Source organism: Malaclemys terrapin, chromosome 3, assembly GCF_027887155.1.
Source record: "Malaclemys terrapin pileata isolate rMalTer1 chromosome 3, rMalTer1.hap1, whole genome shotgun sequence".
Taxonomy (NCBI): domain Eukaryota; kingdom Metazoa; phylum Chordata; order Testudines; family Emydidae; genus Malaclemys; species Malaclemys terrapin.
In genome coordinates this window covers 43,680,524-43,783,279 of record NC_071507.1, presented here as the reverse complement: position 1 = coordinate 43,783,279, position 102,756 = coordinate 43,680,524, and the positions used below count along the sequence as shown (strand labels likewise).

Sequence of the window (102,756 nt, the reverse complement as noted above, 5' to 3'; positions counted from 1 at the left end):
CTACTCAAATCAACAGACCCTCTAGGTAGGTATGCTGGTTCTAGCCAGTACCATCTGCTTCAGAGGGTGCAAAAATCTCCATAATGACAACCATGGAATAATCTGACTTTAGGGGAAATTTCTTCTTAATCCCAAGCAGTAAGGGGTTGACATATATGTTAGAATATAGATATGCAGGCCTGCCTGTAAAGGCCTATACTTTAAGTGTATTTTTATCACTTAGCTAGTTATCGAGGTATAAAATAAAGAATCAAAATCACAAGTCTGCCTGGGCATGGGCCTTCTCTCACTAGGATAGAGTGAGGCCTGGTTCTTAGGCTAAGGCCTTTGGCTAAGCAGCAGCGGCAGCCGTAAACTGGGAAGCAAATGGTCACATCCTCACATTCCAAACACGTCACATTGAAATAAGGTGGTATTGGGCTGTTAGGAGTACAATCCTGTCTGGCAAGAAATCACTTATCAAAGGTAGGGTTACCATATTTAAAAAATAAAAAAAGAGGACACTCCACGGGGCCCTGGCCCCGCCCCTTTCCCAACCCGGCCCCACCCCAACTCTGCCCCTTCCCCAAAGTCCCCGTCCTAAGTCCGCCCCCTCCCCTGAGCGCCCGCATTCCCCCTCTGCCCTCCCAGCCATGCAAAAAGGGTGCCCAAGCGCTACCGGCTTCACAGTTTGCGGGGTAGCCCCCAGACCCTGCTTCCCCAGTGCAGCTGGAGCCCGGGAGGTGCAGGGTCTGGAGGCTGCCCGGCAAACCGTGAAGCTGGTAGCGCTCGGGCTTCGGGCAGCCCCCATGCCTCCGGACCCTGTGCCCCCGGCCGGGCACTTCCCCTCCCGGGCTCCGGTGGCTGCTGTGCTCCCTGAACTCCTGGGCTCTGTAAGCGCCGAGCTGCCCGAGCGCTACCGGCTTCGGGCAGCCCCCATGCCTCTGGACCCTGCGCCCCTGGAGCCCGGGAGAGGAAGTGCCTGGCTGGCGGCGCAGGGTCCAGAAGCATGGGGGCTGCCCGAAACCGGTAGCGCTCGGGCAGCTTGGCGCTTACAGAGCCCAGGAGTCAGGGAGCATAGCAGCCCCCGGCGCCCGCTCTAAGGTAAGCCAGGGAGTATTTTTCCCGGACATGTTCGGCTTTTTGGAAATTCCCCCCGGACGGGGGTTTGATTACCAAAAAGCCGCACATGTCCAGGAAAAAACGGACGTATGGTAACCCTAATCAAAGGTTGTGGTTGAGAAACCCTCATTTCTGTACATTTTATCTTTATGGCCTCCACTTTGCTATTGTTAATCTATCTGGTTCTCTAATTGTTTCTGTCTGCAGTATAATTAATTTTGCTAGGTGTAAGTTAGTGAGGGTAGTGGGATATAATTGGTTAGAGAATTATGTTATAATATGTTAGGATTGGTTAGTTAAATTTCAGTAAAATGATTGGTTAAGGTATAGCTGAGACTATGACTATGTAAACTGGGGTCAAACAGGAAGTGGGGGAAAGGGAAATTGGAATCATGTTTGCTAAGGGGGGGATGGGAATAGGGAACAGGGACACAGGCAAAGCTCTGCGTCATCAGAGCTGGGAGTGGGAACACAGGGTAAACGCTCTGTGGCGTCACAGCTGGGAAGGAGGACACTGGGAAACAGAGTATCGGTGTATAGAGATAAGCCTGACTGATGTGAAGGGCTTTGGAATATGCTCTTTTGGAAACTAATCCCAATAAACATTGCATTGTCTTCTCTTCGGCCTTCTGGTCTCTTACTGTCTGCCTGACAAGAACCGGGGAAGTGGGAGGGTTCAGGGAAAGCCCTCTAACAATATACCCTGAAACATCAGAGTTCATATCTCTTATAACTTTTTTGTCCTATAACTGTGGATGTTGTCATCCATATAAATGACTATCCTGTTTTAGAATTCTGCTGACTTATTGGGGACAATGATATGTTGGGGCATTGAGTTCCACAAATAAGTGGGTTTATTTTTTTAACAAAACCCAACTTTCTGTCATAAATTGTAATATATTGCCTTTAACTTGTATCATGATAAAGTGTGTAGGAACACCTGGTTTACCTTTTCTGTGCCATTTATTGTATATACCTAATAAAATCCTCTTTTATTCTTCTCCAAATATTTCTGTATATGGTAGTCATTCTATGCCTCTAGTCATTTTTGTTGTGTGCTGCTGACCTCTTGAATTTCTGTTTTCTGGTGGGGGGGGTTTTGAGATCTGATGATAAGAACTAAACACAATATTCAGGGTGAGGGTCTATATTGACATATCATGGCATTTTAATATTTTCACGCTGTCCTATAATTTATATATTTTTGTTTGCTTCTTGAATGTGGCTGACACTGAGCTGAGCTCTTCAGTGAATGATCTACAATGACATCTAAATCTTTCCCAGAATGATGACAGTTTATTTAGGACTGAGCAGGAATTCCCGGAAGGAATAACTTGAACTACTCATGCACTGTGCATTACCTCGCTGTCAGTGTCATTTCCTCAGCACTGAACTTCATCTATTGCCATGCTGCTCATTCATTAAGATTTGCTAGGCCTGTCTGATGTTTCTCAGTCTTCTCTAGTGTTGACTAAACTAAATTACTTCGTCATCCGAAAATTTTGCCACCTCAGTGTGCACACCTCCCCCCCACTTCCTAATCCTGAATTAATATGTAATCACATAAAATCCAATTAACAGGTTTCTATATTTCTTGGCAAAATCAAGAGTGTTGTCTTGCATGTTCTTAAGGTGAGAGAAGTGCGACGTGAAGCTGAGAGTTTCTGCCACCCGAGGAACACAGTAGGTGATGCTCTTGACTTGCCAAGAATAGCAGATTTTGTTTCACGAATACTTCAGCAATCAATTTAATATATTGAATGTTACATCTCCTTCAAAACCAAGAATAGCTCATCTGCACTCAAGAATGTGTGATTATTCTGTCTCAGCAGAGTGATTGGCAATGATCTGGTTCATTGAGTGCTCAATCAGTACTGTCATTTAAGAGATCTAGGTCTAATTCCTAGTTCTGTGGTCTCACTCCTTTGGCCTACATCCCAAATGACATGCCAGGGAATTACATGCCAACTCAAAACTGAACCCATGTTGGCCCCAGAGTCTCACCGTGCCATTCTGGAGTGGCATTGATGGGTTCCAAAAGGAATCCATAGCCAGGCTGGGGTGCTTTTGATGCAGATTCATGAGCTAGTCTGGGAGTGGGATCCTCAGAGACTGCTATGGGTACCCACATGGCCCCACAGTGTGACAACATTTTTATGGCTGACTTAGAACAGTGCTTCCTCAGCTCTCGTCCCCTGATGCCCCTACTCTACTTGTGCTACATTGATGACATCATCATCTAGATTTATGGGATGGAGGCCCTTGAGGTATTCCACTAGGATTTCAACAATTTCCACCCCACCATCAGCCTCAGCCTGGATCAGTCCACATAAGAGATCCACTTCCTGGACACTACAGTGCAAATAAGCGTTGGTCACATAAACACCACCCTACACCGAAACCTACTGACCACTGTACTTACCTACATGCCTCCAGCTTTCATACAGACCACATCACATGATCCATTGTCTATAGACAAGCTCTAAGATACAACCGCATTTGCTCCAATCTCTCAGACAGGACAAACACCTATAGGATCTCTATCAAGCGTTCTTAAAACTACAATACCCACCTGGTGAAGTGAAGAAACAGATTGACCGAGCCAGAAGGGTACCCAGAAGTCATCTACTACAGAACAGGCCCAACAATAAAAGTAACAGAACGCCACTAGCCGTCACTTACAGCCCCCAACTAAAACCTCTCCAGCGCATCATCCAGGATCTACAACCTGTCTTGAAGGACGATTCCTCTCTCTCACAGACCTTGGGAGACAGGCCAGTCCTCGCTTACAGACAGCCCCCCCAACCTGAAGCAAATACTCAGCAGCAACTACACACCACACAACAAAAACACTAACCCAGGAACCAAACCCTGCAACAAACCCTGGTGCCAACCCTATCCGCATATCTATTCAAGGGACACCATCATAGGACCTAACCACATCAGCCACACCATCAGGGGCTCGTTCACCTGCACATCTACCAATGTGATATATGCCATCATGTACCAGCAATGCCCCTCTGCCATGTACATTGGCCAAAGCAGACAGTCTCTATGCAAAAGAATAAATGGACACAAATCTGACATCAGGAATCATAACATTCAAAAACCAGTAGGAGAACATTCAATCTCTGGTCACTCAATAACAGACCTCAAAGTGGCAATTCTTCAACAAAAAAACCCTTCAAAAACAGACTCCAATGAGAAACTGCAGAACTGGAATTAATTTGCAAACTGGACACCATCAAATTAGGCCTGAATAAAGACTGGGAGTGGATGGGTCACTACAAAAACTAATTTCCCCCCTGCTGATACTCTCACATTCTTGTCAACAGTTTGAAATGGGCCACCTTGATTACATTGAACTCATTAGCACTACAAAAGTGACTTTTCCTCCCTTCTTGTCAACTGTTGAGAATAGCCCACTTCCATCTCAATTGAATTGGCTTGTTAGCACTGACCCCCCCCACTTCCATCTTTTCATATGCTGTGTATTTATACCTCTCTACTGTATTTTCCACTCCATGCATCCGATGAAGTGGGTTTTAGCCCACGAAAGCTTATGCCCAAATAAATTGGTTAGTCTCTAAGGTGCCACAAGGACTCCTCATTGTTTTTGCTGATACAGACTAACATGGCTACCCCTCTGAAACCTGTCAGAGTTTCATAGTGGGTGTAGAAGGCAGTTATATTCTTGCTTTCCTAGATCACAACAACATATATATTAGTACTCACACTGAAAATCTCTTCATATAGTTTCATCACAGCAGTGGAGGTTAAATAAAAAGGACTGTGAATCAGAGCTGAGAGGCCAAATTTTGTTTTCAGGTACATCAGTGCAAATCTGGAGTAACTCCACTGTTTGTAGCAGTTACTCCTCCAGTGAAAGGGCAGAATTCAGCTTGAGCTTTACAGTCTTGCCTGAAAAGGAGCAAAATTCTACAATGAAGTGGTATCAGGTACATGTGTGGATTTATCATTACGTAACCACAAATAATTTAAAATAATCCTAAATGTAGAAAACTGTTTAAACACATCCACCAATAGTTAAAAATAAAATCCAGACTAGCTGTTGTATGAGACATAGCTCTTAAATTATTTTAAGAAGAGGTATTAGTATATTCAGCTGAGCAAATCTATGTGGGTGAAAAGGCATAGGAGCTTTACATTGAGGGCTGGAAACAAAAATGATGACTACACAGAGAAGAATGAGACCTTAAGATGCCTTATGCAAATGCTATCTTACCTTGATAACAGACTGTTAAGGGTGAGAAATGACTGCATTTTTTTAGTTTGTTTTGGTGATAGTCATGACAGGAAAGATAATACTGATATTAATGTTTTAGCTGAATGTGGTTTCACTTAAAATGAGTTAAGGACCCATCCCAGAAAGCTGTGTTGGTCTGAGCCTGTCCTTTAACCTCTCTCTCTCTCAGGTCCCATGTATACCCAATTTCTGCCATATTATTATACATATATTTTTTTAAAACCATGAATGTGTAATCACTTTGTGTCATGAGGCTGGTACACCCCTCACCCTTTGAAGGGTTGGGGGGCGTTCCGGCCCCACAGTTGTGTCTATAGGGCTGCCCCAGTCTCGGGGCTGCGTGGCCCTGTGGCCTTAGTCCAACGACCCTGGACGTCCTGACGGCTGGAGTCAATGATACGGCTCCTGTTAGCAGGGCAGTCTAGCCTAGTGGCCAAAGTCATTACTACGGCCCCTGCTCTCAGGGCAGTGCGGCCAAATGGCCAGAGTCAATGCTAAGGCCCTTACTGTCAGGGCAGTGCAGCCTAGCAGCCAGAGTCTGGGTGGTGGCCGGGATAGGGGAACCCGGTGTGTCAGGGTCCGTCTCCGACTGGCTGGCCTCCGCGCCTTTGAGTGCTGGCAGTCCTCCCTCAGGAGCTAGTGACGCACCTCCTTCCCCGCCAGCGGTCATCCCAGACTGAGCTGCTCTGCCCGCTTTTATACCCTGCTTCCAGCTGGACCATGCCCAGCAGAGCCAAGGATGTGTGGCCTCCTCAGCTAAGAGAGAAGGGTTAGCCCCTGCTGTACCAGTGCGGAACTGATGCACCCTGTCACTCTTTGTCTAACTTTTTTTCCATACCCTTGTGAGACTGTCACTGCTATCCACTTCTTAAAATGTTTTTAAAATAAGTTATGCCCCATCCACACTGGCAGGCACAACTGTATTGACTGAAGCAAGTTTTAAGTAACTTGTTTTTAAAAGAGTTTGAGAACAGCATAGAAAATAGTGTAATCAAAACATTCGTTTCCCTATATTTCACAGATGTATGGTGAGAATTAATTTGTTACTGTTCATGAGGAGCATTGAAGATGGACTTTATAAGTGGACTATTAAATGATACCTCTAGACCAGGGGTCGCAACCTTTCAGAAGTGGTGTGCCGAGTCTTCATTTATTCACTCTAATTTAAGGTTTCGTGTGCCAGTCATACATTTTAATGTTTTTAGAAGGTCTCTTTCTATAAGTCTATAATATATAACTAAACTATTGTTGTATGTAAAGTAAATAAGGTTTTTGAAATGTTTAAGAAGCTTCATTTAAAATTAAATTAAAATGCAGAGACTCCCGGACCAGTGGCCAGGACCCGGGCAGTGTGAGTGCCACTGAAAATCAGCTCACGTGCCGCCTTCGGCACGCGTGCCATAGGTTGCCTACCCCTGCTCTAGACAATAGGAATTCAGAGTCTGTATTGGAGAGAGCTAATTTGAACAATAGAGTATTCAGAACATAACTGATATGCTAAACTAAGTGAACTTTAATATAAAATATGTATGCATTGCACTGAACAGAAACCCCCAGACCAAAATTGAGTGTATGTATATATGTGCATCCACAATCATTCCAGTAAGAGAAGGCAACCTGGTAGTGTAATCTGTGGTTAAAAGTAATGGTGGTAGCTCCTGTGGTTAAATAAAGGCAGCCTGGAGGCTTTATTTTTTTGTATGCCACCCCTGGACCACTTTCATTATAATCCTGTAGAGCACAGCCCATGGTTTGGTAAATCTGCCTATTTCTCATCTATAGAAAGGATGTGCAGAAACTTCCTGGAAGCATTTCCCTGTGCTACTTCAGGAAAGGGTGGATATACTGATCTTTCACTTTTCCCATTTATTTCCAAAAGAGGGAGGGAGTATTTATTAACCGACTCTCCCATGGCTAATCAAATGATAGAGGTCCTAAAGGTGGGGTTGGCTTTTTTGATGCACACATTCTTGTTTTGTTTTTTTCCTCAGGTTGTATAATGCATCCAGTTGGCTTGAGGAATTATGTCAACAATCTGTTGGTAATAATGCATGAAGGTCATTCCTTAATGCTGGCTTTTCAGACCTTGTTAACTATAGAGATGATGAGTGTTTAATCCACATTATTCAAAGAAACTATTAGACAGAAGTTCCTTCTTGATTTAAGACATCTTTAATGACTGCAATGCTGACAAGCTCAGGGAAAAGTGGCATTTCTCGCATTTCGTGAACAGTAAAATACTTTGTAGTTTCACCATGAACTTTTGGCTATTTTTTCACAACAACAAAAAGTCATTTAAATACAAAATATTTTTTTTGCAGGCAACAGCTTATTTTATGCCATGACACCGAGAACATTTTTGTGTGAAAATGGTTCATTGTAACTTGTAGCAGGCAACTAAGTGAGGCATGAATCTTGAAATTTTTGTGCAGGTAAAATCGTATCGGTTAGTGAAAATGTTAAGCAATCAATTTAACAAAATCTCACTAAATAATATTTTATATCTTGTCTTTCATTCTAAAATACTTAACAGACTAAGTACATACATGGTGTCAAGTATCAGGGGGTAGCCATGTTCGTCTGTATCCACAAAAACAACAAGGAGTCCGGTGGCACCTTAAAGACTAACAGACTTATTTGGGCATAAGCTTTCGTGGGTAAAAAACCTCGCTACTTCAGCTGCAGTTAGGTTTTTTACCCACGAAAGCTTATGCTCAAATAAATCTGTTAGTCTTTAAGGTGCCACTGGACTCCTTGTTGTTTTTAAGTACCTACATATAGTACTGAACTGCAGCCACCTTTGGGAAGGAGAGTAGCAAATTAATTGCACAGTATTGAGGAGAGGAAAATTTTTGCTTCAGAGTCTATATTACTTACAAAAAGTGCCATGAGGTCTTAAGGGCCAAACTTTTAAATACAAATGTCCCAAGGACAATGTGCAAAAACTGTATGCATTTGTGTTGCAGCTGTACACTTGTGTGTGTAGCATCCGATTTGTGTGCACAAATGGGTATTTTTATATTTGCCTGTTTACATATGTAGTTGCTATAGTTGTATATTTAAATGTACATACATTTTTGAACATAGACCTGGGACTGCATCATTACAAAAAGTTGGTTATAAACACCTACACAGAGCAGACAGAACTTCTGAAAGCCTTGCACATGTCAAACTGCATGGACTCCATTTCGTATACCAGTGAAGGGACCTGTGAATTCTTGGAGTTTAGGTATTTTAAACGTGATGCTTGGACCTCAAGACACCCATTCCTCCAGTGAAATTCTGAATTTCCATATGGAAAAAATATGTCTAGAGGAAATAACTAGTTGTGCACCTCTCAGCTTCTGATGGAATGATGTCTGCACTGCTTTCTAAAGAGACTTTGGGGAAAGCTCTGGAGATGTGTGTGCCCTCTTGGTCTGAAAACCAGCTTGTAAGTGCAGTTTACCATAGTCTCTCCTTGTAAAAAAAAAAAAAAAAAAATGGCACCAAATGCTTCTCCTCAGGGAGCAGATGTGCTGATTATGACTAAATGGCTCGTTCTTAACATCTTTTCTGACCAAAAATGCACTTTAAATCGGAAGAAAACCACTAAAGTATTTGTCAGCACCGATTGTGATAATCAGGCCTAAGGTTGGAGTGGGGGGGGTCACAGCTTGGTGTAGATTGGACCTGGGCCAAGATCCGGGGCAGGCCATGGTCAAAACCACGATCAGAGTCTGTAGACAAACCAGGATCAAAACCGTAGCCAGAGTCCAAGAGCAGGCCGAAGGTTGAAGCTAGGTGGTCAGAGTCCAAAGACAAGCCAAGTTGACACCAAAGCCGGGGTCCAGATACGCAATGAAGGTCCAAACCAGATAGTCGGAGTCTGAGGGTTTGGGGTAGGGTGGGAATCAGAAGGCAAGGCTGGAGTGGGTCAGTGACAAAGCTGGAGTAAGGGCAGGCTGGGAGTCGCTGAAGTCTGGTGCACTGTGAAGCAGCAGGAGGGTTCCTGACCAGGTAACGCTGTTGCTTAGACTGATCTGCAGCTCTGCTGAGGTTGCAGAAATACCTGACCCTAGGGTCATTTGACCCATGTTCTGCTCGGGGATAGGTGCGGCTGCATGCCCGAGAGCTGACTCACTGCAGCACCTGAGTGAGCAGCCCCGATTTGGCTGCAAGTTTGCCTGATACATTTAGCTGATACATATGCCATGGCTGAATTTAGTCCCACAGGGCGAATACATCTCCCTTTTTCTTCAGTGGGAGTTGTGCTTGCTTTTGTCATGGATGAATTTGGTCTATGATATAAAGACAAGTTCAGGCAACAGTCTTGCTATGTACTATCCTGCTCCTTCCCATTCAGAGGCTCAGTCAAGGAACTACACATGACATGCTTTTCTGTTCATGTCTCTGATGTTTGCATACACATCAGCTATACTGAAACCAAATTTAAAGTGTGGCTTAAATGGATAAAGAGAGGAAACTCCTAGTTATGGCGGAGAGTCTCCTTAATGTTTTTGATTCATGCTATTCAGTTTAACTAAGTATTTTAGCACACCTGGTAGAAGACAATCCCTCTTCAAAATGGAGATCCCCTTGTAAGAGCACCATACCAATGCCACAACTAGGTATGGCAAGAGTACAGTACAGAGTTGCAGCCTGTATTCATTTCCTAGCTTCAGTCAGTTGAAGCCAGACTCTTACCATTGTTTGTTATATTTTGTGTTTGAGTTTCCTTTGGATGTTTTTCAATGTTTGTTTTAAAAATAAGAATGTTGAGATGAGTTGCATATTTCAGATCAATTTTGAAATGCGTTTCAGAGCCAAGCATTAACAACCTGAGATATTACAGTGGCTTCCTTGAAGTGTTGTGGTCAGCTGTGCAGATCCATTAAAAACACATAATATTTACCTATAATATATAATAATAACAAGATGTTCTAATACTACAGAGTCGCTACTCACTTTCTGTCATGTAAATCTGCAGTGCTTTATACTCAGGCAGATCTGCCGTGACTGTGTTGATGATAATCTTTCTTCAAAAATCTCCCAACTGTGCAGATCCACTGGTGTTGGTGGTAACAACAGTGGAAATGGTAGTGTAGGAAGGAAAGTGATGTTTTTACCACTTTGTCTTTTAGATCTGCTCAGAGAAGGTCTAGAGGATGCAGTGGTAAAAAACATCATTGGCTGCCTGTGCCCATCTACTCTCGCACTCCCATATTTACCACCAGAGGAGCTGTAATAGTTGGAGACATCCCAGAAAAGGCTAGTGTAGATAAAACTATTTAGTTCCTACTAGAAGCAGAACTGTGCTAACTACAGGCATGTTCAACGGTGATGATTTTTTTCATATATGGTTGTGGCTAGTGCCATTTTTAGTACAGCTTGACTGTAGAACATGGATAAAATGGCATTAGAGATTATTGTGCTAGTGGAAATCATGCTCTAATTATCCCCACATAGTTCTAAACACAGTGTTATTCTGCTGTATATATGGACATACATCCTATTAGGGCAGATCTGTGTTTAAAGTTGTTTCAAACATTGTTACAAGCCATAATGAGGACAGGCGCTTACTAGCTAAGAGAGTTGTTGGTACGATATATCTGAGTAAGACAATCCACTTTCTTCACTTCCTTCCTTCCTTCAACAGTTGTGTAAAGTTGCTGTGCAGAAAAGATGACTTGCAAGGGGGAATGAGATGGTTGAACCCTTTTTTGCTGCTTTATGATGTCTGAAGCAGTTCTCAAGCATATTCCTTCATAATGCAGCAGAATTGTAGCTGACATCAGTTTCTGAAAACTTGCAGCTTCCAGGGTGGGCAGGGCTTTTGACCTCTGAAGAGCTTTTTAAAATGAAATTGGGGAACATCACCATTACACTCAGGAAACTGAAGGGAGATGGAGCTTGTCAGAATACATACTTGTCATCATCCTCTTTGGAAGGATGGTTAGTATGATGTACTCCTCCAAAGCTACAACCAACAACATGGGCTTACAGGGACTGCAAGCAGCTTTAAAGAAAATTCAGTGGAATAGAAGAGATTCTAGTAACTACATATCTTAACTATTCTTTTCTTTTCTTTAACAATCTACTAGAAAGTTCACATCTTGACAATATAATGATGCAAACTACTGTTAGAAAGCACAGAAAATTGCCAGATTTCAAAGTAGATAAGCATTATTTAAAAAAAAAAAAAGGATAATTTAAGAATTGTTTAATTGATAATAGAAAATTATGGAACTGCATGTCACTCTTGAAGCTTCCTGAATCCAGCCCCCACTCCATGTTTTCTAACCGTAAAGCCACTCCTATTTTGGTTTAAACTGGGCTCTGCTGGGAAGCAAAGTTCTGTATCCTTTAAAAGGAAGCCCCAACAGAGAGAGAGAACAGGGATGTTCACTTCATAGAGGTACTGAAACAATGATGGGGTCTTTTAAAAACTGCTGCAAAAACATCTAAAAAAATTACTTGGAGAAAATCTTACTTTGCTAACCGAAAGCCAGCTCAAGAAAATATCTACTAATTACCAGAGCTTTCCTTCAACAACATGAGAGGGGAGAGTATGTTTCAGTCTGGTCCAATGTCTGTTGATTTACATTTCTTCAGTAATACCCAGAGGATTTTGTGTGAATACCACTATGACGCAAATAGTCTAACTTGGCAAATGTTGCCGTTACTTCAATTGCATTTGTATCTTCCGCTGAGTCACACATGTTCCTGATAACATGGGCACGCTCGTGGCCAAATGCTGCACAACTGAGCTGCCAAAGCACAAGGCTGTTTGGAATCCGTTTGGACCAATCCATCATCATATAGCAAAGCTCTGGGATGCTGTATCTGCCTTTTCCTCTGCAGCAGCCTGGAAGTGTGCAGGGTCTTGTTTCACATCAGCCACCCAAAGGAAGTAGTTCTCAAGTATTACAAGGAAGTTAACTTAAAAGAGCTGGGGAACAAAATATCTAATGCTGCAAAGCAAAGAGATTCATCAAGCATTTTTCTAGGGAGATGTTCCCAGGATCTCCTATGTTTGTCACTAGTATTTGTGCTGATAGACAGCATTCTGAAGGAGAAAAAGCTCTCCCCTAAAGGGTAAGTACACACAGCATAGTCTTCAGAGTAGCAGCTGTGTTAGTCTGTATCCACAAAAAGAACAGGAGTACTTGTGGCACCTTAGAGACTAACAAATTTATTAGAGCATAAGCTTTCGTGGACTACAGCATCCGAAGAAGTGGGCTGTAGTCCACGAAAGCTTATGCGCTAATAAATTTGTTAGTCTCTAAGGTGCCACAAGTACTCCTGTTCTTTTTACAGCATAGTCTGGGTCTGTGAGACCCACACCTGCAGACTCAGTGGTTCCAAGCCCACATTTGAGCGTCCACACTGCATCGGAAACCCACACCTCCCAACTGTGCTGGGACATCCATATTGCGCTATGCAAACCTGAGACAGAGCTTCAGCTTCTGTGGGCTTATGCCACTGCATCCTAGCATATCTAGCACCCTAGCCAGCTGTAGCTGCTCTAGGGCTTCATTCACAATGGGGTGTGGGAGCACAAGTCTGTCCATCCTGCATGAGTTCAGCCCCAGGGGATTGTGAAATAGTGTTGGGAGACGCCACACCTGAATCTGGTGACTCCCACTTGAGCTGTGTCTACATGCCTGGGCTTTGACCTGCATCACAACAGGACTTGGGCTCTACCCACCCCCTTAGCAGGATCCGGGATCCTGCCCCAAGTCTGACTGATAGCTGTGTGGATGGAAGGGAGGCTTGGGCATAAACCTGAGTCAAAGTCCAGGCTTAGAGTGCTGCATAGACATACCTGCAGGGAATGACTACGCTGCAATAAAAAACCCACAGCACCAATTCTCAGTCCTGGGGTAAGGTGACTCACACTCACAAGGCTCAGGTTGCGGGCTATAAAATTGCAGCATAGACATTTGGGCTTGGGCTCCAGCCTGGGCTCTGAGACCCCATGATGGTGAGAGGGTCTCAGAGCCCAAGTGTCTACACTGCAATTTTATAGCCCTGCAAACCCTACTCTGCTGACCTGGGCTAGCTGCGGCCATGCTGCAGGTCTTTTATTGCAGTGTAGACATACATAAAACGACCCCTGAAGCTGACTAGCAGATAGAGTATGTTACTCTGGGTAGTTAATGAGAGCTGTTGCAATGCAGGACACTGATATCTTGGTATTTACATTCCAATGATTTGTGTGCAGACATAACTGGCTCCTGATAATAGCAATAATATCTGTGTTACACAAATATGGGGACTTGTTCCAAGCAACTCCATTGGGTATGTTTTAATATAAACACAGTAGTGTAACCTAAGAATGCCACAAAGGGGGAAGGAAGGGTGTGACAGATTTAGTGAAGCGAACAATGCAACATTGATATTTGCGTTGGATTATCTAATGAGATGAGCCAAACTGTCGCAGGTGTGTTAGAGGTTGGAGGAAGCCCCTTTCTCCCGTCAGCACATCTGCACAAGAGATAGCCACAACGGTGCACGTGGTGCTGCAGTTGACCTCTTTGATAAAAAATTGACCGTCATCAACGTCCACTGCTTTTTTGGAGTGGAGTGATGTCAGTGGACATCTTCCCCAATTAGGGCTCCACTTTTCCTCATCCTTGCAGGGGGACACCCTTAGTCTGGAGGGTGGTGATGCTGTCTTGGGTGGGGAAAGGCATTCCTGCTACACCAATAGTCCCAACTCCCCTCTCCTGCCCTTTACTGTTCACAATCAGCAAGCCAACTATGAGTCACTGTTTGCAAGTATCAGTTTTGCTATTTCAGCCAGTGCTGAGACCAAAAATGCATTCTCTCTAGTCTTTTCTCAGGACCGTGTTCCCAATGTTTATTCAGGCCACGTCCTTGGATTTCTGTTCTTTCTTTAAGCTTCTCTATTCTTTTTGTTGCCTGCCTGCTTCTTTCTCTCTCTCTCTCACACACACCCCTCCACTAAATAATAGCCAGTGAAATCCTCTCTGCTCACCTGGCTTCATTTTTGTGTTGTTGCATCTGCCTATGTTTTGGCTGGAAACTCCTATTGTTTTAGCTACCTAATTCTATAAATGAGCTTAATGACTTCTTACAGCTATCTTATTTGAAGGGTAGCAACAGTTACACCCTCCCACTTCCGTGAGGTTTTGCCCAACTCATTAAAGGTCCGTTTATGCTGATGGAATAGTGCTGTGTAAAGGACATGCTTGGGCAACTTGCCTTATCTTTGCATCAATTTCTCCAAATATAAGGAGGGGGAGAACACTACTTGCCTACCTCACAAGGGCTGATATGAGTCTTAGGGCTTGTCCACACTTAAAATGCTACAGTGGCACGGCTTTGCTGCTGTAGTGCTTCAGTGTAGACACTACCTAAGCTGATAGGAGGGAGTTTCCTGTCCATGTAGGTAATCCACCTCCCCAGGAAGTGGTAGCTAGGTTGACGGAGGAATTCTTTTGTTGACCTAGTGCTGTCTACATCGGGATTTAGATTGGCTTATCTACATTGCACAGGGGTTTCAGTTTTTTCACACACTGACCGACATAGTTAAACTGAACTAATTTTCTACCAAAGACCATGCTTTAGTACCTTAACATTTGAAAAGATCTCTGGATGCTATAGTTAAAATGTACTGTATGCAGAGAGCCATCAGACTGCATTGTCATTGAACATATGCTATTGTTACTTGGGAAGTGTGGGATAAAAACAAACAGTATATAGATTTCAAAACAGCAATGGGTTCCAGAAACAAATTGAGGGAACATAGAAGCCTAACAGTATCTTTCACGTATATCGGGGTAGGCAACCTATGCACGCATGCCGCCTTCGGCACGTGAGCTGATTTTCAATGGCACTTACTGCCCGGGTCCTGGCCACCCGTCTGGGGGGCTCTGCATTTTAATTTAATTTTAAATGAAGCTTCGTAAACATTTTTAAAACCTTTATTTACTTTACATACAACAATAGTGTAGTTATATATTATAGATTTATAGAAAGAGACCTTCTCAAAACATTAAAATGTATTACTGGCACGCAAAACCTTAAATTAGAGTGAACAAATGAAGACTTGGCACACCACTTCTGAAAGGTTGCTGACCCCTGACGTATACAATACATGCATTCCTTGCTTAACCCAAATAGATGTGCTATATCAATATGAAATCAAAGGAACTGGGTAACTTTACAGGTATGTCTAGAAGTTTATTGACTGGTGTTAAAATAAATAAGTGGTTTATTATAAATGAGTGATGTGATTTCTTGATGTATTGAGGCAATATATAATATTCAGTGATCTTTAGCAAACCTTGAATATAATTTCTTAGGGGGAGGGAGTATGTCTGCCGCTGTGATGAAGTCAGTACCCCCATGCTGATGGCAAGTAATAATTTAATAGGGCACATAGGAAGAGCCTTAAAACAGCTGTGATTCAGTAAACAATCCTTCAAATGTATATTATTTGATTTTCTGAAGGGTCTTAAATCTTCTTCTATAGATTGAACCTACAGTAGCTCTCTGTTCATACAATGAACGGCTCCAAGTTTTCAAATTGATCAGCCTCCAACATTGTGCTTTTCACTAATTAAGTGTTCCCACCCTATAGTCTTAAAAAAAGCTCTTTCCTACTATGAGTAAAGAGTGCACATAAAGCTGAAGAAAGAGGTGATTCTCTGTAAGAAATATGAGCTAGTGTGCTTGAGAAATTTTGTTTTATATCCGGAAAAAAAAGCCCAGTACATTACTCTTAAAAAAAATTCACCTACGCACAGTCTGACAAATCTGAGGAGTTCTCAAGCAGAACACGGGCTGGCTTATGCAATCTCTAAATGATTTTCAACATGTGTACACTTAGTGCTGATAAAAGTAAAGCAATAAAGGGTTGAATGAGGAATAGTTTAGGAAGGAACTGTGTAAGCTTCCTTCACTTACCTCTGTCAATGCACCTTGCTATTGATTGGCCACAACGTTACTAGCCAGTCCCAGGCTTCACTTAAGCAAAGACTGCTAATCGCAGCATGGATTTTTCTGAAGTGCACAAATCAGGACTAGGATGAGGCTATCCAACTCATTTTCACGTGTAAACACAGTCAGGATTTTGAACCCAGGCAATTGTCTCCAACTGTGGAAATTGAATGGAAAAAGCTAGTGCATTGTTCCACAGTGCACGCTTCCTAATGAGACAACAGGTACCTTTACTGACAGTCTCAACCGGTACATCAGGAATAAGTGGATCTAGAGACTAAACTGTCCTCATCCTTAGAGCTAATCCTAGCAGATCAGAGTTGAGGTGCAGTGGTGAGGTGGCAAATTTACAAGTAACGTCATTAATTTGCATAAAACGTGACAGCTGCACAAAGCTCAGCAGCTACGCTTGGGAGAGGATTACTCCTCGCACATCTCCCCACCCCCACCCCTAGTAAAGCAGCTAAGTTACTTAGGTTGGACAATGGATTTACTCCTAAATCATAGAACCCAGCACCCCTTTTATATTTCAGAACCAAAATAAAGATACGTTCCATTAACAACAGGGTCAAAAATGGAATAAGAGTTCTAGAATAGAGGTTGGGTAGTAGTTACATTTTAATGTTCCTTTGACATTTTTATATGTAATATATGCTATAGTTAAAAATAAAACTAGTTAAAATAATATTAAAGTTACAATGTCATGTGCTGAGAAGTGAGGAAATGCCACGATTATGGTTGCCTGTGAAACCATAATTCTGACTCTTTCTGTGTATTATCTCATAGCCTCTAGTTACATGATTACATGCTACTTTCCCCCACAGGGATCATCTTTAGATGCATGGCACAGACCGGATGCACTTGAGCTAAAGAAAGAACTTGTAGCAGAATTAGACTGTTCTTCTCTGAGGGGACCACCTTCTAAAGGGGAATAAGGCATTTTGCCACAGGGCTGCAAAATAATTTCTGAGACGGGTGGAATGTTGGGCACCAGGATTCCTGGGTTCTGTTCCTGATTGTGAGTGTAGTCTAGTCATTATATCACTGGTTAGAGATAAGATAGCCAAGTCCATAGATCTGAGTCTGAAGGGCAGTGATTGAGTGAATGAGACTTGGCTCTGTCATATTGGAGAGCTCAATTCTATTCCCACCTGTGACTGAAGTGACCTTGTGCAAGCTCTCTTGCCTTATTTGTAAAATGGGAAGAATGATATTTGTCTGCCCACCTCTTGGAGTATGGGTATGAGTCAGTTAGCAGTAATGATTGTCTGCTGGATCCCAGCCCAGTGCATCTTCCTGTAGGCCAAAAGGTGTTCTGAGGGGGAGGATCTCTCTCCCTTATGCCCTCTGATCTGAGTGCAGGCAGGTGTGACAGGACTGCCAAATATATGAGCGTCATGCAGGTCTACACAAGGCATTTAGCTTTACTCCCAAGTATCCCCCTTGTGACTCCCTTACTCCCCTACCTCCGCCTATCTGCAGTGCAGAACTGTACTGGTTTCACTTTCAAGGGCCTCTGCACCCATAAATGGAGGGATAGGATTTAGCCCTAAACTCCCATTTCTTCAGTGCAATTTCATTTGACGTTTCCAGCCTATCAGTGCTGTAGTTTTTCTTTCTCTCCAACACCTATAACATCCAATCCATAAGAATAAGTTAGAAGGTTTTGTAATGTTATATCTTGCTTGATCTAAACTTAATGCAGGTCAAGCAATAAAGAAAGACTTATGAGAATCCTCCTTTCAGGACCCACTTCTGCTGTGCTGCTTACAGGGAGACTTGAGTAGACTTGTATCTAAGTTGCTTGGTGGTGTGTCCATTCCCAAATCTCTGTCTGTTTGTCTGTCTATTCTGAGAAAGTAAGTTCCTGGGAGCAGCAACCAGCCTCCTTGTTTGGAAAGCATGTAGTGGGCATCACTGTAAATAAATCATATTGTCCAAATGTTGCAGTTTCTATTCCTGTGTTGCTTTTTAAGCAAATACATTATTTGCAAATGTATAATGTGAACAACATCCAGGCAGTGCAAAAGGAGAGAGGAAATGTTACTGTGAGAACCTCTTACTGTGGGCACTGACAACATGAATGTAGAGTACCATTTAGGGTGCAGGTTTCTGCAAAGCAGTTCCAGGAAGAGGCTTATTTATGTTTGAGGGTTTTTTTAAAATCTGATGCATTTAATAAAATGCAATTACTCACTGTGTTGGCTTTTAAAAAACACATTTCCATGTTTTTCCGGGATGTGGGGGGGAGGGAAACATCCTATTTTGGGAATATGTAGATTCTCTTAATTAAAAAAAAAAAGCAGAACAGCAAAGGTTGCATAACATCCAAGCACAACAGTACTAATACTGTTGCCTGGCAACCAGCAGGAAGTGTGTTGGAGAGCAAGCAGTGCTCAGATGAATGAACTCTGTTTTCAGCTGGCAAAAGTAGCTCTGCCATTAAACGTGCTCGGCCTGCTTGTATGAAACTTTGTGCTGAAGAGAGGCAAAGGCAGCACAGTTAGAGAAGGACAAGATTTGCTGGTAACAGTGGCATGGCTGGGGATTCCCTAGCCATACAGCAGAATCATCTAGCCGCTTCCTGCAGTCATACAATGCCAGAGAGGAGTGGGCAGCTAGCAGGGCTGGGACACGGTTCAGATTCACCTGTTATCAACGCATCATGCGGACACAAATTGTGGTATTAGCCAGTTATGCCTCTAAGCAGTTAGAAGCACAGCACACAGCTGTATGGTGAAGACCTAAGAGGAGCAGCTTGGGGAAATTGACCCTGCTATCACAGACAAGAGGATCCTCTCAGCAGTGTTCTTCTATCTAAATGGGCCAAAGAGCAGGGAATTCCGTCGTAGCTCCAGAAGTTAGCTTTCCTATGGAATATAGTAAAACACGGCACCTATCCACTGACTAGGCAGAGTTGGCATTTTGACCATAAGATTCTGCTGGACAATTTAACAACCAAAAAATGCATATCTTCACCATGAAGAATTTATACTGTAAATTAATCTTTTTACGATCTTAAAATATCACATATCAACTGAAATCAATCTAAGTATGAAGGGATCCATTGTAATGACCTACCCCTCTCTATTAGCTGGGGTGCAGGCTGGGGGAATGGGAATTGAAACGGTGTTCTTTTGGCATCCCCAGCTCTAAGGGAGGCAGGCGCTGACAGTTTGTTGGATTTTTAGATATTGTGATTTTGCCTCAATCCTTTGGATGTCACACTATCTACCCACGTAGAATAAATTGTACATTTATAGCTCCTCCTATACAAAGAACTTAAAGCACTTTACAAATATTGGGTTCCACGACGTGCTGGTTAAGTAGGACAGCATGATCGTCATTTTACAGATGGGGAAACAGGTATAGAGAAATTAACTATGTTGCTGAAGGTCACACAGTTAAGCATTTGCTAGAGCCAGGAATAGCACCTAGAGTTCCTGGCTTTCATACCTGTACCTTATCTACACAACCATCCTCTCCATGGCTCCTGAAGATGAGAGACCAGCAGGATTTAAAGGAGTGCAACACATATTGCCTTGAACTAGTTAATTTAATTACTCACCAGCAGGCAGGCTAACGAGGAAGAATATCTACCATAAATGCAAATATGGGCCCTGGCCTCCAGCTTTGTGAGTGAGTGGGAGAGAAATTTAATAGACAAATAGAGCCTGGAGGAAAATCATGAGGGGAAAAATTGTGTTACATCAGACCTAATTTAACACACAGTTTTTGGTAGGCGTTGAAGTCTTTCTATTTCAAGGTGGGGTTTGAGATACCACGGAACTGCACTTCCTATTTAGCTGCCTGCAGTGTGATTATCTCACGGCTCACAGATAAAGCAGAACTGCAGCTGACATGAGATAGAGTTTGAAATATTAAACTGTGCCTTTTGTTCACATGGTTTTTTTCCCTTTCCATTGAGTTTCCCAACATGCCTCTGATGCACTTTGGAACAAGTAAACCTTTTGAAATGATTCTCTTTAACACAAAGAGAAATATCCTCCCCCTCCCTCCCCAGTTGTCATTTAAAAGCTGGGCTCAATTTAAGCAGAGGCACACTGGCAAGAAAGAACAAAGGTGAAGCTTTTTGCCATGAAAAATGTGAACTCTGTTGATAGAATCTCAAAGCTTGTGCAGCAAAGGTGGTATAAATAAAGAGAGTCACATACAGTACCATAAAAGGCATTCAAACTATGTTGGCACCAGTTCTCTTTTGTGCTAATGATGTGCTACACAAGGTTTGAGCTTTAAATCAAACAAAGAAAAGACAGGGAAATTCATCTTCAACTCTGGACTAATCTATTGTGTTTACACAGCACTGCCGTCATCGCTGTGCCTCACTTCCTCCCTCTGTAACATGTAGCTAATCCTTCCCACCTTAGTAAAGAACTTTGAGATACTCAGATGAAAAGTGAAGTGATTGCAAATTACCAGTCTATTTGTTCTTTGTTTTATGTATGAATCTAGTAAATAGTAATTGTGGAAGCATCCAAATTATACGGCAGTACTTCACATATGTTTGAAAGAGACACCACTAAGGTATCATTTCTCCATGGGAAAAATGTCACAATCTCACAGACAAATGTTTGATTTGCAAACCAACAACTGCAGTGATGAAAAATTAGCAAAATGCAGGGCGTAGATAAATCAAAATGAGAGAGAAGCAAATGCTTTCATGCATGTAATGTGTGCTGTTCCACTATTGCATCAGAGTTTAATAGCTTTTACCTTTAAAATAACCCAGAAAAATTGCAGATGTTTTTATCTGAAGACAGTAGCCTTTTGCTTCCTGCAGATCTGCTGAAGTGAGATTTGTATTTTTATTGAGAAAACAAGATAAATAAAAACAGATAATTTACTACTGTGAAAAAAGTTTCCACGGTTCAGTTATGGTAAGGTTGCATAGGCCAGAGGCTTAGCAAATAAGACAGGTGACTGCAATGGAGCATGAAGGCACAGCTTAATTTAAACTAAGAACTGCCATCTGGTGGTGTTTGGTTTTACTAAAAATCTGAAATGACAATTCATTGCACTGAACTCTGAACCTATTTGAAAACAAAAATATGCAAAACAAACAAACATGGTCATGGTGTGATTGGATGGAAAAGCTTCATCTCTTGACAGCTCTTAGATTGCTAGCCTGTATTAGCATTGTAAGTATTTTTATGGTGGTTTAAGCTTTATTATGTATTTTGAACAAATGCCATAATTTGGAAGGACTATCTAAAAATGGTTTTTACTTCTTTAAAGGAGATAGGAGGTAATCTTTAAGAGCTCTATTCAAATAGACTGGAATTAAATAGATTGTGGCTTGTGGCACTGCAGCCAGTGATGGAATTTAGAATCCAAACTTTGTATGCAGTGGGCCAGATCCTCAACTGGTGTAAATTGGTGTAACTCCCATGACCAGTGGATATATGCTGATTTACACCAGCTGAGAATCTGGCCCTTTGTTTATGGAATTCACACAGCAGGCTTGGGCAACAACTCACAGCAGAGCAGAAGGCTGAGTCTCATCTTCTATCCCTGGACAGAAAATTGCCCCCTCTTTCCCAATTATGTACAAGGTGCTGGACAGAAAATTGCCCCCCCCCCCATTATGTACAAGGCGCAGGACAAGAGCTAACGTACAAGGGGAATGCTCTCCAGTCGTGTGTGACAGCAGGAAGTTGCCTGGACATGAAAACATGCATGTTTCTTGTGCCTGCAGCAGATCTGCACAGAGGCACTTGCAGCTTCTGTACCCTTATGGTTGTCCCCAAGCTTACAACTTTAGTGTTGATTAGAGGCAACATTTTCAAAAGTGAGTTAAGAGCCAAAGTTTCATTACAAAAAAAAAAAATCAATAAGACTTCAGTTACTAAATAACTTGGGAGTTTTTAAAAAAGTGACTTTGTGTAGCTAAGAGCAAAATGATCTGTTTTCTGATCTTGCGTTCACTTAAAGCCCATTCAATCAAGGACATTCCTCAGACAGAATCAACATCTACACCTTTTTTTTGTCTTTGCTTCTGCCCATTGCACAATCTATGTCATGAGCTTTCAGCTGGTTGCTTACTATTTAGAAAGCAGAGGCTTGCGTCAATTAGTTTACAAACCATAGTGGCACAATGGTTCATGGACCTGGTCACTGTAACACTGAATGAACCTCTCTACTATAGGAATGATTTTTGGCCCCTCAGTGTCGTTGAATATTGAAACAGCTGGGGGGTGATCTGGCAGCAGGATTTTCTACAAATGAGAGATCACTAGCAGCATTATAAAGCAATTATTTAGCAAACAGGCCAGAAGTTCAAAGCCTGGAGATACCACTATAGCTCATGGACATGAGTAGAGTTTGCTACAGAAATGAGTGTGTGATGTTACCTTATGCTATTAAGCAGTAGCTACGTTTCAATCCCGAAGTAGTCGCCCTTCAGTAGTGAGTGAACCATTTCTTTTATATAATTTATACACACACAGCTTGTAAAGGGCCTTGGATCAATCTCAAAGAACATATTGTCGATGAGAGCAACATCTGATTACTAAGAGTTGGGGTCCTGGCCTGGAACAGCAAGCCTTCAAGTCTATGCCCTACTTATCACAAGGATAATCTACGACTAATCCAGTTTTTAGATAGAGTTACTGGAAAAATGAAGTTTTGTGGGCAGCAGAGGCTGCATTTTGTTCTGCAGAAGGCTACATTTTGCCGTATGTGTATGTGAAAGGATGCGCTCTCACAGTCTCCATCACTTTAATTATTCAATAGAATACGCATAAGTGGCCAGACTTTCCGATGAAAGGGTTGAAAGGGTGTGGGAACATGTTCTGGTACTTCCCACACACCTACATTATGCGGATACGCAGCAATGGGGCAGGGTATGTATCATTTCTGCTGAATAGGGCCTTAGAGAATACAGTCAAGTCTCCACCTAAATCTTGCTTGCATTGTGTCTTCTCGCTAGCATAATTTTGCCTCCAGGACCTGCAATAATTTTCATTGCTAATTCTGAGCCACACTTGTCTAAAGTATATACTGGGGAATTTCTGTGTTGTAAGACCTTGCTCTTATTTATACACAGGGAAGGAGCTCTAGTATATTATGAAATGTAAATGTAGTAGTTGTAAACTTGATTGAATTTGAACTTATCATAAACTTGGCCCAGTTAGAAAGTGTAATAAAGAAGCATTTCAGCATGGCAGCAAAGCCGTAGGGGCTGATACTGGGTAGTGCTCTTTTGAAAGCCTTGTTTAAAATCTGAAGAGGTCAGGAAACTAGGTGCCCCAAGGAGACTGGGACAAGTGACCATCTGCTGGCTACAGGAGGTACATGAAGTGAGATTGGTCTTAGGCTAGGACCTAGCCTAAGGTGCCATGCGTCCACCTCACAAAAAACAAACGAGTCACGGTGCCACAACTGATCAAGTACCAGCTTTGTTGCCAGGGAATGAGTAAGCCTGAATACTAGACCCCTTTGCTCTAGAAATGGTCTCTTCACTTAAGGGTAGTTTGGGGAAGCTTTTGCCCCTGGGGTATCTGTACTATGGCTAAGCAGAGCTCCCGGATCCAGGCCTGTCAAGCACGCTCTTCTGACAAGCACTAACCTCACAAGAGTGCTTTTCAAATGAACGCCTCATCTCCCCACCCCTAAGAAAATTCAAGTACAAAGATATCAGGAATGGAAATGTGGTAGCAAGACAGCGAGTGCTTAGCTGCTGCAGGAATGCACATGATAGGACAGAGTGTAATATCATTTACATAAATCCAAAAGTGAGAGAGGCCCTTCTTGGCCCAAGGAGTAAGAAAAGGTCACTGCCACAAGGTGCAAATATTAGTCACTATAATCTGAAGAAGAGCTCTGTGGAGCTTGAAAGCTTCTCTCTCTCACCAACAGAAGTTGGTCCAATAAAAGACATTACTTCACCCACCTTGTCTCTCTAATACAGGGGTGGGCAAACTTTTGGGGCCAAGGGTCACATCTGGGTGGGAAAATTGTATGCAGGGCCGGGGCAGGGAGTTGGGGTGTGGGAGGGGGTACGGTGTGCAGGAAGGGGCTCAGGGCAAGGAATTGGGGCAGAGGAGGGGTGCAGGGCATATGAGGGGGCTTGGAAGGGGGTTGTGGTGCAGGAGTGCAGGGGGGGCTCAGGGCAGGGGGTTGGGGTGTAGGAGGGGTGTGGGGTGCAGCAGGGGGCTCAGGGCAGGGGGTTGGGTGCACAGGGGTGTACGAAGGGGCTCAGGGCAGAGGATTGGGGTGCACAGGGATGCAGGGTGCAACAGGGAGCTCAGGGCAGAGGATTGGGGTGCAGGAAGGGGCTCAGGGCAGGGAGTGGGGTGCAGGAAGGGTGTGAGGTGCAGGCAGAGGGCTTAGGACAGGGAGTTGGGGGGCGGGGTGCAAGAGGGGTTCGGGCTCCGGCCCGGCACCGCTTACCTAAAGAGGCTCCGGAGTGGCAGCAGCGCGCACCGGGGCCAGAGCAGGCTCCCTGCACGCCTGCCCTGGCCCCATGCTGCGCCGCTCCAGGAAGCGCTGCGGCCCCTGGGGGAAGTGGGGCAGAGAGCTCCGCATGCGCTGCCCTTGCCGCGCCTCCAGGTACCTTCCCCAAAGCTCCCATTGGCCACGGTTCACCGTTCCTGGCCAATGGGAGCTGCAGGGGGGTAGTGCCTGGAGGCAAGGGCAACACACGGAGCCCTCTGCCCCCCCCCCCCCAGGGGGCCGCAGGGAATTGGTGTCAGCCGCTTCTGACAGTGGCGCGGGGTCCGCGGCACCACGGGGGGGCAATCCCGTGGGCTGTAGTTTGCCCACCCCTGCTCTAATATCTTGGGGCCAACACGGCTACAACATTGCAAACAGCTATGGCCTAGGCATGATACTTAACATTTAACCGCCCAAGCCTGTGCTATACAACATCAAGCCATTTTTATTGCTACTATTTCCTTTCTGATATACAATAGTGTTTCCATGATTGCTCCTGGGTACTGCTCCAGAGTCTGTCAGGGACTAATTGTCACGTCTTAGCAAATTCCTTTTCGGTTAAGAGGAAGTTTTCCTAATGCCTTGTTCCTCTGAATTGTACTTTGATACTTTGCACTTACATAGTACCTTTCACCTAACAATCTCAAGCCACATTACTTAGGTGAATAACCATTATTGCCATTTCATAGATGGGGAAGCCAAAGCACAGGAATCAGAGTCAGATACAGGAATAGTACCTAGATCTCATGCCTCCCTTGCTCTTACTGCTAACCAATGCAGCTTCCCTGGAATAAGTATCTGAAAGGGAATTTTATTATCTACTTTCTTACCTGTGTCTCGCATAGAGTTTGTTGTTGACTTTAGTTTGATTCTTGTATGCCCAGGCATCTTTCTTGTCTACTTCACACGAATGCCAGTTACCCCCCAATTGCTTCATTACTCCTGTCTTAAAATGATTGCACTTAAAGTTAGAAAAGTTGCATCATCAGAAGCTTAGTTACCTACCCACCAATGCTGACACACAACAAGTGCACCTACAGCAAAATGCAGAGCCTGCTCACGCAAATCAAGGCTTGTTTTATTTTTTATCTGTCACATGGTGTTTTCTGGACTCCATTGGATTTCATAATCACACTCGGTAAACACTCTCCCCCTCTTCCCTCAGTATATCCAAGTAAGTTGGTGACAGAGAAAATAATGGTGACACTGAATAATTCAAGAATGTGGTGTGACAGTATTTGCTAAACTCATGTCAATACAGCAAGGCCTCCTGGCCTACTTTGTTATTGCTGTAACGTACAGCATGAGCCTGGTCTATAGTACTACAGGGAAGGGTGGGTTTATTTGATTACTATTAAATGATTTTATAGATGCAAGTTAAAATACCTTCTGCAAGAACAGTAATAGAAAAATAAACTGAAGTGAGGTTTTGTTGCAATGATGAAACAATTGGGAGGCTCAGAGCCATGAATAACAGGAATGTCTTGTTGTGTAGGCATAGGTATTGCAACAGAAGAATTCTATATTCTGGTAGGTCAATTTGGCTTTTACTTATTTAGATATATACAAATTAAGGGGCATACTTATCCCTGTGCTCTGAGCAGCCTCAGCATTAAAGACATGGGCAATAGACCTCCCATGCAACTAGACAGCAGCTATATGCTCTGTGATCCAAACCAAAAATCCAGGCAACTGGATCGCTAAAGCTTCACTATCTAACTATTCACCTCCTGCACTTTTTCAGACCAACATAGAGGAAGCAATTCCCAAGCTGTAGGACCCCCCAGGAGACCTGCCAGCAGCTCCTTCTCATTTACACCAGTGGCACCCAGCTGTGGTATTATGGCAGGGGGAAAGGGGTGGGCCCTCAGGTACTTCACTTAGGCCTTGAAACTGCTAAATACTGAAATAACCTCAAACTATTTAGTTCAAAGAGAAGGTTAAGAGGTGATTTGATCACAGTCTACAAATACCTATATAAGGAAGAGATTTTCTGACAGTAGACAGTTCTTCAACCTACTAGGAAAAGGCAGAATGAGATTGAGTGGCTGGAAGCTGAAGTCAGACAATTTTAGACTACAAATAAGATACAGATTTTTTAACTGCAAAGGTAATTACCCATGCGAACAACTTACCTAGGGATGTGGTGAATTCTCCATCACTTGCAGTCTTTACATCAATATCTTTCTAGAAGAGGTACTACAGCTCAAGCAGAAGTTATGGGTTTGATGCAGAAATTATTGGGTCTTGTGTTATGCAGGTGGTCAGATTAGATGATCATAATGGTCCCTTCTGGCCTTCAAAATCTATGAATATCTGCAGAAGCTTGGGATAACAGGATCGTTCTATAGTAATCTATTCATGGCCTCAAACTGAGAGTTGTTTCCTTAACCTGAAAAAGCAAAAAAAAAAAAAAGTTTACATAATTTTAAGAGATTTTTGTTCTGTTTAAAAACAACCAGTTGGAAGTTGAGAAATGAAATGTAGTTCCCAAGCAGAATTTTGGTTTCATCTTCCTAGGTTCATGCTGCTTTAGTATTGTAGAGCTCATTGCTAGAAAGCTACTGGCATTACTCCTCACCCCACCTCCCCTTTTTCAAAGAAAAAAAATCCCCCAAGTGAACTTTGGGTCTATTCCCCTTCAGCATCCCTTTAGACAAACTACTTTAAAATAAACCATGGAGATGTGCTCCCTCCCATCCTTGGGACTGGCTTTATTCGCTCACTTTTTTCTATGATCTCTGGCTTTTTCCACTGTCCAAACAGAGCACTGGTTATGGTCAAAGCCACTCTATGGCTATTCCAAACCCATGAAAGAGATTACTGAGTAACATAATACCTTCTATGCCCAAAATCTGACATTTGGTCTATCTTGCAGGCTGGGAAGTCAAAGAAATCCAAAGGTCAATGAGCAATAGTTTTCTGCATGATGCACAAAAATGCTACACTGGGGTAAGAAGTCATTTGTTTATTTTACTAACAGAGATTGAAAAGAATTAGAGGCTGACAATTTACCTCTCATATCAACAAGTGCTCAAGTCAGCATTAAAATGCCTTGAGCACTATAGACCTGGGGACAGACAGACTCCCAAGCTCTGCTTCCGACCTAGTGCCAAAGCAGTGGAATCTACGAGTCTTTTTAAGACTTGACCTTGAGAAATATTGAAAGATCAGACACTTTTGGAAGAGACCTCAGAGTGCATGTGACTGCAACAAAGGGACCTCTGAACATGGTGGCACGTGTGGGTGTCTAATGGATTCTCATGGCAAATTCCTGGTTGGGGAATGCTTGTTTCCAAAGCAAAATTGTATCACACAATTAAATTCCCAAATACAGAACAGGATAGATAAGATATTTAATCCTAGGTTCAACAATTCAAAAGTTTCATATGGAAACAAATTAATTTAACCAGCCAGAAGAATCTGACACAAACATTAACAGGAAAATGGACACTAGTTCCAACAGTTGCAATAAGTAGAGTCTTAAGAGGGGATGTGCATCTGAAACACATCATTGCCAGCACAATTATGGGTCACGCTTTAAAAAAAGCATAAGTGATTTAGGCTTTTAAGTACCATTTTTCAAAAGTGATTTAGGTGACACTTGAAAATTTTACCTATAGTCTCACTTAGGCATTTCTGAAAAAGTTTTATTTGCCCCGTGATTCAGGAAGCACATCACAATCTAAATTCTTGCAAATATCTTTGCCACATTCAATAGAATAGGTGTGCAAATATTCACCAAATACCACAACAGTATAGTGCTGAAAGGTGACTTATAGCAATCAATCTCTAGGGAGAGGGAAGATACAAGGAGGACTAATCAAGGCATAATTAAGAGGCCAGACAATTCAGACTGGACGTGTGACATCTGCAGCAGAATTTCCAGCATGAAAAAGAGGGCAAAGAACATAAGGCACACCACATAAGACTATTGGAAAGAGAACCAGCACTCCTGTAGGGAACGGAGGAGAGCTAGAATACTAGGATTTTGGAATAATTTATTATGGAGAATTTTTAATTTTTTTTTTGTGACGTCTGAGGCTAGAGAGAATTTGGGGATCATGTAGGAGAAAACCTGTTTTAGAAATACATTTGGCTCTTTCAAGACAGGCAGGTGGGTTCAGTTGCTTGGGGACATGCATATTAAATGCTTGAGCAGATGCCCTAGGTAAAGACATTACTAGTTGACCTAAACCACATTATGCAATTTTCCTCAGTCTGAAAACAAGAGACTGTCACATCACAAACCAAGTGATTCATACTAACAATTCCTTTCCTATTCCCCTGGAGCCAAGCTTTTTGTCAGGATCAGACTGTGTCACTTTGACGACATAAGAATAAGGGATTCAGTTACGTTCTGTGTCTTCATAGTGTTAGCCAAATTGATTTTGTGTGCTTGGGGTAAGAAGCTGTGCAGAGCTGCCATGAAAGGAGAAGGGCTCTCACATTCCCACTGAAGATTATCTGGCCAGGTATTTGCCCATTTACACTTCTAAACCCCTGAATAATCAGCTGAGGAGTAGAGATGAGTAAGGGTTTAGGTGTGGGAGTTATTCCCAGAAGTGGAAGATATCATTAAAAGTATGAGAGGGATTCACTTCAAGAGGACCAGAATTTCACCCTCACCATCCTATCCCCTCACAACTGTAACCTCTCACAAAGCTGTGGAGGGGACGGACGGACGGACACCCATGGAATTTCTGTGGGACTTTATGCTCGTTATGCAGCCCCACTGAAACCGCTGGCAATACAGAGTACAAATCAGCAGAGTTTGCTTACACGTGTGTAAGATACTTAGCAGAACATTAAACTGTCCTATTGACTTTAGTTTGCCCTCTACGTTAAGTTTCAATTCCTCCCACCCTTTAAGGTCAAGTTTAATGGTGAGCTACTTTTGAACATCAAAGTGTCAGGCTTTTTTAGACATAGTTAGCTCAAGATATTGGATTGACTCAGACACCACTTAAAGGTTCCAGTTTTTGAAGCGAGGTTTAATAAATGGCTGAAGTATATTTTACTTGTCCAATTTAATGTTAGTTTGATATTTCTCCAAAGCTAGATGGCTGCTGTCAACTTGAAACTGAGTCAATGTTACAAAAATTAGAAAGTAATTTCAGGTTCTATACCTGTCTTTGAGTCTTCCTGCCAACAGTGCAGTTTTACTATCATATTTAAAAAAAAAACAAAAAAAAAAAACTGTATTTCTCTCCCTCCTTGCTGTGTAAAGAGAAATTGGTGATACAGGAGACTCAGTGAAACAGAGTACCTAAAGTGCTTTCCAATGCACACAGTAAAATATAAACCAGGAAAATATAAAACTTTTTCCCTCTAATCCATTTCAGTTCTAGAAATATGTCATTTAACATTAGTAGGTGCAAAAGTTTCAGACAGAAATGTGACTTAATTCTATTGTGTTTCTTTAAATAACGTTCAGGAGGTCTGCAATCCTGAGGCTTGAAATAGACAGACTTTCATAGATTTTTAAGGCCAAAAAGGACCATTAGATCATTTAGTCTGACCTCCTGTAAAATACAGACCTTAGAATTTCAGCCAGTTACTCCTGTATTGAACCAATAACTTGTGAGTTAGTCATCATCAGCGTAACATATCTATTTGAATTCTGTCTGGCTCATTACACCTCAGTGTCCCTTCATTACGTTTTAGCACCAGCAAGATGTTTCAGTCTGAACTACCAGCGGTGGTGACAAAGGGCTTTAGCTGCAGAATCCTGACCCCATTTGGATCAGCCAACCATAATCACACTACCCAATTATATACATTATTCTCCAATCCAAGCCTTTTAAGCATTAATATTAGTATTACAACCTAAACTCTGTGAAGTGGGTTTTTTTTTCTGCCTCTAACATCAAGACAGTTATGCTACAATTTACGTCCATAAAAGGTCAATAAGCTAGTATGGAATGCTTTCTCCTAAAGCCAATTTTGTTTGGGATAGACTAAAATCTTATAACTTCTAACTGACCTTGACAACACTTGATTTAAAAGGGGCGATCAGGCTTCCAGCCTCGACAGCCATGCTCTCCATGGTTACAAGACTATCATGGGTGTCCTTGGGCTAGCAGAGGCTGGAGTATGGAAAGCAGCAAACTTGGGAGATGGTGGGAGAGGGGAATTTTTTTTAAAAAGAAGGCAAAAATGCCCATAGCTATACTGTATCTTTTCTCACACTGCAAGAACCACATGCACCACTGGAAAAGTAAGACAGACACTCTGGAACATTAAAATGTTTTGTATTTACAGGAAGTTAAGTCACATTTACAGGCTTCTTTGCTGAAATGGGAGAGTCATTGCTATACAAGAAAAACAAGCTGTAGAAATATCCTTTAGCAGAAATGGTGGCTCCAGTCTATTTGCAACAACAGTTTCTCCAAGACATCTCTATTCAGCTGCTATCAAAAGGAGATGGTATGTGTTTTGCATAGTGCTCTTAAGTACAAAAGTTTCAAGATCAGACATCATAAAACAAATATCAACTGACAAGCTGTATTTGACTATGTTAATAACATACATCAAAGATGCTGTTTCTAAAGATAACTAGAGCATTTCACAGATGCCATGTGAAAAAGAACTCACGGGGGGGAACATTTAACTGAGTGACGTGTTAAAAGAAAACATATATTTTAAAATCCATCACCTACTTCATGTTAATGGCGTGAGTTTCCATTAATTAGCATTCTACGAGTTTCATGCTGAACTAACTTGAGGCTACAAAGTGTAACAGATTTTATAAAAGAATTCAAAGAACAAGAGAATAAAAAAAATCCAACTTTATTAAGGGCCAACAATGCATTGGCTAATCCTAGTGTCTTCCTCCTTCTGTGTTGCTAAATCCACTTTTGGTAGCACTAGTAGTGTGTCAACAATCAGGGCTACAGTTCCTTTCAAATGCAGCACACTGCACTAGTCATCCTGTGACTTTCGATGGAAGTACGTGCAGATCTTCCTCATGGAAACTGAAGTGACTGCAACCTAGAAGAGATCAAGTCAACTATAAACATGTGTATTTGACAGTAGATGTCCCCATCTAGTTCTTCCAGGTTAAACTCTGCACGCACTGTAAAAGTCTTTTAAACTTCTCCCCTCCATAACTGCAACAGCTTGTCTATGCCGAGGAGCTGCCAAGTTACATACTGTTAAAAGGACAACCATTATGTTCTTTGCAATAATTTGTATGGCTTCTGGGACATTGGGATCCTGTTTAGTGACAAGTTTCAGAGTAACAGCCGTGTTAGTCTGTATCCGCAAAAAGAAGAACAGGAGTACTTGTGGCACCTTAGAGACTAACAAATTTATTAGAGCATAAGCTTTCGTGGACTACAGCCCACTTCTTCGGATGCATATAGAATGGAACATATAATGAGGAGATATATATACACACATACAGAGAGCATAAACAGGTGGGAGTTGTCTTACTAACTCTGAGAGGCCAATTAATTAAGAGAAAAATAGGACCTCATAGGACCTAATCACATCAGCCATACCATCAGGGGCTCGTTCACCTGCACATCTACCAATGTGATCTATGCCATCATGTGCCAGCAATGCCCCTCTGCCATGTACATTGGCCAAACCGGACAGTCTCTACGCAAAAGAATTAATGGACACAAATCTGACATCAGGAATCAAAATACTCAAAAACCAGTGGGAGAACACTTTAACCTGTCTGGTCATTCAGTGACAGACCTGCGGGTGGCTATATTACAACAGAAAAACTTCAAAAACAGACTCCAAAGAGAGACTGCAGAGCTAGAATTGATATGCAAACTAGACACAATTAACTCCGGTTTGAATAAGGACTGGGAATGGCTGAGCCATTACAAACGTTGACTATCTCCCCTTGTAAGTACTCTCACACTTCTTATCACACTGTCTGTACTCGGCTAGCTTGATTATCACTTCAAAAGTTTTTTTTTTTTTTTTTTTTTTTCTCTTAATTAATTGGCCTCTCAGAGTTAGTAAGACAACTCCCACCTGTTTATGCTCTCTGTATGTGTGTATATATATCTCCTCATTATATGTTCCATTCTATATGCATCCGAAGAAGTGGGCTGTAGTCCACGAAAGCTTATGCTCTAATAAATTTGTTAGTCTCTAAGGTGCCACAAGTACTCCTGTTCTTCTGTTTAGTGACAGGAAACATTTGCTAAAATCCTTGAGTTACCCTTCTGTTCTATGAGAAGAGCCAGAGGCTCTAGTTTTAACCCTGTCTGCACCAGATACAGAATTTCATAGATTTTAAGACCAGAAGACATCATTATGATCATTTAGTCTGGGGCCATAGATTTTTCATTTGCATCAAGACCAACCTGAGGCAGAGCTAGAGTATGTTGTTTAGAAAGACATTCAATCATGAAAGGACTAAGTCTCTGAAGTGCATTACTGAATGGTCTGTATTGTTAGCACTCTGTATGAGCCCAAATGCTGGTGAGAGACAAAACTTAGGTCGATAGGAAGGGATTTTACCAAGATAAGCCCTAGTCATTATGACAGTTTCAAAGATAATTTGTAGGCCAAATTCTATTCTACCATCAAGTTTCAAATTCTGGTGTAACTAAAGATTGTATTCAGTGGTAACCATGTTAGTCTGTATCAGCAAAAAAAATGAAGAGTCCTTGCGGCACCTTAGAGACTAACAAATTTATTTGGGCATAAGCTTTCGTGGGCTAGAACCTACTTCATCAGATGTATGAAGTGAAAAATACGGGAGCAGGTATAAATACATGAAAGGATGGGGGTTGCTTTACCAAGTGTGAGGTCAGTCTAACAAGATAAATCAATTAACAGCAGGATACCAAGGGAGGAAAAATAACTAATAAATAACAGAGCCAGAAGGGTACCGAGAAGTCACCCACTACAGGACAGGCCCAACAAAGAAAGTAACAGAACACCACTAGCTGTCACCTACAGCCCCCAACTAAAACCTCTCCAGCACATCATCAAGGATCTACAAACTATCCTGAAGGACGATCCCTTACTCTCACAGACCTTGGGAGACAGGCCAGTCCTCGCTTACAGACAGCCCCGCAACCTGAAGCAAATACTCACCAGCAACTACGCACCACTCAACAAAAACACCAACTCAGGAACCAAACCCCGGTCCCAACTATGTCCACATATCTATTCAAGGAACACCATCATAGGACTTAACCACATCAGCCACACCATCTGGGCTCATTCACCTGCACATCAACCAATATGATATATGCCATCATGTGCCAGCAATGCCCCTCTGCCATGTACATTGGCCAAACCGGACAGTCTCTATGCAAAAGAATAAATGGACACAAATCTAACATCAGGAATCATAACATTCAAAAACCAGTAGGAGAACATTTCAATCTCTCTGGTCACTCAATAACAGACCTCAAAGTGGCAATTCTTCAACAACAAAAACTTCAAAAACAGACTCCAACGTGAAGCTGCAGAACTGGAATTAATTTGCAAACTGGATACCATCAGATTAGGCCTGAATAAAGACTGGGAGTGATTGGGTCATTACAAAACCTAAACTTAATTTCCCCAATACTAATTTCTCCCTATTGTTACTCACACCTTCTTGTCAACTGTCTGTAATGGGCCACTCTCTTACCACTTCAAAAGTTATTTTTCCTCCCTTGGTATCCTGCTGTTAATTGATTTATCTCATTAGACTGACCTCACACCTGGTAAAGCAACCCCCATTCTTGCATGTATTTATACTTGCTCCTGTATTTTTCACTTCATGCATCTGATGAAGTGGGTTCTAGCCCACGAAAGCTTAGGCCCAAATAAATGTATTAGTCTCTAAGGTGCCACAAGGACTCCTCGTTTTTTTTAAAAGATTGTAATAATCATACCTCAGTTATCAGGTTTATAAACAAAGCTCAGCAGTCCTCTGAAAACTGATTTCGGAAGTTACAGGCATCATGGGATTCCATGTATATTGATTCAGTGACAACATGCAAATTGAGAATTTGCTCTAAAGCACAAAAAACTCCTCATATGCCAACCATTTTAACCACTCTGCAAATGCAGAAAGTCATGCTGGGTTCCTGCTTTCTTGCACAACACAAATAGTAAGGAGTCTGCAGGCCAAGTTCTGCCCTCTGACAGTTGTGCAATCCCTTTGTTTTCAATGGTTTTTCCACAGATGTTACCGAGGGTAGAATTTAGTCCCACAATTGTTACAGAGTTACAAATTGATACAAGAGCTAGAATAAAATTCAGCGCACTTTCTCCAAAAGCTGGGTTGGGTCTGCAGTGCTAGTGGGGGCCAATTTATGTCATGTAAGTGGGCAGATAAAAAAGATAAAAAAAATGTAAGCAGCAGATCAGTCAAGTAAGTGTTGTTGTTATTTTCAGAGTAGAAGTGCATTGTAAGTGCCAGTGTCATAGATAATGAGCATTTTCCAGTACTCTGTTCTAAATCATTTTCAGTTGAGCAAAACCAGTTCTGTTTCTCTCTCCCAAGAGTACAGGTGGCACTGAAGGATAACATCATTACCCTGAATGGCAGAGATACTGGGGCTTGTTATATCAAATTTCCCTTCCTTCCTCTCCCCTTCCCCTCCTCCCCACAAGCAATGAGGTCTGATGCTCCTTTTGATGCACAAGTTGCAAATGGGAGTTGTGCAACACAGCAAGGAGAGAACAGAACCCAGAGTTCAACCGTTTCTCTGCTGTTGTAACCATGCCTAGTCTACTTACAGATCCCGATGGACTGGCTGCAGTCGCTGCCTCTTGTCTTGTGCTGGGACTCCGAGAGGATGGGGGGCTGTTGCCTGATGCTTTTTGGCTACTGGCCTTACTAGTCTTCAGCTTCTCTCCCATTGCAGACAGCCAGTTTTTTTCCCCAGGTGAACTGTTCTCTTTGTCCAGCACATCAGCCCCTTTCCTGCAGGAGTTCTTTAAAGGAAGAGGGGGAGTCTGGAAGCCTGCCTGATTAAGAGGGCTTTCAGGAAGGGATGTCTCCTTTGGGCTCTGGCCACAGCCTTCAGTTCCATTATTCAACTCAGCAAGGCTCAGACAGTCTTCATTACAGGCCTTTTGGCCTGCTGCCAAGAAGCACAAATCCAGCTTGGATTTTTTAGCCACTGGGTCCAGCTCAGTCACACAACTGCAGCCTTTCAGACACTTCTGCCCCATGTGATCTCCCTTGCTGGACTCCAGCCTCCTTTTGGCTCGCTTCTCAAACAGTGAGTGTGGTGTTACGGGGGTGCCAACTGCCTCTGGAAGACCTTGTGTGACCTCTGCCAAGGCTTTTCTTGGTGAAGGCGTCTTTGTTCCCATCCCTGGTGGAGAGGAGTATGGAGTCCTGGTAACCCAGTATTTAATGGACATCTTGGTGGAAGATGATGGTTTGGGAGAAGTGCCTGATATGGCTTTGCTTTGCTTCGCTGGAGTGTGGGCCTCGACTGTTGGGTTTTTGAGAGAGAATGTTGGAGTGTTGGTAGAAAGAGGAAGGTCCCCAGCATAGCTGGGAGCACAAGCTGCTGGCCGGGGTGAGGAAATGCATGGGCTACCCACCATGGAGACTTTTGCAGGAGTTCTCTGCGTGCTGACTGGTACTACTGATGGAAGAGAAACAAAACAGTCAAGTGAGTGACACAGTACAGCAACAGCAAGTGAAGAGAGACAGATTAAAATTAGACCTTAAAGAAGCCCACCAGACTCTGGGACATTCAGAATCTGAATTTAGCAGCTTACCTATTTGTCTAATGCTCCCCACCCCAGATCTAAACACCTCTAAGCTCCCATGATTTCAACAGCAGCAGAGTTAGGCCAATACTGAGCACTTTTGAAAACTCCACAGAACATAGGATCCTTATTTGATGGCACTCGTCTACCCCAGTTGTAACTGGCACCTCTTAAAAGAGCTGCAATTAGAAGACTAAAATGGACGGAAGGATCAAGACATATTTTAGTCATTGACCTCCCAACACAGCCGCAATGGGAAGAGAGGGAAGCATATTTTTAGAAAGTGCCTCAGCCCAATTATTTTTTCCTTGAGGACCAATCTGTACAATAGCTATAACTGAGTCAGGATTTAGTGCAGTTAGAAGTATTGTAGATGTGACCCGTGTCCCTGTAGCTCACTTAAACCCAGACCTGTCCAAAGCTTTAGTTCAGTTATGGGGACATGATCCGATCCCATCTACATTACAATTTACAAGTGGTTTTTAACCAGGTCAGGTGACATTGCAACCCAGTCCCACAACTAGTTGTAATGTAGATGAAGCCTTTGATTAGAATGCTCTCCATTATGGATAATTGTCCCAACTAGGCTTTGACATTCATACACCAGTAAGATAGATAAGGTGGGAGCTAAGAAAGGTTTCACATTTCTCCTACTATTATCCTTTTGCTGGAGAATATTCTGCAAGGATAGGTTACTGGGTAGCAGTCAGTTATTTACAGTGCAAAGGGACAGGCTAGAAATTCCCCACATCTTGTACAAGGTCTTAGATTCCAAGAAAGATAGAAGTAACTGATGGATTGGTTGCCATGACAAATGAGTGATTTTTTTTTTAAATAAGCAATTTCCATGTACGTATAGCACAGTGGCTATTGAAATCATCAGCATGTTGTGAAATAAACTGCGTATAAATCCATCTACTCAACTGCATACCCACATCTTGCGTTGTAAAGCAAAGCATAGTCATCAGTGTTTATCAGCTGTGTACCAGGAATCCCACAATAAATCTGAGGGCAGCATGCATTTAAGCTACATCTCAGGCCAAAACAAATCAGTAATTATTAAGCTGTTTTTCAAAAGAGATATTTTACTTTGAAGAGAGACGATGTACTAATGTGTGTCCAATGTCTGCTTTTCAGATGCTGAAATGTCATGTATCTGAAGGAACCTTTTTGGCCCTAAACTTGAGGTGGTACAGTTAAATAAGACAGCACGTTAGCTACCTTAAGCACACTGTTTCACCAAGGAGCAAAAGGGCTCTAAACATTTTCTGCATACCAGGGAGTTAGTCTGAAACTCTTAATTCTCAGCATTAGCTGTTATGCGGTAAAGTACTTAATTAGGGTGCTGAAGTCTTGTGGGAATGAAGTGCCATTTTATTTAGAATGTTGTACTTGCTTGTGAGATGGTGTGCATGGTGTAAACGCCTACATAACTTCTCAGTAACACACTACACATCAGCTTTTTTTGATCCTTATCCTTCCTGAAGACTCTCGTATAATATTGCCCAATAATGTCTTTACACCTTTAAATTCACGTACTGAGCAAACAGAGTAGACTACAAATGTCAACCACTTTAAAGCACAAGGTGGAGTTAAATGTTCCTTTCCCAATGATGTTTATTAGTCCAGACTGAAACAAGTTATTATGAACTCATAGCAGGGTCATTGCTAAGATTTGGTCTTTTAATCTTGGCCCTAATGAGCACTTACTTACAGGACTATATTATCTCAGCTGGAGAATTAGTTGTGCTTAAAATGTAAGCTCTTAGATGTGGAAGAAGGGTAGTAGTGATCTCAGCAACCCCCTCTCACTAGTGATTAGCTACAAATTCATACACTAGAAATGTGGGGTGATGAGCTGGAATGAGGATGTGGCTGCCCACAACCATGGCAGTCTGAAAAATATATTCTGGAGTCACTACCTCTGGAAAAGTGAAAGCTATCTTGATTTAGATGCTGGATTGATGGTGATGATTAAAGGTAGCCTGTGATGCTACCAAATGCCTATATCCCCAGTGCTGGGTAACAGAATAGAAGCAGCAAGCTTTTTTGTAGCAGTTTGTGCACCAGTCAAACATTCAGACCTCAAATTCTATTAACAAGTCAAGTCTATTGCCATTGATACCACTCCCCAACAATTCTACAAGGCTGTTATATTTAACACTAAGTGCAAGCCTCTTCCAAGCTGCCAGTCAAATGAATGATGTATATGTCTGTAGGACTCAGACAGATACATGCACAATGTATACTAACAGTGGGGATTTCTCTCTCTCTTGCTGTCACCCTATCCATTTTCTACAGCAACATTATGGGCTTCAAGAATCAAAAGAATCACAAATTCAAGAGACAGCCCAGCTCTAGTGATTCTGATGACATGAAGGGCAGAGAAATTAATAGCACTTAGCAAATTTATAGACATAATTTCCCAAGGGAAGGAAGCTGTGTTTGCTGCATGCCACAGTGCAGGTCAACAGTCAACACATAGCCACAACTTCACAATTTGTTCCATTTAAATGGGTAGGATGCAATCTAGATTTCATCTAAACAGACCTGAAATGCTATTTGGTTAGCCAACTATGAATCAGTTTGCAGATAGCTCCCGTATTCTAACAGCATGTGTTTTGTGTTCAAAGAGCCAAGGTCAGCAGGAAGCCTGCTGTTGCATACACAAGGTCTGTGTGCTTCCTCTTCCCTCCTGGGTTGTTTTAATGCACAGAGAACAAAGAGAAGTCATATTTTATCTAGTATAATTGCCAAATTCGATTTGTAAAGATCCAGGGTACAGGCAGCTTTGGGTTTTCAAGTTTCTCGATGACACAAGTGTCCATATTTATTTCTGAGGGAATACATTGTGAAATAGTTTCTCAGCAGCTCACTGAAACAAAGCGCGTGTATGTGTGTGGTGAGCAACTATGGAAGAGAGCTGGCACTTACCCACCTATTGTCCCGCAAGCTTCCTGCAAGACAGTTACGCACTAGCAAAAAGCTAATTTTAATGTTATCCTAGTCAGGGGGATTACAAAACCTTCCACTTGTATTTACAACAATGAAGGTGAAGCTCATTTGGAAAGTCAGTAGAGGGAGATAGATCAACACAGGAAATGACACCAACCAGCCACTGCCAACTCATTTTTGGTCCAAATTTTAAATATTTCTGATACAGCTATCTTCATATTCCACTTTGCATTTATTATTGCTTTATTTTATAATATCTGTGAATAGATTTCCATGTACACACATCAGTGGTTAAAAGAATAGGTGCATTTTAGAAAGCCATCACTGAACTGCACGTCTGAGTTCTGCAGTAAATACTACTGTATTGTGCCGGAACAATAATTTACAGCAAGACAGAGTCAAATTAAGATTACATTTCTAATGGAATGTAAGAGTTTAGAAGCAGGTGTGTATAGTTCTGGAATGTTGAAAAGGCACCTTGTCCTGTAGAAAGGGAGTGCTTTGTTTTGTTTAAAAACAAAAAGAGAGGAAGTCAGTGTTGTTTAATTGAATTCATCTGCTGGGCAAGTGGAAAATTTCAAAAGCTCCAGGGCTGCATATGCAATACCAGCCATTTACTGGATGGTGCATCAGGCCTGGGCAAATGCATGAATTCACATATCTAAAGAAATGAATAGCAATAGCCAATAGGAAAGCTTTTGCTGAACCAGTAAATACACAGAATTCTGAAGTACTGTTCCTATGTTGTGGGACAAAATACCCCTAAGGGCCTTACCTATTCCATTTTGCTCTTCTGGTTTCTTCTGACAGACCCAGCCTACCAAGTTGACTTTGCCTGATGTCAGTCTCTCCTTATCACAGTCACGCCGTAAGCGCCAAATCCTCACAGTGTTGTCATCAGAACATGTGGCGATCTACAGCATAAATCAGTAGGTTAGACCATTGTGAAGCCAGGTCCCACAGTCACTGGCAAATCAATCCAAGAGAGTTGGTACTCTCAGTACTCTGTGCCAATAAGTGTTCTGCACGGAGCCCTCCCTGTCCACTAACAAATAGGTAAAGGAACTGCCAGCGAAAAACAAATGCTGTCTAATTACTGTACCAGAGGAAAAAGCTATCTATTTCCCTTGAATGTGATCTGACAGGAGAAAGCCTCCATCTACCCCTTTTATGGCAAAGAAATCGCAGCCTGCCCATTTGCTTTGTGAAGATTCTGTGGCAGGCAGCCATTTGCTCCACAAGTGCCAATATATACAGTATTTGTTTATTGACATTTCAGTAACTCAGTAAATAATAGCAGAAATCCAGACACGATCCAAAGCTCATGTTCCAAGAGGAAACAGACAGCAGAAGATATGAATTCAACATTTTGTATCAGTGTCCAATGCTCCTTCTCTCACTCCTCACCTTTCCTTGCTTGGGGACAAACATTTGCAGTGTTCTAAATAGGTAATGTTGGAGCAAGGATAAACGCTGGAAAGGGATTGTGTCACTAAGCAGACTTTGCCATCATCCAGTGTCAGTAGCACTTGGTACAGAAAAGCAAGAGACAGGACTAAAGTTTAGGTGCAGCAGATCCCTATATAATGGCATGTTGCGCTTCCAAATAATCAGTGGAACCTGCCAAACAGGCATCAGAACTTTTATTGATCTCCTTTTGTGCTATATATACAGTGATTCACCTGGGAATTAGTAAAAAAGGAAGCGCTATGGCCTATGTTCACAGTAATCAAGATGCTTTTCCCCTGGCCTCCCCAACACCAACATCAGCTCTACAAAACTCTGCTGGTAGGCTTGTCTTCCTTGCCTGGGGTTCAGACCACATCACTTGCCTCTTCCAGTCTTTCCATTGGCTCCTCATCTCCTCTGCATCAACTTCAAGTTTCTTGTCATTGCATTCGAGTACCTGCCTAACCCCCCACTCCTTTCTGAACTGCCTTTGACTTCTTTTACATTGGCCCAGATTTTAATGCCCTGTTTGTTTTCTTCTCCCATGCTACTATGGTCAGGATACTGGACTTGATGGAACATAGGTCTGATCCAGCACTGCAATTCCTATCAGGGCCGGCTCCAGGCACCAGCCCTCCAAGCATGTGCTTGGGGCGGCACCTGGAGGGGGGCGGCGCTCACCTGGGGAGAGCGGGGCCGCGGCCGGGCTCACCGCCCTCCCACCGGTGCTCCAGCCAGCTGGGGAGACTGGGGCCCCGGCCGGGCTCGCCACCCTCCCCACGGCGCTCCGGTCGGCCAGGGAGAGCGAGGCCGCGCTCCCCGCGGGGGGGAGCAGGGAGCGGCGGGAGGCTTTTTTGCCTGGGGTGGCAAAAAAGCCAGAGCCAGCCCTGATTCCTATGCCACCCCTACAACTGGAAAGTATTTCTTGAGCTTGTCTGCAAAGCCACTACCTGATCCTAATTCAAATCCCTCTTGAGGGCCTACTGTGATGCCTAGAGAAACTAGCTGAGTAACAATGGTGGGCAGAAGGGCAACTGAAACCGCCAGCAAGAAACCCTATGGGACTCCTCGGATATCATAGCTGTGGGAGGGGCTTATTCCTGATTTGGAGCTAGACTGGTCTCTTAACCCTACTCCCCATGCCAACAATTCCCTCCCCTCCAGTGATGGCCACATGGGGGAACCACTAATGCTGACCCTTGCGTTTTTGTTAAGATATGGTCCAGGACAGTGAAGCTCTTGGATTTAGCATTGAATTAGAAGTTATGTTGACAGACTCAATATGGCTTATTGAAAGAACAGACATTAATGTTCTTTCCATCCTCCCACTAAAGCTCTCACTGCTCTGCACTAGACTGGCAAATATATCAGTAGACAGACAGCAGAAGACATCAACAAAACTCAGCATATGAAGACCTTGAAGAAATGGCTTCAAATTTTGGCACTATAACATTTAGATTAATCAATTATCAACCCTTTTGTTAGCATAACAATTTCCATCAGGAAAGGATTCCATACATTTCCAGGAACAGACTTTTCCAAGTTACTAATAGTTATCAAAGGACTCAAATTACCTGAAAAAAATTTAGGACAGCATCATACTGTATGCACTTGAGGACTTGGTTGAAAATATAGTGTGGGCAATGTGGCTTGATACCACAAAAAATGGCCTCCCTCCCAAAAATCATACATTTTTGCAAAAAAATATTTTTATTTTTTTTTTTAATTTTTCCATTTCTCACTGAAAACTTTTGTTTACCATTTATGGCTATTTTGTTTGCAGAATTTTTTTTTTTAAGTAATCACCAATTTTGACTGGTTGGCTTAGTCATTTGGTAGCGTTTATCAAAATAGAAAACTTTAAAAATGAAAAATAATTGAAAATTTTGATTTTTTAAAAAAAATCTGTGGAATATTTCAAAAAATGAAAAAAATTATCTAGACTTTAAACTCACAGCACTAAACCGTCTTAGGAATTTTCATGAAAACATTTCCGATTAGCTCTAACTCTATGTGAAGAGAAGAGTGTTGCAAGCCAGTTCATCTATGCCATTCTCTTTTCAATAAGGCTTTCCATACAGAGAAGATTCAGTTGCCGGTCAAAACACCCCCCCTCAAGTTTTGTAAAACAAACACTATCGTGATCACATCTGGTCCTTCATTCACTGGTTTCACAGGAGATTCCAAAACACAGTTTTTCTAGAAACTAACCTTAGTGAAGTCTGAAGGACACCAGGCAACGGAGGTAACCTCTTGAGAATGACCAAGGAGCATCATGGGAGGAAGATGGGGCTCAGAAATCTAAAAAAACAATCCACAATTTAAAATCAGTTGGATTTCTGCATCAAAAGCATCATTAAGGAAGGCTCCACTCTGCTGATGTAGAATACTATGGTGTCTTTCATCAAGGATCTCAAAACACTCTACAATGAAATAAGCTTCCCAACACCCTCCGAGGTATGCAAGTATTTTCCCCATTTTATATAGATCTCAGGCACAAAGAGATTAGAATTGCTTGCTTAAGGTCATGCTTGAAGGTCTGTGGCAGAGTTGAGAAGAGTACACAGATCTCCTTAATGCCTGTACTTCAGTCACAAGCCTATCCTCCATGCCTAGGTATAGCAGAACTTCAGAGTTACGAACACCAAAGTTACGAACTGACTGGCAACCATACACCTCATTTGGAGCCAGAAGTACACAATTAGGCAGCAGCAGAGACCAAAAAAAAAAAAAAAAAGGAAATACCGTACAGTACTCTGTTAAAAATAAACTACCAAAAATAAAGGGAAAGTTTAAAAAAAGATTTGACAAGGTAAGGAAACTGTTTCTGTGCTTGTTTCATTTAAATTAAGATGGTTAAAAGCAGCATAGTAAAGTTTCAAAGCTGTATTAAGTAATGTTCAGTTGTAAACTTTTGAAAGAACAACCATAACATTTTGTTCAGAGTTATGAACATTTCAGAGTTACAAACAACCTCCATTCCCGAGGTGTTTGTAACTCTGAGGTTCTACTGTATCTTGGAAGGTATCACTTATTCCCAAGAATTCAGCACAGTCTCTCTGCATTTATTGAAAACAATGCTCCACATAGAACTGAATGGCTCAAAGCAGGGGAGAAATCAATTTCACACCGATGACATGAGTAAAAGTAGTTACTGCCTGACAGTTACTGAGTAGCCTATGTGAAATAAGTTGGTGGCCTCAGTCCAGTTCCTCATGGACTTGACAGCCACATCTAAAAAACACACCCTCACAATTAGTACTCTGTTGGCCGTCTTGGCAGAAAGGCAAGGAACTGAATAAGCTCTAAGAACAAATTAGCATTTCGCTACTAGAGGTGAAGCAGCTGGGTCAGGATGGAGTGTATTGACAGTGCCGGGGAAAACTTGCACAGGACTCTCTGCTCTACATAGGACTTGTCTCCAGGGATGTCAATCCAGCGCCTTGCACAAGCACATTGCTACATTGAATAGCATGGTCCATTTAAGGTTCCAGTAGCTCCTGTTGGAAGCAAGTTTGACTTCTCAGATTCTATGCTGAGTAGAAGGTGACGTTTATAAAGCAACAGGAAGTCTTAAACCCAAGACCTACTCCAAAAAGAAGCAGAATTTGGTAGTTTACTACTTGCTTCAGAGCTAGTTGTTCATGTAGTTGGCAAGTTCCAGTGTGTCTTACAGCCAGCTAACCTATAATTAACTTCATAATAAGATAGCAACACTGTCAAGGTTCCTTTAAAAAAAAAAAAAAGGTTCTGAGACGATACAGTACACACACTGATTAAACGGAACCCCAATCCGATACACCTTTGAAACTGAACCCCTATTTGATACACCTTTATCCTGACCTATGACAGCACCCAATCTTTATCACAGCTCATGAGACCAGCCAATAACCAGAGACTGACTTAGCTGAGGCTAATATTAGCCTTGCCACAACCAAGCAAGAGCAAGAAATCAGATTTAAGGTTCTTTTTATTTTGCAGACTTTCAGCAGGTTTCCTGAAGTTATGAGTCACCAGTAGCGATGTGACATTAGATGTGGGATTTGCACTGATGACTAAGTAAATTTAATAGATTCTTTAGCAAGTGGGAAAAGGTGGTTTTATACACAGATTTACAAAGATAAATGCAAAATATCAGGGAGGGTTTCTAGTTTCTTGGTCAATTTCCTTTTCTTGTCAAACTTTTATTTCTTGCCATGGCAGCCTGAAAAGCTGTAGTTAAGATTCTTAAGTAGAGTATTTAAAGTTTGTCTGAACTAAATGGTTCATAACAGGCTTTTTTTTAAGGATGTGTGTGGCATGGTGGAGGCAACCACTTGACTAAATATCTATTAAATGCTCTGTTGAGAATATAACCTTCTCTGCCAAAACATGCAATACCATGGAAACTAAAATCCCATTTAAGGAATAAACTGAAGGAGTTCTTGGTATAGAGAACACCTTAGTTTACATTTAATAGATTTTTATTGCGTGTAGCAAGACATTTAATAATCCTTGACTACTGACAAGAGGGCGAAAGGAGAGAATTATTCTCACTGGGCCAGATTCTGCTCCCGTACTGTTTTCACACTGATATAATTTAACTGACATTGATGAAGCTGTACATAATTTCCACCAGTGCGAGTGAGATACAAGGCATTTGTATCTGAATGGGTTTGAGGGGGGAGGGAGGAACAGAGTACAAACTAGGTTGTTGATGCTGTATCCTTTGGGTTCTGGTTAAATCAGCATCGCAAGTGCTTTGTCCCCCATGTTTTATTATGTCAATAGGATGCCAAAATGTACATATAAGTATAAAAACTGATAGGCGATTGGCTATCTATTGGGATTCAGGATATGTCTTATATTATGTACACATCAGACTACACAGGAATATATGAAGTGTGATGCTAAGTCAGACCAAGGGTCCTCCTAATCTGGTATCCTGTCTGCTCTGACAGTGGCCAGTACCAGATGGTTCAAAGAAAAGTATAGTTATGGAACCACCTGGCTGTAAAGGAAGTTAACATAATAATGGTCACCTGACCACCCTTTGTATATTTGTTTTAATTAATGTTTGGCATCCAAATGCTATAGCACTGGGAATCTTATAAAAATAAACAGATGGATTTTAAATCCATTTTTTTCTGAATTTTATGAAGCCCTTAAATATTCCTGTGCCGTTCCCAGCATAGTTTCCAGGGAACCTTTTTAAAAACATGGACTTGAAATGTGCAATGCAAGATCACACAGCCGGTTTGCTGGATAAGCCTGGCACGTTACGAACCACTGAAGATAAGCCTAAGGGGATACCTATTAGTTTTGCTATGAAAGCAAACACATCACTGCGGCGCTGCTACTCCTAAAGAAGCAGCCACGAACCTTACAAGAACGCTTCTCTCAGACCCAAAATGGCTACGAGCCTGAACCAAGGCTGCTGTTGTACATACTCTGCACTCCTAACTGTGCTTTTATTTCCAAACCCATCACGAAAAGAGAGCAGGCTGGGAAAGCAGGGCAGGTTCAATTTTCAGACAGCTGACTTTGCCAGTGCCTGATAGTAGAAGGTACATGTTAAGTTAGGGGTGGGCAGGATGAAAGCATCACATCAAATACATCGTTTGGTAGTGAATATAACTAAACCAAGGAATTCAGAAGCGCTCATGCAAGTGTGTTTGAAGCAGATTGGCTGACTGGATATAGGTCAGGTGAGCCACATTTAAATAGCTCTCTCTTATCCCCTGTAAGGGGATGAATTTTGCCTCTGAGCAACAGAAGACCGTGTAGAGGTTGCACAGTGCCATGAAAGGGTTACTTGGGGGAGGGGAGTTGGCAAACGGTTTGGGCATGGAACACAATATTAGAGATAAAAGTGAAGATTCACCCTAATGTGGATTAAGTTGTGGTTGGTACTTAAATAGGTTCCTATCTATTGAAATCTACCACCACAGGGCAGCTTACAGGATAAGGAAATCCAAGTAAGAGAACTATAAATATACAGGGGTGAGGTGTGTGTGCGCAAAAAGTCTACCCTGCAAACCAGCAATACTGATCAGAAATGGCAGGAGCTTCCTGCAAGAGAGTGGCTGAGTTTAGGCCAATGGTGCTAATGTAAAATGGAGACAGCAATAACAATTCTAAGATTGAGAAAAAAAGTCTTGTGGCCAGTTCAGAGACAGGATTCCAAATTCACTGATTTCCTGCTCTTACAATCAATATGCCTCAAACTTTACCGCAGGAACAGTAGTATGGTATTGAAAAACACCCCAGCCAGGATTCATTGCAGCATTAAACAGCATAATCTGAAGAGTTACACAAACAGTCACCTAAAGATTGTACCCATTTGTCTCTTTGTCTGAGAATGCCTCTCTTATCCACGTTTCTGCGTGGATGAAACTCCACAATCCCTCCCCACACGACACAGCGGGGAACAGAACTTCTCTCATTTTGAAGGCCCTGCTATTAACATGGTGACATTTGCATTTCCTACACGTCAGCTAGAGATGCCAAGTGACTAAGCTCCTCAGCTGTCAGCCAGCATTTCGGAATTTTGCTGAAGGTTCTGGCTGAGCCCTTGCCATAATACAAAGGCTTTAACTATTGCAAATTAAGCATGAGAAAAAGCTATGTCTGAACCAAGAGCTTATGAACTGGAAAAAAAAAGTGCCCCTTAAAACAATTAAGCTGTTAGACTCCACTAATGTGCACCGCTGCTAAATATGAACCAAGAACCTTCTACCTGTCATAGCTGCTGAATAAACAGAAAGAAGATTTTAATGCCCATTAAAACCAGATTAAGATCAGCAACTTACAATAATCAGCAGTGATGAGAGACATAATGGTGGCAGGAGGTTAGCTCTGTTTTACATTAATAGTTACATTCAGGTTTGACAGCTGTATACTTTGGGCACAACATGCCAGGAACTAAGCCTGTGCTGCTTTAAATGGGACCCTCTTCCCCACTCATCTCCATTCACTATGTGAATGTGGAAAGCAAACAAAAGGAGAAAACAGAACAATTCTGGGCCGTCAGGTTGGGGCTTTGTGTCTGGGTTTCTTTCAAGTGTCTCACCTTCCAGATGTACGCACTCTGGTCGCTTGAGCCACTAACCAGGAACTGGTCATCTGGGCTAGTGCTAGACTTGACATAAAAGGTGGAATTCTGGTGTCCATTGAAGACTGCCACTGAGACAAAAAAAAAAGTAATAAAAATAAATAAACTCAGAACATAATTCTGTAGTTCAGCTGATTACACAACTAGGGCTGACATTACAGGCTTTTCCTGCCTGTTCACATAGCTCAAAAGGCAGTGGTTATACAGACTCCCTTGCTTTAGGGCCCCAAGTTTCATCCACTAGCTAGCAGGAGGCACCATTCCCTTTTGCCCCTGCACAGCACAGTGGTGCAGTCATGTAATAGTTTTGTTAAATCCTCTCCTTCGTGTGACAGCTCCAGGCAAGGACCTCCTCTGGGCCCAGCCCAGGTCCCTCAGTCAGCCTCTTTGTCTCCTATTCTCAGGGCCATGAGTGCAACTCTCCCCCCCCCCCAAAAAAAAAAAGAATGGGGCACCCAATAATTGTTGTTAGCTAAGACCTGGCTTCTACTGAAACAGTGGAGGAGACATTTGCTCCTCCCCCTTCTTCCTGCCAGTGCTTTATTTCTTAAGGAGAATATGTGCTGGCTCAGAGACACTGGTCGCTTTCCTATTTTTAAAGTCCCAGTAACACCTCACCTGAACTATTAAGCCATGAAACTACTGCCCTGAATAGCTGCAATCCTTGGTATGCCAAGAACCGGAAGTTCCAGCAGCCAACACGGGAGCAGCACACAGATCTAGAGCACTCGGCTACTCTACACCCAGGCTTCTTATCAAGGTAGAAAGGGCAAGTTACCGAATTTAGCAGGATACGTGACTGAGGCCCTCTGCCAACACTGGCATACAGAGCTAGGAAGTGAACTGTGAACATAGTGGTGTCTGATTTACAGCAGCAATACAGTAAGAACCTAGAGTAGCAGTTTAGCAGGGAAACCACTTACAGTTTCTATTTCAAGGAAGTTTGTTTGTATTTGGAGTATTTCATGAACTTGCATTTACAAAGGTCACCACAACCCGCTAGATCCTGTAGCTCTTGCCAGCTTTTGTTTCAATGCAGTGTTCAGAGTGACAGGATGCAGCGTGAGCCTGCACACTGGCAACAGGGACAGATCCTACTGAGGAGCCATTTCCCCACTTCCTCCTCCAAATTAAAAGGGAACAGAATTGATTCAGACCCAGCTACAAAGAGAAAAGCAACAGCAGACCCTGCTGGTTTTCTAGTTATTGAAGTGAATCTGCAAGAGTCTGCTGCCCTCTGCAGGGCTCAGAATAGGATGGACACATTCTGTTTGGCTAGGAATTCTTTGAAACAACAGTGAAATGTTTTGCAACCAATAATATGAATCAAGATTTGCCTCCTAATGCTGATCCGTCATTACATAGAAGTCAATAGAAGCTAGTGACTAAAATCAAAAGCCAGCCTGGAGACTGTCCTGTCCCTCTAGGACTAGCGCTGAGTGAATAATTGATTCTGTGGCTGAACTGAAAAATGCCCCAAAAATGTGTTCAGTTTTAAACCAAAACTGATTTTTTTCAGATTTTTACCAAAACATAAAAACCAAACAAATTTTGTTTGGGTCGAGTGGAACCATCATTTCAAAATAAAATATCAGTTTGAACCAGTTCATTTTGAAATGAAATCTTGAAAGGAACAGCTGACTTTTTCCATTCTCCACCCCCCATTTTTTACGTGGCCAAAACTATTTGCTGAATTCCACATTAATTCAGGAATAGTCTCCCTGAAACTGCATTTTTCTGTGAATTTACTATTCAACTGAAGAAATTTGCCCAGCTCTATTTATAAACCTTATACAGGAATAATAAATTATTTAGTTTTTGTATAGAATAGAATGAGTTTAAGGCTCTATATAGACATTATCTAATTAATCTTCCTCGGGGATAGTAATCAGTGTCAACATCTCCATTTTAAACACTAAATGGGAAATGGAGACAGAAAAGTGGAATGACTTGCTGAGGGCTGCACAGCAAATATTACTAAAACTCAGACTTTCTGTTCCACAGTATGGGGAAAAAATAAAAGAAAAGATCCTTCTAGACACCTCCTCACCCAGCCTCCCAATCTTACGCCCTCCCTACAGAAGTGACTGCTATTTAAACAAACAAGACCTAAGGATGGTTGTATGGAAACAAACTAAAGATAAATTAACATGATGGTGCTGTTTCTGGTTAGTTAACCCCTCCCCTCGGATGCAGAGCTTCACGTTTATTAGCACAGAAATCTGATCTGTGATTTCTCTTCTCCAAGTGGCCAGGCTTGCCATTCTTATGTTTCTCCTGTGCTGTGCAGTTGAAGAGGCAGGAAGGCAGCCTGGTGAAAATGCTTCCAGAGCTGAGAAATAGCATATTTGACATCAGCAGCTAATCTGGGTAATATTGAGAACTGACACTACTGCTCAGCTCTGGAAGCATTCTCACTGGGCTGTCTTCCTGAAGGAGATTCTCTTCCCTTCCCCTTCCTTGTTCTTTTGAGTTCCGTTGGCTGAGTGACTAAGAAAAGTCTCTAGAAATTCTAAAACAATGCCATTGACTGGGCTACATCTAGTAAGAAGTGTCACTGCTTATTGCGGTGAAGCATTTGTCTGTCTCTGACAGAAGCAACTCTGTGCATCACAATTCATTAATCATTGTGTTAGCACAAAGGTCACAGAGGCACAGCCAAAGCCATCTGAAAAGATAGCCTGGATCTCTGCTGAAGACCTCATATAGTGTAGGAGTGTTCTGGGGACTGTTATAAAAACTCAACTCAGAATGGTGATGTCTTAAGATCTCTGGAGACAATTTATCATCAGACCACATGCATTTTTTCTACTCATACATTAAGACTTAATGTAACTTTAGAGTTCAGAAATGGCACTAGAGCATGGGGCATTTCAACCGAGTTCACTGGTTAAAGTGTGCTTTACAGGGGTAATGTCCAGAAGCCAAGTATTCCTAATGTGGTAGCTGTGGTCTCTGAGGCCTTGTCTACACTACTACACTACACTTGTTTACGCTGTAAATTGACCTAAGTTACACTACTCCAGCTACGTGAATAATGTAACCGAAGCCAACGTAGCTTAGGTCAATTTACTGTGGTGTCTACACTACGCTGCGTCAACGGGAGACACTCTCCCGTCAACATATCTTACTCTTCTTGTTCCGGTGGAGTACCGGAGTCGACCGGAGAGCGCTCTACCGTCAATTTAGCAGGACTTCACCAGACCCGCTAAATCAACCCCCACTGCATCGATCACAGCAGTGTTGATCTCAGGTAAGCATAGACATGGCCTGAGTGACTCCAGTCCAGTTCCTAGTTTTTATCCCAACTCCATCATGATGGATCTGAGCACATCACAAGAACAGATATCGTAACAGAGGCTCTTTGTAGGCAGTCACAGAAGATACAAAGGAATAAGTAGGCTTCTCATTCCTTCAGGCAGTCCCTCCAAAACAGGGCACAAGTGATGGGGAAAGCTTGCATTGCTACGATCCACATTGTGCCTGGTAGGTGGACAAATGGCACTTCAGTCTTCCAGGGTTAAAAGACAGAATAAACTTTTCCCATCCTTGGACTCTCTACCAAAACTGCCAACAACCAGTTCCAGTTAGTGCCAGTTTTGACGGTGGTTTCTGCGGTGTGGATATCCAGGCTGCGACCAAACTAATTTCATACAGGCCACCAAATCATCATCCGTTTACATCAACTTTACTTTCATTACTGACCTGGACCCAACTTGAACTAGATGCGCAAGAAGAGTTCTGTATCCCTTTAACAATGCCCTGAGCCATCCTGACCCCAGATTTTAGCAGGTGCCTAACCTGTGGCTGAAACTTAGAAGCTGCATTTTATAGTGTCAGTCTAGGCATTTGGCAACTGTTTCCACAGGTATCATTCTTACCTGGAGTGGTCTTTAAACTTGTCATAGTGAACATGTAAATATTGTCATCTGTGCAGTTAGCAAACAGACTGGTACCAGTGGAGTCCAGAACCAGACTAGAATATCCTGGAGACAGAAAGAGAAGTTCTGCATAACCAGTAAATCCAAAAAAACCCCCAAACAAACAAACAAGAAAAACCAAGTGGAAGGCTTCTGGGCACAATTCTGGGCATCTCTATTACATGTGATGTTACTGGGATATTCTTTTTTCAGAGGGCACAGTGACTGGAGGATCAAATTTTCTAGAACTGATGTAGCATCTTCTCACCCCTGAACTCTCCCAAGACTTTATGGAGAAGTTTAGAAACCATCCATCTCACCTATATAAGCCGGACTTTCAAAAGCAGCAATCTCACAGGCACTTGTAAAGTTGGATTTACAGGGGTAACAAGAACATCCAGATTTATACACAGTAAAAGATTAAATAAATAACCACCAAGAGTTTTGGAAGGAACACAAAACTTCCTGCTTCGGGGCATAAGTCAACCTCTAACTGATTAGTTAGGGTTCCAGGGTTAGACAAAAGCGTTCCCTGTGTGCAGATTATTTCATAACTGCCTGCTGCAGGATTTCTTTCATCTTGTTTGGAAGCAGCTGGTACTGGACTCGTACTGTCAGAGACACGATACTGAACCAGATGGAGCACTGGTCCGATCCAGTATGCTAGTCTTGTGGAGTTAGGATACAAGGATTTTAATCAATGTAAGTGCAGAGCAGCAGAAACAAAATCAAGATTTTTATAATAAGCTGGGCCTTAAAGTGAGGTTCTAGTCAAGAAAGCTACCATGTAAAAATAGCACCTTCTTATTCAGTAGATCTGCTCCCTGTGTGTATTCAGAGTTAGAGCTGCTTACCTTTCTGACCAATAGAAGTTTTACTGTGTTGTACCCCTGTTGGCTCTGCAGAACCCACACAACAAAGAGAGAAGGAGCTGAATTTGGTTTTAGCTCATTCATCATCACCAAGTTAGCTAAGTTCAAATTGCAGGACCATGTTCTCCACCCAGTTACTTTTGTGCAATCCCACTAGAAAGGCCCACAGGAGTTATTATTACTCGTTTGATGATACAGAAGCAGGAGAAACAGCTTGAACTTCAAATCTCTGCTTGAATTTATGGTGCTGGCTGTTTAAAAAAAAAAAAAGCCCTGCTAAACCAGGCCAGTCAGATCTGGAAATCACTGACACAAGATATGAACCCCCTCCAAGCCATCTTCTTTCACATCATTTTTCAGATCAACCTAAAACTTTGAGGAGTAACATCATTCAATTGCTTACCCAGTTTGCGAGTGCTGATCCCAGGGTAGCAGAATGACTTGAACGGCACCGGATCCTGCCGATACATGGTGTAGTTCTTGCGCAAGTCCCATACTTTGATTACACTGAAATTCAAGATACAGGCATCTCCTTCTACACCTGCTACACAGAGTTGATAAAAGCATTCTACAGCAATAAGAGGATGGTTCCCCACCACTTGTATCCAGTGAATCTAGAAATGCAACATGACTGAAGCAAACCAGAGCGGAGGCCTGCTCAGAGAATGACAACTGAGATTGCTGGGCTAGGCAGTGGAGTCATTGGCTGCCTTTCACCTTCCAGAATGTTCTATTTTTGCAACTAATATATATTTAAGGCTAAAGCATGGAAGTTTTCCAGTCCAAGAATTAGGTTTCAGAGAGAATCAAGATGTAATTTGACCCAATGAGATAAAAAACTAAGTTAATTTTCTCAGATGAAAACTAAAATAAAGAGGATGCATTGATATTTTGACAGTCAGACTGAAAAAGTCCTTCAAGCTTCTTCCTTGCTCTCTGTCATGAAGGCCCTGACCCAGCAATGAGCTCCATGCAGGTGGACCCCAACCCTGTTGACTTCAGTAGCACTCTGCTTGTGTGCAGGGATCTGGCCACGGGGAGGTGGTTGCAGGATCAGAGCCTGAGAAGGTAATCTCCATATTAACCAGAAGGACAGTTTATTAGCACTCCAAGATATACCAACCGACCTCACACCCCAAAAATGCACCCTCTGTTTTTTTTATCCTGCACACTCACACATATCCAGCCACAGCTCATTATCTGAAGAATAATATTTCCACCCAGTAGTCTGACACCTTCCCCTAAACAAAAATGGAGGTGCTAGAACAATTAAAACAGCATCCCCCTGGTACTTGGTTATGAAGCTTGAAAGAAAACTCAACCACTTGTCATGAATGGCAGCAATACCTTGGGTTCACCGTCACAACCCATTTTAGGACACCTTTTTAGGCTTTTAAAGAGATTTGTCACATAAGGCCCATAATTTTAACATACCTTTACAAGAGTGCTCTTTCCAAGACAATTTTTTTTTTTTTTTTTTAATTCATGGCTTGCCCTACTAATTAAATCCCCAGTAAGGAGGAGTAAGAAACACATTCAGAAGTGGTGATGCAATCCAGCAGACTCAGCACTGGTCTGGAGTCAGAAGGCCTCCTACACTGCAATTAGACCCCTACAGCTGGCCCACGTCAGTTGGCTCGGGCTCACGGGGCTATAAAATTGTGGCGTAGATGTTTGGGCTCAGGCTGGAGCCTGAGCTTTGGGACCCTTTCCGTCACATGGGCCCAGAGCCCAGACTCCAGCCTGAGCCATCTACACCACAATTTTACAGACTCACAGCCTGAGCCCGAGTTAGCTGGCACTTCCCAGCCATAGGTGTTTAATTGCAGTGTAGACATACCCTAAGTGATTTGGGGAAAGCCACCTAGCTGCTCTTTGCCTCTGTTTTCCCACCTGTAACATGGGGGAAATGCCTGCCCACCTTTGTAGAGGACTTTAAACTTGACAGATGAAAAATTGCTATTATAGTGCATTGCTTCCTTAAAAGTGATGTTATCAAGTCTCATTTAGATCTAAAATTAACATTGTTAGAGACCTTTCTAATTGGCAAGTAGAGTGAATTTCCCTATGCAGTTAAACAAGGTATCTCACCCGCCCACGTGCCAGAATACCAGAGCCTGAGCTTGCCTCTTGTTAGAACCATTCATGGCTCTTATTGTCTACTCTAGATTTTGTTAGATGGACAATCAGTAACACTTCAGATGTTCACCAGCAATTTACTCTGATTCAAGCAATATGTAAAATCTATTGGGACCCATACAATTTCTGTTCAGTTTCTGCCCGTGCCGCTGAGAGGAAAATTCAGATTAACTCAGAAAAAAAATCCATTCTCTCTCTCCTTACCCATCGACAGCTCCTGCAGAGATAAGGGTGTGTTCATCTTGAAGCAGCACCACTGTCACACTCTGCTGGAAATCCTAAAAGGAAAAGAAAGCTATTTGTTTTCTGTCAGAGTCAGTAGAGATTCTCTGCAAAGTTCAAGGCCAGCATGAATGTTTGGGAAATCAGTTCACTCTCCCTCCCAGACAGACAATTTCTGAGTTCTGCCAAACCGTTAACTAGCCTCAGTCTTGCTTTAGTAGTGGCTCAGTCCTTGGACTCCACCATGGTCACAAAGTTTTTGTTGCCCAGCAATTTAGTCACCATAGGCAGGAGGCCCAGGAGTGCTAGTAGCAATTTAGGACACCGGGTTCTGATCCTGCAAGTGCCCCGCAAGTAGAATTCCCACATAGGTCAATGGGATTGGGCTCAGATTTGAAAACACTCCTCACAGATTAGACATAGTAGAGCTCTCGCACCGTGGCATTTAGCAGATGAAATAGGCACAACTCTTACTCCCATGAGTTATAAATATCAAAGCATGACAGTGTGAACAGCTTCCTGAAAAAGCCAATCTTAGAAGCTTAGGAATGGAGTAATGATCCCTCCAAAAAAAAAAAAAAAAAAACACAAGCGCATACCCGGCAAGGAAAGAACATGTGATTTGCTCAAGGATAACTGGATCTCATAGTTAATTCCCCACACAGGTGACCCAAATTGATCACAGCATCTAGTTATAAAACAACGATAGAGATCAGGCTTTGAAGAATATAAGTTTATCAGCATTTCTATCCCATTCAAACTAGATGGCTCTCCACAGTTGAGATGCTCTCTTGTTCATTACTTTGCAAAGCTACCGCAACACAAAATGCTATTTTGGGAAGTAGAGTCCTAGATTTCTTTCACTTTCCAAGTTCTTACCACTGAAGGGGCAAGTCCTCTGAGATTCTGCTTTTTCTTCTTTGGTTTGGAGAGTATCTGCTTGTCTACTATGTTGTGGGCTCCTCCAATTTGATTCACCTGCCTGTAAAATCCATCTGAAAGACAGTTCCAGGAAGCCTCACTTATTACTGCTACATTAGCTCCCATTTACAGACATAGTTTTAATAAAAATAGACACGGAGTGGAAATACATTCTAGGAAGTGACTGAGAGTGACCTTTAGTTTCATTCATATACTCTGCAAACAAGCATTTTCAATTATTTCTAATGCTGAATAGAAGCAGGAAATAAAGAACATGAGCGTATATTGCAATAGCTGCCATACGATCAGGACTCTTCAATAGGTTAAATTCTTCCTGATTAAGTGAAGTGCAAACCATGGTTAGCCCTTTAGGACAGTGAGTTCTACAATTAATTTCACTAATGAAGTATCAGTTTAATACATTTAAATCCTGTTGATTTAACAACATGCAGTCATGAGGTTTATTAAATACAGTGTGTGTCAAGTTTCTAAAAGTTAGCACTTACATAGCACTTCATTAACGTTAGCTAAATTGTGAGGGGAAATACATCTGATCATCTAGTCCAGTGCAGGATTGCTCCCACAGTACATTTGTAGTGCTTTCTCCAGTCTGGTTCCAAGTACAATGAAGTTGATAAATCTCATTGAGGAGACTCAGTTTTCTGTTCATCCATCACTCCTGCACCTATCACCATGGTGTCTGAGCACCTTACAAAGCCATCTGACTGATCTACAACTAGTCTGAGTTCTGTCACATATGGGCAGCTTAGTGAGAGCGCCTTGCCCACGTGTCAGTGCTGAAGAGGTTTAAAACCAATGTTATGGCGTCGTTTCTTGCATGAGAGTCAGACAACTGTGAAGTAAAATCTCGGGCAGCTAGTTCTTGGATCAGATATTTCCTCTTTTGATAGTAATCACAGCAGTTAGGACATCTACCAGCTCACAGCCCTAACCCTCACACACTCTCCTTTCCAGTCTTGGATATTTCTCTAACAATTTTTTTTCCTCCCTGCCTGATCCAGTGAGTTGAAGTCCCCAACTGATTGGCAAGAGCATGGGTACAGTGGAGGCATGGAGAACAGCATGCACCAAGAGCTATTTCCTCCAGATGGCATCTTGAGTCTGGACAGCAAAAGCACTGATCAGCTGCTGAGAACAATTTGTAGCATCTCTAACTCTGAACAACAGACCAATTATTAAACAATCAATTTGTAAACACCTAGAGGATAATAGTGTTTTAAAGAATAACCAGCATAGATTTGTGTAAGAACAAATTAGGCTAAATCAACCTTATTTCCTTTTTGGACATGATTTCTGGCCTAGTGAATAGGGAGAAAGCAAGGCAAGAGATATCTTCATTTTAGTAAGGCTTTTGACACAGTCCCACATGACATTCTCATAAGCAAAGTAGGGAAACGTGACCTAGATGTAATGATCATAAAGGTGGGTGTACAACTGGTTGAAAGACATGGAGCAGGGAGAGATTGCAAACACTTTGGAGGACAGGATTAGAATTCAAAGTAACCTTGACAAATTGGAGAATTGGTCTGAAGTCAACAAGATGAAATTCAATAAAAGTACAAAGTACTGCACTTAGGAAAGAAAAAAAAAATCAAAGACACAACTACGAAATGGGGGGTTGTAGTGGACCACAGATTGAATATCAGCAAACAATATCATGCAGTTTAAAGGCTACTATTCTGGGGTATACATACAGGTGTGTCATAGGTAAGGCATGGGAGGTAATTGTCCTACTCTACTTGGCATTGGAGAGGCCTCAGCTGGAGTACTGCGTCCAGTTCTGGACAACACACTTTAGGAAAGATGTAGATAAACTGAAAAGAATCTGGAGGAGAACAAAAATTATAAAAGGTTAAGGAAACCTGATCTATGAGGAAAGGTTAAAAAAAAACCTGGGTGTGTTTAGTGTTGAGAAAAGAAGATCAAGGGGGCACCTGAAAACTGTGCTGTTATAAAAAGGACAGTGATTAATTATTCTCCATGTCCAGTGAAAGCAGGGCAAGAAGTAATGGGCTTAATCTGCGGCAAGGGGGATTTAGGTTAGATAATAGGAAAGACTTTCTAGCAATGAGGGTAGTTACACTATCAAACAGGCTTCCAAGAGAGGTTGTGGAATCCCACTCACTGGAGGTTTTTAAGAATAGCTGGACAAACACCTGTCAGGGATAAGGCTTATTTGGTCCTACCTCATCTTAGGGGGCTGGACTTGATGATCTCTCGAGGTCCCTTTCAGGCCCTACATTTCTGTAATTATGGCCCACAAAACATATCAATACAGAGACTTAGGCAAATCTGAGAGTCCCATGAAAGTGGCAATACCCATTAAATACAGAGAAATCAGATCCTTGGTTTTCTCCCACTAAAGCAACTTTCCCCCCAAATTATCCATGTCCTGTTCAAGAGACTTTGCCTGTAGTGCAATGAACTGCGTCAACCCAATGAATAAGCTCCAATATGGAACAAAAACCACCAGCCCCATTACACACATCTGAAAGCTCACCTACCTTTTTTGTTGCATCTGGTGTCCCAGAGCATGACATTTCCATCTCTGCCTCCAGTACAGAAGACAGCTGAGGGAAACATGTTTATTAGCTTCAAAAAGTTACAAGTGTTCATTTTTAGAAGATTAACTCAAGCCAGGGTGATACCAGCTCTGTGACAATGCCCTGCCTCATCTGCCTGTCCTAGCCCTAAACCTGGCAACCACATCTCAAGGCTGCAGGCTCACTGCTAAGGTGATAGATTTAGAATCTGAGGAAAGGCAGCCTGCTGCTTGGTACTGTTTGGCAAAGGAGATTGGTGGGTTTGTCCCTTATTATAACTGACCCACAAGCAATAATTGAAGATAGTAGCATATGAATATACAAGGAGAACTGAATGACTTAGGGGACCTCCAACTTTAATAGCTTAAATTTGGCTCAGGTTAGTGATGACAAGAAGTTACCAGAAAGCGATTTAATGCTGATGTCTCATGCAGCAGTAGCTAATCTTACTATAGTTCAGGGGTGGCCAAACCTACTGATCCTCTGAGACGCATACGACAATCTTCTGAAGTTCAAGAGCCGGGCTTGCCTTCTGGTTTCAGGGCTTCAGCCCCGCAGGAGGCACCGCCAGGGCTCGGGGCATCAGCCTTGCTCAGCTGAAGCCCCAAGCCCTGGCAGATGTGCCCTGGAGGGCTGAAGCCCCGACACCCCCCTCCCCTCAGAGGAGAAGCCCCTAGCCCCACCACCCCGCTGCAGGGCAGAAGCCCCAAGCTCCACCCCACCCCCCAATCCAGTAGACAGAGAAACGGAGGGAAGCACGAAGGGGGGTCCACGAGCCGCACTTTAAATGTAAAAGAGCTGCATGACGCTCAAACTGTGGTTTGGCCACCCCTGTTACAGTTCTTTATGTGTAACTATCTATCACAGACACCCTTGTTGACAACTTCAGCCCAGAGACCGCTAAAACTGAGTGGGACTGGAAACTTAACCCAGCCTTTCACCCCAGAGGAGGTCTCTACTGGACACAATTGAGCCACATTGGAAGGGCAGTGTGAGGAAGCCTACTCAGGCACTGCCTGTGCTACAAACAGTGAGCTTTGGCCTCCACAGATCTCATCAGCACTAAGATTTACTTTAAAAAAAATGGGAAGAGAAACATGAACATTTACCTTTCTCAAATTTAGAGAAAGCAACTGACTTGAGGCTGCACTGATGACCTTTACATATGCCAAGCAGCTCACCAGCCCTCACGTCCCACACCTTGGCTGTCTGGTCTCCTGAAGCTGTAACCTTGAGGGGAAGAAATGAAAAGATTTAGTCATTCTTCGCAGTCAGTCATTCACCAGAGCACTAAAAATGAAGTCAGAGAGCACAAGTCATCTTACAATCCTGTGTTCCCCAGGCACCCAGGCAAGGTCGAAGACAGCATTTGAGTGAGCCAGCCACTCTGAAGGAAAAACAAAAGCTAAGATTAGTTCAGACCATGCAAAAAGTAGGCATCTTGGAAACACATTGAAGCGTGACATTCACGTGTAGAGAACTATGAAAAAATTTTTTAATCCAACATTCAAATGACTAAATTTTGTTGCTTGTCGTCAACAGCTTTTCACGGGTGCTAAAAGCGACATGGGACAATTTGTTTAGAAGAGCAATACTGGGGACATGCCCACACTACTGCTTTAAAAACAGAAGCCAGGAAATTACAAAGAAGGAATGCACGTACTGCCCATATTTAAGTATTAGTCAACACAGCAAAAGCACTCTTTGCTTCTAACAAATCACGCCCATTTTTTATATCAAGTTCAGATCTTGCTCTGCATTACATTTACCTCTAAAGATCTGCTTGCCACTGTTTTGGGTTTCAGTATCATAAAGTCTAACAAAGCCTTCTTCATTTGCGACTGCAAGTACATGCTGCAAATCTGAAGCTGAAAGACAAATGATTGGAAGTTATGTTTTTTTTATATTAAATAGCTACCACAATGTTTCCTTCCCAAAAGAGAACTGCAAACAAATTACTTAAATAGAACATACAGCAATTGCACAACTTTGGAAAAAGTAATTAGCACTTACATAGCAATTTACATCTTCAAAGCACTATATAAACATTAATGCTCCATAACAGAATATGAATAGTCCACTTTACCAAAGGGAAAACAGAAAGCTTACGTGACTTGCCAAATGCTACAGTGAGATGGTGGCAGAGCCACAATTAGAACTCAGATATTTCTAACTACTAGTCCACTGCTGCTTCAGTAGTTTATATAGAATATCAGAATGGACAAATTAGAGAATTGGTCTGATATCAATAAGAGGAAATTCAATAAAGACAAGTGCAAAGTACTACACTTAGGAAGGAAAAAAAAATCAGATACAAAAAAAAAATCAAGAACAAAATGGGGAATAACTGGCTAGATAGTAGTACTGCTGCAAAGGATCTGGAGGTTGTAGTGGACCACAAATTGAATATCAGTAAACAACATGATGTAGTTGCAAAAAAGGCTAATATTCTGGGGTGTATTAAGAGGATATAATTGTTCTGCTCTACTTGGTAATGGAGAAGCCTCATCAGGAGTGCTGTGTCCAGTTCTGGGCGACACACTTTAGGAAAGATGTAGATAAATTGAAAAGAATCCAGAGGACAGCAACAAAAATCATAAAAGGTTAAGCAAACTTGACTTATGAGGAAAGGTTAAAATAACTGGGCATGTTTTGTCTTGAGAAAAAAAGACTGAGGAGGGACTTGATAAAAGTCTTCAAAAGGTTAAAGACTGTTATAAAGAGGATGATGATCAATTATTTTCCATATCCAGTGAAGGTAGGACAAGAAGTAATGGGCTTAATCTGCAGCAAGGGGGATTTAGGTTACATCAGCAGTTCTCAACTGGGGGTCCGTGGCCCCCTGGGTGGCCTTGAGCCCTTTCTGGGGGGCCAAGGAACCCCGCGGCTGGAACCCAGAGACCGAGTCCTGGCCTCCCCCGCCATGGGGCTGAAGCCGGGAGCCCCAGCGCCCTCCACCGCGGGGCTAAAGCCAGGAACTCTGGGGCCCCCCACTGCAGGGCTGAAGCCGGGAGTCATGGGGCTGAAGCCCTGAGCATTGGTTGCTCCTCCTCCTCACAGTGCCAGAGCGGAGCAGTCCCAAAGACAGCTCCACACACCCTCACTTCCTCCTCTCCCAGCCCCTTGGTCATGTCGGAGGCGGGAAGCCGGAGGCAGGCATCTGCTGCTCTGGCTGGTGCCATGGAGCGGGCAGCCACGGCTTTGCATCTCCTGTTGCTGGTGCCGGGGTTGCAGCTGCTCCTCAGCTCATGCAGCCGGTCAAAGCCGTCTAGGCATGGGGACTCGGGCTCTGTGGCCAACAGAGCCCTTGGAGAGCAGTAACCACAAGGGAGCCCTCCTGGCACACAGCCCCTAGTTACTCCCTTCCTGTACCCCGAGCTACCCCCCTGACCACACACAGCTCCTAGCTACCCCCGTGCCTGCACACAGCCCCTAGCTACCCCCTCTCTGTATCCTGAGTGGTTTTCAAACTCTTTGAGCTGAACTCCCACCACACACAACTCAGATAGGCTGGGTAGTCTGCTGAGGTGAGTCGGGGGTGGAGGTGGCGCTGCCTCCCTGGACCGTTCCGTGTGGAGCTGGCCCAAGCCCCGTCGGCACCTATCCCCCCACCCCCAATAGAAGTCAAACTATGTTTGAGGCCCCACCCACAGCCCCAAGTCTCCCCACTGCCCCGCTGGGCCCTGGAGTTTTTATAGCATGTTGAGCGGGACCTCAGGAAAAAAAAGGTTGAGAACCCCTGGGTTAGATTGTAGGAAAAACTTTCTAATGATAAGGTAGTTAAATTCTCAAATAGGTTTTCAAGGTAGGTTGTGGGATCCAAATCATTGCCCAGAACAGGTTGGGCAAACACTTATTAGGGATGATCTAGGTTTATTTGGTCCTGCGTCAGTGCAGGGGGCTGGACTTGATGACCTCTCATGGTCCCTTTCTGCCCTAAATTTCTATGATTCTATTGACTTATTTTATCCCAGAATTTTACAGATTCTAAATGCAAAGTGAGCCTTTAACGCTCCCTTAACTTTTATGAGTCAAATGTTTTAGAAAGAGAGTTTCTCCCTAGATTCACAGTAAGGTCTTGGATTTGTTAACTCAATGTCACAGTAATTTGTGCTCTTTAATATATTTGTTCCTTGAATAAATCTGTTAGCTGAAATATTACTTTTATACAAAATGGTTTTATAGTGCAGACAGAATAACAAATTCCAAAGAGTAGAGGAAACAGATATCCTATCATCATTTGATGTAGCAAGGTTTTCAGCATGACCTCTGCATTAAGTAGCGTATATGGGGGCCTTGATTGCTCAGGGAACTAGTAATGAGCTGCCAAAGTCTCCTCTCAAGGATGATGATACAAACCAACCCAGATGTGAAGTGGTCAATAGCCATGGCATCTGATGGCTGCCCAATGGTTCATGTAAAATTAGTTGGCTTAGTTCATTTCTCAAGGACAGGTATGCTCATCACCAAAGCCAGCACCCAACTACTCTTACTACTGACTGTCACCTTGTTCATAGTGTTGAATAAATATAAAAAAATAACTATCCTCTACATCCTTTGGTGGTCCCTCCAGGCCAAGATTGGGACATGGGGCAGAAGGGGCAGTGTGGAAAAACTTGCAGACCTAATGTCGGTGCTATACTGGCAGATAGGGATTTCAGTATCCGGAACTGTCAAATAAGTCAGCAACTTTCACCTATGCTACCTTCACAGAAAGACTTAAAAGTTTTTTTGTTATTTATTTAGTAAGAAGGGATACATATGGGATTTTAGTAGCACATCCTCCTCCTCACCAGTTTCCATTTACTACTACTCACTCTGTTCCAGGTCCCAGTTACTTATGAACCAAGACCAACTGGCCTAATTTTAAACCTGCAAACATCTTAGCTCGACATCAACGAGACATACTTCGCCTTAGACAAGACTGAAATCAAAAGCTGTTAAAGTGTGTAAATGTATTTAAATTCTTTAACTGAGCACACTTTATTAAAATGCATAGAAATTCCATGATCCTTCCCATAGTTCATCATGTTTCATAGCTCTATTATATCAAAGTAAATCATAGTGTTACTCAGTTCACCTTAGAGAAATAATGGATTTTTGTATATAGCATCTATACCTGAAAAGTGGCATGGTACCTTTTGACCTAAGAGCTTATTCATTGCAACTTATTGGTTGCTCTGATAGATGTGTCATTAACTGTCTAGTCTGCTTTGTCCTTGATATAAAATAAGGAACTCTTTATGAAACTTTTCAGAGTAACAGCCGTGTTAGTCTGTATCCGCAAAAAGAAGAACAGGAGTACCTGTTCTTCTTTTTATGAAACTTAACATTCAAAATAAATGGTTACAATATCTGTCCATTTTTATATGCAACACTTTGGCTCTAGCATAGTATTTTAATTTCCAAAAAGAACACTTACCTGTAGAAAAGGTGCAACCAAAAGGAGGAACTGGCATTCCCATCTCTCCATAAGAAAGGTGGTCATCTTGCTGACTACACTGATAGCAATCCAAGAGATGTTGTAGGGGATATTGCAAGGACAGGCCTAAAAATAATAAGAAGAATACATATGTATCAGGATTTTAAGCTGTTGAAATGAAACCCACTAACTTCCTTGGGTCAGAGGTCTTGTCCAGATTTTGTGGACTCATCCGCGTTGATGGGGTTCTGCACTTAGTCATGGAGCCGAAGTACCAGTCATAATTTGAACACTAAACAGAAGAATCCACGACTTGTGCCGGGCATTTGCTATACCATTAGCTACACCAATCTAGTTAGAAACGTCTTATCGAGACGTGCTAGTCAAACCCCATCATCATGGATAGCTGCGAGCACCTCCCCCGGCTAGACAGAGCCATCCGTGGGGTGATCTCTCCAGAGAGGAGGCGCTGCAGCGATGGGGCCGTCCAAGCAAGGACAGAACACAAGGGGCCGCACTACAGGGGACACACCCGTGCATCGGTCCCGCTCGCCGGGGAAAGAACGGTCACCTGCCGTCCCTCCCTTCCCGGGGCCCTGGCACCCACCCCCTCGCGTCGGGGCCGAAGCCGGGCAGGCGGTGTCCGGCTGGGCGGGCGGGCGGGGAATCCCAGGAGATGCGGGCTCAGCACAGTGGGAGACAGGGATCCAGCCACCCGGATCCCGGGGAGCAGAGAGTCGGGCCCGAGGATCGCGATCCGTTACTCACGCTGCGGCCCGGCCTGGGCCCGGCGGAGGAGCGAGCGGCAGAGCATGACCCGTTACCGTTATCCACGCAGCAGCCGGGACACGAATGAACACAGCACCGACCGTCCACTCCCGCCACCCGAATTACCCGCCAATTCGCCAAACTCCATTCCCGCTCCCCATTGGACAGCACGACGGAGGCGGGGCTAGAGGCCACACCCGCTAACTCCCATTGGACAGAAACTCCGGGGCGGGACCACGAGACCACACCTACTTCCACCGCCCCCATGGTAGATACTACCGGCGCTAAGGCTAAGGCGGTGGGTGGAGGCGAATCGCTGCACACGAGCACCTACTGGAGCGCGGTGCGCATGTGCGACAGACCCAGGGGCGGGATTATGAGCCTAGCTGAGTCCATACGTGTACAGCGGGAGATAGCGCATGCGTCCGCAAACGCAGTGGCGGGAACGTGTCAATGCGTGCGCACGCTGTAACCCAGTCGGTGATGTGGTGAATCGCGCATGCGCAACTGCACAAGACGGTTAGGGGCGCTGGTAGCCGCGCACTGAGTTTACGGGCCGTGCTACCGGCTAGTAGCAGGAGCGGGGAGCGCTATGGCCGCCGGCGCTAAGTCCTTCCTGGCGGACGCGGGCTACGGCGAACAAGAGCTGGACGCGAACTCCGCCCTCATGGAGCTGGACAAAGGTAGGGGGAAGCCGCCTACGGCCCTGCTGTGGCACGCACGGCGCATGCGCGGCACAGACTGGCAGCCCCGCCTCCTTGTGCCGCCCCCGCGGAGAGCGCACAGTCGGCGCCCGCGGCGTTTGCAGCCCCGCCGCCTCTTGCCGCTCCCCGGGTGTGACCGAGCCCTCTGGGCGTCTGGCGGGAACTCTGCCCCGTGCGGGTTCTCCCGCTGTTCCCGCCCCCTATCCCCGCAGCATCCAGCTGTGCGTCCTCCTGCCCGACTAACCTCTGTCCCCGGCGCGCTCGCTCATCCCCTCCCCGTGTGCCAGTGTCCTGGGCTGGGGTTTGTTTTAACTAGAGCTGTGTGTGTAGCTGTGGGGTCATGTTAGTGACCGCAGGGTCACAGAAATGTGCCTTGGACTGACAGCAGAAGGTGGCTTGTGATGGCCCTTAGTTCCTGTAAAAGTTCATGGCCCAGTCTTGTTGGGCCGGCCCTTGAACAATCTCTGTGTCCTGCACAAATGAGCTTTACTCCTATTGTGCCAGGGAAGAGAAGTTGTTAACCACAGTCTTCATCCCAGAGCTTTGCTTGATCTCACAGGGCAGGTCTACACTAAAAACACTCCATCAGCAGCTGTGCTGATGCTCTAAGGTGAGGGGAGAGCTCTCATAATCCACCCCTGCAAGGGGCAGTAGTAGCTATGTTGGTGCTGAGGTTGGCATAACTGCGTGGCTCTGAGGTATGAATTGTTCACACCGCTGAATGACATAAGTATATCAAAGTAATTCTGGAGTGGAGACCTGTCCTTAGATACCTTGGGTCTAGATCAGGTGTAATCAATATATTTTTCATAAAGGTCCAAATTTCTTGGCCAACGTCCAGACTCCAGAGAAAACAATATAAAAAATAAGTAAATAAAAAGACTTTGCTGTCTGTTCAAAAGCTTCTAGTGGTGTGGATTTGGTGCATGATCTGCCTATTGAGTACCTGTGTAGGGAGTGGAGGACAGGTCTGATTTGTTTGTGGCAGCCAGTGTTGCTGAGGGCATGTGCTGCAGCATTCTGTACCAGTTGGAATTTCCTAAGCACTGAAGGTTTCACATCTATCTATGTTGCATTGCCGTAGACCAACTAAGAGGTGATGAAGGCATTAATAACGGAGGCCAGGTTATCTTTGCCAGGATGTGACAGAATCTTCTAGCCAACTGGAAATGATAGAAAGTGGTGTTCTTGGATGCTGATGTATGAGAGCTTAATGTTGGTGAGGAATCCAGGAGCACTTCTAAACTATGGACTGAATAGAATTATTTGTTTTGAAAAAAATAATTAATGTGAAGAGTTGTCAAGTACAACATGACCGAAACTAGTTGTAGCCTTCTCATGCTACTGCAATATACATGTTTAATAATAACTTAAATAAAGTGAATCTGGATTGAAGTCTGTAGGAGAGCTGATGGGGATGTCAGGGCCTGGAATTTGCAAGATTGTGCTCGCTCTGTTGCCCATATTCTGTGTATCTAATACCTCAGTAATATTTGTCAAGCATATTCCTGAACTGACTTCTGTAGTACCAAAAAGGAAACAAAAAGTAGTACACTTAGTGACTATTCATGCAACTTTTAAATAGTGTTAATTAAGAGTATATTTGTATTTTGCTTGAAAGCTATCCTGCTCACTAGTTAATGATGGAAGACTGATGATGACTCAGTTTTCAATTGATAGGGACCAAAGAGACGTTCGTGCATAAAAGTATTAAAAATGTCAGTTTTAAATATTCTCTGCGGAAAGAACATTTAACTTCCTTTACATTTTCAGAAAACTCAAAATTACCCTGAGAGTTTACATATTCTAATGTATGTATGTTTTATCCTATCCAAGACCCAGATCCTACACACTTAAGCATGTGTGTCACTTTGCTCATGTGAGTGGTCCTGTAGTCTTCAATGGGACTACTCATGTGAGTAAAGTTAAATGTGTGTTTGTGTGTTTCAGGATCAGGGCCAACTGTAATAGATGTTCTCAATATTCATATAAATGTGTAATCCTTTCTAAAATATCCAGCCAAGCTTTCTGCCTCAATGGTATCTTTTGGCAATGGGTTCTGTGGGTTAACTGCATTGTGCATGTGTGGGGAGTGTTTCTTTTTTATCAGTTGCAGATTTATTATCTTTCAATTTCATTAACTTTCCCCTTAAGTTTCTATTGAGAGGGTAAATAGCCCAATTTACCTCCTATATTAGATTTCAGTCATGTTCCATCTTATTTCCACTCTAGATAATCTCAAGTTTTTCAGTCTTTCCTCAGAGAAAACCGTAGCTATACTGCTAGAAAATAATTATTGTTGTTTTTCACATAGGCCTCAGGTCTGGAAAACTTGGGGAGCAATGTGAAGCTGTTGTCCGTTTTCCCAGGCTCTTTCAGAAATATCCATTCCCCATTCTCATTAATTCTGCATTCCTAAAACTGGCTGACGTTTTCAGAGTTGGGTAAGTATTGTACTGCTTCACATCCCTGATCCTCAGGTAAAATTATTTTCTCTGATCTATGTTCCTTTGAAGCCTAGATAATCTTCCTGCTTTCCCTACTTCACAGCTGCTATCCTGTCCAAGGAGGGTTGGATGGACTCTGTTTTGAGCCAGCTGACATCATCCTTAGTGATTTGGAGTAGTAATGAACAATTGACGGCATTGTCATTCTGTCCTTCTAAAGCTTTGTTGGCAGTGGGAATTTGCCCGTTACAACCATTGTTGATCAGCCAGCAATGTAGATGCACTGCTGCAAACCCCTAACATCAACAGGTTCAGAGATCTTGCATAGAAGATTAAAACACATCCGTTCTCTATTTGTGATATAAATAATGAAAGCCTGATCTGTAGCTGTTCCAAATGAGAAGTTCCCATTGAAGTATGTGGCAGAGTTGAGGCTGCTCTGTAACTTATAATATTGTATATTGACCTGGTTGTTGAGATATTTACTATATGAATATACTGATTTAGTTTAACAGGGGGCTCTAAGGAAAAAACAAGCAGGAAGGGAAACCCAGTGGCTTATCTTGAGCCAAACACTTGAGGGTTGTTAAATAGGTAATGCCATTACTGGAAAAGGCTTGCACACAACAGCCATCAACAGGACTATAGCGTTTTGAAAAAGGATGCCCTATTGAGAGGTGGAAATGATTTGGAGAGAGAGAAAGAGACATGGGGATCATGCTGGGGCATCTGAAGGAGCTAGGCCTGCCTAGGTCATTATCACAGAATGGTAGGGCTTAAGTGGGATAGACATGCATGTAGACTTGATTTTGAAATCCTTTTTCTCTAAATTATTTGTTTCTACTGTTAAAATAAAGTCCCCCCCCCCTTTTTTTTTTAAGAATGTCATGTGATCACTACGTGCGCCACTGCTGGTCATAGCTCCCCAAGGGAAGAACTGCAGTGCTGGATCTAGTCAAACCTGCAGGGTAATTGATACACAGAATACTGTAGCCCAGGGTTCAGTCTTAGTGGAAGAGTTGCAGAATTCCAGCCCGGGATAGATATAGGCCTGATGCCTGAGGTGTGGTACACTCAAAGACCACAAAGGGGCAGAGGTGCAGCTAGCCCTGTACTTGTGGCAAGGTCAGTTGGTGTGTTCTGGGTATGGAGCAGCTGCAGGATCCAGTCCTTAAGTGTGGGTGTATATGGCAAACATAGGTCCCCCTGACACCTGCATCCCCTCAAACCTCATTGCAGTACTACTACTCCCAATATATTTAGCATCAAGACTGCCATTAACTTCAGTAGGAAAAGAATTGAACCCAAAACATATACTAATCCTAGTACAAAACAAATGTAAAATAGGGTGTTTTGTAGTGGTCTGTAAATTTAATTTAAATCGGTTAGAATCATTATTCTGATTCTCAGCTTGTTTGTGAATTTCCATTGCATAGAAGTGTGTGTGTGTGTGTGTGTATGTGTATATATATATATATATATATATATATATATATATATATATATATATATATATATATATATATATATATATATATATATATATATATATATATATATATATATATATCTATATCTGCACATATATCTATATCTGTATCTTCCAATAGAAACAACTTCTTGAGGCTGTGTGTCCTGAAAGTTACTCAGCAGAGTGAAAAGCACTTAGAGAAGATCCTGAATGTGGATGAGTTTGTGAAAAGAGTTTTCTCTGTAATTCATAGCAATGATCCAGTTGCTCGAGCAATCACACTCAGGTATGTTTTTCTAATTTAAAGCTACTTATCGCAAGTCTTTGTGACAGCCGTTTAGTTAGAAAAGTAAATGTTCATCAATTCTTTAGAGTCTTTAAAAACTGGAATTAATTCTGCAACATTAAGAATGAAAAGCAGGCTGTTTCTTCTTATTGAAAGTACAAGACAGCTGTTTTAAAGGGAATAAGGTAACACATTTGTGACCAGAATAAGGAGGATACTAGATATCCATTTGACATGGTCAGAGTTGCGTAGATGTATCAGAAAGCAAAACTGCATCTTGTATATGCAGTATTGGTGGGTTGCATGTACAAGTAGCTTAACTTGTGTTTTCTGCCTCCTGGAGTGTATAAAACGTGCTTATCAAATGCAAGTGTGTTAATGTAACATACTGAGATCACAAACTGCATACATTTCCAGTATGGTTCCACTACGGCTTGTACAAAACTGGAATAATTTGTTGACTTTAAACAAAAAAAAATTTTTTTTTAATATATCTGACTTATTTTCACCATTTCTACTGATCATTTTTAGATTTTTTTCCATTACCTCTACCCTTGAAACTTTCTGCTCATTGTCCTATGATATGTGAACTTGGAGGAAGTTCCAATGCATTATCCAAGTAGTGCACAAGGTGTAAACTCCTAACTCCCAGGAAAGCCACTAAGAAATGCACAGTCAAAACTTGTGTAATTTTAATAATGTTAGAAGTAACAGACTGGATTCACCCAAACCATCATGGAGTAAATTGCACCTCCTTGGCCAGCTTGGGTGCTCTGCCAAGGGTGAGAGACCTCACCCTGAAAGAGGACTTGTGGTGGTTCCACTGCTTTCCTCCCTTAAATTTTCTGGAACTTTAATTGAGCCCTGTTGGTGTAGCTTCTCAGGTGATGTCTTGGGTCGGCTCAAGTCATGAGCACATCTTGATAGATTAATTATAATTGCTTGCTGGTTCAGCAATTAAAAAAAAAAATCTACAGTTGGTTAGTTTTGTCCTCAGTAAACAGTTCTGATGAGAAGGAAGGCACAGAGTTTTGTGCTAGGTAGGAAGCTTTTGACCATATATTATGTATGTCTGAGCTTTCTTAAAGGAATTACTATAGATCTAATTCCTATCTTCATAGTTGATTTTCACTCTGATTCACATTTCCCTACACATTGAATTAGCTGTTTTCTGATGCCGCTGTGACTTATTTCTGTAGGATGTTGGGGAGTATGGCATCCATAATCCCAGAAAGGAAGAATGCACACCACAGTATTCGCCAGAGCCTGGATTCCCATGATAATGTTGAGGTCGAAGCTGCTATATTTGCTGCTGCTAACTTTTCTGCGCAGTCAAAGTAAGCTGTAAATTCTTCTGTGCTCTTATTGTTTGTATTTTAAGGAGTGGAAGCGCTATTAATACAGTAGGACTCTTCACTGTCCTTCAGTAAATCTGGAATCACCTTCTGCAGTACTTGCCATGCCATATATACGGAGATACAAAAGAGATCTGTACCATTTATAATGTACAGCATGAATGTTGCAGGAAACCTGAAATCATATTTAAAATCACCCCCAGCAGGGGCATTTGAATCTCATTGAAATTTGCTTGCATTTTTTTTTAAAAGCTGTGAAGAAAAGTTAAGGAATATAAGGGGAAAAAACTTTAAATGAATGTCAACTTAAAAAAAAAAAATCACACTTATCTAAATTTTTCCTTCACTTTTAAAATATAATCCTGAGATTTCTGTAATTCAAAGGGATTCAAGGGGAATTTTTTTCCATTTTTTTACTTTGTACTTTAGACAGTATTTTGCTTCATTTTTCCTTTATAGTCAGTTATCCTTGTTTTTTTGTGAGTTCTTTTACTGAGGTGAAGATGATTTAAAAAATCCCAAAACCCCAAAAAAGGAAGAGAGATTATAAAATGGCAAAAATTGGGAAGGGGACTCCGTGGCAGATATTGTGTCTGAAACTACTTTCAACTTTTTTTTAAAAAAATGTGTATTTGAAGTTGGTAGTGTTGCTCTAAATTTCCTACAACCTACTCTTAAAATGTTAAGAATGTCAGGAAAGTGAGTGAATCTGGCCATTACAATTGTATTTTTATGTGAAAAAAAAATTCAGTGGACTCCATTTAAGAGGAGTGTCAATATGTTTCGAAACCAAACTGCCATTTTATACAGTTCCTGCAAGCACAAATGATGAACTGTATAGGTTGTGGGGTTTTATTAAAAGAATCCTCAAAACCGTCTTGTGCAATTTTAAGAGGAAAATATTTTGTAACATTACATTACCTGTGTTTTAACAAAATCTGAGTCAATTTCCACCTCCCTGGAATCTGCACTGCAGACTCCCTAATTTCTCTCGGGGGGGAGGACTAAGTGACAATAAACTGTTGTAAACAAAGGTTTGAAAGAACCATCCCTTTTGTTTATGGAGAGTTTCATAAAAATCACAATCTTAGTAGCTCATTTTAATAGAACATGTGCCTAAAACTCCTTTATCCTTCAGGTTCAGTAATTAACCCCATTAACCTATTTTTTTTTTTTTTAAATCAATTGTCTATTACACCTGGAGCACCCTATATCTTGTTCTACGAATAAAGACTGGGGTCAAATAAAACTTCTTGCTATTGTTCAAATAGCATTACACAAGGGTAGGGAAAGCTTTTGGTTGTACCAGTCTTTCCCTAGAATATTAAGTCTCTACAAAAGAGCACTTGTAGCAAATGACATTGTTTAACCCACAATATAGTGATTTTAAAAGAATGTTAGCATCAGAGCAAATGTTCCTACTTGTGTTGGTGCGGATAAAGATGGGCAAGAGACTCAATTCTACAGTTAGGCTAAGTATTAGACTTGGTAGATCTATAATCTCAGTTTGAAAGTCTAGATTGATGGAAACTATGCAACAAGTGGCTAAATGTAGTATTATTCTGTGATGTTGACTAGTAGCAGCAAATTTCAGTCAAGCAAATAAATGTCTTTCTGGATTTGCAAAATTACTCTTAAATCTTGAAGTTCATAAGCATACCGGTAATTCTGCTTTTTATAGTCCCTCTTAATTTCTTGGATCATTATTAAACCATAAGAGTCACAATTTGAAGTTCAGTTGTGTCTTTTCTCTTCACAGGGATTTTGCTGGAGGAATATGTAACAAAATCAGCGAAATGATTCAGGGTATGTAGGTGTATTGAATATTGGGAAGAAAATGAAAAGGTTTTAATATTTATTTTAGTATTGTTCCTCCTAATGTTTAAATGCTACCAGAATCCATTGCTCCCTCATCCCTATGCTTCCCTGAAACATTCCAGTTGCCTGAAGTTAAGTGAGCTAATGATTGATGCACAGCAGGGCTCTGGACTACAGCTTGAATGTCTTTAAAAATGTAAACGTCCAAAGCATGTTCTAATGTATTTGGTAAACTGAACTGTGTGTGTTATAGCATGTCCAAATACTATGTAATGTGGGTTTTTATGTTGACTTAGAATCTCTAGGTTTCTCTCCTTGCCTCTATTCTCTGACAAGGCTGCTCTTCTGCCTTGAGCCTTTTGCAGTGACTTAAATATAACAACACTGGTCTCTTTTCCTTTATTATAATTGGAATAATGTAATTTAATTTGAAGGATGACTATTAATATAATTGAGGCACATCTGAAGGAGGAGTAATTGTTTCCCAGCCACTTTACTCATCCATTCTTGAGGCCATTCTGATTGAGGAAGGCGGGGTCCCCGTCTCCTTGGAAACTGACAGTACTGCTCTTTAATGGGCTGGTGGAGTCTGTTTAGCACTGAGAGACTTGCTGTTTCAGGAATTTAGCTGCTGCTTTCCACTACTGGCCTTTACTTTGACTTTCTGTGCTTGTGTCTCAGTCACCAATGTCATTTAAATTAGTATTTGAAAAGTTCAGGGTTCATTGAGATCTGCTCTGACCCCTGAATACCTCTTGCCATGCATTAGGCTTAGCCACGCCAGTGGACTTGAAGCTGAAGTTGATCCCCATACTACAGCACATGCACCATGATGCCAGCCTGGCCTCTAGCTCCCGTCAGCTTCTCCAACAGCTGGTAACATCCTATCCTTCCACCAAGATGGTCATTGTTACTCTCCACACCTTTACCTTGCTTGCTGCTTCCTCTTTGGTGGACATACCCAAACAGGTAACACTTAATTGCTTTAAAGGTAATCCCTTATTTGAAAATGCAAAACAGCTTAAACAGGTCAGTTCCTTTCTGATGGCAAAAATAGTTAAATCATTGTCTGTGTTCTGGCCTGCTGCAGATGAGAAGTATCCTAGAAAGTGCTATTTTTTTATATATATATTTTTTTGTCTCTTCAACCCCCTCCAAAAAATTTCTTCCTTAAAAGGGGCAAAAACATCTGACACCCTGCTTCTCTTGGAGCTCTTATGTCTTGCTGCTTGTCTGCAGGCCCCTGCCTCTCACCCTATCGCCTTCTCTGATTGGGTTTGGGGGAAGGAAAGGATCCCAACTAATCTCTTATCTGCAAACTAGAAAAATTAACATACATTTAAAATCTTGTATGTAAAGAGTCTCAATGGCACTTGAATCCACTGATGTAAATTACAAATATCATTCAAGACATGGAACTATAGTGACACTCTCCGCTTAAAGGGGGAACATTTTCCTCTTATGTAATTGTAACTTTGTGGGCCCAGACAGGTGATGAGCACACAGTGAATCCATACATAAATGAAATGTGGTATTGAGTTAACTCATTCTTATTTAAAAAACAAAACATGAAAATCTGGTGGTCTTCTCTTAGCCTCTTGTAGCCACACTAGACAAAAGATCTACCACTGGCAACCTTTAGCCTAACAGAACAACCCTGTCTGAAGTAGCTTGTAACTGCTACTCCAGTTCAGAAGACACTGTCGATATTAGATATAGACAACCTGAAACACAATAGGATACCTGGTGTGCTCCATTTTTATGGCAATATGTAGACTGCTCTCCTAGCTCTTGGGTGTTTAGCAGTATTGCTGTCTGAGCTCTGAACACTCTGAATATACATGTGCATAAAGTTATCTTGAGCCTTTTATGAAAAGTATAGGCTACAATAGAGAAATTCTAAATTTAAAAAAAAATTAATTTAACTACAGAATCCTGCTTAATATTTTTAACATTTATTGTTGCAGATTCAGCTTTTGCTGCAATACTTGAAAAATGACCCGAGGAAAGCTGTGAAAAGACTTGCTATCCAAGATCTAAAGTTGTTGGCAAACAAAACCCCACATACATGGAGCAGAGAAAACATTCAGGTTTGCGATCTTTAAGAAACTTTTATTGTAAAATTTTTCAACTAAATGCAGGCTTTACACAAATGAGTATAGAAGTGTAGATGAGATGTCACTGTTAAACATGGAAAACTAAGCATGTCCATTTTAAGAAGAAATTTTAGAGTTAAAAGCACCAGCAGCAGTGCTCTTTTTAAGCAATTCTTGCCTTATCACAGGCTTTGCAAGACAAACTCACATCAAGCTTCTCTCAGCAACACTAAGTAGTTTCATATTGGGCTCATATTAATAAGTTAGACGTCAGAGTGGGATGTTCTGCTACCTCAGATTAATGAACTTGGTTTTCTTGCCAGACTGACAGGTCATTTCTCATTGTAAATATGCCTACTGCATTTCAAGTTTTTCTTAATTTTAATCATCCTCAGCTGTTCACTAACGGCTGCCTGACAGAGTAGCTTAATTTAAAAAAAAAAAAAAAAAAAAAAAACACTTTGGTTTGTGCATTGGCTGTATTAATACATAATTTGAGTTGCCCTCCCATACCCCAGTTAAAATGCTTGGGCCACTACATTTAAAATAGATATTTTTTTTTTTTGTAAAGTATAAAATCTAATACTTTACAAGCCAGCACAGAAAAGGCTGTACGACCAGTGCAGGTGGGAATTGATGGGAAAACTTCATGAGATGGACATTGCCTAGTTTTTCTCAGGCTACCTGGCAGGGGTGAGTACTTGGATATGTGAAGAGACCGCTTGAAGAGGAGGTCTCGAATATAGCTAGATTTATCTCCATATACAGTTTTAAACACCAGCAGGGGCAGGTTATAAAATTAATTAGGGCTGTCAAACAATTTAAAAAATTGTGATTAATTGCAGTTTTAAGCACACTGTTAAACACTAATAGAATACCAATTTAAACTTGTTATATTTTTTGATGTTTTCTACATTTTTCAAATATGTTGGTTTCAGTTACAACACAGAATACAAAGTGTACAGTGCTCACTTTATATTATTTTTTATTACAAATTGTAGCAGTGCGAGGCTCACCCCTGCTCAGCACCTCCTGCTGGTTTCCTGGGAATTAGCTCTTTTTCCAGCTCCGGAGCACCCTCTGCAGGCCAGTGTCCTGCTTGCCACTGGCCCCTGTGTCCCTCTCAGTGCCCTTTACCTAGGGGTTCTGCCCACTGCAGCAACCCCTGATCTGGGCTTCTGCACTCAGGGAACCCCCTATCCCCACCTCATCTCAGTATATGGCTACTGCCAGTCACCATCTAGCCATGGGGTTCTCAAACTGGGGGTCGTGACCCCTCAGGGGTCATGAGGTTATTACATGGGGGGGGGGTCACAAGTTGTCAACCTCCACCCCAAACCCCACTTTGCCTCAAGCATTTATAATGGAGTTAAATATATTTAAGTGTTTCTAATTTATGGGGGGGGGGTCGTACTCAGAGGCTTGCTATATGAAAGGGGTCACCAGTAAAAAAAAAAAAAAAAAAGTTTGAGCCACTGATCTAGCCCCTGCTCACTGGGGCAGACTGCAGCGTACACGCCATTCATCACTGGCAAAGGGGGATTTGGACCTGCTGCCTTCGCCTACCCAAGGCTACCCCTCTGTAGCCCCAGTACCTGTCCTGGCCTTTATCAAGGCCTGCAGCCTGGGGGTTCTCGAGACTGGAGCTCCCTAGCCTTTCCCCAGCTCTGCTCCATTCCAGGTACCTTTCTTAGGGGCTAGGCAGCCAGGCCCTTCTCCTTCAAGAGCTAGAGGGAGGGTGTTTGAGTGCCTGACTCCCAGCCTCTTATAAGGCCAGCTGTGGCCTGACTGGGACGTAGCCACAGCTGTGGCTATTTCCCCAATCAGCCGAGTTAGGCTGATTTGCCCAGCAGCAGCCCTCCACAGCCTCAGCCATCTCCAGGGCTGATTTCGAGACCTTCAGGGCAGGAGCAGGTGACCACTCTGCTACACAAATATTTGCACTGTAAAAAAGAAACCAAAGATAGTGTTTTTCAATTCACCTCGTACAACTACTGTAGTAATACTCATCCAAAAATATAATATAATTTCAATTGGTATTCTATTAGTGTTTAACAGTGCGATTAAAACTGTGATTCATTTTTTTAATCGAGTTCATTTATTTTGAGTTAATTGTGATTAATTGGCAGGAATAAAATTAATGTGTTCTCTCCTTAGCTGAGAGATCACAGACAGACCTGTGGTAGGACTGCAAACTCATCAGGGCAAGGAGTGCTAAGACCGATGGGATTGGGACCTCCAGAAGCTACCATAACACAAATAGATGATAACCAAGAAAATTCACAATGTTTATTATCAACAAGCTTAGAATCTTTAATTTCCACTGGATAATTTCTCTCTTCTATTAAATCCACTTTTTTTGTAAGTGGTGTTGCAGGAGTTCTCCTTGAAACAAGGACCTTCACAGATTGTAATAAGTTGAATACTATATGCACCGTCTGCACAATAGTGGATAACTTTGTCTCCAAATTCTAGATGTTTTATTATTGGGAAATGTCAGGTGAAAAGTTAGTGATCATTTAACAAACATAATATATTGTATTGATTGTATGATAACTTGTGAAAGCCAGTGTCACTTTGAGGCCAAGACTTATACCCAGTCTATTAAAACTGCTTTAGGAGAGTGGCAAGTGAGGAAATATATTTGCAAGATCTGAATTTGGTGTCGGTAGTGATTTTTTTCCTATACAGTTTTACTTGTATTAAAATTTAACTACAAAGTTAAAAAAAAAAAGAGCAAACATTTATGAAGAGGGTGAGTTTGTAGGATTTTTTTCCCCTCCCTATTCTTTTCTCTTTGGTTTTTAGGTACTCTGTGAATGTGCTCTTCAAACTCCTTATGATAGCTTGAAACTAGGCATGCTATCTGTCCTTTCCACGCTGTCAGGAACTATTGCCATCAAACAGTACTTCAGCATAGCCCCAGGTAAGAAGCGTAGATTAGATAAGCCAAATTTAGGCACTTTTTTTTTTTTTTTTTTGGTAGGGGTTTAGTAAGTGTTCATCTTCAGCCACTTTAATATTATTATTAATACCTTACATAACACTTCCCTGAAGGATCCTAAACCATGAACTTTAATCTATCCCCATTAAAGTCCATGTAAGCAAGCTTTTATATATAATATAAAAATTATAATTGGGGTGGAGTGTAGTATATTAGAGCAGAGCTCAGACATTCTATGCCAGGCTCTGGCTTCAATTTGCTGTGGGACTTTGGATAAGTCATTTACTCCTGTGCCTCAGTGTCTCTGTTAGGCTAGGTAAATATTAATAGCCCCACTTTACTATCGGTACTGTGAGGCTTAAATCATGTTTATCAGGTGCTTTGAGATCATAGGATGAAAAAATCCATAGATGTGCAAAATGCTTGAGAGAGAATGAATACATGGCGTGATGTAGTTTAGGCTTTATTGGCATGAGACTGGGACAGTTGTATTATCCAGGAGAGGCAAAGCCACTGGACAGTTATGTGGGGATGATGCACACGAGTGCCAATAAAACCTTTCTTCGACACAACTGTGTGGTCTGGATGTGTTGCATATTATACTGAATAACTTGGGAATTACTTCAGGGATCTCTTAAAATGCTTCTGAATGGTATTGGGTTTTTTTTTATTCCTTATTTTTGAGGCCACGCTGCCTTAGTTGCTGGGAATCCAACTGCATAGGCCATGGAGGCAGAGAAAACTAACCAGTACATTTAAAAAAAACCTGCCAATGACTTGTACCCTAATGCGTAATAAAGGTTTGAATTTGGTGCAAAGGTCACAGTGTTCTCGAAATCATGAATTTGAATGAAGTCCATGACCCGGTGACTCCTGTTCTACGGGGCTGGGCCTGGTTCCCTGCTCCAAGTGTTGTGATCTGTCCCATGTGGTTACAGCACCACTCAGGTTTGGCACATCCACCCGTCTGTAGATGGAGACAGAGAGGTGGATGTACTAAACCTGAGCAGTGTTGTGACCAGGGAGCCAGGCTTAGCCCCGTGGGACAGGAGCTACTGCTGCAGGGTGAATGTGGGGTGGGCTCACTCTCCACTCCCAGGCTTCCCACTTTCCCCTATTTGTGATTTATCAGGGTTTCTTGCACCTCTGCTGTGAAATTTATTATTCATTCCTGTGACACAATTATAGCTTATTTATGTATAAAAATGATCCCATGCTAAAGTCCGATATTCATGACCTTCTTGCAAATGCCCTGTCCTATTGGAAAGTTTCATTCACAAATATTGGCCTGAAGACTGCCTATCAGAGATGTCCAGCTTGTGTAGCATACATGCATGCACACTGACAGGGAGAGTGAATTCCACATGTGAGGGAGGATACATTTGAGGTTGGGATAGGGGAATGGGAAATTTAACTAGAGAAACAGTCAACCAAGCAGAATTGAACTTAAAACCATGGAAAAGATCTTGTGACATGGATTACGGTGCTGCACTCTCCACCTTTTGTCATTTTATTTAGGAACAGCAGCTACAACAGCAAGATCATTTGACTTAGTAAAGCTGGCACAGGAATGCTGTTACCATAATAACCGTGGCATTGCTGCTCATGGTGTGAGAGTTCTGACTAATATATCTGCTTCTTGCCAAGAAAAAGGTAACTCACAAAGTGGGTGGTGGAACAATTCAGCTCATGATCGGGTTTTTGTGCACTTTCTCTTACTGCAGGGAAGCTTGCCCTGTCCCCGACTCTCTTGACTTTCTTTGGAATTGTCACTCCTCAGATTTGTGGACCATGGAGAATGCGGACTTATAACCGATTATAAATATTTGAGAGTTTCATGAAAGATCATGAAGATTCTCCCCACTGTTGAATCCCAGGATCCCTCTGAAGAGGGTTTCTGCTTGAATGGGTGCTCATGTCTCCTGTAGCGGCCCTTGTACCATTACCAGAGGCTAGAACATTGCCCTTCTCCTCTGGAGAGCTGTTGGTACAAACCCCAGTATAAATGATTGTCATAACGTTCAGTAGTTTTGCCCCACTCCAGGCTCGTGCACATCATAAAACTGTAGCCTCTACTAAATAGTTTCCTGAGACTTGTAAAAGCAGACTTGTTGCTGATCAGAACTGAGGTGCTGTGGCAGAAGCGTTGGGAAAGTTTGCATTATCCTGCTGTTGAACCTCAGAATCATGACCACTAAATTCACACTCCTGTTCAAAAATAAGTAGAACAGAACTGAATGCTTTACTCTGTTCCTCTCTCCTAGATCTCCTGGCTTTGGAGCAAGATGCTGTCTTTGGCCTTGAGTCTCTTTTAGTTCTTTGTAGCCAAGATAGCAGTCCAGGTGCTCAAGCAACCTTAAAGGTGAAAAGAGTTATATCTGTAATTTTTTTTATCATCAAAATGTAGGGCTGGACGGGATCTTGAGAAGTTTATCAAGTCCAGCCCCCAGTGCTGAGGCAGGACCAAGTAAACCTTATAATTCAACTGTCAATCCTGTTACATCTTATACCGGGGTGGGCAAACTATGGCCCGAGGGCCACATCCAGCCCTCCAGACGTTTTAATCTGGCCCTCAAGCTCCCGGCGGGGAACACTCTGGTGCTCCAGCTGGGAGCAGTGTCGGGGGCTTGTCCCGCTCTGTGTGGCTCCTGGAAGCAGTGGTATGTCCCCACTTGGGCTCCACATGTTGCCCCCACCCCAAGCGCCACCCCTGCAGCTTCCATTGGCCGGGAACTGTGGCCAATGGGAGCTACAGGGGCGGCACCTGCGGATGGGGCAGTGTGCAGAGCTGCCTGGCCGCACCTCCATGTAGGAGCCGGAGGGGGGACGTGCTTCTGGGAGCTGATTGAGGTAAGCGCTGCCTGGAGCCTGCACCCCTGACCACCTCCCAACCCCCTGCCCCAGCCCTGATCCCCCTCCCGCCCTCGGAACCCCTTGGTCCCAGCCCGAAGCATCCTCCTGCACCCCCAACCCCTCATCCCCAGCCCCACCTCAAGCCGGAGCCCTCACCCCCTCCTGCACCCCAACCCCCAATTTCATAAGCATTCATGGCCTGCCATACGATTTCCATACCCAGATGTAGCCCTCAGGCCAAAAAGTTTACCCACTCTGTCTTGTATATTAGAAAGAACTTAGTGTGGCAGGTGTTCTAGTGGGAGCACAGTGTGCTGCGAGTTTCTCGGTGCTTTGCTCCCAAGGTGGTAAAGGCTCAGGAGCACAATGAAGCCAGAAAAGTGGAGAAGCCATGTCTCCTATGGCAGTAACTCCTGTCAACTCTGAGGCCATCAATTCTACTTCTGAATTAAGTCTTGCTCTTCCAGTGGGATCTCAGACGGCACCTGGTTTCGCTTGTGGAAGAACAGAAATTAACATAAGTGACCACCATACTTCTGTGAACAGTTATCCTACCTAACAAGCTATTACCAAGAAAATAATTTTATAATATTACTTTGACTAAACCCATAAGAGAAGAAAATATTACACTGCTGTGTCTTGAATATGTGTGTGCTTTTAAACTGTGTACTCTTCTGGACAGAGATGTGGTGGTTTGGCAGAGTACACCTCTAGTACAGGTTTATAAATACATCTTGTTTTTCATTAGCTCTGTAATTTATAGTCTGAATATTGTGATAGTTTCTTTATATTTTTAAGTGAATTTAATGTTGGAACATTGTGATGTTTGCACATTGCAGATTGCACTGACTTGTATGGTGAAGCTGGCCAAGTGTCGTCCCCATCTGAGCCAATCGGTGGTTGAGTCCTTGCTGACACAGTTGCACAGTGCTCAGGATGCTGCTAGAATTCTCATGTGCCACTGTTTAGCAGCAATTGCCATGCAGCTGCCTGTTTTAGGTGATGGCATGCTGGGAGACTTAATGGACCTCTATAAAGTGATTGGACGATCTGCTACAGATAAACAACAGGAACTTTTGGTAAGAAACTGCTGTTCAGGAGAACTGTCCTTGATGGAACAAAGTCCACATGGAATTACAATGGAAACTAATTGATATTTCATGCATTGGTTTAGCTAATTGTTACATCGGTGACTGAAAATGCTAATCTGTTGCCTCAGCAGGAATATATCATTTCACTGTTAACTATATACTTGCAGAATGGGAAATACTAGTACTCTGAATATTCAGCACCAAAGCCACAGACCTCTGTTCGCTTCTCTAGAAGAGAGAACTGAAGTGTTTGATCCAGTCTGATCTGTATTCCTTCCAGTAGATGGCACTAGTTACACATAGGCCTTGCGTCGTCTGAAGTGGGCATTCACCCATGAAAGCTTATGCTCCAATACTTCTGTTAGTCTTAAAGGTGCCACAGGACCCTCCGTTGCTTTCTGTAGGCAAACCAGATCATCATAATGCACTGCTGGAACTCTTGGGGCACACTGGGTCTTTTGCAGAAGTGCTTCTAGGCAAGAAAGATGGCAGTTCAGAAGTAGATACCCCAATTATACATGGACCTTCAAACATGTATGGTTTAGAGGGTTCTAAGAGACGCAAACCTGTTGAGGGGATTTTAATTGGAAATGGGAGCTTAAGCCTGGATTTGAAAGGCGGCACTCAGTGCAGCCTTTCATCTAAGACCCATTAACAGTCATGGGATTTAGGTTTAGAAGTGCCGCCAAAAGTCTCTTTTGAAATTGAGACTTCTAGGCTGCTAAATCAGTTAGACACAACATTGAGTACAGCAACGCCTAAATACATTTAAAAATCTGGGCCTTAGTCATCAAGAAAGTCTGTTACTCTTTTTCATTTCATGTAATTATATTCTTACAGTGCTTTACTATGGGGTTCTCAAACTGGGGATCGGGACCCCTCAGGGGGTCACGAGGTTATTACATGGGGGGTTGCAAGTGGTCAGCCTCCACCCCAAACCCTGCTTTGCCTCCAGCATTTATAATGGTGTTAAATATGCAAAAAAGTGTTTTGAATTTATAAGGGGATCATACTCAGAGGCTTGCTGTGTGAAAGGGGTCACCAGTACAAAAGTTTGAGAACCACTGCTTTACAATGACTCTTAGCTTGGATGTATCTCTAACGTTCTAATTGAAAGTGTAAATTTGCCAAACTTCAGTGATAAAAGAGCCCTTCCATTGCCTGTTTGTTTGAAATCCTAAATGAAGATTTGACACTCCGAAGTTCTCCAGTTCAGAAGCAAATTTTGTCTTGTGTGTTTTTTTAAGAAAGTCCAAGATTGTATAAAAACTTACTTTACACAATCACCACTTCCAAATGGAAATGTTTCTTCCATGTTAACGATTGTTTTCCATTAGGTATCCCTTGCCACAGTGATATTTGTTGCCAGTCAGAAAGCTTTATCTTCTGAAGTTAAAAATGTTATCAAACAACAGCTTGAGAATGTCTCCAACGGATGGACAGCATACAGGATAGCCAGGCAGGCCTCCAGAATGGTATGTGCAAGTTTCTAGGAAGAGACTTCCTGAGTAGAAAGTATAGTCAGCCACTTGAGAGTGGAGAGTTAAGTAAGCACTCAGAGGGAGGAAGAAAGTGGGGGAAGGAAAATAGTATTTTCCCTTTTTTATTTCACTATAACACTGGTTCAGGTTTGTGAAACAGGAGAGTTGTATCATAAACCTCAGCATTGGAGGCTGTAATAGGTGTCTGTAAGCATGTGGTGACCATGAGTACTGCAGCCTGAAGAAAGCGTGGCCTGATAAGGAATCAGGGATGTATCCCCCAAACACTACTCTGAATACTTTCCTTTTTAGCCTGGTAAAGTCATGTAGCCTCTGCTGTATGTATTTCTCTATCTGTATAACTGGTATAATGACTCTTTACTACCATGAAGTGAAGATTAATTCATGTTAAACACTTGGGAGATGGAAAAACTAAAGACATTAATACAGAATTTTGCATTAGAGCTGAATCTCTGAGCTGTCTTGTTTAAACAATAGTACTTCCCACAAGATTATATATGCCAGACATAAGTAACTATACTGCTACATCTGAGCAGGGTTGCCTTGATCAAATGTGGAAGAGGTTTCACGGTCTTTATTTTTAAAGAGTAGTTTTTGAGGGCTTGGGGTTTTGTTTTGTTTTTTGTTTTGTTTTTATTTGTGGCTATGTCACTTATTTAAGTGCAAGAGCCTCACGTTTGTTTGTTTACTTGCTCTTTCTTAGGGTAATCATGACATGGCCAGAGAGCTGTATCAAAGCCTGCTGACTCAAGTGGCTTCAGAACACTTCTACTTTTGGCTGAACAGTTTGAAGGAGTTTTCCCATGCAGAGCAGTGTCTGACGGGGCTTCAAGAGGAAGATTATAGTTCAGCACTCTCTTGCATTGCTGAATCTTTAAAATCTTATCACAAAGGGATAGCCTCGCTAACGGTTAGTATACAGCTTCTACTCTAGTGATGGTGAGTCTGTAGGTTGTAGCAATTGTCCTTGGTTTGGTTTTTGTTAACAGGACTTTTCAAAGGCTTGGAGAAATTGTTCTTAGTGAAGCCTGCAGGAACTATTATTTTGGAACGGCATATAGGGAAAGGTCAGTTGTAACTAATTGCTTGTTGAGAGAGGAAGGCACTGTACTGGGACTCAGGAAAACTGAGTTCAGTTCTCAGCTCTTTCACTGATTTCCTGTGCATGACCTTGAACAATTCACTTAACCTCTGCCGGAATTTCCCATCTATAAAATCGGGATAAAATCTTTCTTCCATTCTCTGTTGGCTTTATTTAGATTGTAAGCTTTTTTGGCAGGGACTGTCTATCGCTATATGTTTGTACAAGGCCTCGGTAACAGGGCCTTGATTTTTGTTTGGGCCTTTAGATGTTACCATAATCTAAAAGTGATTGTGGGATATGGCATGTCTTCTAAGATGGCCATTGGTTTGAAATAGCTAATGGGGAGGGATGAAATAAGCCTGTCCAGTTGACTATTCAAGGCAAGCAGGATTAAGATGGTGCCCAATTTATATAGAGCAGAAAATTACTTAATTGTTTAACACGATGAAAATAGTGAGAAGTTGTAAATAGCCAAGCATTGATGCAGCTGGAAAAATGTTAGGGTTTATATAAACAAACTACCCTCTGTCAAGTCACTTCAGTTTTATCATAGCCTTTGGTGAAGTTTGAACGTTCTTCTTTTCATATTTTGTCCTTCCCATTAGTCAGACATAGATGTGTTTTTTCCTGTGCCTTTTGAATGGAGCTGAAACTAACAGGGCTCCTATTTACTTGTTTGTGCATTAGCATTCTCAGTGTCAGCATAGTTCTGGCAGTAGTGTTTATATTAACTGCTGCAGCTGAATCAGCAGAAAGGACCTAAACCACGTGTGTGTCCTTCATGAATGCAGTGCAATCTCCCTTCCCTTTACATTTGTGTGTGCTTAATTTATTGGCCAAATGAGTGAAGTTTTTTTAGTTTTAAAATTTCAGGGAGGGTTGCCTACTGTTCTTTTTTTAAAAATTACATTTTTTAATGTGCTGTTTTAACAGTCACTACAAGAAAAGTGTAACATTTAAAACAGGCCAATATAGGAAATACAATAACTTTTTCTTAGCCATTTTCCAGATGCTGAGGTTCTATTAAATTGGTGGGGTTGCTGTCCTATGCTGTTGCCACTCTTTGCAGGCTGCAGTCAGGAGGGAGGCCTTTGCTCTTTCACTTTGTGGGCTGCTATAGTCCAGAAGATTAAACAAAGAGCTGGGAGTCAGGAGAGGTGCTTTTATTGCTGACTGTGTCACTAACTTAGTGTGATCTGGACAAATTGCTTAACCCATTTGTGCCGAACACATCTGCTCATCGTTACAGAGCACTTTCAGATGGATGCAAAGTACTATAAGAACCAAATACTATTTTTAATATTCCCAGCTTCATCCTCCTTTCACTCCTTGTGTGACTGTCAGCCTGCCAGTCAATGCTGCTTAAGGGACATTTGTGACCCATCATTGCAGTCACTGCATATCCCTGTTCTAGCAGTCATGTAAGCAGCTCTTTCAGGTGCAGATGTCCCAGAACATAAGAACGGCCATACTGGGTCAGACCAAAGGTCCATCCAGCCCAGTATCCTGTCTATGGACAGTGGTCAATGCCAGGTGATGATCAAGTGATCTCCTCCATCCTCTGACAAACAGAGGCTAGGGACACCATTTCTTACCCATCCTGGCTAATAGCCATTAATGGACTTAACCTCCATGAATTTATCTAGTTCTCTTTTAAACCCTGTTTTAGTCCTAGCCTTCACAACCTCCTCAGGCAAGGAGTTCCACAGGTTGACACTGCGCTGTGTGAAGAACTTCCTTTTATTTGTTTTAAACCTGCTGCCCATTAAACTCCATTTGGTGACCCCTAGTTTTTATATTATGGGAACAAGTAAATAACTTTTCCTTATTCACTTTCTCCACATCACTCATGATTTTATATACCTCTCTCATATCCCCTTAGTCTCATCTTTTCCAAGCTGAAAAGTCCTAGCCTCTTTAATCTCTCATATGGGACCCGTTCCAAACCCCTAATCATTTTAGTTTCCCTTCTTTGAGCTTTTTCTAATGCCAGTATATCTCTTTTGAGATGAGGAGACCACATCTGTACGCAGTATTCAAGATGTGGGCGTACCATGGGTTTGTATAAGAGCAATAAGATATTCTCCATCTTATTCTCTATCCCCTTTTTTTTTCTATCCCTTTTTTAATGATTCCTGCCCACATTATGGATCAGCACCACATCTCAGATGTGTGAGGAGAGGGAGGAGCTTCTCTAGCTTGTCAGGGAAAGTAAAACTAACACATTTGACATTACAACCTGCCAACCGTTGCCTCCACTGAGGTCCTGTGTGAACAGCATGGCATCAGTTCAGCCAATGTAGCACGGTTTTATTTATAGCTCTTGACTGTCTTGGTAGAAAGGGAACAACTGAGGCAAGCTGACTGACATCCTCTTTCTAATCACCTCATTCCAGCGGGAACATAGGATGCATGGTAACTTGCTCCAGCTGTTCAGCCCACACCCTATGTCGAGTCAGTGCACCACCTACTACCCCCATATTGCTGCAGCTGCATGATTCCTTCTGACCATGTACACAACCCTCCGTCCTACATCTACCCTAACACTTCAGCATAAACAACTTCACTCTTCTAAAAATCAAATGTTTCTGTGAAGTTTTTCAGTTCCAGTCTCCATCTGTGACAGACTGTCCTCCTTGTTCACACAGTAAGTATAGACTCTTTGGGACAAGGCCTGTTCTCTGGTACAGAGCATCTATTGTACGTGAAGCTGTATGCTTACTGCCCAATAAAAGTATTACCAATGGGGAGAGAGAAAATACAAAACTCTGACGAAGCAATTTAAACTATCATTCCTTAGAGGTCACATCATTATGTGCTGCTTTGTCAGGATCACTGCAGTATAGTCTTGAGACTAATACCTTTACAGTGTATGAGCTTCCTTCCACAGAATCAAATCTGTTAAGAGAACTCTGAACAACTCCCCCCTCCCCCCCCCCCAGAACTGTCCCTTGGAGATCTGGAGAAAGGAAAGCAAAGGACCATGAGTGGGGCTGGATAGCTCATGTTTTACATAGGTAATGTGCTAGAACCTCTTGTCTCTGGGTCACTGGTTCAAATGTATCCCAGTAGTTACTGAAAATCCACTATATTCTGGGAACTGTTCAGTGGCCCATCTTGCATAAATTTGGTAGGTGGCAGTTCACTTGCTAGGAAAATGTCATCACATTTGGTGCTCTTGCTGGCGGAGAGGCCAACACTTGGAGACTGAACTTATCCACTCGCTCCCTGTCAGAGGCAGTCTCTACTAATTGATCTTAGGTGAGAAACACTGGTGAGCAAGTCTGTGCAAGTTGTGCTATAGTTGTTCTGTGACTAAATGAAGAGAATAAGAGGCACCTTTCACCAGCACAAACTCTCCTTTTTAAAATTGGTGCAGTGGGGAGGAAATAAGATGGGCATACCTTCAAGAACGGAAGATACAGAAACTTTAGATCCTCATTAGGGGGCTGTGAAACAGGGTCTTGCCTCATCCAGCATCAGACCCTGCTGCTGCAGTTACCCCACTCGTGAGTTCTCAGAACTGTCCCAAATGTGTGTACAACTCTGATACCCCTTCCAGGATTTAGTTTAAGATAGCATAATCAACAAAACATACGTCCAGCAACATAACCCTGGCTCTTCCCATTTTCAATCAGGATTGTCACAGGGCTCAGCAGTTCCTTGCATACTCCCACCCTCAATGGAAGTTCCAGCCTGGACCCCAAACAAGTGCATTTATCAACTCCTTTCAACACCCATCTGCACTATCTGTTCTGAGCTGCTTGCTTTTAGATGTGTCCTTCCTCAAGGGCCTCCTAATTCCCTCCTCTCATTGCAGGTAACAGCAGCTGCTAGACCTTTTCTTCTTGCTGGTGTGGAGAACTCCTTCCCTAGTCCTTTCTGACCCTGGGTCTCCTGCAGCCAGGGGTGAAAGTGGGCCGGTACCGGCCCGTACGCAGCCGACGTTAAAGCGCTGCGGTGGCAAAGGACCCTCCAACCAGGGGGCAAAAGTGGCAATGACGTTAAAATGTTGCCACAGCGCTTTATCGTCATCCGTCCGTCCCAGTCCCTCCCCTCCCCCCCCAGCTGCTGAAAGGGGAGTGGCAAAAGGGGCAGCTGCCCCGGGGCTGGCGATTTAAAAGGGCCCGGGGCTCCCTGCTGCCGCAGCAGCCAAAGCCCTGGCCCCTTTTAAATCGCCACCGGAACCCCAGGTGATGAGGGCCAGGCAGCGCTGAAGGGCTGGCTGGGGGAGGCTGACCCCCAAGCCCACCCCTTCCGCCCGAGGCCCTTCCCCTTCCAGGGGCCCAGAGCCGGCCCCCGTACCGGTAAGAATTTAATACTACTTTCACCCCTGTCTGTAGCTCTCTGTCCCTTTATAAGAAACACTGCCTCTTGGCTATCATGTGATGCCTGGTCATCTGACCCAACCACCAGCCTATTCACAAACCTGTCACCCTGGAAGTGGATAACTAGGCATAGGTGCTGTTGAACCTTAAAGGGCTAGCCCACCCACTGAAAAGATTTGAGTTATTCAGGTCAGTTTTGTGAGGGGGAGTGAAACCTGTAAGGTTATATTTTAGCAACTTAAGTGGCAGCTTCTTTCAGAAGTTAAAATAATCTTGTGGAGTCTGAACTTAAGTTCCTAAGTACTTACATCCAATATTAAAACTTTTATCAGGTCTTTTTAACTATTATGCCTTTTTAACCACAAATCAGTTAATTTGTGTAGCTTTATCCTGAGTTTTAAAAAATAATCTTGGCATCAAAGCCAAATACTTCCCTTCGTCTGAAAAAATTCAGTTATATTGCAAGGTTCTTATAAATGTCACACATGTTTTTGACCCAAAGTATCACCCTCCTGGTTTTATTTGTTTTTCAGGCTGCCAGCACACCACTTAACCCTCTGAGCTTTCAATGTGGGTTTGTCAAGCTCAGGATTGACCTTCTGCAGGCTTTCTCTCAACTCATCTGCACCTGTAACAGCCTAAAAACTAGTCCACCACCTGCCATTGCCACAACAATTGCAATGACATCAGGAAATGACCTCCAGAGATGTGGGCGCATCTCTACCCAGGCATGTGTTCATTGTTTCTCTCCTGAGCAGTTTTATTTGAACTTGGTCTACCTGTTGAGATGAGAAAATTTAATTCTCTGATTGAAGGAATGAAAGGGAAAGTATTACTGAGCTTGTCATTGCATACTGGGCCTTGTTTTTCAACTGCGGTGTCCACAGATGTCCATGTGCCTGTGCAAGCCCTCATTTTGGTGTATCATCATATATAATCATGGGGTGGTTACGTATGCAATTACCAATTGAATGCACTCATATTTTATAAGGGTACAGAATATTTTGGAGGTATTATACTGTCCTGAGGAGCTTACAGTCTACATAGAGGAGCTGTAGAGTAGACAATATCTGAGACATACAAAAAGGGTGAGTAGCAGCTAGTCTCATCAGAGAGGTGCAGTAGTCCTTTATATAACGTGTGTATGAGATAACAGTTATTGAATGGTATATTAGCATTTTGTTAATAGTTTAGAAAGAACAGCTTAGTCAATGAATGATTTATTTTGTAATATCTAACATCTAGCTTACTCTCTTTGGCAAGTTTCAGAAATGTAAGATAGAGGGCACTAGAGGTACATTGCCAAAATATTTATGGCTTTGCTCAGTTCAATATTGTAGAACAGCGGTTCTCAACCAGGGGTCCATGGCCCCCTGGGGGTCCACGAGCAGGTTTCAGGGGGCCTGCCCGAATAAACCAGAGAGCAGCGCCAGCGTTAGACTCGCTGGGGCCCAAGGCTGAAAGCCAAAGCCTGAGCAACTTAGCTCTGTGGAGCCCCCTGTGGTATGAGACCCTGGGCAGTTGCCCTTGCTACCCCCTAACGCCAGTCCTGGCTTTTAATCTACTGAATATGCAGAAAAAAACAGTTGTTGTGGCACAGGTGGGTTGTGGAATTTTATAGCATGTTGGGGGGAGGCGGGCCTCAGAAAGAAAAAGGTTGATAACCCCTGTTGTAGAACACAGCTGTGGTATTTTATTTCTATTGATCAGCAACATTGTTTCTTTGCTGTAGATGAAACTCTCTATGGAAGAATTCCGTAATCTGGCTACACGATATGGGGATCTGTATCAGTCATCTTTCGATGCAGACTCGGCAACTTTAAGGAATGTAGAATTGTATCCTACTGTTCAGAACTCAGAATTTGCTTGTTTTTATTTGAGGTTGCTTGTAAGGGTGATGTAAGGCTCAACAATCCTAGTTTATGAAGTGTAATTCTGAAGCCGCTAATAACTGCTTTAAAAATCTCAATATTGGTATTTTGAAACCTATTCAAAAAGAAATCTGTCACCCTCCCACAATGTTCTTTTGTTATTTGGAATTGCTTCACTTGTTACACAAGCTTTGATGGGTATGATCTTGGAAAACTAGGAGTCTTTGGTTCTCGCCCTGTAGCTGGTGCAGATACTTATGGCAGTTACCTCTTTATATTCCTTTAGTTGTCATAATGAAAAATGCTAGTAGGGAATATTACTTTGTGTTGAGATAGCATGGCTATAAATCTTTCCTATAATGTCAGACAACAGCAGAGCTGCCTATTGATTTCGCATGCAGTTGAAGCCCTGATTTTGGATCCAGAATCTGCAAGGTAAGTCTGCTGGTAACATTTCTACTCTCTCCACTCCCAGCTCCCTAACTTAGTTTTCTATCTAAGAGACCCTATTAACAAGGAAAAAAAATGCAGAAGATACATAAATATACCCTTGATTCTACACTGGGCACATTTACATACACAGATCTGCTACAAAGCTCTGATCTTGCTAAGCTTAAATTGAAGATACTCTGGTAGCCTCCATTCAAATTGTCCTTTATTTGTGTTTGTTTTACTCCAAATTAATTTCATTTTAATGTAAAAGATACTGTAAGTAGAATTGAGCTGTTTTTAGGTATAGATATTTTTGGGTCAAAATCATAGAAGTAACTTCCCAGATACTTCCTCCACTGCTTGTTCTATTGTTTTTAGCTCATTGTTTCATTCATACCAGTGATTTCTTTTGGGATTTTGTCATCTGCTGTTACTCCCTCCCTCCTTACGTGCACTTTCTCTCTCATTGCTCTAGAGACCTTAGAATACATACTTAATAGGTTACATTTTTCTCTGGTGTAAATCCATTGACTTCAGTGGAATGAAACGAGGGATAATTTTTTCGCCCCATAAGACTGATTAGCACTAATAAAATGCCTTCATTTGGGCCCAATCCAACTTCCTTTGAAATTAATGAGTGCCAAATCAGATCCTTTGAAACTCTCCACTTGAGAAATGCAGATTGCATAAATATGTTCTGTTTAATCGGATAAAAAAAACTTAGCTCTGTAATAATGACTACTCTCAATTTAGGAGTTTTGAAATAGGCTTCATAGGGGAATCAGTCCTAACCATTATTTCTGTTAATGACTAGGAGCGTGGATGGGAAGCTATGCTAATCAAACGTAAAAATATTTAACAGCAAGGATTCACAAATAATTGGTATGATAGGATGCGGGAGGAAGGATTGTTACATGTTTAAAATGCAGGGCTGGGTGCCAGGAGATCTGGACTGTATTCCTAGCTCTGCCAGTGACTTCTTGAGTTTGTTACTTAGGCTAATTGAGACACAGATGCTATCTGTGAGGATGCTAATGCTTGCTTATGTGCTGCAACTAAATTCATTAAGTTTTATCAAGTGTTTTGAGGCCAGGTAGAAGAATAAAGTATAATACTCATTCATGGTCTAAAATCAATACAACAAAATTTAATAAAGAGAATGTTGATTGGAAATGACAGGGCAGGTGAACAGCTCAGAGTACTGATTATGTAAAGCATGTTTGTTTTACTATTGTAATGTTTTGTCATGCCTCTTTTATGTGTCTGATCCATTCACCCACTGTGTCTTGTTACAAACCTAGACTGTGATCTCTCTGGGGTCAGAGCAGTGTTTTGATTGCATTGTACGTTGCCTAGCATAATGGCCCTGATCTCTTGGTTAGGGTAGTTGACATGGGAAGAAATGTGTAAATGTACAATTACAGGAAGAATACTGGAGCAACAACAATATCTCCGACATTCTGGAGGTTTCCCACTCGTGGCCCTGCCAGTACCTTGCACTCAGTGCCCTCTTGGGTTCTTTCAGTCAATTACCAAACTTAGGTTGGCTCAGAAACCCACACTCCCTTCGAGGGGTTTGATTTATTACATTTTTCTACCGTGGGTGACTGACTTTTAGTTGCCCAAGGTCACCCACATCTGGGTCCCTAGAAGAGGACTGGTCAGTTCTTTGCCTTAGTTCAAGAGACACCCTGTTCTCTTCTTCCTCCCCCCTTCCTAAAGCTGAGGTTGTCCTTCAAAACAGGAATCCCCCAGCTCTCCTCCTTGGGTCTGGGTCGTGAGTTAACTAGTCCCCCCCGTCTCCTTAAACAGGAGTGCCCAGTTCTCCTCCTGGAATGGGGTATACATCAATGAAGCAGTCACTCTATCTCTCATTATGGCAGGATACCCCTAGCTCTCCTCCTGGAGCCGGGTAATTCCAGCAGTTATTACCTCTCTCCTTAAACAGAAGTCCTCCGCTTTCCTCCTTGGGGTTGGGATATAATTTAGGCAGCTGTAGGACCTAGCCAGCTTCTTCCTCAGCTGGCTCCTTTTTCCCCTCTCAATCCTCAGGCTAGGAGAATCCAGTAGGTAGACTTCTCTTGCTTGTGTCTGCCCTGCTATGAGAGAAAAGGCACCATTTATGCTGGTGCCTGACTCCCAGCTCATCCCCTGTTGGCTTGGGCAAGAGGGGAGCCTTGCCCAGCTCTTTCTACAAGGCTTCTGGCCCTTAAAAAAACAGTGATGGGATTTTTCTCCCAAGCACCATTTAGTGCCAGGGCCACTTCCTCTGTATCAATAACGTCTAGGTCCTTTTTACACACTCATGCTCTCACTCTGGACCTTTCAAACCTCGACGGGCTAAGCCATGTGACAGGTTGGGCTGACCAGAAGGCACAACCACCCTTAAGAGGGCAGACCACCCTGGTACAGGGTTATGGTAAATGATTTAGTGATATGACAATGTTCCAAAAAGGAAAATATGGCCTTAATTTGCATGTACACCTATGTAACTTCCGTTGCTGTCAGTCAAGTTGTGTATGTGCATTTGAGCACAGGATTGTGCCAAGACCTGAGTGGCTTTTAACAGGACTGTTGCTTTGGGGTCAGGGATAAAAAGCAAGGTAATTATCCTGTACTAGTCTGCAGTGGTAGGTCCTCAGTTGGAGAAAAGCTAATGGATTTAGGGATGTTGGCTCTAGGAAAGGACAGAAGAAAGACCTAATTGTGCAAAATGGGGGTTTAAAGAGGGCAAGACAAAAAATCATGGACAAACTACAACAGGGGTTGGCAACCTTTCAGAAGTGGTGTGCCGAGTCTTCATTTATTCTCTAATTTAAGGTTTTGCGTGCCAGTAATACATTTAAACGTTTTTAGAAGGCCTCTTTCTATAAGTCTATAATATATAACTAAACTATTGTTGTTGTATGTAAAGTAAATAAGGTTTTTTAAATGTTTAAGAAGCTTAATTTAAAATTAAATAAAAATGCAGAGCCCCCCCCCCAGACCAGTGGCCAGGACCCGGGCAGTGTGAGTGCCACTGAAAATCAGCTAGCGTGCCGCCTTCAGCACGAGTGCCATAGGTTGCCTACCCCTGAACTACAAGAAGGAAAACTTGGGTTTAAATAGGAGGGGATAGATTATAATTACAGTATCAGAATAGCCAAGGAACAGAACAAGCTGTTCGAAAGAAATGAAATCTTCCTTACTGAAGATACTTAAAGCTGGAATAAACAACAATCTTATTGGAACTTGTTTGAGGATGGGACTAGATGACTAGGATGGGTGGAGTATGTCGGGCACAATTAAAATAGCTTATTTTCTAGTTTCCAGGAGTACACCTCGAGTGGAGCAGCACATGTTGAGAGTGAATATGAAAGAAGAATGATGTCTGTATTTAATCATGTGTTGGAGGAAGTGGAATCATTGAACAGGAAATATGCTCCTGTGTCTTACTTGGCAAGTAGCAGCTACAGTATAAAGAGAGGCTTCTAAAACATTCTGTAACTTGTTTCCTTGGTGTTGAAGGATATATGCTAAAGAATACATTGATTCAGCCCTTCATTAGCATCATCTACAATTAGCGTATGTGTTCTCCAATGAATAGGGGGTATCAATAATGATGATGTTGCACTTGGAGCTATGAAATTAAATAAAATTAGCCTGAAGAGGGAAGCAAAGTTGGAGGTAGCTCACATACTGACTAATAGTGTTTTTCATGTTCCACAGTCCTAGTTACAGCATCTGTAACATTAATGGTCTGATCAGAATGGACAAAAGTCAAGAAATACAGAGACTGATATGATGCTACTGACTGGGGGTGGGGGGGGAAGGGCACTACAGTAAAGGTTTAAAAAAAAATGTCAACATTAACATTACATATTCTGACTTTTGTCAGTTTGTCATATCTGTTACTAGTGCTGTAGTTGCTGTCATGCAGCAATTTTGTCTGTGGAATGTGTGAAATGCTGCAGAGTCCATGTGTCACAGCCTTCCAGCTTTGCTTCATTCGTCAGGCCAGTGGCATTTCAGCACAGCACTTTGCAAGTGTAGTGTTTCTCTTATCCGTGCAGGTCATCGGAGAACACAATGCAAATTGTACTATTCGAAAATACAGAACTGATAACATACTGCTCTTTTCTTCACTGCTGTACAGTACTAGTACTTGTTTCTGGTAACATTACTGGCCTTGATAAAGCAGAAATGTAAATTATCGGAAACCATGTTTCATGCACCGTTTTTTGCATCTACTTCTATTTACTATTTAAACTGACATCACCCACTTATTCTAAAGTGAACTATAAAACACAGCCAATGTAAACTTCGAAAGATTATTAGAATCTCTTGGGTATTTTACGAAGTCTCTCATCATAGAATCTCTTTTCTGTTGCTTTCCAGCTCTTCAGTCTGGGTATAATATATAAAAACAAACTGAACTCTTCCCTTGATTCTCCCATCATGCCAGATTTAGACCAGTGTAATTAATTTTACTCTAGTGGCATTACTCCTGACTTACATGAGTGAGACGGGAATCGTTTTTAAGCCAGATATAAACATCAATGTTCTAAATTCAGCCTTGTAAATGGGTGCAACTCCACTGACCTCAGCCCTCTTACATTACAGCTGAAATAACGCTGCATGTATTCCTTGTAGGTTCTTCTTGGCTATCTTGTTGGTCTGTCAGGTCAGGACATTCTGTGTTCTGCCCTTCCAGAAGAGAGCCCTGATGATCTAGTGGTCTCTTTCCATCTCTGCTAGTAAATATGTGCTATCCTGCAACCTTGATGGTGCATTTATTGGTCTCTTAGGGTATGTCTTCACTAGCCACGTTAAAGCACTGCCATGGCAGCGCTTTAACCTGGCTGTGTAGTCGCAGGGGGAGTAGCTACCAGGGCTGAGAGCGCAGCTCCCAGCACTGGTGCACTGTCTACACTGCCACTTTACAGCGCTGAAACTTGCAGTGCTCAAGGGGATGTTTTTTCACACCGCTGAGTGAGAAAGTTGCCACTGTAAAGTGGCAGTCTGGACATGGCCTTAGTAGAAATAACTGCAGTATTACTGCTTGAAGGACATGCTTTTCATGTTGCTGTTAAAAGAATTTCGTCTCATTTGCCTTGTCTCTGTTTACAGCACACAGCTTGCTTATGCAATGCGGTTATCGCTTTGTTGAAAGTTCCCCTTTCATTTCAAAGGTATTTCTTTCAGAAATTGCAATCTACAAGTATTAAGGTAAGCAGTGCACAGATGGGATTTAGATTACAGTTCATGCATAAGAATCTTATGGGGAAATATAACAATCATCCTAAAAAAAAGAAAAAGATACAGCTCTAGTGTTCATCATGCTAGAGCAAGGAAGCTGCCTAGTGTCTCAACCTGGAAGCAAATTTGGGGGATTTGAGGGGGTTTTCTAAAAGCAGATTTAAAAAACCAAAACCAATTCTTTCAGGCTATTTAAGTCACATAAAACACTAGAAATTACTGGATTGTGATGCTGTTTTCCATTATGACTCAACCAACTTCAGTTTAAAAGAATGAAATGTGTGGTATTGTGGGAGGAGGAATATAACTGGCTGGTTTATGGTTTAATACTTAGCTATCAAACAGGGTCAGTAAGTGTCTTCCGTAGACTTTTTTTATTATTTTATAACACATTCCTTTGATTTGGTTATGTGCAGATAATTGCAAGTTAAGACTTGAGACAAAATTTTCAAAAGAATATAAGTGTCTTAGCAGTAAGTCCAAATCCTACTTTTCAGGAATGATTTAGACACTTGGGTGTCTAAGCCTCAGTGAAACTTAGTGTGGAAGGGGCAGATTTTTAAAGCTATTTCTTTACCTGAATACCTTTTAAAAATGTGGCATTTGCAGCCTAAATCACTTCTGAAAATACTTCCCCTATTTTCTTTTGAAAATGTTACATATGGATGGTGGGTAACACCATTCAAATGAAACACTGGTAGCCAGCCTCTTGTAACATTCTTTGCTTTGTGGACTGTTGTGGGGAGGGTTTACATTGTAATTTCCCATCTCACTAATTGTTCTGAATTTCTATAACATGGTATGTTTTGAGATAAGTGGGCTTTTGTCAAGTTAGTACTGTGATATTTTGTAGCTCTTGGCCACTTTCATCTGTTGCCTGAAGGAAGCAGGATTTGGCAATGCTATTGCAAAGTGCATTAAAACAAACATCTGAGTTATCAACCTGCTTTAGGCACAAAATTTCAGACCTCTTGAGCCTAGGTCTATTTGGAATAACTTGAAGTGTGTGTATATAAGATTATCCGAGTCCTAACCTTAAGGGCTCTTAACAAGTAAACAGAATTAAACTTTGTAACTGTAGAGCCTTGAAGATAAAATCTCTCACCAACTTTCCTCAGTCTTGGACAAGGAAGGCCTCGCAATGTTCATCTCCTGAGGGAACACCTCCTGTCACTCTGCAGCAATCTTCCTTGCTCATTTATAAGTGATGTTTACAGTCTTAGACTGAAAAGCGTTTTCTCCCTCCTCAGCTGGCAGGACTAGAATAGCCAGGCATGATGTGGAGCCACTGGGGAGGGAAATGAAGGGGAGCCTTGGAGTTTGGAGGACACACCCTTCCACTAGGGGAAGGGAATACCCAATCTTGACAGTTACACCTTTTAGGAACAATGAAGCAAAATAGACTCAGACTTTTAATCTGGTCTTTAGTTGTGGGTATTTAGAGGGCTATTTAAGGAGTTCCTTTCACAGATGTGTAACTGATGCTACAGGTGCAAAGAGCATGTCTGGTGTTCCCAAGGCCCTTTATTAATTCTCATAAGCTTTAGGAGACTCTTCTCTCTCCCCTTCCAGTTCTATATTTTCATCTGTTGCTTCCCCCTTCCAGTGTACAGGGAGCTGTTCCCTTTTACCTATGAATTGCACATTTCTCCTGAGAAGAACTAATTTTTGAATCTCTCAAAGTCCGTAATCTCCACTCCTGACTTCCTGTGTTTCAGCTTGCTCTGTCTCCATCTCCACGAAACCCTGCAGAGCCCATTGCAGTACAAAATAATCAACAGCTGGCTTTAAAGGTGGAGGGAGTGGTTCAACATGGCTCCAAACCAGGTCTCTTCCGCAAAATTCAGTCTGTCTGTCTAAACGTATCTTCAACACTGCAGAGCAAATCTGGACAGGACTACAAGGTATGGGTAGTATAGAGCCATAATGTGCCCTATGGCTTTATTGACAAATAACTGTTAAGAGCAGAACATAGTCTTCTATCACTTCTGTTGGTAGAAAGCATCCTTTCATCACTTTTCCCCTTCATTCTCACCAATTCTTGTACTAAAAGGGAATGCACATTTCTTGTTTGTATTTCTATACTAGTTTTAGTGCTCTTGAAAGGAAGACTTATAGCACTGGTTAGAGCGTGGCATAGTCCAGGTAAGGAATGTGCTAGCTTCCTCATGCATTGCTGTCTGAGTTCCTCAGTCCACACCTGCTGCAAACCGACACTGCCTTTATGTGGGGCTCTGTGGAGCAGAAACTCATCATTCTAACTGTTGTGTGAATTTGCTTCATATTGTGGAACTTAATTCCCTTCTGAATGCAGCCAGGTCACCTGAGGAGAAAGGCAAGAGTAGCTAATTCTCTACCAACTAGCCACACAAACATATTTGAAATCCCTTTGTGTTAAGCATTAGGATTCTTGCTGCCTACAGTAACTGACCTAGGAATGCAGTCTGCCCTAAGTGAATAGTTGTTAAATACAATTATGTTAAATTCAGGTGAACAATTCATCAAAGATCCAAGCTTCTGAGGTGTACAAGCTAGGCAATTTGTAATATTCAGTGAAAAGCCAGTTGAAAAGTAGACCAGTTCTAAAGCTACTAGGAAGAATGTAATGTTTATCCTATTTAGATACTAATTTTAAGATTTAGAACTGCTTGAAAATAACTGATGTCAGCTACCTTTCCTCTATTGGTGAATGCAGTTTGCACCCATCAACAGAGAATGGGTGAGGCCTTGCTCAAAATTAGGCCTCAGTTGATTTGGGAAAAGTGAGAAGAGTTAATATATTGTTCTTGCTTGTCTTTCCGTACCGTACTACACAGAATGAGTGGTAGCTTGTCAGGATCTGAACATTCTGACTCTTCATGTATTCCCAGATCCCCATTGACAACATGACCAATGAGATGGAGCAGAGGGTGGAACCACACAACGATTACTTCAGCACTCAGTTTCTGTTGAACTTGGCGATCCTTGGCACCCATAACATCACAGTAGAGTCCTCTGTAAAAGACTTAAATGGTATTGTTTGGAAGACTGGGCCCAAAACCACCATTTTTGTTAAATCTCTTGAGGATCCCTACTCCCAGCAGGTTCGCCTTCAACAACAGCAAGGACAGCCACCGACACAGCAGCAACAGCAGCAGCAAAGAACAGCATATTCGCGTTTTTAGTCACCAAAAGTGCCATTAATTTTCATGGGGCTAGCCTACAGGCATCTCACTTTGCTTGGATACAATGTCTTTTGGTGACATTTAAACACTTTGGCAGTCCCACCAGTTTCCTCCTCTGTGTTCTTAGTGCCATTATTGTTGCACTTAAACTAGTCATTTGGACCACACTGAGGCTATGTCCATGATAAAAGCTATAAGGTTGTGATTCCCATCTTGTATACGCATATTCACGCTAACTTGGTGAGAGCTAGCATGAGAGTAAATAGTAGTGTAGCCATGGTACCATGGTTTAACCATACCAGGTACAAACCAGCCTGAACACCATGGGTGTGTATTCAGGATGGCTTAGCCATCCTGCCAGTTCCCACACTACTAAGGCTACACTGCTATTTATATTCATGCTGCACTTATCACTGCAAATATGTCTACACAAGCTGGGAATCGCACCCCTTGGTCGTGTAGACAGCCTCAGTCCTGGTGTAAATAGGTGCAACTTGGGTTAAGTCTGGAGTTCCATTTTTTATACTAGGCCTACAATTTGTCCCCCAGCGGTATATTCTACAAGACCAATGGGCAGCAGCACTCTCTGAAATTTGCCAGTTGGGGAGACTGTGAGAGTTGTGTGGATAGAACCTTCCTTGGTAACCTAGCATATCAACTCTGCAATGCACCTGACCGCCATTTCCTGAGGAGCATACGTTCTGGTGTTTGGGCTCCCAGGCCACCTGCTAACAGCCTGGGCAATTCAATACAAAACAAAACAGTGTTACCCAAGGTGGGTGTGTCGTAATGTGAAGCTGTTGGCAGGAGTGTCCGGACATCATACTGGATAGTTATAGTAGTAATTTTGTTATTTGTGAAGCTGAAAAATATTGTGATAGCATTCCAGCCAACAGCATTGTATTTAATGTGCACATAGTGCTGTCTTTGCTCATTCTCTTGCCTCTGTATGTACTTGTCCTGAAGGGATGTCAACTGGAGAATGGAGAAATTACTTTTAAAAGGGAAGGGAAGTTTCAGTGGTGGGAACAAATATGATTGGTTGTGCCTCCTCAAACAGGAGGATAGAAATGGCTTTTTTGTTTCATTTTTATCTGCCTTTGCAAGGCTTTGTTTACTTTTAATTTCTTTTTTGAAAAGAGGAAACGTTAATTTGTAAATCTGTTTAATGTTTAACATTTTAAGTGGGGGACTATTAAATGCCAAAGCTCTGGTGCCCAGTCAGTATGATCTTTGACCATGTTAGTCATTTTAACAGGGATTTCTTGAAGCATTTCGCCATAGATAGCACTATTAGAGGTCTAATTATACCACCTGCTCACAGATAGTTTTCATTCCTCCTTTGAAATGTGAAACCTTGAAGACTGTGGAAGGACTAAAATCCACTAATGCCTGCACCCCAGAAAATAGATCATGTGGAATACGCCTAATCTATCCCTATTGGGAAATCCCTGCTTAGTGCTCCAAAGGCAGGTTGGACCAGTGTGCTGGGGACAAGCTTCTTTTGGACTTTGCAGCCACTTGAATTTCTATGCATGGGAGCAGGAATTAATCTGTGAATTTCTAATATGCCCATTACGTTGGTATTTAGATTCCATCAGCTCGATGCTGTATGTGAACATCACTCATTTAAAAAAAAAAATTTAAGTTGGTAGCTGTAACATGGCATCTCTAATAGCTTGAATGCAGTTGTTGTTTTTTAATTTCAATATCTATCTATTCAGATGGGCTTCACTCTAGAAGCTGGCTAGAGCCTCTGACCTTACTTTTTGTACGTATAGAATGTCCTGTTTTTCAACATTCACCTGCTCCGCGTAGCTGGATGATGTGTAGAGATCTGTTACCTCTTTTCCTTCTTAAGCAATAGCCTACTTTGCCTCCTCTTGACGTGTGACTCTCAAAGAAGGAAATTGGAAGCAAGGATGGGTGGGCTTCATCAACTTTGGGTATTAATTCCTGAGTGTTTTGAAAGAAGATACAAGACACAAATAGGAGGAGTGTTACAAAATAAAATCCCCTTGCCCGTCCCCATCTCCCCCCCAACAAAATAGAAATTAGGAAATCTAACAGGAAATCTGCCCTCTGCTTATGGATTCTATTAGTAGTTCATTCAGAGGGGAGTGGCTGACAGGTTGAGACCTGGTCTAGGCTTAACATTTAAGTCAGTACACCTGTATCACTTGAGGTGTGAAAAATCTATCCCCCTACCTGCTGCTGTTATGCTGTCCTAACACCCAGTATAGATGCTGGTAGTTCTTAACTACTGCCATTCTGGGAGGTGGTGTTCCTACACTGACAATAAAAACCCCTTCTATTGGTGTAGGCTGTGTCTACAGTGTGGGGTTATGCCAGCATAGCTATGCCACCATTGCTATGCCAGTATAGTTCCCGTAGTGTAGACATATCCTAGGTGAAAAGGAAATGGATTTTCTTGATGTGCACAGTGGTACATGACCTAGCATGACATTATAAATATCAGCCTGGTTATTGAAAGAACCTATCTAATGAGTGGAGAAATGAGGCAGAGGGCAGATGGCCTGGAAAGCTGGTACTGTCTTTAAAGGTGATACCTAGGTACATACATAGTCTCCTCACTGTAATATCCAAGCTCCTCACAAACATTAACGTATTCTCAGGACATGCCTGTGGGGTGAAGTATTCCACCCATTTTACAGATGGAGAACTGATGGCTGGAGAGAGAAATGACTCAGCTGCGGTCACATGAGAAGTCTGTGGCAGAGTTGGGAACTGAACTCTGATATCCCAGTCCAGTGCTTTAACCACAAGACCATCCTTCTTAATAGCTGGAAACTCCATATTAAATTCATTTATGGAACAGAGAAAGAGGGGGCTTGCTGAATTCACTCCATGCATGGAGCTGGTATTTGCTATGTCTCCAGGAATAGGCGGGTGACCATCCTTATAGTGAAAATAACAGAAGAAAAGGTAAAAGGTTAAACTATTCAGCTCCTATTCTAGGGAATGAATATTGATTCTTACCCTGTTATAAATTGACATAATATATGGATGAAAATGTGTTGACTGCAACTTTACAAGACAACCAAGAACTGAAAGGAAATTGTGACAGTAGGACTGTAGATCTTTCTTAATTTGGAATTAATAAATGACAGGAAAGTTGGTTTGTCAAAATGTTTTTCACACAATAAAACTAAACTTGACGGTAGGCTAGGGAAACTCCCCCTAATGCCAACTCTGACCCAATTATTTTTCTAGCAAAAAAAGCGTATGTCCCTCAAAGACAAGCTTGTTGATCT

At 42.4% G+C, this 102,756-nt stretch overlaps 2 protein-coding genes across 3 annotated transcripts; one reads left to right on the top strand and one right to left on the bottom strand.

Annotated features, from left to right (window-relative positions):
- Positions 1 to 31,548: 31,548 nt before the first annotated feature.
- On the bottom strand, positions 31,549 to 64,887 carry DTL (denticleless E3 ubiquitin protein ligase homolog). Of its 2 annotated transcripts, XM_054022211.1 has the most exons (15): positions 64,798 to 64,887; positions 64,030 to 64,155; positions 60,377 to 60,475; positions 59,933 to 59,994; positions 59,717 to 59,837; positions 58,569 to 58,634; positions 56,002 to 56,117; positions 55,105 to 55,178; positions 53,165 to 53,268; positions 51,851 to 51,955; positions 47,928 to 48,040; positions 43,088 to 43,177; positions 40,203 to 40,341; positions 35,483 to 36,345; positions 31,549 to 31,765 (listed from the first exon to the last, which is right to left on the bottom strand). In XM_054022211.1, exons 1-15 carry the CDS (start codon positions 64,841 to 64,843, stop codon positions 31,697 to 31,699), a joined length of 2,193 nt encoding a protein of 730 aa, XP_053878186.1. In that variant the 5' UTR covers positions 64,844 to 64,887; the 3' UTR covers positions 31,549 to 31,696. The 2 variants fall into 2 exon arrangements, with proteins under 2 accessions (XP_053878186.1, XP_053878187.1); XM_054022212.1 differs by lacking the exon at positions 59,933 to 59,994 and having other exon boundaries at positions 64,798 to 64,881.
- A 410-nt stretch (positions 64,888 to 65,297) lies between these two features.
- Positions 65,298 to 100,705, top strand: INTS7 (integrator complex subunit 7). The gene is made up of 20 exons (XM_054022210.1): positions 65,298 to 65,480; positions 67,816 to 67,945; positions 69,559 to 69,705; positions 70,905 to 71,042; positions 72,820 to 72,866; positions 73,648 to 73,847; positions 74,846 to 74,968; positions 77,783 to 77,900; positions 79,437 to 79,571; positions 80,183 to 80,280; positions 81,611 to 81,850; positions 83,200 to 83,337; positions 84,068 to 84,274; positions 89,310 to 89,504; positions 90,509 to 90,612; positions 91,014 to 91,082; positions 94,385 to 94,517; positions 96,189 to 96,287; positions 98,036 to 98,221; positions 99,188 to 100,705. The coding sequence occupies exons 1-20, from the start codon at positions 65,390 to 65,392 to the stop codon at positions 99,479 to 99,481; spliced, it is 2,892 nt and encodes a 963-aa protein (XP_053878185.1). The 5' UTR covers positions 65,298 to 65,389; the 3' UTR covers positions 99,482 to 100,705.
- Positions 100,706 to 102,756: the final 2,051 nt, after the last annotated feature.

Coding starts and splice junctions, on each gene's coding strand:
- INTS7 (XM_054022210.1), top strand. CDS start 65,390: ATGGCCGCCGGCGCTAAGTCCTTCCTGGCGGACGCGGGCTACGGCGAA. Junction 69,706..70,904: donor GCTCGAGCAATCACACTCAG/GTATGTTTTTCT, acceptor TTATTTCTGTAG/GATGTTGGGGAGTATGGCAT. Junction 72,867..73,647: donor AATCAGCGAAATGATTCAGG/GTATGTAGGTGT, acceptor GCCATGCATTAG/GCTTAGCCACGCCAGTGGAC.
- DTL (XM_054022211.1), bottom strand. CDS start 64,843: ATGCTCTGCCGCTCGCTCCTCCGCCGGGCCCAGGCCGGGCCGCAGC. Junction 59,995..60,376: donor TGGCAAGCAGATCTTTAGAG/GTAAATGTAATG, acceptor TTTTTCCTTCAG/AGTGGCTGGCTCACTCAAAT. Junction 56,118..58,568: donor CACCAGATGCAACAAAAAAG/GTAGGTGAGCTT, acceptor ACTGTCTTTCAG/ATGGATTTTACAGGCAGGTG.